This window comes from Heptranchias perlo, chromosome 2, assembly GCF_035084215.1.
Source record: "Heptranchias perlo isolate sHepPer1 chromosome 2, sHepPer1.hap1, whole genome shotgun sequence".
In the NCBI taxonomy this organism is placed as follows: Eukaryota; Metazoa; Chordata; class Chondrichthyes; order Hexanchiformes; family Hexanchidae; genus Heptranchias; species Heptranchias perlo.
Window position 1 is genome coordinate 23,275,764 of NC_090326.1, and position 121,896 is coordinate 23,397,659.

Sequence of the window (121,896 nt, forward strand, 5' to 3'; positions counted from 1 at the left end):
GTTACAGATTGCCATTTTGAAAATGACCCTTTCATCCTGACTCTTTGTTTTCTGTTAGTTAGCCAATCCTCTATCCATGCCAGTATATTACCCCCAACACCATGAGCTCTTACCTTGTGCCGTAACCTTTTATGTGGCACCTTATCGAATGCCTTTTGGAAATCCAAATATACTGCATCCATCGGTTCCCCTTTATCCACCCTGCCCGTTACTTCCTCAAAGAACTCTAATAAATTTTTCAGACATGATTTCTCCTTCATAAAACCATGTTGACTCTCCTTGATTGTATTATGAGTCTCCAAATGTTCTGCTACTACTTCCTTAATAATAGATTCTAGCATTTTCCCAATGACAGATGTTAGGCTAATTGGTGTAGTACCCGCTTTCTGTCTCACTCCCTTCTTGAATAGGGGTGTTACCTTTCCAGAATCTAGTGAATTCTGAAAGATTAATATTAGGTGAAGGATGACATGAAGCTGAGGATCAGGACAGCTGTGATATAGTTTGATTCATTGCTGCTGAAGAGAGAGATTGCGAGCATGAACGCAGCAGCGTATGGTAGCGAGGGTGGATTGCATCAAATGCAGTAGTCAGAGGAGAATTCAGTATCACAAATATATCGGGGATGATGGATAGACCTGAAATAGGAAGGGTGAAGCTTGAACGAGAATTCATGTGGAATGAGTCGGAGTTGGAGCCAGGTGGGCAGAAAGTAAAAGGGGATCTCAGAAAATACCCAGTCACAATATAGACTCCTGTCATGCTCCCAGCACACGATTCACTGGTAGCACATTAAGCTAATGGAGGTGAGGTATGGGCACCAATGGAATGTAAACATCTTCTAGAGTCTGAACAGGATCTGCTGGGAGTAGGGAAGGATCACAGGCCAGGGTAGTATCAGCCTTTCGATGCTCACAGAGTCGGTAGGCTGGGTGGTTCGAGTAAAGGTCAGGGCCACTCAGGGAAAACAAACGATTCCGATGGGCCTCCCCTTCAGGGCCTGTTGTTAATATTTTACATGACTGACAGAAAAATATTTCTCACCTTAATGGAGGCCTCACAGATATAATATTTGCAATACTACTTACCTAACACTTTTTCAATGGTTTTGTTTGCCTCCCCAAAACCGTTTCTTCTCAGCTATTTAAGGATACTACCATGTGCCATGCACATTGAAGTGGGAGTTATCTCCCTTTAGCTTGAGACTTGGCTGCTGGTTTTTAACAGTGTTACCTGTATTAGGCCTTGGGGAAGTTTCTGTTTCACTTCCCCTGGTCCCTGACTGGGATAGAACTGGAAAGTCGGGGTTGCAAGGTGATGCAGCCGACGACCTTTATGGCGCAATGACCATGTGGAACAGAAACTTGACCTCCCAACGCTACTGAGTTCCCAATCTCAGTGCTGTAGGAGAATGTAGAGAAGAGCAAAATACCTCCCCACAGAAGGGACAGAGAGTTTAACAATAATAGTGCATCAACAAATAAGGTTCAATTCAGGGAAAAATGGTAAAAAGTTCATAGAATCATAGAATCATAGAAGTTACAACATGGAAACAGGCCCTTCGGCCCAACATGTCCATGTCGCCCAGTTTATACCACTAAGCTAGTCCCAATTGCCTGCACTTGGCCCATATCCCTCGATACCCATCTTCCCCATGTAACTGTCCAAATGCTTTTTAATAGGCGCTTTATCTGAATGCACGAAGCATTCGTAACAAGATAGACGAATTAATGGCACAAATAGAGATAAATGGGTTTGATCTAACAGCCATCAGAGAGATGTGATTGCAAGGTGACCAAGATTGGGAACTAAATAGTCCAGGGTACTTGACGTTTCAAAAAGACAGGCAGAATGGAAAAGGAGGGGGTGTAGCTCTAATAATAAAGGATGACGTAAGGACAGTGGTGAGAAAGGATCTTGGCTCGGAAGATCAGGAAGTAGAATCAGTATGGGTGGAAATAAGAAATAACAAGGGGCAGAAAACACCGGTGGGAGTAGTTTATAGGCCCCCTAATAGTAGCTATACCGTTGGACAGAGTATTAATTAAGAAATAACTGGACCTTATAACAAAGGTAATGCAATAATCATGGGGGACTTTAATCTTCATATAGACTGGACAAATCAAATTGGCAAAGGTAGTTTGGAGGATGAGTTCATGGACTGCATTCAAGACGGTTTCCTAGAACAATATGTCGTAGAACCAACCAGAGAACAGGCTATTTTAGATCTTGTCTTCTGTAATGAGACAGGGTTAATTAGTAATCTCACAGTAAGGGATCGTCTGGGGAAGAGTGATCATAATATGATAGAATTTCACATTGAGTTTGAGAGTGACATACTTAAGTCAGAAACTAGAGTCTTAAACTTAAATAAAGCTAATTACATAGGTATGAGGGGCGAGTTGGCTAAGGTAGATTGGGAAATTAGATTAAAAGGTATGACAGTAGATAAGCAATGGCAAACATTTAAAGAAATATTTCATAATTCTCAACGAACATACATTCCACTGAGAAATAAAAACTCCACAGGAAAAGTGATGACATCAGTGGTTAACTAAAGAAGTTAAGGATAGTATTAGATTTAAAGAGGTTTATAATGTTGTATAAACCTCTTTAAAAAGAGTAGTAAGCCTGAGGACTGGGAGAGTTTTACAAACAGCAAAGGATGACCAAAAAATTGATAAAGAGGGAGATAATAGAATATGAGAGCAAACTAGCGAGAAATATAAAAACAGATTGTAAGAACTTCTACAAGTATGTAAAAATGAAGAGAGTAGCGAAATTAAACATGGATCCCTTAGAGGCTGAGCCGGAGAAATTATAACGGGGAATACGGAAACGGCAGAGATTTTATATCTGCCTTCACAATAGAAGACATCAAAAGTATACCAGACATGGTGGGGAACCAAGGGCCTAATGAGAGTGAGGAACTTAAAGTAATTAATATTAGTAAAGAATAAGTACTGGAGAAATTAATGGGACTAAAAGCCAACAAATCCCCTAGACCTGATGGCCTACATCCTAGGGTTCTAAAAGAGGTGGCTGCAGAGATAGTGGGTCCATTGGTTGTGATCTTCCAAAATTCCCCAGATTCTAGAACGATCCCAGTGGATTGGAAGTTAGCAAATGTAACCCCGCTATTCAAGAAAGGAGGGAGAGAAAACAGGGAACTACAGGCCAGTTAGCCTGACATCAGTCGTTGGGAAAATGCTGGAATCCATTATTAAGGACGTGGTAACAGGGCACTTAGAAAATCATAACATGATTAGGTAGAGTCAACATTGTTTTATGAAAGGCAAATCATGTTTGACAAATTTATTAGAATTTTTGAGGCTGTAACTAGCTGGGGAACCAATGTAGTATATTTGGATTTCCAAAAGGCATTCGATAAGGTGCCACACAAAAGGTTGTTACGTAAGAGAAGAGCTCATGGGGTTGGGGGTAAAATATTAGCATGGATTGAGGATTGTTTAACAGACAGAAAACAGAGAGTAGGGATAAATGGGTCATTCTCAGGTTGGCAGGCTGCAACTAGTGGGGTGCCACAAGGATCAGTGCTTGGGCCTCAGTTATTTACAATCTATATTAACGACTTAGATGAAGGGACCGAGTGTAATGTATCCATGTTTGCTGATGATACAAAGCTAGGTGGGAAAGTAAGCTGTGAGGAAGACACAAAGGGCTCGATTTTACCAGGCCTGCGGGTTTCCGGCGGGTTGGGTTTCGGGAGCATGGTCAACACGCTCGGTGAAATTAGTGGGTTGCCCGCGCGATCGTAGCAGGCAACACACTAATAGGAATCAATTACCTGCTCCTCCGGGGTCCACGCTGCTGGTCTGCGCGTCGGGCGGGCTGCGCATGCGCAGTACGATCTGTCAGCTGGAGGCTCTCTAGTTAAAGGGGCAGTCCTCCACTGACAGATGCTGCAACCAATGGAACAAATTACAGCATGGAGCAGCCCAGGGAGAAGGCTGCTCCCAGTTTAATGATGCCTCACCCCAGGTATCATCAGATGGGGTGAGGAGGAGGGGGAGGACACAGATCTTCCCCCCGGCGGGCGGGAGGAAGCGGCCTGCCTCTGCCACCAAGAAGGCCTGGCTCGAGGTGGCAGAGGGGGTCACCTGCGCAACCAACATATCGCCCACCTGCATACAGTGCAGGAGGCGCTGCAATGACCTCAGTAGGTCAGCCACAGTGAGAACACGAAGTCTTTCCCCTACACTCCGTCTGCCACAACACTGCCCCCACCCCAAATCTCCTTCGGCACCGCCAACACTACTCTGTCACATCACCCCTCATACCCACTCAAACCCCATCCTCATCTTACCTCCACCTACTCACCTCGCCAGTACTCATCCTGCCACTAACACGCGACCCAATCCTCATACAATCTCATGGCTCTATCCCATACTCACCCTCTCGTGCATCTCCCTCACGGCCAGCCTCACTCAACCTGCCACCACCTGTGCTGCAGCCACAGGGCATGCATCACATATGTGCAGTAGGCAGCGTAAGGCAAATGTTTCGTGAGCATGAAGGGGGTGCACAAGGGTGTCGGAGGGTTTGCCATGGGTGGTACCTATATTGAATTTCAGAGCAACAAACAGCACACATTATATTGGCACCACCACTGCCATGTCTCCGCGAATACTGTCTGTTGTGTCCAATAATGCCTGCTCCTGGGTATCACTATGAGGACCCACCACTGATGCCACCCATCGTGTTACTGCAGAGTAGGTGCAGGTGTATTTGCAGGGCTCTTCCGCGCAGACCACTGAGAGACATCGGCGGTGTAGCCGGCTGCACCCTGGAAGGATGCGGAGGAGAAGTTGTGGAGGGCAGTGGTGACTTTGGCAGCGACAGGTAAGCACTTGTTGCTGGGGCCAGGCAGGAGCAGCTCGGCATGAAAGAGCCTGCAGATCTCCACGACTACATGTCGAGCGAATCTGCGCCTCCGTGTGCACTGCTGCTCGGAGAGGTCCGGGGAGCTTCGCCTCGGTCTGTGGACCATGTGGCGAGGGTAGTGCCCTCTGCGATGCGTCTCTCTCTGCGGTAGCCCTCCCTCCTGCTGTGCAGGTGGGCGTGCAACAACCCCGTGTTGGGGGGCTCCACGTCTCTGCGGCGGACGGCGTGGACTGCGAGGCTGCTGGGGCTGGTCATGCTCTTCGTCCTCCGAGGGTGTCCACGCACCACCCATCTGGCCGTTGTTGGTCTGAGGGGTTGTGCAGGGTAGGTGGGTGGTTCCTCGGACTGGGGCTGCAGTTTCGTGTCGGTCTGTCCTCTGGCTTGGCGGGGGGTGGTGGGGGGCAAGGGTTGCCCTATGTGACGCGGTGGCCTCCTGCGTGGGTGAGGGCTCTCCCCCGTGGGGTGCACCTTGGCACCTGTCACAGGCTGCTGGCTGCAACACGCCTGGTTGGAGAGAGACTGTTTCCCCCAGTGTGGGAAACACGCTGCGATGCAGGTGAAATCCCACACTTCCTCTTTTGACAGCTGATTCAGCTCATTAACTGACCTCAACAAGCAAGGTAAGTACTCTCAAGTGGAACCCCGCTGGCTTTAATTGCCTGCGGGATTCCCACCAGCGGGGGCCACGCACGCAGCCCCGCACGTCATCGGGGAACCCGGAAGTGGTCGGGATCGCGGTGCGATCCGGTCACGTGACTTCATATCGGGATTTTCGGGGCCCCCCCGCTGGAAACCCGCAGGAAACCCGACGCTAAAATCGAGCCCAAAGAGTCTGCAAAGGGACATCGACAGGTTAAGTGAGCGGGAAAGAAGGTGACAGATGGAGTATAATGTGGGGAAATGTGAGGTTATTCAATTTGGTAGGAAGAATGGAAAAACAGAATATTTTTTAAATGGTGTGAAATTATTAAATGTTGATGTTCAGAGGGATTTGGGTGTCCTTGTACATGAAACATAGAAAGTTAACATACAGGTACAGTAAGTAATTAGGAAGGCAAATGGTATGTTAGCCTTTATTGCAAGGGGGTTGGAGTACAAAAGTAAGGAAGTCTTGCTACAATTGTACAGGGCTTTGGTGAGACCTCACTTGGAGTACTGAGTACAGTTTTCGTCTTCTTAACTAAGGAAGGATATGCTTGCCTTAGAGGGGGTGTAACGAAGGTTCACCAGATTAATTCCTGGGATCAGAGGGTTGTCCTTTGAGGAGAGATTGAGAAGAATGGGCCTATATTCTCTGGAGTTTAGAAGAATGAGAGGTGATCTCATTGAAACATATAAACTTCTTACAGGGCTTGACAGGGTTGATGCAGAGAGGCTGTTTCCCCTGGCTGGAGAGTCTAGAACTAGGGGGCATTGTGTCAGGATAAGGGGTGGGCGATTTAGGACTGAAATGAGGAGGGATTTCTTCACTCAGAAGGTTGTGAATCTTTGGAATTCTCTACCCCAGAGGGCTGTGGATGCTGAGTCGTTGAGTATATTCAAGACTGAGATCGATAGATTTTTGGACTCTAAGGGAATCAAGGGATATGGGGATCGGGCGGGAAAGTGGAGTTTAGGTCGAAGATCAGCCATGATCTGATTGAATGGCGGAGCAGGCTCGAGGGGCTACTCCTGCTCCTATTTCTTGTGATTTTGTGTTCTTGTGACCTGCTGTTGTGTGTTACTGAACTGCCATTGTATGTTACTGAGCTCCCATTGTATATCACCGACCTGTTCTTGTATGTCACCGACCTGCTGTTGTATGTCACTGACCTGTCATTGTACGTCACCGACCTGCTGTTGTATGTCACTGACCTGTCATTGTATGTCACCGACCTGTCGTTGTGTATCACTGGGTGGCCATTTTATGTCACTGACCTGTCATTGTATGTCACTGAGCTGCCATTTTATGTCACTAACCTGTCATTTTATGTCACTGACCTGTCATTGTATGTCACTGAGCAGCCATTTTATGTCACTGACCCGCTGTTGTATGTCACTGAGCTGCCATTTTATGTCACCGACTTGCTGTTGTATGTCACTGAGCTGCCATTCTATGTCACTGACATGTCATTGTATGTCACTGGGCTGCCATTGTACATTACTGAGCTGCTATCATATGCCTGCTAACAGCAGGGATGGGCAATAAATGCTGGCCTTGCCAGCGACGCCCACATCCTGTGAACGAATAAAAAAAAAGCAGCAGTGTCTGGAGAAGACAGTTTTGGTCAAGATCTGTGTAATTGGGGAACACCAGAGTCTGTGAAGAGAAAAACAACAGGCTGTACAGAATGCCGAAGATTTGCTGAGGATTTTTCATTTTTTAAGGTCTTTCCTCGTACTGCTGTTCAAAGTATTTGTATGATAAATGTGGGTTATTAATACCCAGTTATCATCCAAGCATGAAGGCACAATATACTGCATTTTTTGCATGCTGATTTGCTGCTGTTGGTAAATTCATCAATCCAGTGGAATGTTAAACTATAATCACACAAATTAATCAGCTCAGCAACAACTGGCAAAAAGCCTGACTTTGTTTCCATTAGTTTTAGCAGGATCAAACGAACCTGGATTTCTACAGAGCCTTTCATGTCCTCAGGACATCCTAAAGTGCTTCACAACCAATAAAGTACTTTCGAAGTATAGTCACTATTGTAATGTAGGAAACCCGGCAGCCAATTTGCGCATCTGATAATGACCAGCTCATGTTTTTAGTGATGTGGGGTGAGGGATAAATATTGGCCAGGACTCCGGAGAGAACTCCCCTGCTTATCTTCGACATAGTGCCATGGGATCTTTTACTCGATGAGAGGGCAGACAGGGCCTCGGTTTAACGTATCATCTGAAAGACGGCACCTCCAATAGTGCAGCACTCCCTCAGTACTGCACTGGGAGTGTCAGGCTGGATTTTGTGCTCAAGTCTCTGGAGTGCAAAAAAGGGGCAGTGTACTGATCGAAATGTTAGCCGTGCAGATGCAAACTCTGGGTAGTATCAGTATTGAGTACTGCTCTAATCTGAAGGGGACCCTGCACCTGTTCTAGGCCGGCTCTGGAAGTTTCTTCCCCGAGATGCCGTCACTGCCCTGTAGAGCAGCCCGGTGCAGAGGACCATGGGCCGGGGAAGGGGGAGGGGCTGTGTCCAAAGTCTTCAACTGACGTCTGGTCATTTACAATAAGTAAAGTTAGACACATACACAGAAGCATATGATGGCAAAGAGCGTCTGAATACTGCTTGGAGGAAAGAAAACTTAAAGCATGTTGATAAATACAGACTCAACTCAAACCTGGAAACCAAACCTTCTCTCAGGAAACATATTGGACAATTTTCTTTTATTGTTGTTTTGAAGGGGGAGGATTGATTCTAACCGTGAGATGATGGCACAAATCCAACTGAAGCTTGCCTGCATTATTATTATTATTATTTTCACTAAAGTGACAACTTCTAGATCTTCCCCCTGAAATGAAAAAAAAAGCTTGCCAAACGTCTTTGTGGATAGTGGCTTGTATTAAAATGGGCTAGAATGTCATTGAAATGAGAAGGTAAATTTGGGGGCTGCAGTGTGTCCTATCTACAGGATGCACTGCAGGAACTCGTCAAGGCTTCTTCAACAGCACCTCCCAAACCTAAGACCTCCACCACCTAGAAGGACAAGGGCAGCAGGTGGATGGGAACACTATCACCTCCAAGTCACACACTATCCTGACTTGGAAATATATCGCCGTTCTTTCATCATCGCTGGGTCAAAATCCTGGAACTCCCTACCTAACAGCACTGTGGGAGAACCTTCACCACACGGACTGCAGCGGTTCAAGAAGGCGGCTCACCACCACCTTCTCAAGGGCAATTAGGGATGGGCAATAAATGCCGGCCTCGCCAGCGATGAACACATCCCGAGAATGAATTTTAAAAAAGATAGGTCAAAACACAATGAATAGATTGGCAGATAGACATAGAATGATAAATAGACAGATTAATGTAGGTAGATTGTAAAGAGATTGTTTACAAATAGGCTATAGACTAAATATATGTAGATGGTGCATCAATACATCTGTAGATAAATCTGTGGATAGATTCATTAATTAGATGTAGAGAAGGACAATTGTGACATGGTCCAATGCAGAATTTAATATAAATAAAACATGCTCCTGTCCCTGTGTAAAACTGTTTGCAGTGGAGCAGGCTTTCTCCGTGGACTGGTAATTGGAATGTAATAAGGCCGAATTTAATCTGGGCAATTTAAAATGTGGTTTGCTTTCCTTTAGGGGACATACATCATCCACTGTTTAAAATCTGCTCGACTGCCCACATTTTATGGTTTTGAATTTTGCATATTTCCAGATGACAACCCGAATAGCTTAAGCTGTCAGATTTTAAGTGAGGTCCCCCAGCATTCCTTCTCGTCAACTCCTAAGGGACTGTAGTATTAGCAAATGACACACCCCCCCCACCTTTCACTTTACTGGTGCTCCATTTATTTCGTTGTCCTGTGGAGATTAACATTGAGAAGACAACTTCCATTAACAAAATACTGTGCGCTGCAATTTGAATGCATTTTAATGATTAATAAACTAAACAATGCAAATGGATTTCTTTTCAATGGCAGTATTCCTTTAAGAAGAATTTTTTCTTAACTGATGCTTGTGTACAATCTTTGTTTTCTGAAAATTCTGCAACGTAAACCGGAATTAAAAACACAATGAGGATATCTGAATAAAGAGCCATCCTTACAGTTTCTGGACTGAAGGGAGGGAATCATCCAATACTCCCTCTTTCAGAGTTGGACAGCCTTTTCTGATGGGTGTTAAAGGCAGCTGGCCAAACAATTGGCCTTCCATTCCGTCCTTCCGTTCCCATTCCTGACATTTATAACTCCTTGCTGGAGAGCTGCTGCAGCTCAGCCAAGTACCTGTTGTTCGTGTGTAAGCCTTGATAGTAAGTGTCGGCGGGTTATTTGATTTAAGAGGGGGGGCATCGCAGGCACACTTGACCCTGTCCTCATCCAACATCTACACCCTTGTATTTCTGGATAACGAGCAGGAATTGGAACCCTGGGGAATTTCTCCCCTCACAGCCCAGTTAGAAGGGGGGCTGTAGCTCTCCCCCCACCACTCCTGCTAATTCAGCAAAGACCCCAAGGGCCAATTTTAACCCTGCCCATCCAGTGGAAACGGTGCGGGCGGGTGGTTAAAATGGCGGCCGGGTGCTTCCTGATGCGTTCACGCCCATCGCCGGGTTTTTGGCAGTCAGGGCTGCCCCACGCAGACAGGGACCACAAATTCCATTTTAGCCTTTTGATACTTTTAAAGAAAGGCTTGCATTTATAGAGCGCCTTTCACAACTTCAGGACATCCCAAATCGCTTTCAGCCAATGAAGTACTTTTGAAGTGTAGCCACTAATATAATGTAGGAAACACGGAAGCCAACACGGCAAGGTCCCACAAACAGCAATGTGATAATGACCAGATAGTCTTTTTTTTAATGATGTTGGTTGAGGGATAAATATTGGCCAGGACACCAGGGAGAGCTCCCTTGCCCTTCTTCGAAATAGTGCCATGGGATCTTTTACGTCCATTTGAGAGAGCAGACGGGGCCTTGGTTTCAGAGAATCATAGAAAGGTTACAGCATGGAAGGAGGCCATTCGGCCCATCGAGACCGTGCCAGCTCTATGCAAGTGCGATCCAGCTAGTCCCACTCCCCCGCCCTATCCCCGTAGCCCTGCAAATTTTTTCCTTTCAAGTACTTATCTAGTTCCCTTCTGAAAGCAGTGTTTGAATCTGCCTGCACCACCCCCTCGGGCAGTGCATTCCAGATCCTAACCACTCGCTGCGTAAAAAAGTTTCTCCTCATGTCACCTTTGGTTCTTTTGCCAATCACCTTAAACCTATATCCTCTGATTCTTGTCACTTCCACCAATGGGAACAGTTTTTCTCTATCTACACCCTTCATGATTTTAAATACCTCGATCAAATCTCCTTGCATCCGGCTCTGTTCCAAGGAGAACAACCCCAGCTTCTCCACATAACTAAAGTCCCTCATCCCTGGAACCATTCTAGTAAATCTTTTTTGCACCATCACTGAGGCCTTCACATCTTTCCTAAAGTGTGGTGCCCAGAACTGGACACAATACTCCAATTGTGGTCAAACCAAGGTTTAACCTCACATCCGAAAGACGATGTAGTACTCCCTCAGTATTGCACTGAAGTGTCAGCCTAGATTATGTCCTGAAGTGGGACTTGAACCCACAAACTTCTGACTCAGAGGTAAGAGGGCTACACACTGAGCCACAGGCTGACATGTAGACAAAGGCAGCAGGCACATGGGAACAACACCACCTGCACGTTCCCCTCCAAGTCACACACCATCCCGACTTGGAAATATATCGCCGTTCCTTCATTGTCGTCGGGTCAAAATCCTGGAACTCCCTTCCTAACAGCACTGTGGGAGAACCTTCACCACACGGACTGCAGCGGTTCAAGAAGGCGGCTCACCACCATCTTCTCAAGGGCAATTAGGGATGGGCAATAAATGCCGGCCTCGCCAGTGATGCCCACATCCCCTGAACGAATAAAAAAAACATGCCCTCAATAGTGACAATCTGTGCGTCTAGAATGTAGGCGATCCGAACAAAGATATTAGGCCCGAAGATCCACAGCTGTTCCGGCTTTGTGACAAAGAATGTGAACAACCTTGTAGGGTCAGAGCCTCAAATCCCAACCAAGGCCAATGTTGTAAGAGGGGTGGACTGGGGGGGGAAGGGAGGGATTCCTTATGTCGGGTGTGCTTGTGCCCTAGGGCCTCAAAGGTATGGCCGTATGGCCAGTGGAGGTAGCCTAGTCAGTGCAAGTGTTCATTCCCAACAGAGGTGGAAATATGGATCACCAATATTGGAGGAGAGACATTTTATTTTAAATAAATTTATCAAAGGAGGGCCGCTGGGAGCAGCATCACCTTGTTTCTGGGAGGGTCCCGCTACCACCGCCTCTCCCCCTCCACCGGACTTTCTGGGCTTGTGCCAATGGCAGACTCTTCAAAAGCACTCCCTAGTAGCGGGGGAACCCTGCGTTCAGCATGACAATTAAGGGACCTCCCCCCCGACCCCGCGAACTTTGGTGAGTTTAGGGGCAAGAAGTCTCAGGCGGACACATCCTGTCACATCCTGTCACTTACTCTAAAGTGTGCCTCACCCCCGCAGATATACAAACATATGAAAATGACAGGCAGGAAAAAATAGTAGGTCCATCAACGTGATGGCCGAAGCATCATGACTGAACACTCCCCCCACCCCCCCCACCCCCCCCACCCCGCCCCCGCCAGCCATGTAATCTCCTGGGGAGAGGCAAAAGATCAGAGAAAAAATACTAGGGCCAATAAGGGAAAAAACATTTGGAAAATTCCACTCCAACCCCCTCAGGCGATCGTAACCAGTCCAGGAGAGCACATTGACCATGCTTACATTAACTGTTAATCCACTTACCTTTATATGATGCGATCTCTGCCCCATAGATTGCATCATATAAATAGAATTGAGATTGAGCTTTGTATTATACAAAGATTATCGATTACTAATTATAGGTATAAGGTGCAGAAAACAGTACAGACATAGACTATATAATATACAGATTTTGGAACTGGATAGATGTATAGATATGGACAAGCAGCACAATAAATTCAGCAACAGAGATAAAGGTTTGTACACAGACATAATTGCCATTCCCTAAAATTGGCTGAAACTAGAGAATGGACTAAATATACAATAAGGATGGGTATTGAATGTCTAGTAGCAGCCTAGTAAAGTGTGGGGAGGAGTAATTTTGCTGGTCAGGGATAATATAATAGTCAATCATTAGTGGATAAAATGGCAGAATCAATTTGTGTCAAATTCAGAGCTGGCAAGGGAGGCAAATTAGTAACAGCTAACTGTTATAAACTACTCTGTAGGCAGGTCGGCAATGGGAATGTTTAAGCAGATAAAGGAAATAGAGAAGCAGGAATATCATCATGTGTAATTTATCGAGTAATTAAATGCACCAAACAAGACCTTCCTCAAAGGAGGGAAGAAAATGGGAAAAAATTATTTGGAGATAACTAGAAACTCTTTTATAAAATCTAAATCAGGGGCCTGGAGGTGAAGCCTAATTAGACTGAGCCCTATATTTTCCCCATGATGTTAACAGTAATATAAATTGGTGAGGAAGGGTTGATATTTGTAAACTGTGTTCTTAGAAATATTTACATTTATATGGCTTGTCTCAAAGTGTTCAGAAGCAAAACAGTAAGCATTCTGCATTGTAACATCCCGTGCACAGGGGTCATGGAATGCAGATGCAGACCTCATCTTGTGTAATCTCGATGTTGGTTGTATGTGTTGGCTCATTTAACCTTTAATAAACCTTCAAGCGTTTGACTGTGTGTTGAATTCATCCTTGGCTTATCATAGAATCATCGAATAATACAACACAGAAGGAGACAAATGACCGGTTAACCTGTTTCTGGTGACACTGGTTGAGGGAAGAATATTAGCGAGGAGACAGAGGGAGCTCCCTGATCTTCTTCAAATAATGCCAAGGGATCTTTAATATCCGCCTGAACAAATTTAATGTATCATCAAAGGACAGCACTCCATCAGTACCAACATATCATCTTAGATAATACGTGCTTAAATCGTAGTGTGGGACCTGAACTCATAATCTGCTCACTCAAGCAGCAAGAGTGCTACCAACTGAGCCATGCTGACTGCCATTAACAGAAGCTGATTTTCTCCCATTTCTAAATTGCTAATAATAGTCAGGGCTACTCAAATGATGGACTGCAGTCAACATCCAGACCAGGAGCCCTCAAGTCCAGATCACTGCAAATTGTTCCCAGCCAGCTGTTCACTGTAGTCATTACCACTGAACTTCTCTCATGACATTACTCTCTTCAGGTTTACAATTTCCATTCAGTGTATGCCTGTTATAGATTAAGATTGAGAAATAGTAAGGAAATCCATTTATATTCTTATATTCCATTTTAGGTTATTTCTGTAGTTAAAAAACCTAAAATTGAAAGATTGTAAAAAGACTGAGAATGTGTCTTTACAGAGGTTATGTATAGCCTGCTACTGGGCCAGGTCACACACTGTTTACATTTAGACTCATTTTATCACCCCAATTGGAGACTCAGTTCTCTTTTTACACGTTAAAACCCAAACATCGATGTTTTATGCACAACTTCAGAATCATAACATTTAGTGGCCTGGGGATATTTTGATAGGGATAGGGAGTTACCGAGATGGGATAAAGGGTTATGGAATGCAGATGCCTATGGATTAGTGCAGCTAGAAACAGTATAAATAGGGTAAAATCATAGGTTGGGAGATGAAGATGGGAGGTATCTGGAAGTTTGAGCTCATCTGGCTGTAATGTGTGTATCGCCCATGACTGCACCTTATGTAATCTCAATATTGGTTGTGAGTATATGTTGGTTCATTTAACCTTTAATAAATCTTCAAGTGTTTGACTGCATGTTGAATTCATCCTTGGCATTTCATAGAATCATAGAATAATACAACACAGAAAGAGGCCATTCGGCCCACCATGCCCGTGCCGGCTCACTGTAAGTGCAACCAATTAGTCCCACTCCCCCCTGCTCTTTCCCCATTGCCCTGCAAATTTTTCCTTTTTAAGAATATATCCAGTTCCCTTTTGAAAGTTACTATTGAATCTTTTTCCACCATCCTTTCAGGCAGTGCATTCCAGATCATAACAACTCGCTGCGTAAAAAAGCATTTCTCCTCACCGCCCTCCTGGCTTTTTTGTCAATTATCTTAAATCTGTGTATTCCTTCCAGTGGAAACTATTTCTCCCTATCTGCTCTATCAGAACCTTTCATAATTTTGAACACCTCTATTAAATCTCCCCTTATAAGATTCTCAAAATTCACAGATCCCCCAAAACTCGGAAAAAAACCCTTTTCCCTGAGTATGGAAAACTTTGGCCATTGACTAAAATCCTAAGGTGGAAGGATAGGTGAGAGGTCACCAGTCGAATCAACAACACACACAGTGGAATGTGGGAGAATTACTGCTTCAGACATGTCTCTGTTTTAATGCAAAACCTACAGCAGGTGGTCAACACTCAGCACTAATTCGAACGGCAGTAGGCCATTGAAAGAGGCAACTGCTCCAGACATGGTGGGGCCATGTCTTTGTTTTAAAGCAAAACCGATCAACACCTAGGACGTTGGATACTAAAGGAAGCCTTGTGTGACAAGCTCTACAAATCGGAATTAACAATATAAAATCGAGAAAAACAATTGCAACATGATGAGAAACCATCAAAAACCATCAAAGATTCTGAAGGACTTTGTAAGAACTGTTCAAACAGACATGAAGTGCCTTTTTATTAAGTGACGAAGACCATTGTAAGAGAGGGATATAGAAGTGGAAACTCAAAACCTCTCTCTCTTTCTCTCTGGCTTGCTGGCTCTTGTGTTCTGCTTCTCTTGTTCTGCCTGTCTCTGGAAGGAGAGCAGCTTCCAGTGAAACCAACGAACCCTACGGGAGAGAACCGGTCAGCCAGACCTGCAAGTGCAAAGGATTGTTCAGTTCAGCCAGGAGGTCGACAGCTCGGGAGACGACAGTTCAACAAGGCGAGGGGGCAACAGAGAGAAGGTCAGCAGCTCTAGAAGCAGGCCGACACACAAGAAGAAACCAGAGCATCAGCCCCAGTGACCATCAGACACCTCGCGGCAACAAGGGCCTTACGAAACAACCAACCGAATATTACCACCAACCAACCGGGTAATATTGGGCCACCGCGACCAAAGAAAACCAATTCGGGAGAAAACCGAAGATCCGCAAAGTTTCCACTCTACAACCTATTCCTGACTTACCTCTGGGTGAGTTACTGTCAAGGATTGGTTTGGTGAGCATTATCTCTGGTCCTTTAGAGTCCAACTTAGCAATATAGTGGGATTGGGAGGTATCTTTCTACTGTAATTTCCCTCGTGTGTAGCGAAGTATTCCCCATTTTATTAGAGTGTTAAGATTGTTGTGTTGTATTTCCTCTCTTGAATAAAGATCGAAGTTTCTTGCACCAAAACCAGTTGTCTGCTGCACTTTGTCACAACCCCCAAATAAGTCCAAGGTCTAGAACCCAGGGAGTGGGAGCGATTTGAACCGCTCAGAAGTCAGAGGTGAAGCTGACACACACCACCACCCCCTACAGAATGGCGACCACGAAGGGACCTTGGCAAAAGGGGTGTGATACAGCGGACACTGATTTGGAAGAGAGAACTGTAATGGAAGAGAGGATTTCAGATTATGTGTTCAGTAAGGTGAATATGGAAAAAAAATGGGTCACTAATCTGTTAAAGGCTGGGCGCCCAGTAGATGCTGCAGCTAAATGGACAGAAGGGAAGGATCATAAAAAATCCATAGAAAAGGCAGTCTGGCTGATGTGCTTCAAGAAACAGATCCAGATTTTGGACAGGCTCGTTGAAGCACAGGCAGCTGCGATTCGGAGTCAGCCCTGGAAGTCCAAACAAAGGCCCTAGCAGGGGAGAAGTTACTGTTAGCATTGCAGACTCTGAACCAGGAAAGGGTGCAGTTAGTGGGGGAGCATAAGACCCAGCAGGAATATTTACAGTGTCAGGTCACCGAGGCCAAGAACAATGAGCTGAGGTTGCGGGAAAAGAATGCACTCCTAGCAAGACAAGTAAGAGAGTAGGAGGAGAAAGTAAAAGGCTTACAGGCAGCCTATAAGATAGTGAGCGCACAGGGGTTTGAGGATGCAGACCATGGCCCCTGCCAGAAGCAGATAGAGAGTCTGAACCTTGCTCTAAGGACGGCAAAAGGCATAGTGTGCCTCATAAGCCCGAGGGCAGCCCAGGTCGACTTCACAGGGAACCTGGGGAGAAAGGTTCAGACACCACAGGTAGTGCCAAGGGACGACCCGGTTGGGGAGCAAGAGAGCCCCCGACCACCACCCGTAGCGCCAAGCTTTGGGGAAATCTGGTGGGGGGGGTGGAATTAGGGGCAGAAGCTGAGGAGGAAAACCCCCAGCAAGAGAGGCTGGGTCCGGGGCCGATGTGCCCGGCCCGGCAGCAAAGGTTCGGCCCGACCGCTGATAACGGGGATGAGGGACCCGTCCAAAACCAGTTCGTAGTTCCCCATGGCACCCAACAGCTTAGGGCCATGGTAAGCCATTTAACTAAACTGGCAGCAAATGGGGACCCCTCGGTCCACTTCAGGGAAGTGGAACAAGCAGCAAGCATCAACGAGTGCAATGATGCTGAACAGGCCAAAATGCTGCTATTCTCCCTGGAGAGTAAGCTCTTCCAGTCCCCCTCTGACCAATGTAAGATGGGACAGTGTGATTTTGGGGAGCTCAAGGAGGAAGTTCTTGAGGCCATGGGAATGAATGAGGGAAGTCCTTTCTCCCGGGTGGAAAAAACAGTACAGCTCGTAGGAGAACCCCCGCAGGCTTTTGCAGACAGGTTATGGCCGGTGTATAGGAGCGCATGCAGTGGGACGCCTAATCGGGCTAATCTGGACCAGGATCAGCGGGCCCACTGGCTCCGTTGCCTGATGGCAAACAGCTTGCCACAGGTCAGGGCCGCGGCAGGAATGTGGTTTGACCCAAAGAATCCCCTGACTACTGAACTCACAGTGATCAGACAATTGACCATAGCTTATCATAATGGTAAAGGAACCGATGCACACCCACCGAAAGGGAAAGTGCATGAAATGAAACCCAGCCAGGGTAGGAAGGAGTGGCATCAGGAAGGGAATAATCCTTCCAGCACAAAGCTCAACTGTTATGGGTGTGGGAAGGATGGACACTGGAGGAAGGAGTGTAAGAATCCTTGGAAAGATAACAAGGGAAAGAATTCCTCAACCCCAGCCCAAAAGGCAGAGACAGGAATCCCTCCCGCCATGGTCGAGTCATTTTTGGACGCCATGAGAGCCCTATTGACTGGCCCAGGGAAGGTAGCAGCTACCACCGGCGCTCTGACCCCATCAGCCTCATCTAATCCACAACCCTGACTAGAGCCAGCGCAGCCTGTTTACCTGTGTTCCCTTACCTACGACTTATGGAAGAAACCCCTTGTTGAGATGGAGGTAGAAGAGGTAAAGGGGACCTATCTGTTGGACACGGGAGCATCATGTACCGTGATCCATTCAGCTAACCCCACCACCTCACCTCTATCTAATGTGGTCTCATACAGTCTGTCGGGATTCACAGGTAAAGAACAGGCTGGCTCATTTTCCATCCCGCTGACCATTCGTTTAGGAACACTCCGCTCTAACTGGACTTGTATCCTAATGAAGTGGGAAGTAGAGGGTGGAAAAGGGATCCTGGGAGCCGACTTTATTGTAAGCCACGGGATCCTAGTGGATTTGAGGAATCACTGCCTGTGGGGGGCAAATACAGGAAAGGAAGACGGAGTAATAGTCATCCCAGGGAAACAGGGGAAGGGGACCCTGTGTACCATGAAGCCTAAAGAGGGTTATAACCTCGAACTCATGGTCAGTAATACCCCAAGGGAGTTCCAGGCATTTGTGCGAGCCCACCTAGCCACATTTGCCACACACAAACACGACTGTGGGAGGGTCAACGTGTTCGAGGTCAGTGTAGATGGGGACCCTCTGGCCTGACCACAAAAGCAATATAACTTCCCCAGGGAAGCGAAGCCAGACATGGAAGCAGCCATGTCCTCCTTAGTGCAACAGGGGGTCCTGAGACCGATAGCCACCCACGTGAACTCTCCACTGTGGCCGGTTAGAAAACCGGACAACTCCTGGAGGGCCTCAGTGGACTATCGGGTGCTCAACAGTAACATCCCAGCCTGTGCACCCACGGTGGCAGCGGTTGCCGACCTGATAGGAAGTATCCCAGCATCCGTGACCACTTTCACGGTGCTGGATATCTCCAACGGGTTTTGGTCCATCCCTTTAAGGAGAGAGGATCAGTACAAGTTTGCCTTTACCTTTAAAGGGCAACAGTATACCTGGAACTGTCTGCCTCAGGGCTTCCACAATAGCCCCAGCATTTTCCACCAATGCATGGCAAACAGTTTAAAGGGCTTCAGCCAGCCCAGGCAGCTGGTACAATATGTGGATGACCTGTTCCTATTCACCGATTCGAGAGAGGGGCATGGCCCACTTCTGGCCAAACTGCTGGAACTGCTCGGGCAGGAAGGTTTTAAAGTGAACCCAAAGAAAGCACAGATCGGCCAGCAGGAGGTGAAATTCCTGGGCCTGACAATATGTGCTGGAGAAAGGGCCATAGATAAAGCTAGAAGGGAAGCAGTACAGGAGTTACCAGTCCCCAACACAGTCACGGGAGTGAGATCATTTCTAGGGCTAACCGGGTACTGCAGAGACTTCATTGAGGACTATGCGGCCACAGCAGCCCCTCTGCTCCGACTCCTGCACAAGGGAGTGGAGTGGGTTTGGGATGAGGGGTGCCAGGCAGCATTTGTCAGGCTCAAGAAAGATCTGCAGACCGCACCAGCTCTGGGGGCCACAGATGGAGGGGAAGAGTTCTTCCTGGAGGTAGCAGCCAGTGGGGACAGCCTGAGTGCTGTGCTGCTCCAAGAGCGGCATGGCAAGCTGAGACCGGTGGTCTACTCCTCCAGGATACTCACAGATGTGGAGAAGAGCTACTCCAATTGTGAAAGGCACCTCTTGGCCACACATTGGGCTGTGAAAAGATCGCTGATCTTCACAGGCCCTCTCCCATCACCCTCCTCACCCATCACACGCCCACCCAGATGCTCCTGGGTGGGAAAATCAAGGATGGGACAGTGAGCAGTGCCCGCATTGCTCGCTGGACCCTGCTTCCCTCACAGATGGACCTGAAAGTAAAAGGGCTCTGCGAGCCAAAGCTCGCAGCTAACCTGGTATATCCTGGAACAGCCCAACGGTGTTCCATAGAAGGGGTTTGGGAAGTAGACATAGGTTTACGGGCCGGGATACACCCCACGGGCCATGAAATCTATGTGGATGGCTCCAGCACAGTATCTGCTGGTGAGCGACTCACGGGTGTGGAGTTTATGACCCAGCGGCAAACCTTGCCCTGGCAATTAAGCTCCCCAGCACCATGAGCGCCCAGCAGGCTGAACTGTCCGCGGTAGTGTACGTGGTTACACACCCCGAGATCTTCCCCACCCCATACACGATTTGCTCGGACAGCATGTTCACATGCAATTCGTGTACGGAGTACCTGGCCATCTGGTCCTGCCACGGATACACCTCCGCTGACGGGAGACCCCTCACAGTGAAACCCTTGCTGGAGAAAATCTTAGCAGCAGTGGGGGAGGAAGGGGATGTTTTCATCCATAAGGTGAAAGCCCATTCCTCCGCAGAACCCTGGAGTGAGGGCAACTGGCAGGCCGACGTGCTAGCTAAGGAGGGTGCCCGCACAGGCACTTTCTGGGGCCCATATGGGTCCCGTCCTATAGCAGCAGTCACGGGTAGGAATGGGACACAGGGGAGTGCAGGGGCAGCTTTAACCCCGGACCTTAAGACGGTCCAAACCCAAGACCCTGTCCTCAAGGCAGTCCTCAGTGCAGTGGCAGAAGGGAAAAGGGCAGAGGGCCCTTACAGCACAGCAACCCTCTCTGTAAAGGAAGGCATGCTGTTTAAGGGAGAGCAATGGGTAGTACCGCAGCAGCACAGGAGGGAATTCCTTCAACTGGCCCATGAGGGTCCAGGAGCGGGGCATCCCGGGCCTGAGACCACCTGGCAGCGGGTGGAACAGGCAGGATGGTGGCCAGGACTCAGGGAAGATGTCCGCGAGTTCTGTGCCAGCTGTCTGGTGTGTGCTGCTAACAACCCTGACCCCCACAAAAGGAAGGTACCTATGGGACACATCAGGAGGGTAGAGAGACCATGGCAGTCGATCCAGGCCGACTACATCGGGCCCCTACCCACCGCCCAGGGAGGCTATAAGTACTGCCTAGTCCTGGTGGATGTATTCACAAAGTGGGTAGAAGCCTTCCCCTGTCGAACAGCCACGGCTATGAGTACAGCCAGGATCCTGGTCAGGGAGGCGTTCTCACGATGGGGGCTACCACAGTACGTGGAGTCCGACCAAGGGAGCCACTTTACCGGGCAGGTCATGCAGAATACCCTTATGATACTCGGCATAGAGGGGAAATGGCACGTTGCACACAACCCACAGTCCTCAGGGATTGTAGAGAGGATGAACAGAACCTTGAAAGAAAGGCTGAGGAAAGAGATGGTAGACTCACCTAGAAAGTGGGCAGAGTCTTACCTTTGGTCCTAAAGGGGATCCGAGCCAGCCAGTCAAAAAGCACGGGGTATTCCCCACATGAGCTCATGACTGGTAGGGTTATGCGGACTCCCACCCATATACTAGCCCCGGTGCTCACAGAGGGTCAGCTCAGGGAGGTTAACTGGGAGAGTTTCGCCAGTAACCTCCTCGAGCACCTCAAACAGGTCCACGGGCAAGCGGCTGGGAACATGGGAAGGCAACATCAGAGCAACCGATTGCTGTTAGAACCCTGTAATCACCACGAGTGGGAGATAGGGGATCAGGTTATGGTTAGGAATTTTGCTCGGGTAGGCAGTCTAGAGCCATTATACATGGGGCCCTACAGCATTGTAGATAAGGCAAGCCCCATGGTATACGTCATAAAGCTGCCTCAGCGCACCAAATGGTTCCACATTAAACAATACAAGTTGTTTAAATCCGAGAGAAGGGAACAGCCAGTTGGGGCAAGGTCTGAGGATAAAAATCCTCAGCCTGCAGCAGGAGCAAACTCACAGACTGCACAAGCAGGTGCAGTGGCTTGTTTTAAGGGAAGGGCCATCCCACCCACCGTTTGGGACACTCCCCCGCTCATCTGGGACTCAGACGAGGTGGGACCTGAGGGCAGAAAGTTACCTGCCCCTGACACAAGTTTAGAAGAGTTTCAGACTGAGGATAGAAATCCCCAGCCAGCGGCAGTGGAAACTCCACAGACCGCACAAGAGGGGACAGTGGCTCGGGTTGAAGACCCACCAGCCAGAAAACCGCCACCAGCCAGAGTCCCTAGAAGGTCCCCACGAACGCCACGGTCAAAGAAACCGTGGTCACCGGCTCCCCAGTTTAAAAGGGCAGCCCCTCAAGTTAGGGATCGATCTGAGGACAGGGGTCCCCAGCCAGCAGCCGCAGGCTGCGATGGACCAAAGGTACAGGACAGGGCGGCCACACCGAAGGGAGTAGTGTGCTGTAGCCCGAACAGGGATTAGCCTGGCCGTCCGGGGACGGGCGGCGGATGTACATAGCTTCTGTTATTTAATTTTGAGATTGTTAAGTTTGGGTGTTTTAGTTAAATTTTATATAAGGTGGTTGGTAGTTTAAGTATTATTGTTTACCGTGTGTTATTTTTCTATGTATGTACCGTATTTTCCAAGTGGTGCAGGGGTGTTGGACCCCCCCCTCCGTGCTTGGATATGAATGTAACTGAATTCTTACCTGTGTCTGCATCTGAACACTAGAGGGGAATGTATGTTTTGGGTCTTAGATAGGTAAACTACAGGGGAAGGTTGGCACTCGAGGATCGAGAATTTTGCTCACCCAGCATGATACTCTAGCAAGTAAAGTATCACAGGGGGGAATATAAGATTCTCAAAATTCACAGATTTTCCCAAAGCTCGGAGAAAAACCCGAAAGAAATTCACCTTTTCCCTGAGTATGGAAAACTTTGGCCATTGACTAAAATCCTAAGATGGAAGGATAGATGAGAGGTCACCAGACGAATCAACAACACACACAATGGAATGTGGGAGAATTACTGCTTCAGACATGTCTCTGTTTTAATGCAAAACCTATAGCAGGTGGTCAACACTCAGCACTAATTCGAACAGCAGTAGGCCATTGAAAGAGGCAACTGCTCCAGACATGGTGGGGCCATGTCTTTGTTTTAAAGCAAAACCGATCAACACCTAGGACGTTGGATACAAAAGAAAGCCTTGAGTGGCAAGCTCTACAAATCGGAATTAACAATGTCAAATCGAGAAAAACAATTGCAACATGATGAGAAACCATCAAAAACCATCAAAGATTCTGAAGGACTTTGTAAGAACTGTTCAAACAGACATGAAGTGCTCTTTTTTTAAGTCTCGAAGACCATTGTAAGAGAGGGATATAGAAGTGGAAACTCAAAACCTCTCTCTCTTTCTCTCCGGCTTGCTGGCTCTTGTGTTCTGCTTCTCTTGTTCTGCCTGTCTCTGGAAGGAGAGCAGCTTCCAGCGAGACCAACGAACCCTACGGGAGAGAATCGGTCAGCCAGACCTGCAAGTGCAAAGGATTGTTCAGTTCAGCCAGGAGGTCGACAGCTCGGGAGACGACAGTTCAACAAGGCGAGGGGGCAACAGAGAGAAGGTCAGCAGCTCTAGAAGCAGGCCGACACACAAGAAGAAACCAGAGCAACAGTCCCAGTGACCATCAGACACCTCGCGGCAACAAGGGCCTTACGAAACAACCAACCGAATATTACCACCAACCAACCGGGTAATATTGGGCCACCGCGACCAAAGAAAACCAACTCGGGAGAAAACCAAAGATCCGCAAAGTTTCCACTCTACAACCTATTCCTAACTTACCTCTGGGTGAGGTACTGTCAAGGATTCGTTTGGTGAGTATTATCTCTGGTCCTTTAGAGTCCAACTTAGCAATATAGTGGGATTGGGAGGGGTGAGGTATCTTTCTACTGTAATTTCCCTCGTGTGTACCAAAGTATTCTCCATTTTATTAGAGTGTTAAGATTGTTGTGTTGTAATTCCTCTCTTGAATAAATATCGAAGTTTCTTGCACCAAAACCAGTTGTCTGCTGCACTTTGTCACAACCCCCAAATAAGTCCAAGGTCTAGAACCCAGGGAGTGGGAGCGATTCGAACCGCTCAGAAGTCAGAGGTGAAGCTGACACACACCACCACCCCCTACAGCCTTAACCTTCTCTGCTCTAAGGAGAACAATCCCGGCTTCTCCGATCTCTCCACATAACTGAGAGACAGGCAGCACTGCAACCTTTGTCAATTTTATTACTAAATTTGCATTCCTAACACACCCATGGCACTGACTCAACTTCTGTACACAACCCAAAACAGTTCAATTATTAACCTTGTTGCCATGCATTTGATTTGTAATAGATGTTTTTCTTAAAAGATAAATGAAGAAACCTGCAATAAATTGAAAGTAAAGGGAAAACCTTTACCTAAACAAAGAAGAAATAGCTGACAGCGTGGGATAGTGCTGGTTCTGACGCTCCGAAGGGAAGGGTTTGTGTCGGCAAATTGTCTCTCACAACGAGGGAAACAGTGAGATCAAGGAACCAAAGAGGATGTTGAACCTATCCTTAAAATGACAGCACCCTTATGACCAACCTCCCTTGCATACGATGGAGATCAGAGTGTAGTTTGTGTTCATTGCGATGGCTACTTCCTTTCGTAAATAGACCAGCCTAGAATCAAACTGACTGCCTTTGAGATCCTACAGAGCGACTGAGGTCAGTTCTGTGAATGGGTGTGTTTGTTGGTTAGCAATGGGTTTTATTTTGTGAAGATGATTATTATCGTTGTGAAAATGCCGTACAACACTGGTCCCTTTAGTATCTGACCCGCTACAATCAGCACGGATTTTGCAGTTGAGGTTAAATACTTAGGGTCACAATTCCTGGGGTGGGGAGGATGCAACTTGGGTGGGTCGCACACTGGGGGCAAGAAGTTTTGGTGAAGAATGGATCCATCGGGTTTGCCTCCTGTCCCAAATTGCGATGCAGGGGGCAGCAGGTCAGGCAGCATCTGTGCAGAGAACAGACAGGACATTTTTTGGGTATGGGCTCTTCCTCAGAACTGAAGGAATGGTCCACACTTGAATCTTCTGTTTTTTTTCTCTCTACAGATGCTGCCTGACCTGCTGGGCGTTCCCAGCATTAATCTTATGTTCTTTCAGATTTCCAGTATCTGCGGTGTTTTACTTTTTATTTACCGCAGAAATAATTGCACAATGCCTTCGGAGACAGGTGCCAGCCATGGCTCAGTGGTAGCACTCTTACCTCTGAGTCAGAAGGTTGTGCGTTCCCACTGAAGCTCCACACCACAGAGCTGAGCATAAAAATCCAAGCTGACACTTCAGTGCAGTACTGAGGGAATGCTGCACCGTCAGAGGTGCTGGCTTTCGGATGAAACGTTAAACCGAGGCCCCGTCTGCCCTCTCAGATGGACGTAAAAGATCCCATGGCACTATTCGAAGGAGAGCCAGGGAGTTCTCCCCAGTGTCCTGGCTGACAGTCATCCCTCAACCAACATCACTAAAACAGATTATCTGGTTGTTTACCTCATTGTGTTTGTGGGACCTTGCTGTTCACAAATTGGCAGCAGCGTTTCCCACATTATAACAGTGACTTCACTTCAAAAATACTTTGTTGGCTGTAAAGCGCCTTGGGACGTCCTGAGGTTGTGAAACGCTCTATATAAACAAGACTTACTTTTTTTTTTGAACTCGGCTAAAGAACTTTACTACCTTGTGAGCCATTATTATATTTTATCCCCCATTTGTACCATTCTCCATCAAGAGGATGGCAGATCAGCTGATAGCTCAGAATTCTGTCAATGGCATGTGGTAAGCAGTTGCTGAAAGGCGGAGGATATTGCTTGAGGCTGATTGGTGTATATTTAAGCCGTGTTAAATATTGTTTATACATTCAAACATTGGTGGCTCCTTTCCCTGCTGCACGTGCCGGGCCAATCAACAACTCTCACCCAAAGGGAAAGGAGAAGAGACAGAGAGAAGCAGAAAAGAGAAAGCAAAGCAAAAAGAAATTTAAAGGAGAGAGAAGGAGAGTGAAAGAGTGACAGAATCATAATAGGAGATGCGGAAAGAGAAAAACAGCAACAAGAAGACAGCATAAAGAGGTAAGAGCACTGTGTTTAGTGACGAGACTCCCTCGCACTGTGTTCAGTGACGAGACTCATAGGGACATAGGAAGGAGGAGGCCATTCAGCCCCTCTAGTCTGTTACATCATTCTCGTAGATCATGGCTGATTTGTACCTCATCTCCATTTTCTTGCCTTTGATTCGTACAGTTTACAGGGCATGGAGGATCGGAGGCTTCATGGAGAGGTAAAAACGTTACCAGTGGGCTTATCGAAGTCACACCTGTAACGACAGTAGGAGTGGGAGGGCAGAGGAGTGGCGAATGGCTAGGGTCGTGGTTGAAGGGCCAAAGTGAAAGGTGGTGTGTCTGTGACAGGAAATGGAAGTGACAGAAGAGAAGGTCTCAAGAGGGGTCAATAGAAAAAAAAGGGAGATAGAAGTACTGGACAATGACTCTGCTGCTGGATGAACTATGATGTGAAGTATCTAGAATAGTTAGGTGCTCTATTATTGGTAAAATGGTACTGATGTGTGACTTACAGCAGAGTTGTCAGAACGTTTGATCAGGTGCTGATGGATACAATTGAGGCTCTGTCTCCATTCTCTTTAATGTTGTTCACAGTGAATTGCAGTTTCACCTCCTTTATGATATGAAACTGACAGTCCTTTAATTGTGTGAATGGGAGTAGCAGGTCACAGTTACCCTTTATGCTAAGGTACTTTGCACCAGGCAGCTCACTGTCCAGGCTCTCTGGGGTCGCAAGTCAAATTTATTCACAAGAATTAGGATTAGGGCTGTGGTTACACAAAAAAAAAAAAAAAAATGAATTCAAGATCCTGACACTACAAATACTTATAAAACAAAAATCGAATCAGTCCATCAGAGTTCAAGAATATGTTCTACAGGGTATAGCTCTTACACAGTGCGATACACTGCAAGACTTCCTGGCATGAGGTTTATACTTGAACAATGGTTTTATCCTCCACACTGAGCCCAGATATTGGGGTAGATCTTGACTCTGTGCGATAGTGTAAAACAGGCGATAGCGAGCCGGCAGCCTGTTTTACATCTCTTCCCATTTTAACTTCAATGGAAATGAAATCCAGGAGAGATGTAAAATGGGTGCCAACACATTATCACCCATTTTACACTATTGCACAAAGTTGATCTACCCCACTGTGCTTAGACATTACTTAAACAGTACCTCACAGCACCCAGTATAATTCATTCCACCTGTTGCAAGCACTAGTACAGGTACATCAACCCCCCAGGGATTTGGATAGTCAGTTTGAGGAGGGAACAGCAGGTGAAGCACTGAGCACGAATGAACAAGAGCAGGTATGATGGCAGTGGAGGAGTAGGAACTTGTTAGCCAGAGGGCCAGCTCATGGCTTGCCTTGGTTGCAGAGCCCTGGGATTCAGACTTCATGAAGCCTGCATATAAAAGAATGAGCACAGGCATTATCTACAGTCCTTTGAGTGTGTATGAAGCACCCTATAAGATCCAGTAGAGAAGCTCCTTACCCACAGCACCTTATTGAAAGTGCAGTCTGCTGTGATGTACTTGGCAACTCCAGGAACTCCTGCAGCAGAGCTCCATGATGAATGCTCATGAATCATCACATTGCTGATAGGAACATAGAAACAGGAGAGGGCCATTCAGCCCCTCAAGCCTGTTCCATCATTCAATTAGACCATGGCTGATCTGTATCTTAACTCCATTTACCCGCTTTGGTTCCATAACCCTTGCCCAACAACCCTTAATACCCTTACCCAACAAAAATCTATCGATCTCAGTTCTAAAATTTTCAATTGAGCCCCAGCCTCAACAGCTTTTTTGGGGGAGAGAGTTCCAGATTTCCACTGCCCTTTGTGTGAAGAAGTGCTTCCTGACATCACCCCTGAACGGCCTGGCTCTAATTTTAAGGTTATGCCCCCTTGTTCTGGACTCCCCCACCAGAGGAAATAGTTTCTCTCTATCTACCCTGTCAACTCCATTAATTATCTTAAACACTTCAATTAGATCACCCCTTAATCTTCTATACTCAAGGGAATACAAGCCTAGTCAATGCAACCTGTCCTCATAATTTAACCCTTTTAGCCCTGGTATCATTCTGGTGAATCTGTGCTGCACCCTCTCCAAGGCCAATATATCCTTCCTGAGGTGTGCTTCCCAGAACTGAATGCGGTACTCCAGATGGAGTCTACAGAGCTCTGTACAGCTGTAACATAACTTCCACCTTTTGTATTCCAGCCCTCTTGAGATAAAGGCCAACATTCCATTAGCCTTTTTAATTATTTTTTGTATTTGTCCAGTAGCTTTTACAGATTTCTGTACTTGGACTTCTAAATCTATCTGCTCACCCAGCGTTCCTAGCTTCTCACCATTTAAAAAATACTCTGATCTATCTTTCTTAGGTCCAAAGTGGAAGACCTCACATTTTCCCACATTGAACTCCATCTGCCACAGTTTTGCTGTTTGGTACAGAGGCACCTAGGCTCAATCGTAGATAAGGCTCTCTTGTCCAGCTTCACCGTGCCGGGAGATAAATAGGCAGAACCATTACGCAGGGCTTCGCAAGCCGCAAATGCTGCCCGTAGGTCTGCTACTACACAGATCAGTGTACACGGTGAGGGAGTGCCCAGCAGAAGGACCATAGCTGGAGCAGGCAAGGATGAGATTGCTGTCTGTCTGGGCAACACCACATCCAGTCCGCCTAGCCTGCCCACTCAAATGACAGAAGGTGGACCAGAAAGTGGACAAGACCAATCACGTATCACAGCATCAGACAGGGCAGCACCAGTTTCAGGGCTATCTCATGATCCAGTCCAAGGGGGTGCAGAGCAACTTCAAACCTAAGAGGCTCCCACTGACACCCAGCAGCCAACTAACTCCCTTATTAGTTAGAAGGAGCAGTAGGTTGGGTTCAAGAAGACAGACATAATACACTGTCACCAAGGAGAAGCACAGGGGTAAAAACCCATTCGGCAGATATACTCATCATTTTTAGGGTATTAAATTCGGCTGACTTTATCCACAAATATTTCTTCTGATGGGGCAGAATAAGTTAGCAGCAGATCAAAGGATGGGCATCCATGGTAATTGAGGACAATGTTGGTGAAGGTGTATTGGGCGACTGCATAATGCACACGTAGACAGGACTATTAGTGCACCAGGTGTCTCAGGCACTTTAGGTGAACGCCTCGTCTAAGAGAGCTTGGTATGTGACTCTTGGTTCCTGCAAATAGATATTACTGGGCCAGGAGAGGTACGGGGTCTGCTGTACCAACAATAAATCTCGCTTGCTGGCATGTAAATTGGAGTTTGGGGCAGTCAGAAAATCATGGGCTGTGCACGCCCAAATTTCCACTGCTGGCTGGCAGCTCTCTGCAGCTCTTGAAGAGAAAAATCTTTCCAGATTTTCGGTACAATCAAAGAACATTACATCTCTTATTGATTCATTCATTGCATAACTTCTATATCAAATATCAAAGATTGTTAACTGAAAAAGCATTACTGAACACTTTAAAATATTAACATTTGAAATGACACGGCTAATTAAGTCTCCATAGGTGATTGTTCAAAGGATGGATTTCAGTATCAAACTGACGAATTCTTGGTAAACCGAAATACAATAGGGTTTGCCTGCCTACTTGCTGCACAAATAAGCAGGCTGGCAGGCTGAAGATTTATCAGTGTTTAGACTGGTAAGAGGGAACATTACAATATGTTGCTCAAAGGCTTCCCTTTGTATCCTGTGTGCGCCATAATGTACAACATTGCTACATACTACAGGGATTAAGGTTGACTTGTCTGAAGAAAAGTAAGTCATGTTTATGTGGCAAAGCACTAAAGGTAGATTTACAGGCGGCTTCAGGTCAAACCTCTGAAAGAACTGAGGCTGAAAGGGGCTGAGCTAATTGAGCAGCACTTATCCTAAATGTAGCATGACCATTACTAATGTTGCCTAATTATAGTGCTTAGTTTATTACAAAATAAATACTTTTATGTCATTCAGCCTGAACAAAATCTTATAATGTTAAATTAACTCTAATTATAGTGTCCTTACAAAGATTAGTTGATTACACGGTGTCTGTTCATTTGAATTCGACAACATTAAGGGTCATATTTTCCTATGGATGTTAAGTTTAGCAGAAATAGAGTAAACAGGGAGAACAGCACAGGTGGAAATCCAGCAGTTTTCATTATCATATTTTCTGCTGATTTGTGGGCAGGCACTGGAAAGAAACGATCTTGGAAGCTGCTGGATTGTTGTAAAAACCCAACTGGTTTACTAATGTCCTTCAGGGAAGGACAGATTATACACGCAGGTTCTGGAGTGGGGCTTGAACCCACAATCCTCTGACTCAGTGGAGAAGTACTAACACTGAGTCAATGTAGGGTGTAAATGTTTTCAATTCGTACTCGAGATGTGCAGCTTCATCCACTGGGAGCACAAATTGGGAATTCGGATTCAAAGGTCAGTGAGCACTGCGGGATTTTCCATCCATTCAGAAATCCAAAGAATCCTAGTCGGCTCTTTTTAAAGCGGATACGGAACAAAGGCGGGTAAATGGAGTTGAGGTACAGATCAGCTATGATCTAACTGAATGGCGGAACAGGCCCACTCCTGCTCCTACGCACTGTGTTCATGAAGAAAAAATGTTTGGCAAACCTTTTTATTGTTTGCTTACAGACACTGCAACAAATATTTAGCTGTGGCTCAGTGGGTAACGCTCTCTCCTCTGAGTCTGAAGGTCATGGGTTCAAGTCCCACTCCAGAGACTTGAGCACAAAATCTAGGCTGACACTCCAGTGCAGTACTGAGGGAGTGCTGCACTGTCGGAGGTGCTGTCTTTCAAATGAGATGTTAAACTGAGGCTCCGTCTGCCCTCTCAGGCGGATGTAAAAGATCCCATGGCACTATTTCGAAGAAGAGCGGGAGAGTTCTCAGCAGTGTCCTGGCCAATATTTATTCCTCAACCAACACCTAAAAACAGATCATCTGGTCATTTATCAGGCTCCAACTTGTTTCCTTTCCCCATTTCGGTCATTGTAAGCAACACCACGAGAGATCAGCTGGTATCTATCGAAAAAAAAACTGAAATAGGAAATAAAACTGCAAATGTTGAAAAGGTGAAATAAAAACAGAAAATTCTGGAATTAGAAAAGATGGGTTTGAGTTTCGGATGGAGACCTTTTGTGAGAGTTTGTGATTCGCGCCGGAAATGTTAACCCACCTTTATTCAGACGCTGATGGCTGTGCTTCCACCTATCGGGGCCACCTTTGGTTATGGCCCACATATTTTTCCTGCGTTGTTCGCCACCACGGGACAGAATTTTTTGCATGCAACAGAAAAATTAGTTAGCTATTTAAAGAATGATTCACACAACACCCAGCCTTTTCTGCTTAAAAATATTTGAACCAATATCTGTGGTTTAATTCACTGTTGGAACCATCACAGATGATTATTAGGGATATCATTCTCCAAGTCCATTCTCATCATCCACTAATTGGATGGCTTTTCAAAGAGCCGGCCCAGGCACGATGGGCTGAATGGCCTCCTTCTGCGCTATATGATTCCATGAAGTTTTATTGGCTTTGACATTCTAAAACATTTGGTGGGATACAGTGTTGCCCCGATAATTCTCCAGGTTTTGGTCCTGATGGAGCCAGACATGAAGGAGGGAGAACGTGGAGAAAAAAGGCCGACACCATTTTAGCTGGTTTATGTAAAGGTAAGCGCGTAAACATTCCTGTGGAAAATTGGGAAAGCAGAGTTGTGTTACTTTGGACAGGAGAAATATACCTGCAGCCCTCAGGATTAAAGTGGTAATTAATCTTCTCCTCATGTACTCTTGCTCGCTTTCTGGTATTGGGTTTCAATGTTAAGTAAATGGCTTTAAATTAGACTTTACAATTTTAAAAACAAAATCTACTAATTCTTGGCAGCAGTCCTGTTTGGACCCTCGATATCTTCAAGTCTTTTTATTTTGCATAACTAAATGAATATTTTTGCCTAAATCGACCGGGAATGTTTGGTCCTACCAGCTTCCACTGTCAATCAAGGTGTGATGCAAGGTTGGCAGCGACCCTATCGCACCTGGAGCAAGGTGGTAGGTGGATAGTATTGCCTCGGCTACCTGCGTTTGGGCTGAATTCTAAGGTACAGAACCTGGGATTGAGATAGGGAATTGGCTGAATTCCAAGATACAGAATCTGGGACTGAGATAGGTGTTAATTGTATCCATATGATTTATATCAATTAGTGTTAATTGTATTCAGGTGGTGTGTATCAATTGGGGCTTTCTTATATCCATATATAAGAGAGCTAACCTTGGGTGTGAAATGGGTAATATTGATCTCTGTGAATAAAGGCTTAGAAGCAACTGAAGACCAGGCTCTAGTTTTCTATCCTTCACTACCTGGCTATCCAATTTATTACAATAGGGAATTAACTAAATTTCAAGATACAGAAGTTGGGACTGAGATAGGGAATTGGGAAAATTCCAAGATACAAAAGCTGGGATCGAGATAGGGAATTGGCAGATGAGCTGAGAGCACAGATAGAAATGTGGAAGTATGATATCATAGCTATTACCGAAACATGGCTTAAGGAGAGGCAGGAATGGCAGCTCAACATTCTTGGTTACATGGTTTTCAGACGAGATAGAGAGGGGGATTTAAAAAAGGAGGGGGTGGCAATATTGGTTAAAGAAACAATTACAGCCGTGAGGAGGGATGATATGTTAGAAGGATCATCAAATGAGGCCATACGGTTGAACTGAAGAACAAAAAAGGAGCAATCACAATGCTAGGAGTGTACAATAGACATCCGTTCAGTCAGAGGGAGATAGAAGAGCAAATTTGTAGGCAAATTTCTGAGAAGTGCAAAAACAATAGGGCAGTAATAGTAGGGGATTTCAACTACCCTAATATTAACTAGGATAGAATTAGTGTAAAAGGTATACAGGGCAGAGAATTCTTAAAATGCATTCAGGAGAACTTTTTTAGCCAGTACGTAGCAAGCCCAATAAGAGAGGAGGCAGTTCTGGACTTAGTTTTAGGGAATGAAGCTGGACAGGTGGAAGGAGTATCAGTGGGAGAGCATTTTGGTGGTAGTGATCATAATTCAGTTAGATTTAGTGTAGTTATGGAAAAGATCAAAGGTAGAACAGAATTAAAAGTTCTCAATTAGGGCAAGGCCATTTTTACTAAGCTGAGATGTGATTTAGCAAAAGTGGACTGGAAACAGCTACTTGAAGGTAAATCAGTGTCAGAACAGTGGGAGGCATTCAAGGAGAAGATAGTGAGGGTTCAGAGTAAATATGTTCCCACAAAGAAAAAGGGTGGGACTGCCAAATCTAGAGCCCCCTGGATGTCAAGGAGCATACAGGGTAGGATAAGGCAAAAAAGGGAAGCTTATGTGAGATATCACCACTGCAGAAAGCCTAGAGGAGTATAGAAAGTGCAGGGGTGAAATTAAAAAGGAAATTGGGAAAGCAAAGAGAGGGCATGAAAAAATACTGGCAAGTAAAATCAAGCAAAACCCAAAGATGTTTTATAAATACATAAAGAGCAAGAGGATAACTAAGGAAAGAGTAGAGCCTATTAGAGACCAAAAAAGTATCCTGTGTGCGGAGGCAGAAGATGTGGGTATGGTTCTTAATGAATATTTTGCCACGTGCTAGTGAGTATAGGAACAGGAGAATAGACAGGATGAATGCGTGGCTGCAGGGATGGTGTAGGAGGGAGGGATTTAGATTCCTGGGACATTGGGACCGGTTCTGGGGAAGGTGGGACCTGTACAAGCGAGACGGGTTACATCCGAGCAGGACCGGGACCAATGTCCTCCCGGGGGTGTTTGCTAGTGCTGTTGGGTAAGGTTTAAACTAGAGTGGCAGGGGGATGGGAACCTCTAATTTATATTGCCTCTCCTCATTCTTCCTACCGAAATATATCACCTCGCATTTTTTTGCATTAAATTTCATCTGCCACGTGGTCCGCCCATGCCACCAGCTTGTTTATATCCTCTTGAAGTCTATCACTATCCTCCTCACTGTTCACTACACTTCCAAGTTTTGTCTCATCTGCAAATTTTGAAATTGTGCCCTGTACACCCAAGTCCAAGTCATTAATATATATCAAGAAAAGCAGTGGTCCTAGTACTGACCCCTGGGGAGCACCACTGTACACCTCCTTCCAGTCTGAAAAACAACTGTTCACCACTACTCTCTGCTTCCTGTTACTTAGCCAATTTCGTATTCTTGCTGCTATTGCCCCATTTATTCCATGGGCTACAATCTTGATGACAAGCCTATTATGCGGCACTTTATCAAATGCCTTTTGAAAGTCCTTATACACCACATCAACTGCATTGCCCTCATCTACTCTCTCTATTACCTCATCAAAAAACTCTATCAAGTTAGTTAAACATGATTTGCCTTTAACGAATCTGTGCTGGCTTCCTTAATCAATCCACACTTGTCCAAGTGACTGCTAATTCTGTTCCGGATTGTCGTTTCTAAAAGTTTCTCCACCACCGAGGTTAAACTGACTGGTCAGTAGTTGCTGGGTTTATCCTTACACCCTTTTTTGAACAAGGGTGTAACATTGGCAATTCTCCAGTCCTCTGGCACCACCCCCATATCTAAGGATGTTTGGAAGATTATGGCCAGTACCTCTGCAATTTCCACCCTTACTTCCCTCAGCAACCTAGGATGCATCCCATCCGGACCTGGTGACTTATCTACTTTAAGTACAGCTAGCCTTTCTAGTACCTCCTTTTTATCAATTTTTAGCCCATCTAATAGCTCAACTACATCTTCCTTTACTGAGACTTTGGCAGCATCTTCTTCCTTCGTAAAGATAGATGTAAAGTTCATTTAGTACCTCGGTCACGCCCTCTGCCTCCAAGGGTAGATCTCCTTTTTGGTCCCTAATCGGTCCCACTCCTCCTCTTAAAACCCGTTTACTGTTTACATGCCTATCGAAGACTTTCTAGAGAAAAAAGTCCCAGCCTGTTCAGCCTTTCCTGATATGAATATCCTCTCAGTTCTGGTATCATCATTGTGAATCTTTTTTGCACCTTCTCCAGTGCCTCTATATCCTTTCCATAATATGGAGACCAGAACTGTGCACAATATTCCAAGTGTGGTCTAACCAAGGTTCTATACAAGTTTAACATAACTTATTTGCTTTTCAATTCTATCCCTTTAGAAATGCACCCCAGTGCCTTGCCTTTTTTATGGCCTTATTAACCTGCGTCACTTGTTTTAGTGATTTGTGTATCTGTACCCCTGGATCCCTTTGCTTTTCCATCCTGTTTAGACTCTTATTATCCAAGAGTATGTGGTCTCCTTATTTTTCCTACAAAAATGCATCACCTCATACTCATCTATATTGAAATTCATTTTCCAATTACACGTCCATTCTGCAAGTTTATTAATGTCCTCTTGCATTTTGACTCATTCTTCCTTTGTATTAACTACACCCCCCAATTTGGTGTCATCTGCAAATTTTGAAATTGTACTTCCGATTCCTGAATCCAAATTGTTAATGTAAATTCTGAACAACAGTGGTCCCAGCACTGATCCCTGTGGAACATCACTTCCCACCTTTTGTCAGTCTGAGTAGCTATTCTTAACCCCTACTCTCTGTTTTCTGTTTTGTAGCCAGCATGATATCCATTCTGCTACCTGTTCCCTGACTCCACATGCTCTGACCTTAGCCACGAGTCTACAATGCGGTATCTTAATGAAGGTCTTTTGAAAATCCAAATATATTATATCTACTTCATTACCCTTGTCCACTCTTTCTGTTACTTCTTCAAAGAATTCAATAAGGTTGGTCAAACATGACCTTCCCTTCTGAAATCCGTGCTGACTATTCTTTATTATATTTTCGTTCTCTAGATATCTTTCTATTACATCATTGAGTAAAGATTCCATTATATGTCCTACCACCAACGTTAAGCTAACTGGTTAGATGAAGAGGTGTGGGAGGAGGCTCTTGTGCAGCATAAACGTCAGCTTGGGCCAGTTGGGCCAAATGGCCTGTTTCTGTGCTGTACATTCTATCTAATCTCATTGTAGTTTGTGGGACCTTGCAGTGCGCAATTGGCTGCCGTACTTCCTACATTACAACAGTGACTACACTTCAAAAGTATTTCATTCGCTGTAAAGCGCTTTGGGACTTCCCGAGGTCATGAAAGGCACTACATAAATGGAAGTCTTTCTTTTTAGAAATTCATACATCATCATGTCATTTGCGACTGACTTCAGTGTAATGAAAATCACCTGCAGCTCTCCGCCACCCACTCCCGAACAAAAAGTTCACCAAAAATATTTTCCTTAAGTCAGTGCTCTTTAAAATACAGTCCCCACTGCTTATAGCGGGCACGCTGGTGCTAATGGGATTAGCCCATTATAAGCATTGGATGATGCATCGTCTTTTAGACAATTTAGAGAGAGAACAGAAACGGGAAATGTCTGTGGCCACATTTAAGCTGCGCCCGCAGTTCCCTAAAAGGGAGAGCATGTTTCACAAGTTTGTTTCACCACAGGAGGTGCTTTCCTTTGCAGGAAGTGAGATTATCTCCATAGTGAGTGCGCACTGCCTTGTGTTTTACTACAGCCCGCCGGAACTGTTCATCCCCAATATTGGGGGAAACACCCCTCCTACAACATAGAATCATAGATTCTTACAGCACAGAAGGAGGTCATTCGGCCCATCGTCTCTATGCCTGTTCTTTGAAAGAGCTATCCAATTAGTCCCACTCCCCCTGCTCTTTCCCCATAGCTCTGTAAATTTTTCCTTTACATTTACCAGCTGATGAGTGAACTCTACAACCCTGACAACCACCAAATCTAACTGAATAGCACCAGCTGAGACCCAGTCTAGGCAATAATGAGATGGAAAAAGCTTATTTAATTGCCTGAAATAACCGGACGCTTAATGTGTAGTAAGTGGCGCCTTTGTAATTGACTTCAGTGGAAGTGGCAAATGGTTAGTGCCACTTGCCCGATATAGGTGGCTGCCCACCTAAGCGTGAACGATGTAAGTGGTTTGAGAATGCTATTCATGGCTTTCCCAACCTGAGATAATAACTCACAAATCCGTGTTCATTTGAGTGAATAAATGTCTACTGTACAGTGAAAGTACACTTTTCGCTGAATAAAAATGTTATAATTAATTTCCTGAAGTCGATACCTCCCCTATGAACCAGATCACAACCATCGTACCCAACATCATGGGCTCGATTTTCGCACCCCCGGGCGGGTGCGTTCGTGGCGGGGGGGCTGCGAAATCGGGGATTCCTGGGGCGGGTCTGCAACCCGGCTCCAACCCTCCGACTTCCGGGTTCCCCAGTGACGCGCTGACATGCGCGCGCAGCCCCCGCATGTGGGACTCCCGCCAGCAATTAAAGCAGGCGGGGTGCCACTTAAAGTACTTAAACAGGTACTTCAGGTCGTTTACAGACCTGATTGACCTGATATTTTAGGAGGGGTGGGATTTTGAAATGAACTGAGGCTGTTTCCTGTACTGGGGGAAACACTCCCAGTTCAAATGTGTTGCAGCCATCAGCCTGTGGCAGCTGCAAAGGTCCATTTGACAGGTGTGGGGGGGGAGACCCTCACTCATTGCAGGAGGCCACTCTGTCACTTTGGACAAAGTTTGGCCTCCACCACCCTCCTCCTAACAATAAAATTCACAAACTTGCTCACTTACCCCAGTGTCCAGACACATGTACCTACCTTGCGGACCCCCTCAAATGTACATCTTTCGGATGAGGGCCGTCGTAGCTGCAGTCATGACCTCCTTGGAGGACGAACAGCATCACCAGCCTCGCCGGCCACGCCGTCCACCTCTGACATGTGGAGCTCCACAACACAGTGCTGTGACACATCCACCTGCACAGCAGGAGGGAGCGCAACAGCAGAGAGAGATGCGTCGCAGAGGGCACTACCCTCGCCACAGGGTTCACAGACCGAGGCTCAGCTTCCTGGACCTCTCTGAGTAGCAGTGCACATGGAGGCTCAGAGTCACTCGACATGTAGTCGTGGACATCTGCAGCCTCCCTCATGCCGAGCTGCTCCTGGTTGGCCCGAGCACCATCTTCTTACCTGTCGCTGTCAAAGTCACCACTGCCCTCAGTAACTTCTCCTCTGCATCCTTCCAGTGTGCCACCGGGAACATCGCCGACATCGCTCAGTCGTCTGCACAAAAGAGCCCTGCAAATACACCTACACCCACTCTGCAGTGACACAATGGGTGGCATCAAGTATAAGTGTTCATGGTGAACCCCATGAAAGGGACCTATTCCACAAGCCAGTCAAGAATGGGCAAGACGTGGCAGTAGTGGTGATAATAATAGGATTTATTGTGCATGTGGCAGAAAACAAATATAAATAAAAAACATGACAAATCGTCAAACACCCTTGTGCATTCCCCTTGTGCTCACAAAACCTTCGCCTTGCGTTTACAGGAACCCCGACGTTGTGCTACCCCTGTGGCTTCAGCAGAGGTAGTGGCAGGTTGCTCTTGTCCATGCCCTGACCGATTAGATGCTTTGGGCCGACGCCCTCTGGGTTTCGGTGCCCATGAGGGCCCCTCCAAAGACTGCTCCACCTGCATCTGTGCAGGGGCAGACTCGGCCACCTGGAGAGGGGGCAGCATTGTGGGTACTGGTTGAGAGGGGGGCAACGGGTGAGACGTGGGCACGCTTTGAGTGGCGTCCCCACTTCCATGTCCCCTTTCACCATCATCCCTCTCCTGGCCCAGGCCCACATCACTCCTTCCACCCTGCTGGACGACAGTTTGGAGGGCTTGTGTGAGGCTTTGGAAGGCCACTTGTAAAGTATCTGTCAGCCTGTTTAAGGTGGCAGAATGTTGCTCACCCTGAATCGGAACGGCCGTTGTCAGGGCCTGAATGGACTCATTGTTGAGCCGTGCTTGACGCTCGATGGAGGCTAGCCTTTCCTCCATCGCAGACATTCCCGCACCTACATGCGACACTATCTCAGAATGCCTTCACGTCCCTGCGACACTATCTCAGACATACTCTCCTGGACCTGTGCCACCATTCCCCTCATGCAGGAGTTGGACTCCTCCATCCTCTGCGCGATTGTGGAGAGTGTGCGTGGCACCTGATCCAGCACCTCGGCAATGTGCTGCTGGCCCTCAATGACTCTCCTTTTCATGGCTGGCCCCCAGGGTTCAGCATCTGGGTCCAGCTGAGCAGAGCCTGGAGAAGAGTGCTCCCACCGACGCAGACTCTCCATGGCTGCCCCTGTCACCGAGGTCTGCCCGTGCTCACATGTGCGTGGTGACTCACCATGTGCAAGCCCAACTAAGTGAGGACGGGGATCCACCAAGGTGTGTGTATCTGTGCTGGTGGATGCATGGCTCAGATGTGATGATGGACCCTCAGAGGCCAGCAGGTCCTCTGAGGAATCACCCTCCACAGTCACGGTGCTCGCAGATGGCCCTGCAAGAGAACAGAGAGCAATATTAGGCATGTGGACAGATGTTGAGGTGCTGCAGATACCAAGTGATGCTAAGATCATTCGCTATCATGAGTGCTGAGTGTTAGCTTTCTGTCACCAGCCACTTGTGCAATCCCAGCCTCGGCATCCGCCACGGACAGGCACTCCAGCGTGCGGCTGATCTCCATTGCCTGCTGCTCTGCGTCTGTTAGTGCCACCTGGTGTGGCGGGCCCCGTCCAGTCCTTGCCCTCTCCCGTGCGTTCTGGCATCTCTTCTCCTATCAAGGCAAAACACAGAGGCGTGATTGAGTGATGGTTGCATGGTGACCCGCTGCATGCATTGGTGTGGGTGGGGTTGAACGTGAGGGAGATGCATGGAAGGGTGCGTGTGCAACATAGCCATGATATTGTATGAGGATTGGGTTGCGTGGTAGTGTTCGAATGGGGACAGGGGTGGTGAGTACGTGCAGACAAGGTGAGGATGATAGTTGAGTAGATGTGAGGAGTGATGCGAGAGCGTTGTGGTGGCAGTGCAGAAGGAGTTGTGTGGTGGTGGAGGTGATGTGGAAGATGGAGTGTGGGAGAATGCGTAAGTATACTCACTTTGGCTGACCTAGTTAGGTCATTAAATCTCTTCTTGCACTGGACCCAGGTTCGTGGCACATTGCCGCTGCTGGTGACCGCCTCGGCCACCTCCAGCCAGGCCTTCTTCGTGGTGGAGGGAGTGCACTTCCTCCCATCAGACGGGAAAAGGATTTCCCTCCTCCCCATCCAGCAGCACCTGGAGTGAGGAGTCCGAAAATCCTGCGGCAGCCTTTCCTCTGGCCTGCTCCATGGTTCAGAATTGGTTGTTTGCTGCAGGACAAGCATTGGTGGACTGCCCCATTAAATAGGGCTCCTCCAGCTGACAGACTTTGCTGCGCATGCGCAGTCCGCCCACTGCGCAGCTTTCCAGTGCGAAACCCGGAAGCAAAGGTAAGTGGCTTCAATCAGCCAGCGATTCCGTGCGGTGCACACTGATTTCCCCGGGCGCGTTACCCACGCGCCCAGTCGACCCCCCGTTGAGAACCCGCCGCCCTCCTAATATCGGGCCCCATGTCTCCAATATGATGGACACACTCATGGAGGCAGCATTTCCGATGATGTTACTCACAGATGGTGACTGTCTGCTTTCAATGAACCGAGGGGTTTGAAGTGAAAAGCTGGAGTGTTCCTTCACAAGCAGCTTGGCCTTAAATCTAGTGAGGATCCACAGGGCTGTTACAACGATGGCGGGGCAGAGCTTCTGCCCACTGGGCAGGTGCGCCACTGACCCTGTCAGAATTCACGGGGTCAACTTATTAGTGCAGTGAGAAGGCTGGGAGTGCAACTCCCACTTTACATGGGTAAGTTACACAGGCGGGAGGGGGGGAGGGGGGGGAAACTTGTTGCTGGTATAGGGGTTTAAAAAAGCTCTCATTTTCAAATCCTCATTTTTGATTATCTTTGACTGAATCACTTTTTATTACAGGATAAAGTTCCAACTGAGACGCACAACCTTCTTGGCACACTGTACAAGTACTGAACACTCACTGGTCAGGTTATAATTTCCCATCTATGGCACAGGAGCAGGAATAGGTGCTAAAAGAATCCCAAAAAAAAATGGCTCAGATTCACACAGTCGAATCTGTGCCACTTCCTCTCCGTGCAGGCCTATTAGTCAAGCCTAGCACAATCTCACTGAAAAGGAGCCAAAGCTTCACTTAAATACTATACGGCATTTAAATAAAGCCAAGTGCAATTCTCTGTCTGCTTCGGAGCAGATTGCGCTGCGAGCTCCCTTCGCCCCTCAAATGAGCCTATGGGAAGCTCCATGAGTGATTGAGCTTTTAAAGGATCAGAGGGACTTTAGCCTTTTTCCTATTTGTTTGCTAGTTTTACAGAGCGCTTTTAGTATTAGCTGGCTTTTCTCCCAGACACCACTCATAAACCAAGCAACATGAAGCATGTTTGTTGTGTTTAATACAATAAACCCAATGATAATTTGGGTTGAAGAGTTGCTCTGCTCATATCCCAAAGTCTTATCCCCAAGTTTGACCACAAATTATTGGTGAGGGAAAACATACGAAAATGACAGAGAGGAAAAGACTAACCAGTTCCCATTATAGATTTTTAGGTCCACATTTATAATAGAAACTTGTTACACTGTAATTAAACCATCCTGCCCGCACTGCCCCTCCCCCCATCATGTGTCCCCTTGGGCCCTTTTGCAAGGGGGCCAAAACGTGCCTGAAGTTCTTCTTTATTCCAGGGTCCCCAGCACAATCCAGGCCAGGATCCCCAGGTGGGCACCAATTCCAGCAGGCAATATGGCTGCTTCCACTTGGCCTACCGCCCCCCTGATGCTAGGCCACGCCAGTGAGAGCCCCTGCCCCTGGCCACGCCCACTGGCCTTGTCTGGGGCAGGCGGAGGCTCCCCTCCTTGCAAGGCTCCATGGAAACTGCTGGAGAAGCTTAATTTGGGGCTCTCTGCCAGACTCCCGCCAAAGATGACTGGTATTCCTGGCGTGGCCAAGCACCAGTGGGCCGGTATGGCAAGTGGAAGCAACCGTATTGGCCTGACGTGGAGCCCACCTGGGGATCCTATGGAAAGAAGAAATTCAGACACAATTTCGGCCCCTTTGTAGATTTTTAGTCTCAGTGGGTCTACCTGTCCCAAAAAGATCACATTTAATATCACATAATAGCTTATAATGCAGCAACGAGCATGGCAGTAGTGTAAAATACTATGCTGAGGGTTCTTCAAATGGTAATAAACCCTAGATGGTAATTGGCCAGATAGTGCACAGAAATCAATGGTCTCAAAACTCAGAAAATAGCACACTTGCTAATGTTAAGTGACCTAAATGGCCTTATTAGGTTAGAAGTAGTAACCTATTACTCACTGTCAATTCCTCACTGCAAATTGCCTGCTGACTGTTGGTGCCAGCCAGTGTGCCCAAGCCTGCTCAGCACAGGGTAGTCAATAAGATTAACACATAGGAACAGGAGGAGGCCATTCAGCCCCTCAAGCCTGTTCCGCCATTCTATTAGATCATAGCTGATCTGTACCTCAACTCCATTTTGCTCCAAATCCCTTGACACCTTACTTAACAAAAATCTATCGATATCAGTCTTGAAAATTTCAATTGATCCAACATCCACAGCCTTTTGGGGGAGTGAGTTCCAGATTTCCACTACCCTTAATGTGAAAAAGCACCTCGATTAGATCACCCCATAACCTTCTAAACTCAAGGGAATACAAACCAAGTTTATGCAATCTTCCTCATAATTTAACCTTTTAAGCTCTGACCAAGGCTCTGAAAAATAACTTCCTCACTTTTGTATTTCAACCCCCTTGAGATAAAGGCCAACATTCCATCAGCACACCAATCAGAAAATTTCATTCATAATCTTTGAAAGTAAAAATTGATTGACCATAATTTCTCTATGTAATGAATATATTGTTTTATACAGTTAAAGTCATCACACACAGGGAAGTATTTTAAATCTCTTTATTCTTCAACATTTAACCATTTCCGGTTTCTGCACAGAGCAAATATAACTAATTAACTTACCAAATATCACTGGAGATAGCATTACACTCTCTACCACTGAACTTCCTTTATGGCTTTCAAAACAGAGATAATGTGCAAACATAAGGAAGTTCACTTATCAAATGTTAAAATTAATACAGGTTCCAAAAAGTTGAAAAAATTTAAATAACCAGTACTTTTCAATGCGATGAATAGACAAACTTGCCTACTTGTTGCAGAATCTTTTCTTTATGAAATGACCAACTAACTTCTGTGGTCTCTGCTGATATTCTCCAAGCACTTCATGGGAGCTGCTGATTTGGTCACCTTGCAGTCGGTCCAGCAGGGTCACACACACAACTGCACCTGCAGAGAGAGAAAGTAGAGTTAGATGGCTAGTAAACGGATCTTTCATTGACACTGGTGGTACACTGAGCTCCTCGTAGCATAAATCCCATTGTTAAATGGCTGATGCACAGCACTATATTTCAGTGTGGGTAGTCTGAGACAAAGCCCCAGATCCACAGTCTGCACTATCTGTTCATTGCTTTTAAGCTACAGGAACGGCTTATGGTAGTTGCTGCAACGCACCTCAAAAAACATCAAATGGATCAGGGAGTAAATGCATAGCAGTGTTGTACTCTACTATATGAACAGAACCAGTGGGGAATTAGCAGAGCAACAGAGATAGCAGTTCAATTTAGTGAGGTGAAAATATGTTAACTTTGGCCACAAGAAATTGGAATCAGGTGTTTCAAAAGACCTAAGGTAAGCAGCAGGGATTTGAAAATGAAATTTCGGAAAATTGGAAGGGGGAGGAGTCAGAAAGAGAAGAAACTTGGGTTTCAATGATGAATGAAAGAGGGCAGATGACTGGGGAGACAAATGAACAGAATCAAGATTCAAGGAGTTGCCATGAATATTACAGTTTAAGGCAAGAAGACGAAGCAGAGGGTAGTGCAGGTCCAGTTTTAGGTGTGTTGGAGTCTTTACAAGGTTGTGAATACTCAGGTTGCACTTGCGTATTATTGTACGGTAGCATAATGGTTATGTTACTGCACTAGTAATCCAGAGGCCTGGATTAATAATCCGGAGTTATGAGTTCAAATCCTGCCACAGCAGCTGGGGAATTAAATTCAACTCATTAAATTCAATTAATTAAATAAAATCTGGAATTAAAATACTAGTACCAGTAATGGTGGCCATGAAACTACCGGATTGTTGTAAAAACAACAATCTGGTTCACAAATGCCCTTTAGGGAAGGAAACCTGCCGTCCTTACCCGGTCTGGCCTATATGTGACTCCAGATCCACAGCAATGTGGTTGATTCTTAATTGCCCTCTGAAATGGCCTAGCAAGCCGCTCAATTGTAAAATCTCGCTACAGAATGTCATAATAAGAATAAAACCGGACAGACCACTAGGCACCGGACACGACAAAGGCAAACCAAGCCCAGTCGACCCTGCAAAGTCCTCCACACGAACATCTGGGGATTTGTGCCAAAATTGGGAGAGCTGTCCCACAGACCAGTCAAGCAACAGCCTGACATAGCCATACTCACAGAATCATACCTGTCAGCCAACGTCCCAGACTCTTCCATCACCATCCCTGGGTATGTCCTGTCCCACCGGCACGACAGACCAACCAGAGGTGGTGGTACAGTGATATACAGTCAGGAGGGAGTGGCCCTAGGAGTCCTCAACATTGACTCCGGACCACATGAAATCTCATGGCATCAGGTCAAACATGGGCAAGGAAACCTCCTGCTGATTACCAACTACCACCCTCCCTCAGCTGATGAATCAGTCCTCCTCCATGTTGAACACCACTTGGAGGAAGCACTGAGGGTAGCAAGGGCACAGAATGTACTCTGAGTGGGGGTCTTCAATGTCTATCACCAAGAGTGGCTCGGTAGCACCACAACTAACCGAGCTGGCCGAGTCCTAATGGACATAGCTGCTAGACTGGGCCTGCGGCAGGTGGTGAGCGAACCAACACGAGGGAAAAACTTACTTGACCTTGTCCTCACCAATCTACCTGTCACAAATGCATCTGTCCATGACAGTATTGGTAGGAGTGACCACCACACAGTCCTCGTGGAGACGAAGTCCCGTCCTCGCACTGAGGACACCATCCAACGTGTTGTGTGGCACTACCACCGTGCTAACTGGGATAGATTCAGAACAGATCTAGCAGCTCAAAACTGGGCATCCATGAGGCGCTGTGGGCCATCAGCAGCAGCAGAATTGTATTCCAGCACAATCTGTAACCTCATGGCCCGGCATATTCCTCACTCTACCATTACCAACAAGCCAGTGGACCAACCCTGGTTCAATGAGGAGTGTGGAAGAGCATGCCAGGAGCAGCACCAGGCGTACCTAAAAATGAGGTGCCAGTCTGGTGAAGCTACAACACAGGACTACATGCATGCTAAACAGCGGAAGCAACATGCTATAGACAAAGCCAAGCGATTCCACAACCAACAGATCAGATCAAAGCTCTGCAGTCCTGCCACATCCAGTTGTGAATGGTGGTGGACAATTAAATAACTAACGGGAGGAGGAGGCTCTGTAAGCATCCCCATCCTCAATGATGGCGGAGTCCAGCACGTGAGTGCAAAGGACAAGGCTGAAGCATTTGCAGCCAGAAGTGCTGACTGGATGATCCATCTCGGCCTCCTCCCTATATCCCCACCATCACAGAAGCCAGTCTTCAGCCAATTCGATTCACTCCACGTGATATCAAGAAATGGCTGAGTGCACTGGATACAGCAAAGGCTATGGGCCCCGACAACATCCCGGCTGTAGTGCTGAAGACTTGTGCTCCAGAACTAGCTGCGCCTCTAGCCAAGCTGTTCCAGTACAGCTACAACGCTGGCATCTACCCAACAATGTAGAAAATTGCTCAGGTATGTCCTGTCCACAAAAAGCAGGACAAATCCAATCCAGCCAATTACCGCCCCATCAGACTACTCTCAATCATCAGCAAAGTGATGGAAGGTGTCGTCGACAGTGCTATCAAGCGGCACTTACTCACCAATAACCTGCTCACTGATGCTCAGTTTGGATTCCACCAGGACCACTCGGCTCCAGACCTCATTACAGCCTTGGTCCAAACATGGACAAAAGGGCTGAACTCCAGAGGTGAGGTGAGAGTGACTGCCCTGGACGTCAAGGCAGCATTTGACCGAGTGTGGCACCAAGGAACCCTAGTAAAATTGAAGTCAATGGGAATCAGGGAGAAAACTCTCCAGTGGCTGGAGTCATACCTAGCACAAAGGAAGATGGTAGTGGTTGTTGAAGGCCAATCATCTCAGCCCCAGGACATTGCTGCAGGAGTTCCTCAGGGCAGTGTCCTAGGCCCAACCATCTTCAGCTGCTTCATCAATGACCTTCCCTCTATCATAAGGTCAGAAATGGGGATGTTCACTGATGATTGCACAGTGTTCAGTTCCATTTGCAACCCCTCAGATAATGAAGCACTCCGTGCCTGCATGCAGCAAGACCTGGACAACATCCAGGCTTGGGCTCATAAGTGGCAAGTAACATTCGCGCCAGACATGTGCCAGGCAATGACCATCTCCAACAAGAGAGAGTCTAACCACCTCCCCTTGACATTCAAAGGCATTACCATTGCCGAATCCCCCAACATCAACATCCTGGGGGTCACCATTGACCAGAAACTTAACTGGACCAGCCATATAAATACTGTGGCTACAAGAACAGGTCAGGTATTCTGCAGTGAGTGACTCACCTCCTGACTCCCCAAAGCCTTTCCACCATCTACAAGGCACAAGTCAGGAGTGTGATGGAATACTCTCCACTTGCCTGGATGAGTGCAGCTCCAACAACACTCAAGAAACTCGACACCATCCAGGACAAAGCAGCCCGCTTGATTGGCACCCCATCCACCACCCTAAACATTCACTCCCTTCACCACCGGCGCAGTATGGCCGCAGTATGTATCATCCACAGGATGCACTGCAATAACTCGCCAAGGCTTCTTCGACAGCACCTCCCAAACCCACGACCTCTACCACCTGGAAGGACAAGAGCAGCAGGCACATGGGAACAACACCACCTGAACGTTCCCATCCAAGTCACACACCGACTTGGAAATATATTGCCGTTCCTTCATCGTTGCTGGGTCAAAATCCTGGAACTCCCTTCCTAACAGCACAGTGGGAGAACTTTCACCACACGGACTGCAGCGGTTCAAGAAGGCGGCTCACCACCACCTTCTCAAGGGCAATTAGGGATGGGCGATAAATGCTGGCCTCTCCAGCGACGCCCATATCCCATGAACAAATTAAAAAAAGATTATTCATCATATCAGAGGAGAGAAGAAAAAGAAGAAGGGACTATTGCTGCTGGAACTTGAGGTTCCACACCATGTCCTTGTGGCCTATCGGTGGTCTCAGAGAAGTCCTCCAGACATAGCTAAACAGTAAAGACACTGTTCCAGTTAGAAACTGGCAGTACAGCTATGATGGGATTTTTCAGCCACTATTGGGGCAGTTTTCCAAAGTCCGGCCAATGGGTTCAGGCCCCTAACAATCAGGTGGGTGCACTGTGGAGGCATGTTTGACCATGGTAAACTACAATAGCAGCAGCTCTGCTAAAACCCTGAGCAGGGTGGAGCAGAGTAGCAATGACTCAGTACCATTACATGGTGTATTTATCCTCTGAGCTATTAGAAGAGTCCTAGGGGCTGAATTTTATTCTGTCTGGACTCTTCAGGGAACAAAGTGCTATTTTTATAGTTGACAATATTGATCTGAATGGCATTCTATGGTTTGTGACCACCAGCCAAACACAACACACTGGGTGGCAGACAGTGACTGAGATTTTGATGGATTGCTAGGGGTAGTCGGTTGCGATCAGTTAGGGGATTAAAAACAGCAGTCAGCCAGATTGCCAGACGGAAAGTGCAAGGAATCCGCATAGCTCTAGCAGAAAGAAAGTGTTGGTATAAACTCAGTGGCTAGTTTATCGTTAAAGGAACAAAATATATACAGAACAGCATGTGAAATTATAAATCTTAGAGTATCTATGACAGAATGGATATAGGCAAAAGCACATTTATGGTAAGCTTTGTATTCTGTCGCAATTACTAACTGATTTAGTTAACGGAGGAGTGATTTGCTTCTGCAGTTTTAGTACTCTAAGCGTCTTACAAATTTACAGTGTGAAGGGAAGTGTCCATGGGATGGAAAGGCTGTTGCCATTTCAGAAATGTTATTTGTTAGAATCATCAAAAATTGTCAGATTATTTGTGACTATTACTCTGGTATTCAGAATACACAAGTTACTTGACCCGTGTCCAAGGATTAATTGGCTTGAAACATCAATAGTAGAGTTATGGCCCAAAAGCACAATAGTGTTTACTTTGAATTACAATTTTGTCTTCAGTTATATGCCTACTGAGCCACCTAACCAACACAGCTTTGGTATACCTGCCTGTGGGTCTGTTTATTAACTCTTCATTATATGGTGATTCCTCCTGATGTGACTGATTTGTCAGTGTTCATCTGAATAAATAATTTGTTTACGTTTTAAGTGAAGTGTCTATCATGTTATTCCATCAGTAGTGTGAAGCTATCCTTTGGGACTCTCAATCTAAATATGACACTGTAACTTAATTATTCAAAGATAGGGGTATAGTTTAATCCTGTTAAGGCCTAGTCATTGGGTATCCCTATCCCTTTATAATATTATTGATTTTTCACAGCCTACTACTGTGTTCACAGTCACAGCATAACATTTTTAAGGCTCTGATAATAAATATCATCAATATCTTTAAATTTATCATAACTGGATCATGAACTTTGAAAATTAGATTCTATCCTTACATATTCAACTCTATTTCTGAGATTTTACGATCCTTTAGCTGTCATCATGTCAGGCTGTGCAAGAACATGTCATGTTGTGCAGGGACATGTCAGGATGTGCAGGGACATGTCATGTTGTGCAAGGACATGTCAGGATGTGCAGAGACATGTCATGTTGTGCAGGGACATGTCATGTTGTGCAGGGACATGTCAGGCTGTGCAAGGACATGTCATGTTGCGCAGGGACATGTCATGTTGTGCAGGGACATGTCAGGATGTGCAAGGACATGTCATGTTGTGCAGGGACGTCATGTTGTGCAAGGACATGTCATGTTGTGCAGGGACATGTCAAGATGTGCAGGGACATGTCATGTTGTGCAAGGACATGTCAGGATGTGCAGGGACATGTCATGTTGTGCAAGGACATGTCATGTTGTACAGGGACATGTCAGGCAGTGCAGGCACATGTCATGTTGTGCAGGGACATGTCATGTTGTGCAAGGACATGTCAGGTTGTGCAAGACATGTCAGGTTGTGCAGGGACATGTCATTAGTGTTTTCTGCCTGCTGCAGCTCAGCTAACCTTAAAAAGATCACTATTACGTTTTAAAGAAATTATGATGACTTTCATCAGTATAAAAACACTAAGGTTAGAATCCAGAATATACAACTGGATCTTTTCTTAAAACCTTGAGTTCTCACTTTCTCCTTGTTTGCATTCTTCTTGTTCACAAAAATAATAAAACTTGCTTTATTTGTGAGCAAAAATTTCTGTGGAAAGACTACAATGCATTACCTTAACTGGGTGATGTCATCCTACCCACAATGCATTAACGGTATACACATAAATAGAGCACAGAGCCAATAGCTTGCCCCCCCACCCATAAAACCAACATTGATATTAGGTTGAGCAGACATTTGGGAATCTTGACACCATCTTAATATCTTCAGATATTTTGACAAGATTAATGTGTTAATTTACCTATACAATGTATCAAGAGATAAAGCATATTCATTTGTGATTTTCTAATAGCATGTGTCTCAGACATAGATCTGACTATGATTGTATCTTTCCCTGCAGTTTTTTAATATTAAAAAAGTAGCGATAAACTGATTACCAAAGTGCTTCTCTAGCACTATTTTTATACTTATTTTTCAATGGGGTGCATTACGACCTTGTGGCCCCAATGAAGAATTTGCTTATTAGCGATCATGGACATAAAGCTTTAATCCTATTAGCCTAGACTGGACAAATTATTCCCTCAAAACCACCAAACAAAAGTGTTGATCAATTCCTTTCTATAGGACAAAGGTTTTTGGTTAAGAGCACAACTAAAGGCTATAAATAGGGATACTGCCTTATGATGATTAATTTAAGTTAAATTCTGCTTTTATTGCGGGATTCAACGATTTTTATGGGTGTGTCGGGATGAAAACCAAAAGCCAGTGGTTTTGGTTATAAGGATGAGTGGAGACAAAGATGATGAAATATTCTACAGGAAACAATGGGGTCAGTATTAACCACCCTGCGACGGGCGGGAGAGGGTCGGGGGGGGGGTTGTCAACAATAAAAAAAATCGCTAAACACGACTCTAACCTGTCGCGAATGCGCCCGTTGCCTTATTTACGGCGGGGGGTTGCATGGAGTGTGCAGTTGGGAGCCTGTTTTAAATTTAACAATGGCTGGCTGGCTTTCCCCATGGGGACCAGCCAGATCAAGCAGGTAAGTGCTTTTTATAGCACTCCTTGTGAGCCAGGAGGAGCAGGAATGCTCCCCCCGCCCCCTCGAGCAAACCTTCTGCCGATCACGGCCTCTCCTCGCTGCTGTGATCGGCTAACCTGCTCCCCTACAACCCCGTGCTCTGCCGCCCACCCCCCACCTTCAATCTGCGATCTGCCAACCCCCCTCCCCTCCAATCCCCGATCTTTGCCTCCCTCCCTCCCAATTGCTGTGTTCTGACCCCCTACCAACACCCTCTAGGCGAATCAAGGAATATGAGGGTCGGGCGGGAAAGTAGAGTTGAGGCCAAAGATCAGCCATGTTCGTATTGAACAGCGGAGCAGGCATGAGGGGCATTATGGCCTACTCCTGCTCCTATTTCTAAACCCCCGATCTTTGTCGATTATTGGGGACCGTCATCTACCGTTGGCTTTCCCGCCTGGCAGCCTGCCAGTCTCTCAATCTGGCTGGCTGCCGGCTGGGAAATTAAATTATATAATGACGTCTGTGTTCCCGGTATTTCCTTGTTTCCACCCCCCATCCCCCATCACCCCATGCACTCTCTCTCCCTGCCTTCCCATAATATAGGGGCCAATGGTCTTGCTAAGACCATGGAAACGCCATCTGTGAATTCTAACTGGACACGATTGAATATTGTAGATTTTACTGGGTTGACAAACTAGAGTTTTTGTTTGATCATCTTTAGGGGTCATAGAGAAATTCCACAAAGCTTAATCTTCTTGGAAGTTTTACTCGTTTTCCAGCCCACTCAAGAGTTTGAATAAATTGGGCAGAGTCTGCAATACTGCATACTCTACATGGTCTGTTGACAACAGCAGGATTAAAGGGCAGAATGGCCTTTTCTCATTCCATTCTTGATAAATGTGAGGCAAGAGATAATATCAATTTTAGACTTTACTAGTTAATATTAATCCAGACTAATGCATTGTGCTGTGCCATGGTGTGGTAGGACATGGTTTCAGATCAAGGGAAGGTGAGTGGTCATGTACCCCTGTGTCCTGATGCCTTGAAAGGTTGGTGAACTCTCTGATTCAAATCCCTGTATGCCACTGACCTGCTGAACTCATTAGGACATGTGTTAAACACCTGGATTATTGTGTGCAGTTTTGGTCTCCTTACCTAAGAAATGATATACTTGCCATAAAGGGAGTGCAGCGAAGGTTCACCAGACTGATTCTGGGATGGCAGGACTGTCATATGAGGAGAGATTGGGTCGACTCGGCCTGTATTCACTCGAGTTTAGAAGAATGAGAGGGGATCTCATTGAAACATATAAAATTCTGACAGGGCTAGACAGACTGGATGCAGGGAAGATGTTTCCCCTGGCTGGGGGGTCCAGAATGAGGGGTCACAGTCTCAGGATATGGGGTAGGACATTTTGGACTGAGATGAGGGGAAATTTCTTCACTCAGAGGGTGGTGAACCTGTGGAATTCTCTACCACAGAAGGCTGTGGAGGCCAAGTCACTGAATATATTTAAGAAGGAGCTAGATAGATTTCTGGACACAAAAGGCATCAAGGGGTATGGGGAGAAAGCGGGAATATGGTATTGAGATAGAGGATCAGCCATGATCATATTGAATGGCGGAGCAGGCTCGAAGGGCCGAATGGCCTACTCCTGCTCCTATTTTTCTGTTATCAGTGTTGCCCAATACATTAGCCACTAGACAAATGTGGCTAATTAGGAATCCAAATGTGGCTAAATACATTTCTGACTAGTAAATAAAAACCTGAGTAATAGACACCATTGTTGAGCACGTGATCTCAATACTCATATTCACATGGTGTATGCATGTATACTTTAGCCTTCTTGTGCGTTTGTTGGTAAAATAGTACGGCTAAACGCAGAGTGTGTGAGTGTTTTTTGATTGTTGTGAGTACATTAATTCCTTAGTTAATAAAAGGTAGTAGATGTTTGGTGAGTATATACTTGAAGTACATTTACCTGTATTGTAAGTGCATAGCTAAAACTGCCTCGTCATAGCCACATCTGTGGCTAATCAGCAATTTCTGTTGGACAACATTGAACTGTACTATACTGGATCTAGGAGTGCTAGATGCTGACACTGTGCTCTTAAAATAGGAAGTGCTCCAGCACAAATATCCCTCACTTTAATGAGCACAAAAGAATTCAATTTCTATTAGTTTGAATTATAGGTAATGCATTTGCCGTAACAAGAAAGATAATTATGTGTTAATCAATTAGAGATGCTATAGGCAAGTAGCAGATATTAATAACAGGGCACATTGTTTTGAAACATAAAAACAGCAACATACCTGTTGCATAAACTGCATGCTTTCTGTTTATAATGCTATCCCAAATCTAATGGGGGTGGTAAAAACCAACTCAATTTGCAAGGAAAATTCAATACTCCTGTGAGGAGTCTTGCACATTCATACGGTTACCTGCTAGACCACTTCGGTGGCACATGGCTGCAAATACAGTGGACTCCATCTCAATGTTTCGAATCCCTGCCTCATAGGCACAATGCAAGTAATTCATCTTATCCTCGGCAGTATAGTTGCAGAAAGCACCATCCAAACGGGCCTGGCCTGCAGAAAGTAAATACATTTCTTAGCATGGACATCCTCCTCAGCACAGAAGCAGTTATGGAAGAGGGGATTTATGGGAAATGTGGTAACGGAGAGGTTCAGACTATTTAAATGGAAGTAGAACTGGATTGTAATAGTTTGTGAAACAATCATGAGTATATAATGAAATAATTAGTTCTATGCATAATACCCATATTTTTTCCCTAGACAAAATATCAGCTGTGAACAGGAGTTTAATTTTAAAACGCATATTCACACACATTTAAGTGATAGTTTTTGTGTTTCTAAGATGTACAGGGTAATACTATCAGCTCAGACAAATTCCAAATGTTGTGGCTCAGAGTGCTCAATGTGCAGGTGGTTTGTTACTGAGGAATTGGGTAAATTCTTATTGGAAACCATTAGAAACGTATTGTGAAGAATTGGCTTTTGACACGTTGAATTATCTCCCCTCTTATGAAATGTGTGAATGAACATAATCAAACATCTTCAATGAGATTAATTTCTCTTGATTGACAGGTTGCTGATAAGACTTCATCCAGAAAAAAAGCTGGGGACAAAAGCACCACAGGTGCAGGTGACGGAGTGGCTGAGCAGATCGACAGCTACAGAAATATTGTGGTAAATGGAGGGCCAAAGGGAAGGCAGTTGGGAGTTTGTAAGTTGTAAATGACTTGAAGGAGAATTTTTTCCAGGGATGGATGCAGAAAGAAATGTGGTTGGGGATCAGGTGAGGAATACAAGAAAGTGGTCGGAGATGGCCTTCTCAGGAATCAAAAGGGAGAGGTTTGAGGAAGAGGGGAGGGCAGTAAATTCAGAGGAAAAGAGGCAGAGGGAGCTGAGATGCAGATTGAAATCACCGAAGAGAAGTCACAGTGCAGGAGCTGAAGGAGGGAGGATCTCTCAGGGAGAAACTTGGGGAATGATAGACAACAAGGATTTTAAAGGAAAGGTGAGAGTGCTGGAACAAGGTGAGATGCTCGAAGTAATAGAAGGTACCAAAGGAGCAGGGAGAGACAAAAGTGTAATTTAGTGATAAGGGCCACACCACCATTGCTAAGGTTTGGCCAAGGCAGATGATGGAAAGTATAGCTAGGTGGAGAGGCTATTAGGGTATTGGCTTATAAGATTATCTGGAGCCGAGTGGCAAGAATCCTAGTTCCCACTGACAAGTTCATCCTTCCAGGATTCATTAATAAATCAGGCTGGGTGGACAATTATCAAAAGTTTCCTAGAAAACTGCCTAGCTCAAGTGTCAGATCAACAAGTCTGCCACATAGGTTGACCCAGTTCTGGTCATTCATGTCAGATGTGTTATCCTGGAACCATGTCAGCCCCAAAGAAATATTGCCTACCTCTGTTCCCCTCTCAGAATAGTCCTTAGATAACTGATTATAATAGATTTCCATGCTCATTAGTTGGGAAGCAGGTACTAAGAGCTTGTCACTAGTGGCATGTTGAATAGCACAAGTGTAATCAGTGTAAAATGCATGGATACATTGCCACCATCCTTCTGATCATAGTATGGACACACACCATACCACATCAAATGGTGGGTCCAGCAGTTGAAGGTGCAGCTTCAGCAGCATCTGCTCATCTCACTGCAACCCAATCATGGTAGGCACCAAACCCTGGCTATATGAAGTTGTTTTTTCATAACCAATATCCAGGTAGTACTTTCCAGTAGCTGCCATCCAAATTATGATGGCTTCCTCATCAACTATGTGAAAGACAACTGTCTTCAGCATTGCAAAAAGATCTCTGCAGGGCACCTTGTGATGTGCCAACCACCTTGATGTTCCAGATGTCCAAGTCCAAAGCATGGTATTAGAGTCATTTGCTGCCAACTGTTTAATCAAGCTCATCATGTGACAGACTTTGACAAAGACATGTTCCTACCATGTGGCTGATTCCTGCCTGGGGTAGATAGTGACACCTTGTTGTAGAGGGGAGCCTTACCTGCCTGCAACTGTTTCTCCCTTTTGTCACAAATCCGCTTCAATGTTTGTTTCTAGATCTCACACCCTGCCATAGCATGCCTGGGAGTTCTGAACCATGAAGGAGAACTGTTTGCACATATATCCTACATACCAGAAGCCTAGCCTGGGTCTTTGCTCTCATTAGAAAGGAATAGAAAGACCTTTACCCATTAGGATCTCCAGGTGCTAATATGAATCAACAATTGGACCAGGTGTCTGTACCCTTAAATGAATACATACGAGATCCCTTCTTAAGCCATACAAAGCCATAATACTGCAACTGGGGATACCCACTCCATATTTCAGTGGTTAACCCATTGTTCAAGATGGTGAGAAAAGCATGTCAGTGCCACTCACCCACAACATACTATTGTCTATCAAATGGTGCACCACAACTCTTTCCAACCTCCCAGAGCAGGTAGTCTGAGGCTATCCCTTACAATACAATTTAATACATTGTTGATGAAGACGTTCAGTAGACTGGGCTGGCATTTCAGCAGACATAGGAAATGCAAGACTCGTAGTAGATAATAACCCAGGCAGTGGGTCTACCTCAAAGAGTCAGCTTCCTGCCCATGATGGAGCAGCAGTGCATGAGAAAATTCAGGATCAACAGGGCAGTAACTGGAGTGTCCACATGAACAGTCAGCCATCTGCAGTTGCAGTGAAGGTCACTTTATTCATCTTTACAGCCACAGGGCTCTTCAGACATCCAGAAGGGACCTCACAGCAGTCATCCATCTTTTTTTTCATTTTTTGGACAACTGATGCTTTCTTTTCTGCCTAATAACGGTGGCACAGACTGTACCTTGTAAAATGAATTAATTTTGTTCAGTTAGAAATAACTTGGACTTATATCACACCTTATCAAGTCTCTAGGAATCGCCCAAAATGCTTCACATTCATAAGTTACTTTCTGAATTGCAGCCACTGTTGTTTTGTGGGTAGACACAGCGGGCAAACACCAAATAAGATCACTGATCAAATAAGATCTGTATTTGATGGTGTGTAGTTAGCGAGTGAGCACCAGAAAATCTGACCTAATATTTACAGAAACAAGACCATTTCTTATAGCTTGCATACAAACACTTCAGAATATGAGATATTGCACAGCAACAGATCCTTTTCATTCTGGCTCTACCATTTTAAGAAGATCTTCCATGCTTTATTGTTGGATGGGAATGGTTTCCTTACAACAGTAGGAGATTTACTTCTTCCTACATGCAATAATTTATTCTCAGTGTCTTCCCTCATCTGCAATGCCATCAGTTTCAGAAGGTCCCAACCACAATTAGGTCAACTCTCTGGGGTATGCATAAACCATATTAACATCTCCATTAGATTTTTTTAAAAAAAGGTTTTTAGCTTTGGATTCATCTCTTATGAGCACATGAATCCAAATTACCTGAAATCATTTTATGTACTTATCCACTTCCCTTTTGAAGGCCATGATTGAATCTGAGTTGGATTCAAACCCTAGGTCTCAAAGAGGAAAATACTGTCTTTTAATCCAATGTCATAGTTATCCACAAAAGTGCAGATTTTTCTGCATGTGACTCACTGTGAACTCAAGAAACATGCAGCACTGGACTTTGTGGCAACAGAGACATCTCACAAACATCTTATGCCTGGATACGGAATAATAGAAAGGTTACAGCACGGAAGGAGGCCCTTCGGCCCAACGAGTCCATGCTGGTTCTATGCAAGAGCATTCCAGCGAGTCCCACTCCCCTGCGCTATCCCCATAGCACTACAATTTTTTTCCTTTCAAGTACTTATCCAGTTCCCTTTTGAAGGCCATGACTGAATCTGCCTCCACCACCCCCTCTGGCAGTGCATTCCAGATCCTAATCACTCGCTGTGTAAAAAAGTTTTTCCTCATGTCACCTTTGGTTCTTTTGCCAATCACCTTAAATCTACGCCCTTTGGCTCTCGACCCTTCCGCCAATGCGAACAGTTTCTCTCTATCTATTCTGTCTAGACCTTTCATGATTTTGAATACCTCTATCAAATCTCCTCTCAACCTTCTCTGTTCCAATGAGAACAACCCCAGTTTGTCCAGTCTATCCACATAACTAAAGTCCCTCATTCCTGCAATCATTCTAGTAAATTTCTTCTGCACCCTCTCTAAGGCCTTCACATCTTTCCTAAAGTGCAGTGCCCAGAACTGGTCACAAAACTCCAGTGGTGGCCGAACCAGTGTTTTATAAAGGTTCATCATGCCTCTATTTATAAAGCCCAGGATCCAGTCTGCTTTTTTAACTGCTTTCTCAAGCTGCCTTACCACCTTCAACAACTTGTGTACATAAACCCCCAGATCTCTCTGATCCTTTACCCCTTTTAGAATTGTGCCCTTTAGTTTATATTGCCTCTCCTCATTTTTCCTACCGAAATGCATCACCTCGCATTTTTCTGGGTTAAATTTTATCTGCCACGTGTCCACCCATGCCACCAGCCTGCCTATATCCTCTTGAGTCTATCACTATCCTCCTCACTGTTCACTACACTTCCAAGTTTTGTCTCATCCGCAAATTTGGAAATTGTGCCCTGTAAACTCAAGTCCAAGTCATTAATATATATCAAGAAAAGCAGTAGTCCCAGCACCGACCCCTGGGGAACACCACTGTACACCTCCCTCCACTCCGAAAAACCGTTCTCCACTACTCTGTTTCCTGTCACTTAGCCATTCTGGATCTATGTTGCTACTGCCCCCTTTATTTCATGGGTCGCAATCAATGACAAACCTACCATGCGGCACGTAATCAGACGCCTTTTGAAAGTCCAAATACACATCAACTGCATTGCCCTCATCTACCCTCTCTGTTGCCTCATCAAAAAACTCTATCAGGTTAGTTAAACATGATCTGCCTTTAACAAATCCGTGCTGGCTTTCCCTAATCAATCCACACTTGTCCAAGTGACTATTAATTCTGTCCCAGATTATCGTTTCACCACCAAGGTTAAACTGACTGGCCTATGGATAGTGGGTTTATCGTTACACCCTTTTTTGAACAAGGGTGCAACATTTGCAATTCTGGCACCACCCCCGTATCTAAGGGTGTTTGGAAGATTATGGCCAGTACCTCCGCAATTTCCACCCTTACTTCCCTTAGGAACCCAGGATGCATCCTATCCAGACCTGGTGACTTATCTACTTGAAGTACAGCCAGCCTTTCTAGTGCCTGTTTATCAATTTTTAGCCCATCCAGTATCTCAACTACATCTTTTACTGAGACTCTGGCAGCATCTTCTTCAATTGTAAAGACAAATGCAAAGTACTCAGTATTTAGTATCTCGGCCATGCCCTCTGCCTCCATGAGTAGATCTTCTTTATGGTCCCTAATCAGCCCCACCCCTCCTCTTACCACCCGTTTACTGTTTACATGCCCGTAGAAGACTTTTAGATTCCCTTTTATGTTGGTTGCCAGTCTATTCTCATACTCTCTCTTTGCCCCCTCATTTCCTTTTTCACTTCCCCCCTGAGCTTTCTATATTCTGCCTGGTTATCACTTGTGTTATCAACCTGACATCTGTCATACACCTCTTTTTTCTGCTTCATCTTACTCTCTATCTCTTTTGTCATCCAGGGAGCTCTGGCTTCAGTTGCCCTACCTTTCTCCCTCATGGGAATGTACCTAGACAGTACCAGAACCATCTCCTCCTTAAAGGCTGCCCACTAATCTTTGATTCCAATTTACCCAGGCCAGATCTGTTCTCATTCCACTGAAATTGGCTCTCCTCCAATTGAGTATTTTTACTTTAGAGTGGTCCATGTCCTTTTCCATAACTATTCTAAATCTTATGATACTATGATCGCTGTTCCCTAAATGCTCCCCCAGTGACACTTGTTCCACTTAGCCTGCCTCATTCCCCAGAACCAAGTCCTTCCTCATTGGGCTGGAAACGTACTGGTCAAGAAAGTTCTCCTGAACACATTTCAAAAATTCCTCCCCCTCTTTGCCCCTTATATTATTACTATCCCAGTCTATATCACTACTCTATGGCTTTTGCACCTCCCTGTAATTTCCCTGCAAATTTGCTCCATTATATCCTTCCCACCAGTTGGTGGCTTCTTTATACTCCCAGTAGTGTGATGGCACCTCTATTGTTTCTTAACATCTCTTGATTATTACTGAAGTCTCTTTTCTTGAATACATTTAGTGAGTTCCAATAGATTCATTACTGCTCTAAATTTCTATCTGGGGATCAGTAAATACTGAGTAGAACGTGTAAAGAGGGCTCTGGTGTTACAGTTTTGAGGTTTAGCAATTTTAGATTTCCTACAAGAAAGTCTCTCTCTGTATCAAGTTTCTAGATGTATGAGTAAACGTTGCTCCTAAACTCAGTAGATCCATCTGAATTGCTATTTTAGTTCCTGTGATCCAATAGTCCCTTATGTATATGATATGTATATGATTCATCTCCTTATGAAACTTGAACTTGAACTGGCCACTTGTGTAAACAATCTGATATATTCCACCAGGTATGGGTCTGGAACTCTTCAGAACAACTGCCTATAGGCAGATATGGCAGTGGAGTTTTGAGATCATGTTCTGGATTTGTTCAGGAACTTGCAAAGCATCTGCTGCTCGGTGTAGGAAGACCATAAAGATCTATTCTGAGTTACATCCAAAGAAACTCTGGGGTAATTTTAACTCCCAAGAACTGGTGGGTTGGGGGCAGGTGGTAGGTTGAAGTGGCAGCTTTTTGGCCCGGGACTGCATCCTGGCTCCAACGTGCCCACTTCCGGGTTTAACCCAGGCACGTTAGGACTTGTGTGCATAACAGAAACCCGGAAGTCCCGTCCCCATTTAAAGCCGGTGGGCCGATATTTAAAGGGCCAATTCAGGTAGTTAAAACACTAAGTACTTAACTTTTTGCGGATTCTGCATCAGAAACGGATTTAACTACCCCTGAATGTGACTCCCGTGGCTTCTGAAACATGCCATTGAAATAGAGGCGAGTTGCAGCCAAAGCTCATTTGGCCCTTTAAACCAGTGATTGACACATCTCAATAAAAGGTGAGGTATTGCAGCTGGGCACTCAGTTCTCTCAGGCAAACGTTTGGCTGGGAGTTTTTTGTGTTCAGACTGAGATTTCTTTGTCAAGTCTGAGAATTCTTGTGTTCAGACAAATTTACCTCCATTTTGGAGCACCTCAAACTGACAAGATCAGGAGGTGGGGGGGCACAATGAATCTATTCCACAGTACATCAGAAGAGGAGGAAAATGAAGATGGGGAACCCATCGCCAAAGCAGCCATGCACATTGCTACCCGTGATGCACTCATCTCTACCAGGTTCTCATAATGAGATGTGCAAATTGAAGATTTTGAAACACTCAGGCCGCCTGGAACAACCACCACCACCAACCACCCCTCCCCTTTGCACAAAACAGTCCTTCAACCATGCATACACCCATTGCACACACGCTCAATGGGTGACACCATGTCTTGGCATTCATGATGAAGCACATGAAAGGCGAAGTCACAAAAGGGACTCAATAATAGCCAAGACGTGGCAGTGGTGTGATAATGATTAAATTTAATAACAAAGAAAAATATAAATTAACATGACAGCTCACCAAACACCCTTGTGCATATCCTTAGTTAATTACAATTGCTTAGCCTTTCTCTTGCTACCGCTTCTACATGGTGCATCTCTTGTGACTTCAACAGAGGTAGTGGAGGGTTCCTCAGATCCCTGACCAGACGGCTGAGATGCTGAGATGCTTTTAGCCTACGACCTCTGGGTTTCGGAGCCCGTGAGGGTCCCGCCAAAGACTGCTCCACCTGCACCTGCGCAGGGGCAGACTTGGCCATCGAGAGAGGAGGCAGCATTGCAGGTACTGGTTCGGGGTTGGGGTGGGGGGGGGGGGTGAGATGTGGGAGCACTTTGTGTGGAGTTCTCACTTCCATGTCCCCTTTTGCCATCATCCCTCTCCCGGACCAGTGCAACATCACTCCCACCACTCTGCTGGACAGCAGGTTGGTGAGCAGATGTGCCGCATTGTAAGGCCACGACTAAAGTATCTGCCTGCCTGTTTAAGGTGGTAGACATGTTAGTGTCCAGAGTCCGTACGGCCGTTGTCATGGCCTGCATGGACTCATATTTGAGAGCGGTGCTTGAAGCTCAATGGCGATTATGATTCTCTCCATCAGACATTCTCGCTCCTACCCACACCACCAATCCACTAGCGATGGAGTTGGACTCCTCCATCTGCACCGTTATTGTGGAGAGTGTGTGAGGCACCTTTTCCATTACCTTGCAAAGTTGCTGCTGCACCGCTATCGTTCTCACTCTCAACTATGGCTCCCAGGGTTCAGCATCTGTGTCCAGCTAAGCAGAGCTTGGAGAGGAGTGCGCCCCCCACTATCCTGACTTTCCACATCTTCCCCTGCCACTTGTGTCTGCTTGTGCTCACTCTGAGAGTGGTGAATCACCAGGTGACAATCCAGTTAACTGTCTAACATGACCCACTGAAGTGCGAGTATCAGCGGTGGTGCTTGGCTGTATGTTCTGTGACGGTGCACCCACAGAAGGAATGGGCCGTGATGTGAAACACGGAATGCAGGAGAATCAGTAAGTGTACTCACTTTTGCTGATCTAGGCAGATCATTGAAATGCTTCCTGCACTGGACCCAGGTGCGGGAGATGTTGCTGGTGCTGGTGACCTCCTCTGCCACCTTGAGCCAGGCCTTCTTTTTTTTTTTTATTCGTTCACGGGATGTGGGCGTCGCTGGCAAGGCCGGCATTTATTGCCCATCCCTAATTGCCCTTGAGAAGGTGGTGGTGAGCCGCCTTCTTGAACCGCTGCAGTCCGTGTGGTGACGGTTCTCCCACAGTGCTGTTAGGAAGGGAGTTCCAGGATTTTGACCCAGCGACAATGAAGGAACGGCGATATATTTCCAAGTCGGGATGGTGTGTGACTTGGAGGGGAACGTGCAGGTGGTGTTGTTCCCATGCGCCTGCTGCCCTTGTCCTTCTAGGTGGTAGAGGTCGCGGGTTTGGGAGGTGCTGTCGAAGAAGCCTTGGCGAGTTGCTGCAGTGCATCCTGTGGATGGTGCACACTGCAGCCACAGTGCGCCGGTGGTGAAGGGAGTGAATGTTTAGGGTGGTGGATGGGGTGCCAATCAAGCGGGCTGCTTTATCTTGGATGGTGTCGAGCTTCTTGAGTGTTGTTGGAGCTGCACTCATCCAGGCAAGTGGAGAGTATTCCATCACACTCCTGACTTGTGCCTTGTAGATGGTGGAAAGGCTTTGGGGAGTCAGGAGGTGAGTCAGGTGCCCTGTCTTGGTGGCAGAGACAGGGCAGTTCCTCCTGTCGGCCGGGTAAAAAATTTCCCTCCTCCTCTTCACACCGGCCAGTAGCACCTGGAGTGAGGCATCATTAAATCATGGAGCAGCCTTGCACCTGTGCTGCTCCATATTGTGTGTTCTTGGTCTTTGCTCCAGCAAAATCCATTGGAGCAATGGCCCTTTAAATCCAGACGCTCCAGCTGACAGCCTGTCAGGCGGGTGCGCAGTCCGTCTACTGCGCAGTTTTCAGACGGCAAACCCGGAAGCCACGTTAAGGGCCACCAATTAACTCGCGATCGCATGGGGAACGGTAAGTTTTTATTATTCGGGTTTGCCGTGCGCCCATTGACCCCCCTCCCCCACCCCGTTGCCATCCTGCCACCCTTTGAAAAGTGAGCCCCATACATCAAATTATGTTTGAAATGCCGAGATCCTGCTCCCCTGGTGGCTCAGCAGGGTTAGCCAGTAAGTAGTGAGTCAAAGAAACCAGGAAGGTCTGAGGATCAATCCCTAGTTTTCAGTGAGTCAGTGGATTGCAACCAGGGCAGCAGTGGGGACATTACAAATCACATCAGCCCCCTCTAGTTTAGGGAAGGATTCCCATTCCTGATCATTGTCCGGTAATCCAGTAATCCTTGCCGGAAGTGGACATATACACATTGGGTGAGAATTGCATTGAATAGCCTGCTGCCATTTGCTATTAAAGGCCACACATCAGGCCAGGTAATGGAGGGTGACCAGTGGCTATGGAACCATATCCAGCAAGGAGCCAATACCTTCAGGAGGGGTGGGGAGAAAATTGATGAGAAAAAGTGTTCAAGTACAAAAAAAACTAGCTGGTTCTACCATTCAAAATGTGATGCCACAAAGTGCCTTGTATTTGTTTCTCATACTGTATGGAATTGTAGTTCCTGGAGAACTTCGTTCTGCAATGATATTTCCCTGCAACTATGTGAACTACAATTTGTGATGGAGAACCTACTGCAAAAATACATGGATCTGTAGCATAATGGCAGTCAGTCTGACAGCAAAACTACAATGCTATCATTTTCTGATGTGTAATTTGTCAGCAAGGTTAAGAAATGGAATGAGTGGGTGCCAATATTTTCCGTTTCAGGAAAACATTCTAAATGAACAAGTTGTTAACACTACTAACAATAGCAAAAATCAATTTGCTTGACATCCTCATACTGAGAGGTGAACCCACAATCAGTGAGTGAGAGCCATTAAATATGCGATTACCACCAGTACTTTGCCCTTTATCCTGCTTATCTGTTACTTTTTCCAAGCATTTCCTGAAATTTTGTCCATTCAATTATTTTAGCTTTAGGAGCTCATTGGCACTTTGAGGCTTTTATGGAGATTTAGTTTCAATGATGGCCTCGCTAGTTTTCCAGTTCCAGGCTGTCTTTCATTTATGGCAGGCCTCCCAGTGGAGCGAGAAGCCTAGTTTGCCTTCTCCTACCATATGTGCTCTGCAAATTTTGCACTTTTCCATTTATTCAATCTTCAGGTCTTCTTATGTGATGGAACAATATTGATACTAATTCTGCTTCACTGAAGTGGCAGAAAACATGCATTATGCTGTCCATGTCTCAGTTTTTAAGACTTCATTCTGAGTGTAAGGAATTATATAAGCATTATGGAAAGTGGAATTATATATGGGGAAACAGTGAGTTCGTGCCATTTTAAAAAATCAGAGCACTGAACTCCAATGCAAGAAAGGGACTAGGTAGCTCTGGAGGTTAACTAACTATTCTTTCCCCTCTGTAATCAGGGTTTAAATCCAACTTTGGATAAAAGTCTCTCTGCCGACTGCATACATCTTATGTGAAATGAGTTAGTCAGTCTAGTGTCTAGTGGGTGTGGGTCCACAGAACTTGCTGATGCAAGCCACAATTTTGCAAACTTGCTTGGAGAATAACTTGTGTGGAAAATGAAAAACTTCACATTGGCAGGAGTGGAATTTCATGAACTTTTTGGACAGGTTTATGGGCTGAGCAAAAAATGAGGAAAGGTTTGTTGACGGTGCTATAATTGCTAGAAAAGATCACCTGTCGGCCAGTGTTGTGATCTAGTCATTTAGATCGGTAGAGTTACATGTATAAATCAACACAACCAAATTAGAAGTGCTTCCTCTCAAATACAGAGTTAAATTATTTTCCTATAAACTTTCACTGGCCATTGTATAAAACCAGATTAATGAACCACAAGGGATGGAGTAGTTTTACTACCTGAATAGATCTTGTATAAGTAGGATATTGGTTAGACAGAAAGAAACAATTTGCATTTTTATAGCATCTTATCACATCTTCATGACATTAGGACATGCTTTACATCCAATAAATAATTTTCAAAATGTAGGAACTGATTATGTAGACAACTGAAATCACATCATAAACTGCTACACAAAATAAGATACTCTTGCATATACATCAACTTAGCCTCAAGTCAGATTCTTTGCAACAGTATTTGTTTCTCTGTTCCTACTTTAAATGTCTTGAAGTAGAGATTGCCGTTTGTGTCATGTTTGATATAACAGGGCGAATTTTACAAATTCTTGCTTCCAGTACGGAGCTTTGATCGCTGGCAGCATATAGTGAGAATTATAGTCGTGCAGAAGTCAGCAAGCCCCAAGGATAATGTTCACTTATGGACAGAAAATCCAGTGAAGCACACTGGCCTCCGTGCCAAAATTCCTGATATGCTCTGCTGACAGGCTAAGCTGGAAGGACATATTTGTAAGATGTGCCCTAATCTATTATGTCAAGTTATTGACTGTGTTTAAAATTTAAAGAACAAGAAAAATACAAAAAACAAAATTTTAAAACTTGATTACTTGTCACTGTTTACATTTGGTTTGTTTTTTTGCTTGCACTGGTGTCATGGATGGATAATTCCCAGGATGGAGTCACATCATTTAACAAAAAACAGTATTGTGCCATGTATATCACTTAAAGATTGTGACAATAAAGAGTATCTTGGCCTTTTGTTTTATCTATACATTTAAAAGTAATAGCAACTCTTTTTCAAAATGGCAGTTATGCCTTCTCAGAGCTTCAAGAGGGCTGATGGTGTCATCGTAGCTACAGGAACAGGCTGCTTGTTTCTTGATCAGAAAATCAATTAAAGTTAAACTGCTGCCAACCAGGTCCAAATTGAATATCTTTAACAGCTAGTGCGGGTTGAATTTCCCAAATCCAGATGTATCTTCATGACTTTGTATTGTGAACATAATGTGGAGATGCCGGTGATGGACTGGGATGGACAAATGTAAGGAATCTTACAACATCAGGTTATAGTCCAACAATTTTATTTTAAAATCACAAGCTTTCGGAGATTATCCCCTTCGTCAGGTGAAGGGGATAATCTCCGAAAGCTTGTGATTTTAAAATAAAATTGTTGGACTATAACCTGGTGTTGTAAGATTCCTTACATTTGTATTGTGAAAGCACAGTTTGGTATTATTCAGCTGATCATCTCTGTTTAACACTCCAAATTTCAAAGCTGGTACCTTTTCTTCAAAGCAATTATAATATATAGAAAGCCAGGACATTTTGTGTATTAAGCAGTTCAGACATCTGCTATGGATTCTGTAAGCTGGTGTTCATGTTCTGCTTTTGCTGCGGAACAAGACATTCTTACTGCTAAGAAACAGTTTTTCTCAAAGTTAGTCAACAGCATCACAAAAGGGACTGGTTTGATTGATTAACATGTAAACAGTCTTCTGACCCATTATATTGTACTGTGCTGTTTTATGTCATGTTTATTTCTATAAATAACTATTTTGTAAATAAATCTGATTTTTAAATTAGCCTTCTATGTAGGGTGTCTTGCATAGCTGATATTTTCCATCCACTGTAGTGATGAGAAACACTGAAATTCTACGTAAAAACTTACCTAAACATCAGGGCCAGTGAAAATAGTCTTGAGGCCACAAAGTGCTGAGAACTCATTCATCAGAACAATCCAAATTTAAAGCTGAAGTCTCTACGGTATGGGTAAAAAGGCCTCAAGATATAACAGTGGTGGAGAACTCATACAGACCATGAACAAAATTTAAAAGAAGCAAAGCAACAGATTGCAGTATGAAAATTGATGCACAAAAGATCTCAGCAAGTGATGGACAAAAAGTTAGAGTTAGCTCTTACAACTGAGTAGCTGAAAATTGAAGCAATGAAGGAACAAGGCAAAGCAGAGGAAGAGAAATAAAAAGAACACAAATGAGGCCAACACAAAGGAGAGGGAGGCTGATGAGGACAGACAAGCTGGCGATGAGAAATGGCACCATTGTGCTGTTGAACTGACAGAGAAACACAGACAGCAAGTCCAGTAGTTGAGGGTACAGATCATTTAAGCCATAATTCTGCTGGGAATCATTTCAATAAATCTAATAAAAATTTTGAAGGGGATGATATTGATAGAGATTTTATTAGAGATTTTGAATTATTAGCAAATCACCAAAGGTACGACAATTAAATTTGGCTGAATATCTGATACCGTCACTTGGCAGTGAAGCGCTTGTGGCTTTTTCTCATGTTAATCTAATGGACATCACAAACTATGAAGTGTTATTCTAAATGCCTATTACTAATTGCCTGAAGCATACAGGCAAATGTACGAGAAACAGAGGAAAACTCCAAATATATACAAAGAATGTCAGAGTTTGAAGGCATTTAGAAATTATGGCTAGAAAGTGAAAATGCCAAAGATCTTTGTCATCTAAAGTTGAAGGATTGATTTCTGGAACCGGGTCAAATGATCTAAATGTATGGGTCTAGAAAGTCGATGGCGCCATGCCCGTTTTTCATCCGCTAAATGGGCGCCTAAGCCTCCAATATGGCGGACAGGAAGCATGTGCACATTAGGAGCCGGAAGTGCATCTCCTGCCATATTGGTATAGGCAAAAAAAAGGCATCCAAGGCCTGCTTCTGAAACAGCTGTTAGGCCCCTTATTTGAATATGCAAAAGGTCCTAACAGCAGTTTGAGGCCTCCTTTGCAAAATTGGTTTGTTCTGTACCCAGCTGGTGCCAGGCCGACTGTGTTCAGGAAAACCTACATGCGGCCTAACCAGCGGTCCTCAAAGGGTAAGTTTTTTTTTTAAATACTTACTGAACGTGGAACCAGGAGGAGCAGGAGTGCTCCTCCCGGTTCCACATTAAAACAGCGACAAACTAACAACTCAACGGCAGCACTCAAATTTTCTGCACAATGAGAACTTTTTGTTTTAAACACAGCGAATGGTCATGATCTGGAATGCACTGCCCGAGGAGGTGGTGGAGGCAGATTCAATCATGGCCTTCAAAAGGGAACTGGATAAGCACTTGAAAAGGAAAACATTTGCAGGGCTACGGGGATAGGGCGGTGGGGTGGGACTAGCTGGTATGCTCTTGCATAGAGCCAGCGCGGACTCGGTGGGCCGAATGGCCTCCTTCTGCGCTGTAATCTTTCTATGATTCTATATCGTTTCTGATTTTCGATTCATAGTTCTCCAGTAAAATGTACATGACACTCACCATAATCTCTTTCACCACCTCTCCATTACAAAACTTGCTTTTTTCATGCCAGAATACAAGCAATTTTGGAAATGGCCAAAGCTTTAACTTCCAAAGATGAGAAATTCTTTCAGAACCGTTGATTGAGAGTTGATTTTGGTTAAGAAATTTCACACACTCTTTCACAAACCAATTGGAAGTTTTCTGTCAAATTCCAAATGTTTCTTCAAATTATCCACCTTATTCTCAGCAAATGATTGCATTTTGTGCACAAAGTGGCTTTTCATCACTTTTTGCAATGGCAAACTGAATCTCCCATTCATCGTGAAATTTTTGTTCAATTTTCGCTCAATCACGACACTAATCTTGATAGATTGAGTGGGCAAAACAGTCAAGCGGAGTTCAATGTGGGAAAGTATGAGGTCATGCACTTTGGGTCCAAGAAAGACAAAATCGGAGTATTTTCTAAGTGGTGAGAAACTAAGAACTGTCAAGGAGCAAAGAGATTAGGGTGCCTATTTACTCAAAATCACTAAAAGCTAGGGAAAAGATACAAAAAACAATCACGAAGGCTACTAGAAAGTTGGCCTTTATCTCAAGGGGGTTGGAAAAGAAAGGGGAGGAAATTATACTTCAGGTGTATAGAGCCTTGATCAGTCAACAAAAATTTCACGATGAATGGGAGATTCAGTTTGCCATTGCGAAAAGTGATGAAAAGCCACTTTGCATTTTGTGCACAATCATCTGCTGAGAAAAAGGTGGATAATTTGAAGGCGGCTCACCACCACCTTCTCAAGGGCAATTAGGGATGGGCAATAAATGCTGGCCTTGCCAGCGACGCCTACATCCCATGAACGAATAAAAAAAAAGTCCCCCCCATCTGGAGTACTGCACTCAGTTCTGAGTACGGCACCTCAGGAAAGCCTTGGAGGGGGTAAAGCACAGATTCACTAGAATGATACTGGGGGTTCAAGGGCTAAATTATGAGGACAGGTTGCATACTTGTATTCCCTTGAGTGTAGAATATTGAGGGATGATCTAATCGAGGTGTTTAAAAATGATTAAGGGATGCAATAGAGTAGATCTAGAGAAACTATTTCCTCTTATGGGGGAAATCCAGAACAAGGGGGCATAATCTTAAAATTAGAGCTAGGCCATTCAGAAGTGAAATCAGGAATCACGTCTTCACATAAAGGGTAGTAGAAAGCTGGAACTCTCTTTCCCCACCCCAAAAAGCTGTGGATGCTAGGTCAATTGAACCTTTCAAGACTGAGTCGATAGATTTTCGTTAGGAAAGGGTTTCAAGGGATATGGATCGAAGGCGGGTAAATGGGGTTGGGGTACAGATCAGCCATGATCTAACTGAATGGCGGAACAGGCTCGAGAGGCTATGTTCCTATTTGACTGGAGGCTCCACTGTACATCAGTCAGCTCTCCAAATGAACAATTTGCAGAAATTGTCACTGTTTATGATTTTCTTGTGACAAATCTTTCCATTTGCAAGCTTTTCAATCCTTTATTTAAATTTCTTTCCCATGACATGTCAGAGCTGCTGCTGCTCTCTATCCAGAAAGCAGTTGGATACTGTTTGCCCTTTGCAATGTCCTACCCTATTGGAGTTCTTTGTTATTGGCTGGACTTTGCTTTCTTCTGATGCCCTGGAGCGGTTATTGCGATTGGTTGTGCTGACCTCGGTGACAGCTCCCCTCTCCATGCAATGTTGTTGATGTTTCCATAATGCTGAAGTCTGGTGTTTTCACCATATGTTACACCATTTCAGCAGATAACCAATAAGCAGTAATAAAAGGAAGTAAAGCACACACAACGATCAAAAAATACTCACACACTCTGCTTTTTAATCTTACCATTTTACCAACACATAAGAAGTTTAAAGTATACATACATACACTGTGCGAATGAGTATTGCGATCACATACACAACAATGTCTACTCATTTTTTATTTACGAATCAGAAATGCAATTCGCCACGTGGCTAGCGGTTAACGCTGATCTGGTAGCTAAAGAAATTTACAGACACATTTTCTGTTTATTGTCTTGGATATGTTACCAAAACCTATGTAGATATTGGAGCCAGGAGGTCACCAGGAGCTAAGAACTCACCTGTGACAGTAATCTAAATACAGAAGCCAAAGTGTCTAGAATAAGAGGGATGGAAAAGACACAAAAACATAAAACTATCGAATAGCAAGTTTACAGTAGAAGGTTTGATTGTCTGCCAGTGGATTGTTGTATCCTGCACAATGTTGTGAAAAATTAAGTTTCAGTGCTCAGAAAATATAGGTTTGCCTATGGGAGCTACCTGTTGCAGTGATCACGAGTAATGTGAACCAACAAAAATACTAAGATTGTATTAACTGAACATTAGAAGAGGAAAACACAGCTTGTATATATTACACATGACATTAAATAGTGGCTTAGGTGAACTGCACACAGCAAAGGGTATGGGCTCAGACAACAGCCCAGCAGTAGTGCAAATGACCTGTGTACCATAGGTAGCTGCTTCCCTGGCCAAGCTGTTCTATTACAGCAGTACCTACCCCATAATTTGGAAGATTAGAAGAAAGATAAATCTGACCTGGCTAATTACTGCCCAATCAGCAAAATGATGGAAGGAGTCATCAATTGTGCCATCAAGTGACACTCACCAATAACCTGATCGACATTCAATTTGGGTTCCAAACACTCAGCTCCAAGCCTCATCACCGCTTTGATCCAGACAGTGACAATAGGAGGCAAGGGAGTACCTGCCTGCGCCATCAGGGCAGCATTTGACTGAATATTGTTCCGAGGAGCCCTAGCCAAACTGAGGTCAACGGAGGTCAAAGGGAAAATCTTCTAGTGGCTGGAGTTATACCTGACAAAGGAAAATGGTTGAGGTTGTCGGAGGCCAGTCATTGTAGCCCCTGGACATCGCTGGTATGCGTCCTTGGTCCAACCAACTTTAGCTACATCATCAATGTCCTTCCCTTCTTCATAAGGTCAGGAGTGGGCTGTTCACTAACAATTCCACGCTGTGCTCCATTCACAACTCTTCCGATCATGAAGCTGCCCATGCCAACCTACAGCAGGACCTGGACAAATCCATGCTTGGGCTGACAAGTGGCAGATAACATTCGTGCCAGCTAATGACCATCTCAAACAAGAGAAAGCCCAGCCATTTCCCACTGACCTTTATCAGCAGCGCTACTGCCAAATCTCCCCCTGCCCCATTAACATCAGGTCACCACTGACTGGACCAGCCACGTCAACACTGTGGTTACAAGAGCAGGGGCAGAAGGTCGGCACACTGCGACGAGTAGCTAATTTCTTGCTCCCTCAAAGCCATCTACAAGACTCAAGACAGGAGTGTTTTCTAATACTCACCTAGACTGATGCAGCAGCAACACTCAGGAAGCCCGATACCATCTAAGACAGAGCAGTTTGCTTGACTAGCACCCCTACTACTGGACTCATTGTCCTTCCCTCCATCATCAGCGCACTATAGGTGCAGCATCTACAGGATGCCCTGCAGCAGCTCACCAAGGTCATGTCGACAGCACCACGCTCCCCACTACGACTTCTACCATCAAGAAGGTCAAAGGCAGAAGTGTCCTACAAACACCAGTACTTCCTAGTCACACACCATCCTGACTGGGACATATACTGACGTTCCTTCATCTTCATTAGGCCAACATCCTGAAATTCCTTGCCTAACAGCATTGTGGGAGCACCATCACCACAAGGACTACAATGGTTCAAGAAGGAGCCTCACTACCATCTTCTCTGGGCAACTAGGATTGGGCAATAAATGTAGCCTTGTCAACATCATCCACATCCCAAGAACAAATTTTGAAAAAAACATACACCATAGAATCGTTACAGCACAGGAGGCCATTCGGCCCATCGAGCCTGTACCGGTTCTTTGTAAGAGCAATCCAGTCAGTTGGGTTAGGGTAACCCTAGTACCACTGAAAAGACTCTCAATCAAAAAAGATGGCAACTATGGTAAATGATTTTTACACCACTTATGAATCTGAACAACACAAGCAACTCGACACCTTTGTTGGTTATGTGACCTAATTGTGGTATAAAATTTATACACTACAACTTGTATCCATGTTTACTCTACATACAATGGGGCTTTGTCATTGATTTTTTTTAATAAAAGGATCAGCTCAGATGAGTCAATAGTAAAATCAAGGATGCTTTATTGAACATTTGTCCTACCTTCATAGAAATCAGAGGTGCATAGGGTGTTAGCGATGACGGTGTCGAATGCATTGACTTCCTTGCTGCATTTCAGCAGTTCCTGAGCCAGACATTCGTGTAGTACTGTGGGGTGAGCCACAATCATCCCCATTACATTCTGCTCAAAACGTGGGTTGAAACAAGCATCGACTGCGGCTTTGGTGACCACAACTGTACCTGGCTGCAGGCCTGAGAAATGGAAAAGAGAACTCAAAACCAAAGCACAATATAGCAAACGCTGCTTATATATGATACGATGCCTTTATACCCAAGTCCACGTTATTAATATATATCAAAAAGAGCAGTGGTCTCAACACTGACCCCTGGGGGACACCACTGTACACTTCCCTCCAGTCTGAAAAACAACCTTTCATCACTACTCTCTGCTTTGTCTCTTAGCCAATTTCGTATCCACGCTGCCAGTGCCCCTTTAATCCCATGGACTTCCATCTTGCAAACAAGTCTATTGTCTGCCACTTTATCATCTGCCTTTTGAAAGTCCATATACACACTATCAATCGCACTACCCTCATCAACGCTTTCAGTTACTTCAAAGAACTCAATCAAGTTTGTCAGACACGATTTGCCTTTTCCCTATCCATGCTGGCTGTCATTTATTAACCCATGTTTTTCCAAGTGACAATTAATTTTGTTTCTGATTAGTGTCTAAGAGTTTCCCACCACTGACATTAGTTACCGGATTTATCCCTCTCCCCTTTTTCAAAAAGAAGTGTATCATTTGCAACCCTCCAGTCATCTGGCACCACTCCCACATCCAAGGAGGATTGGAAGACTGTGGCTAGAGCCACCACTATTTCCACCCTTATTTCCCTCAGCAACCTAGGATGCATCCCATCTGGACCAGGTGACTTTTCTACTTTTAGTGCTGCCAACCTTTTAAGTACCTCCTCTTTATCCTATCCAATTTCTCTACCCACCCTTTGCTGTGACATTGGCAGCATCCTCTTCTTTTGTGAAGACAGATGCAAATTACTCATTTAGTACCTCTGCCTCCAAAGATTTCCTTTTCGGTCCCTAATCGGCCCCATTCTTTCTTTTATAAACATATAAAGGGTAAAATGATAGTTAAAGACTTGAGTTCCCCATGAATCTTTACTCATACACTCTTTGCCCCTCTGGTTTCCTTTTTCAGTTCTCCACTGTTTATACATATTTATTGTCAAAATTGCCTTACTATTACATGTAGATGATTATCCCCTTGTTTTACAGACTCATGTCACCTGTACATAGTGTTGCACATTAGTGTAGTGAATATAAGACTGTTGATAGGTGATTCATGCTCAGGAATGGAGTGATCTGAATAGCTGATTATTCCAAGCTGACATGTAATTTATAATTTATCACAGCACTATGCTACAGGGACATTACTGCATCACAAAACCAGACAGATTTGATCAGTGCAGACAGCAAGAGACATGATTTGAAATCCATTTCTTATCAAAAATGTGATGCTGGCACTTTAGATGTTACAAGAGTGTCAAGAAACAAAAAAAAGTCTGTAAAATTCAACCCATTGGGAGATTTACATGACAATGCCAGACTTTAATGTATGTGCTATGTTTATATACAGAATCATAGGCTCCCATATTTACGAGGGAGCAGGGGAGTTGGGGAGTGGGGGGGGGGGGGGGGGGAAACTGGAAATCCCAGGAAGGCGTAGGTCCTGCCAAATTTAACAGCAGGACCTTTATCATTTTTTAAATTCCATTTTCTGCCCGGCAGCCGGACAAATCGACAGGCTGGCCAAGCGGGAAAGCTATGTTGGGGAAGGTCCCCAACAAATGGGAAAGATCGTGGGTTGAAGAGGAGGAGGTTCAGCAAAGGTCACGGGGCATAAAGTGGGCGGGGGGTGTCAGGCTGGCAATCGGGGGGGGGGGGGCAGAAGGCTTTGAATTACGGGTTTGGAGGGGAGGCCAATCGCTACAGAAGGTTTGCTGGAGGGGTCGGGGGGAGCACTCCTGCTCCTCCTGGCTCACAATGAGTGCTATAAAAGCATTTGCCTGCTTGATCCGGCAGCTCCCATCTCCATTTAGCCAGCAGGTTACATGAGCCTTGGAAAGCCCGTCCAGCCAGCATTAAATTTAAGTTAGGCTCCCCAACTACACCGCGGAAGCCGGATTTAAAAATAATAATGAGGTGTCCCACCTCTCGAGAGCAGAATACAGACACGGCTCGCAACCTGATGTAAAAATGGCGGCGGGCATGTTGGGGTCATGTGATGGATTTAAAATTTTTAACCATCCGCCCCCCTCCCACCCATCGTGGGGTGGTTCGAATTCCCCCCATATAGAGTGTTACAGCCTAGAAATAGGCTATTCAATCCATCAAGTTTATTTCCATTTCTCTTGCCCATTCGTCATGCCTTTTCATATTCCTCTTTTTCAAACCATTATTTAACTCTTTTAGAAGTCCTTAAGGACTCTTCTTCAACAGTGGTTGTGGCAGAGAACTGCACATTTTAACCAGTGTGTAAAGATTTTTTTCTCTCACCTCCCCATTAATTTCTTTTGTTATTTTCTTAATTTGTGCCCTTTCACCAACTATTGGAAACAATCTATCACTATTTACCCTAATGTAACTCTTCCTAATTTTGAAGATCTCTATAAGGTTACCCTTCAACGTTCTATATATTAAGGTATCATTGACTTTTCCTGATTTGACACCATGGTGCCAGAATATGCCTTTAGCACTGAGACTATGGTCAATGTTCATAGTGAGAACAACATTCTGCCTCCTTTTCTTATTGTAATTGTAGGAAATTCAAAATACAAATGTGAAATGCAGTAGCTAGATATTGATGAAAACACTACCTGAGAAACAAGTAGATAATCCTGATATGCCATGTATTCAAATGCACTGGCATTTACTTTAAAACCCAGTCATGTTTTGTGAACCGCCTGTGCATCAGAAGTTTGTGGGTTCAAGTCCCACTCCAGACAGACGATCAAGCACAAAAGTCTAGGCTGACACTCTAATGCTGCATTGTCAGAGGTGCCGCCTTTTGGATGAGACGTTAAACAGGTTTAACTTTCCTGTCTGCCCTCTCAGGTGGGCATAAAAAAAAATTCCATGGCATTATTTCAAAGAACAGGGGAGTTCTCCCCGGTGTCCCGGCCAATATTTATCCCTCAACCAACATCACTTTAAGAAAAGATTATCTGGTCATTACCTCACTGCTGTTTGTGGGACCTTGCTGTGTGCAAATTGGCTGGCACGTTTCCTATGTTACAACAGTGACTACACTTCAAAAATTACTGCTGTAAAGTGCTTTGGAATGTCCTGAGGTCATGAAAGGCACTGTATAAATGAAAGCCTTTTTTTTTGCTGGGACTGACACTGCTGGTTGGCACTGTAAACAATATGCACAAATATGATTCTACTATACCAGTATGTTGAGAGCAGACTTTATGAGCAGTAAACCCAAGAGACCAGTAGAAAATCCTAGGTTTTCAGACTGCGCATGTAACCCAATACTTTAGGGTTTTTTTGGCAGCTGTTTAGATATCAGTCTGTTTTGGCCTCTTTCACTTTCCTGCTTGAGCCTGCAATAACGTATTTGCTTAGACATCTAACTTGTCTGATTCTACAACCTTTTACTTTGCTCAGCATACTGTACCGATTCCACCTGAGGTGCCAATGCGAATGACAATGACATCAGTGCACTTGGCATGACAGAGCAACTTGATGAGCTCATGTAACATGATTGAGATTGAGGGAATCCCAATGCCATGCTGAAACAAAACAGAAATTCAAAGTTATGTATTTTTTCTTCATGAAATTTCCTCTAAATATAGCCCCTAATCCAATAGCAGACCGGTCAGAAATTTATGCGGCTTACAAGAATCTGCATTTATATATTGCCTTTAAAGTAAACAAAATGGGCACCAAGCAGCAGTAGAAATAGTAGGGGAAGTGACCGAAGGCATGTTTGAAGAGGTAGTTTTTTTTTTGATCAGTTGGGTGTTTGACATACAGCGAAATCCATCAACAAATGTCAACAACCAAGTTACTGTGAAATCCACATAGATATAGTTTCTGTTGGCAAACTCTCTCCCTGCAGGGACAAATGACACTTACCCATGCCCCGAGAGCTTAGGCACAGGTTGGCAACAGCCAAGGTTTAGGGACTCTAAAGGGTTACTGCTTGGGTGTAACCAGGTAAAACAATGCAATTTATCTGCACAGCACACTGGGAAGTTTTCCACTGCTTGTCTATCTAGGATCACCCTGCAAACTATCCAAAGTGGAGTAGCAACAATTCCAATCCCGAGTGATAGGTCTGCCCTCCCAGGTCCCATTAATGAGCTGGGCCAGTTAGGCATTCATTGACAGTGTTCTGGAATACTGCAAATGTGCCAGACTTGGGTATCTGGAAAATCTAGTCTGCCATGGAGGGTCAATTATATTCCAATCTTCCATCATCAGTCACCTCATCTTAGAGCCATTTTGATCTCAAAGAGACCATGTTTACCTCCACCCAAGCAGGATTGTCATTAATTGGTCATTAACCTCAAATGCACAATTGTCAAACAGCAGGTAACAGGAGCTACTCAAAAGTGGCATGGGAGCAGCAAAACTCACCATAAAATGTAGGAGTGCATTGCCACCGACTTCCTGACAACAGCATGGACCTGCCATACCCCAAACAACATTGGGTCCACAAGTTGGAGGTGCAGAGCTTCAGCAGTAGCTGAATGCTACTTGCCTCTGCCACACACATGGTAGGCATTGAAACCTGGATATATAAACTGTTACCCAGTCTCCAACAGCTGTTGTCCAAAGACTTTGGGGTTGATATTAACACCCCCCACCCCAGGAGGGAGAAGGTGGGGGGGGTTAAAAATTTTAAATCGCCAAATGCGACCCCAACCTGCCACGTACATGCCTACCACCATTTTTACAGCAGCAGGTTGCAAGACGTGCCTGTGTCCCGTCTAAGCAAATCTGGACACTTCTTTATAATATTTTAATCAGACTCCCACAGTGCAGTTTCTCTTTAAATTTGGCTCATTTCCTTCCTTTTAATTTCTAACACCATTAGAAGAAATTATTCATGGCTCAGTGGGTGAATACATTGTATAGTACAGCACTAACTTGTACTGATTAGAAAGATCTCAATTTAATCCTTAGTTTGTGCTACATTTGCCAATCTCCAGCCAAGGCAGTAGTAGAAATGGTACAACCAGCCTTGGCACCCCAGGTGAGGGGCAAGTTTCCTATTCATAAGCAATACCCATTAACCCCTTCCCCAAGTGCATGTGTGCACATTTTCAGTAAGGAAAAGATGGGCTTGGCTGTAATTTTCTCATGGTTGAATAGTTCTTGTCCAGTCTTGTCCAGTCTCACATATGAAGAGCACTGCCTTGGGTGAGGTAGCAGAGGGCAGCTTTCTTCTGTGGAACTATACCCCAGTATGAATTACTGTCTTCAGAAGACGTGGGGTAGCAGAGAAAAAGACCGCCAGAGCAATTTAAGCTAATAACTCAATTTCAATGTCTAATCAAACCATTCAGGCTTTGCTCTTGTAAGCCAAGTAATTGATTTTGGTATGTTATTCACGGGCAAGCTACAGCTTATTCTAAGTTTCTGGGAGAACTTAGTCTTCATATTTTACCCAAAGTATTTGGACAAAACTGTAGAAACTCTCTCCCACAGTGGGCCGGCCAATAGGAAGGGAGCAACACAAGATCCTCTAAACCAGATGTTATGAAAGAGTATTAACCAGTGCTGAAAAGGGCCATCTTGATCATCCAGCAGCACCCTTGTATTCTATCTTTCTCTTTAAATAAGGGAGGCTCAGATGATGGGGCTAGTTAAGCATCTGAAATACACAGAGAAGGCAAAGCCAGCCACATGCAAGCTATCTGTAATGTTGATTAGATCTATTAGCTGAGTCCCAGAAGACTTGCATCGAGTCTACAGCATAGAAACAGGCCATTCGGCTCAACTGGTCTATGCCATCGTTCATGCTCCACATAAGCCTCCTCCCTCCTTCATCTAACCCTATCAGTATTCCCTTCTATTCCTTTCTCCCTCATGTGCTTAACTAGCTTCCCCTTAAATGCATCTATGCTATTTGCCTCAACTATTCCTTGTGGTAGCACGTTCTACATTCTTACCACTTTTTGGGTAACGACATTTCTCCTGAATTCCCTATTGGATTTATTAATCTTATCTTTATGACCTCTAGTTAAAAGGAATATGTATAGTCAAAATACCTCATCAGTTTGTAGTTTCAGCAAATTAAACATTAACATTAACAACTTGCACTTATATAGCATCTTTAATGTAGTAAAACGTCCCAAGATGCTCCACAGGAGCATTATCAAACAAAATTTGACACCGAGCCACATAAGGGTATATCAGGACAGCATGGTCAAAGAGATAGGTTTTAAGGAGCATCTTAAAAAGGAGGCGAGAGAGAGGTAGAGAGGCAGAGGGGTATAGAGAGGGAATTCCAGAGCTTAGAGCCGAGGCTGCCAATGGTGGTGCAATTAAAATCGGAGATGCGCAAGAGGCCAGAATTGGAGGGTTGTAGGGCTGGAGGAGGTTACAGAGATGGGGAGAGATGAGGCCATGGAGGGATTTGAAAACAAGGATGAGAATTTTAAAAATCGAGGCGTGGCAGGACCAGGAGCTAATGCAGGTCAGAGATCACTGTGGTGATGGGTGAATGGGACCTCTGAATATCATAAAGCCACACATGTCTTTGGAAATAAATAAAAAGGTACGTGAGAAAGAAGAAAAATCCCTCACTGATTTCAAATCAGATAAGTGAATGACAACAGGTTTCAAATCACACAAAGACTACATACATCTTTTTAATCACCCCAAACAATCTGTTGTTCTGTAAACAGTTACAATTAGGCAATATATAACCATCAGCAGTTAGTTACTTACACTGACTGAAAGGACAGGCCCCACTTTGTACATACTGTATCGGTCAGTGTGTGCACAGATATTGGGAATGTCAGCCGTGGCACAACCCAGTCCCAACAGCTCATTCATGTACTGACCGAAGGCTTTCATTCGCCATGCGCTCCCTCCTACACACACAAACTGGCACAAAAAAGACAATAAGAAATTGTGGTATCGTTTTTTGTTCATCATTCTGCAAAAATCAAGTGTCAGAATGCTGACATAATCAATTTGATAGCTTACTTTGACATCTCCAAACATAGCACCGAGGTCATGAGTTTTGGTCCCAAGGTCAAAGTGATATAAAATATCTTCTTTCATTGTTGCAAGATAAGGATTTGATACATAAATACATTTCTCTCTGCAATTAAAAGATGAGTGACTTCAGTAAGTTTTCAAAACTGTAAACTTTGTCATTGCTTCAATTATTTTATGGGTGCAATAATTCAACAGTCAGAAAAGTGCTTGTCATTTTATTTGCAATGTGTTGTAACCACATATAATTATTACTTAAAGATCCCAAATGCATTTAAAAGTGAAACCAATCAGCATCACAACACAGGCTGTCAGCTATTGGAGCTTTAACAAAATCGAAATCCAACTCCCCCTCCCCCTGCCTTTTCCCCTAGGTGTAAAGTTGAAAAAAACATTGGGCCCGATTTTAGCACCCGGTCCCGGGTGCGTTCTCGGCGGGGGGGCCTCTAAAATCCCAGTTTCGAGGAGCGGGACCGGATCGCGCCTCGATCCCGCCCACTTCCGGGTTGCGCGCTGACGTGCGGGGGTGCGTGCGTTGGCCCCGCTGGTGGGAATCCCGCAGGCAATTAAAGCCAGCGGGGTTCCACTTGAGTGTATTTATCTAGGTATTTCAGGTTATTAAATGACCTGATTGAGCTGTTTATTTAACAGGTGTGGGATTTTACAGTGAAATGAGACTGTTTCCCATACTGGGGGAAACACTCACACTCTCAACGGACGTGTTGCAGCCAGCAGCCTGTGGCAGCTGCCAAGGTGCATTCCACGGGGGGGTGGGGGGGGGGGGGGGGGGGGGGGAGAGCCTTCACCAACGCAGGAGGACACTCCGTAACATTGGGCAACGCCTGCCCTCCACCACCCTCCTCCAAGCAAGAAAATTCACCGGCGTGGAAGTCCAACCCCTGTGCGAGGACACACTTTTCTAGCATGCACAACCCCGCAAACCTAAACCTGCCAGATGGGTGCTGCGTTGACATCCTCGGAGGACGAACAGCATGACCAGCCTCAGCAGCCTCGCAGTCCACGCCGTCCGCCTCAGAGACGTGCATCCCCACAACACGGTGCTGCGGCACATCCACCTGCACAGCAGGATGGAGGGCATCCGCAGAGAGAGATGCGTCGCAGGAGGCACTACCCTCCGCACAGGGTCTACAGACCGAGGCTCAGCTTCATGGACCTCTCTGAGCAGCAGTACATACGGAGGCTCAGAGTCACTCGCCAGGTAGTCGCCGACATCTGCAGCCTCCTCAATGACGAGCTGCTCCCGGATGGACTAAGCAGCATCTTCTTACCCGTCGCCGTCAAAGTCACCACTGCCCTCAACTTCTTCGCCTCCGGATCCTTCCAGGGTGCCACGGGGGACATCACCGGGATCTATCAGTCGTCTGCACACAAGTGCATAAGGCAGGTCACCGATGGGTTGTTCCGCAGGGCCTCGACCTACATCAACTTCGCCATGGTTGAGCGCAGCCAGACGGAGAGGGCGGTTGGATTCCATGCTGTGGCTGGCTTCCCACGGGTGCAGGGTGTAATCGATTGCACCCACATAGCAATACGGGCACCTCCACATGAGCCAGGGCTGTTTATCAACAGGAAAGGGTATCACTCCATGAACGCCCAGCTCATTTGTGACCACCGCCAGAGATTCCTACACGTGTGCGCCAGATACCCTGGCAGCTGCCACGATGCCTTCGTCCTCAGGGAGTCCACCGTCCCGCCCCTCTTCCACGCACCCAACGCCGGCAACGGCTGGCTCCTCGGCGACAAGGGATATCCCCTGCACACGTGGCTTATGACACCTCTGAGGAACCCCATTACCGAGCCACAGCGTCGGTATAATGACAGCCACATTGCTACCAGGTCTACAATTGAGCAGGCTATAGGGCTGCTCAAGATGCGCTTCAGGTGCCTTGATCGTTCCGGGGGAGCACTCCAATACACGCCATTCAGAGTGGGACGAATTATAGTTGTCTGCTGTGCCCTGCATAACATGGCACTACAGAGAGGGGTGCCGCTGGAGGAGGCCCCATGCACACCCGCCACCCACATTGAGGACGACAATGAGGAGGAGGTGGAGGAGGAAGAGGAGGAGGAGGAGGAAGAGGGAGAGGAGGAGGAACGACCCATGCGCCGAACACCGGCTCACCTGCGTGCTCGTCAGGCCAGGGAGGCACTCATATGCCAACGGTTCTCCTAACATCACACTGTGTGAGGCGTTCACATGTCATAACGTGCACAGACGAGGGTCCATACAGGCTCCCTCCACAGAAGAGTGGTGCCTGTACACCTGCACCCACTGGATTATGCCCAATGGGTGGGACGGGGTGGTCGTCGTCATGATGAGGCGCACGGAAGGGACATATTGCACAAGCCGCAGAATTATGGACAAGAGGTGGCAGCATTGGTGAGAAAAAGTGAGTTTATTTTGTGGTGACATTCAAAGAGTGGAAAATTAAAAAAAAAAAATAGACAAACACCCTGGTGCAATCCCTGTGTGCTCACGGAACTTTAGGCGTTCGTTTTCGGGACCCCCTACATGGTGCTACCCCTGTGGCTCCAGCAGAGGTGGTGGCAGGTTGCTCCTGTTCGTGCCCTGACCGGGTAGATGCTTTGGGCCGACGCCCCCTGGGTTTCGGTGCCCGTGAGGGCACCTCCACAGACTGCTCCTCCTGCACCTGTGCAGGGGCAGACTCGGCCACCTGGAGAGGATGGACTATTGCGGGCACTGGTTGAGAGGGGGGCAACGGGTGAGACTTGGGGGCGCCTTGAGTAGCGTCCACACTTCCATTTCCCCGTTCACCATCTTCCCTCTCATGGCCAAGGCCCACATCACCCCTTCCACCCTGCTGGACGGCAGTTTGGATGACGTGGGTGAGACCTTGCAAGGCCACCTCCAATGTATCTGTCAACCTGTTGATGGCGGCAGAATGTTGTTCACCCTGAATCCGAACAGCCGTTGTGAGGGCCTGGATGGACTCATTGGTGAGCTGTGCGTGACGCTCGAGGGAGGCTAGCCTGTCCTCCACCGCAGACGTTCCCACACCTACCCGCGACACTATCTCAGAGATGCCTTCACGTCCCTGCGACACTAACTCGGCGATACCCTCCTGCACCTGTGCCACCATTCCCCTCATGCAGGAGTTGGACTCCTCCATCCTCCGTGCGATTGTGGAGAGTGCGCGTGGCACCTCTCCCAGTACCTCAGCAATGTTCTGGTGCCCCTCGACGACTCTCCTTTTGACAGGTGGCCCCCTGGGTTCAGCATCTGGGTCCGGCTGAGCAAAGCCTGGAGAAGAATGCTCCCACCGACGCGGACCCTCCGCGGCTGACCCTGCCACCAGGGTCTGCTCATGCTCACGTGTGCGCGGTGACTCACCATGTGCAATCCCAACTAGCTGAGGGGGGGGACCCACCGAGGTGTGTGTATCTGCGCTGGTGGATGCAAGGCTCATGTGTGATGATGCACCCTCAGACGGGCATGTCCTCTGAGGAATCGCCCTCAACCGAGACGTCGATCACAGACGGTCCTGCAAGAGAACAGAGGGAAATATCAGGCATGTGACCAAATGTGGCGGTGCGGCATATGCCATGTGATGCTAAGATCATTCACGATCATGAGTGATGAGTGCCAGCTTTCCCTTACCGGCCGTTTCGCCAGAACCAGACTCGCCATCCGCCATCGACAGGCAATACAGCGTGCGGCTGATCTCCAGTGCCTCGACCTCGGCGTCTGTCAGGGCCACCTCGTGTGGCGGGCCCCCTCCGGTGCATGCCCTATCGCGTGCGTTCCTGGCCCTCTTCTCCTGTGAGGGCAAAACACAAAAACGTTATTGAGTGATGATTACAATGTGAAACGCTTCAAGCATTGGTGTGATTGGGTTGAGCGTGTGCCAGATGGATGGGAGGATGCGTGTGCCACATGGCCATCCCATTGTATGGGCATTGGGGTGTGTGGTAGTGGTCGAGTGGGGACAGGGACGGTGGGTACGTGCAGGCACTGTGAGGCTGATAGTTGGGTGGCTGTGAGGATTGGTGCGGGAGCGCAGTGCTGTCAGTGGAGATGGGGTTGTGAGGTGTTTGAGGTGATGTGGAAGACGGAGTGACGCAGAGTGCGTTAGTGTACTCACTTTTCCGGACCTGGTGAGGTCATTGAATCTCTTGCGGCACTGAATCCAAGTGCGGGTGGTGTTTCCCCTGCTTGTGACCTCCGCGGCCACCTCCTCCCATGCCCTCTTGGTGGCGCTGGCAGGGCACCTCCTTCCATCCGTGGGGAACAGCGTCTCCCTCCTCATGCGGACCCCGTCCAGCAGCACCTGGAGGGCGTGGTCCGTGAAACGGGGAGCAGCCTTACCCCTGTGCTCCTCCATCCTTGATGGAGTGTAGTTTGTGGCTGGAGGGGCTTTGGTGGACTGCCCCTTTAAATAGAGCGCAACCATCGCTCAGACGTCAATGCGCATGCGCAGGCCGCCGGCACGCAGCTGAGAAGCGCGGAACCCGTAACTGCCGGCTAATTACATCAATCATCCCGCGATCGCGTGCGCAACGCACTCAATTTGGCCGGCGCGTTTTCCTCGAGCCCGCCTGACCACCCGCTGCCAACCCGCACCCCTGGTAAAATCGGGCCCATTCAGTATGATTGAAGTGCTGAGAAATTCCATTCTTGATCACAAACCACAAATCTATGTGTTGCATTGTTTTTCAGTACAGAATTGAAGGACTGAAATGTAAATAAAGAAAAAAAACTTGCTAATGGTTTAGAAAGACTTTGTTAAAGGCAAAGATCAAGAAACAAAAATTGATTAATTCCATGGGGTGTGATACAAAAGAACTTTTCATTCTAAACATATATCAAGACCTAACGTTCATTTTCAGAAAGAAAGGAAAAATGTAGAAATGGAAGCAGAAGACAATGAAAATGGGTACTTATATCAGAGTTCTGAGACAAATAGCAAAGGAGCTGGTCTAGGCCATAGAGTATCAAATTCTGCAGCAGGATATGGAGGAGAGGACACTGAAACCACACCACTGTCATAACTAACCTCCCAATGGTGAGGAATTACTATCCAACTCGGTTGGTTTTAGGATCATTGCTTTTCTTGTTATATATAAATGACCTGGGCTTGGGGTTAGGGAGTACAATGTCGAAGTTTGCAGATGATACAAACTTGGCAACATAATAGTGAGCAGGATAGTAGCAGACTTCAGGAGGATATAGGCAGACTGGTGAAATGGGCAGACAGATGGCAGATGCAATTTAATGCAGATATGTGTGAAGTAATGGACTTTGGGAGGAAAACATGGAGGTGCAGTATGATCTAAATGGTACTATGTGGAGGCGGGGGTGCAAGAGCAGAGGGACCTGGGGGAGCATAGTTAAATCTTTGAAGGGGGCAGGGCAAGTTTACAAGGTGATTAAGAAACCATATGAGATACTTGGCTTTGTAAATAGTAGCACTGAATACAAAAACAAGGAAGTCATACTAAACCTTTATAAATTACTGTTTAGGCCTCAGCTGGAGTACTGTGTACAATTCTGAGCACCATACTTTAGGAAGGATGTCAAGGCCTTGGAGAGGGTACAGAGTAGGTTTACTAGGATGATACCAGGGATGAGGGACTTCAGTTATGTGGAGAGACTGGAGAAGCTGGGATTGTTCTCCTTAGAGCAGAGAAGGTTAAGAGGAGATTTAATAGTAGAGGAATTCAAAATTATGAGGAGGTTTTGATAGAGCAAGTAGGGAGAAACTGTTTCCTCTGGCAAGTGAGTCAGTAACCAGAGGTCATAGATTTAAAATAATTTGCAAATGAACTAGACGGGAAAGGAGGAGAAATTTTTTCACAGAGGGTTGTTAAGATCTGGAACACACTACCTGAAAAGGTAGTGAAATAAGATTCCATAGGAACTTTCAAAAGGCAATTGAACATGTACTTGAAGAGGACTAATTTGCAGGGTTATGGTACTAAATTGGTCAGCTCTTTCAAGGAGGCACAACGGACCAAATGGCCTTCTTCTGTGCTGTAAGATTCTAACTCACGGCTACTGGACCTCAGAGGAGCAGTACCTCATGAGGCTCAGGTTGAGCAACGTTACAATGCAGAACTTCAAACATGGTTGAACATCAACACGATCCCTTCAGCTGAAGAGAAGATTACAAATTCCTAAGTTTTTAAACACAACTGGTTCCTTCCAGGTACCCACGGGAACATCTCAGGAGTCGGGCATTATCAACTGTTGCATTATGGCTGTTGTTTTTTTAAATTCGTTCATGGGATGTGGGCGTCGCTGGCGAGGCCAGCATTTATTGCCCATCCCTACTTGATCATGATCAAGTAGGGCTTCAGACACATTGGGGGCAAATTTCCCTGGGCATTCTCCTGATCGTCCACCATAACTTCAACCGAAGAGCCACAGAAACCCCATAAAAACTGTTACCGCTGTTTTACTGGGGATTCCATGGTTCTTCTGCTGAAGTTACATTAAAATGAGCTGGAGAACCCTCACAGAAATTCAACCCCATTACATTCAGTTGCAACCACTAGTAGCACTACCAGAGATAGGTGAACTTTTATTACATTGACAACTTCAAGGTACAGAGAATCATTTGTACTTCAAACAACAACCCAGGTATTCTGGTCAATCATTTACTGTGCAAATGATCTGTGATGCTTGCCTGAAAATAATGCATGTGAATGCATGGCACCCACGCAGTACAAAGGTTTCTTTCAGACAATCCAACACGACAGATACGTTTAAGGTGAAAGGAGGATGGAAAGCTGGCTCCTAAGATATGAAATGCAACCATGACTTAGGATACTACAGCTCAAGCCCCATACATAACCACAGCAAAATTATACTGATACATATGCTTGAATGAGGGCCCTTATTGAAGAACCATTTGGGATGCTAAAGCATTAGTTTAGATGAGTAGGAGGAGGCCCCCTAACATACCCAGCAGTGAAAATGGACAAAACTGTTAGTGTGCTACAAATTACACTATTCTTTTATATGATGAGGGACAGATTCAGCAGGAATCTCTGGTAATGAAGATCTGCAGGGACAACACACACATTGTACGCCAGGACAGCACCAATATGAGCAGAATTACTATTTGCAGTGTGTCTAATTGGCTTCAGTGTTTGGTGAGGTACTTGACCCTGTGAAGTTTAGCACCTGTGGGCTGACGGTTGGTTAATCAGATATTGTAATATTTATTAAAACATTAAAAGGTACTGCGGGCAACAATTTTTCCACATCTACATGCTGCCCCTTGGCATCAGCCACAGACATGGGTTCAGCTTCCACATGTACATTAACGACACCCAGCTTTACCTCACCACCACCTCTTTATTATCATATTGCTTGCCCGAATGAACCTCAATTTCCACCAGTTAAACAGAGAAAAAACTGAAGCCATCGCCGTCTGCTTCCCCCACAAACTCTATCCTTGCCACTGATTCCATCCCCCTCCCCGACCACGGACTCAGGCTGAACAAGCCTTCACAATCTCAGCGCCCAATTTGACCCCAAACTGAGTTGCAAACCCCATATCCTCTCCATCACCAAGATCACCTACTTACCTCCGTAACATCGCCCACTTTTGCCCCAGCCCATCTGCTGCTGAAATCCTCACTCATGCCTTTATCACCTCCGGACTCGACTATTCCAATGCTCTCCTGGTCAGTCTCCCATCTTCCACTTTTAGTAAAGTTCCGCTCATCAAAACTCTGCTGCCTGTATCCTATCCCACTGACCTATATTGGCTCCCAGTCCCATAGCGCCTCAGATTTTAAAAGTCTCATCACGTGTTTAAAATCGCTTCAAGGCCTCGCCCTCTCCTTATTTCTATAGCCTCCTCCAGCCCTACGATCCACCAAAAGTTTGGTTCCTCTGTCTTTGGCCTCTTGTGCATTCCCCCCTCCTTTTGCGCCTCCGTTGCTAGCTGTGCCTTCAGCTACCTAGGGCCTATGGTCTGGAATTCCCTCACTAAAGCTCTCATCGTCCCTCTCCTCTTTTAAGATCCTTCTTAAAACTCATCTCTTTGTTCTAGCTTTTGATTCTCCTAAGATCAGCTTCGTTGGCTCAGCATCCTTTATTTTTGATCACGCCTCTGAAGCACCTCGGGATGATTTTCTATATAAAAGCAAGTTGTTGTTGGTTCAGTTAGTGTTAATGCCAGGGGTAATGTTTACCACATAAGTTCTTAACTATCATTAAAACCAATAATTAAAGGCTAGGATGCCTTGAGTTATTTTCCATCGCAATTCAATTTTCCCTACTGGAGGCACTAAGATTTAATATTGCAGCATCATTAGAAATGTGCTCTCAAACAAATATTTCACGCAGTAGTTACAAATAGCTAAGCTGAATTGCTGCAGGGTCCTAGAAAATAACTTAATCTAAATGACAGATAATGCCTATAAGTATTAAGCATATCTACACAACCCAAGATTTAAATAAATTCACTACAGTGGAAGTGTTTACTTAAACTTGTAAGATTTTTCAGAGTATAAAGACGGCAGAAACACTGCAATGCAGGCATTACATCTGTCCAGAATCTTGCAGGGTCAGCCTCATGATGCTTTCACAGCAAGCTATCGGCATGTAATCTGCCAGTGATTTGGAGCTTGCTGTTTTATGGGGTGGGTTATCCAGCAACCAAAGAAGTCTTTTTGGTACCAAAATGTTTTGCAGCAGTTGCGGTAAAGTTAAAACTATAAGATTGATACACGCGACGACAATTAACACCGGTGAACACCGTGATTAAATGCTATTATATTTCAGACCTGAACCCATGTAATCATACCATACATGGGCCACTTTACCATTTTGGACTCCCAGAGCAGAACTTTGCCCACTTTGACCTTATATTGAAAATTCAGGGCATGGATGTCATGGGATTTTCTGCTGGGAACATAATTTTGTAAAATCTACCTTTATATCTATTATTTATGATTAGAGTTCTGAAAAATAAACTTAAAAGCCAATTTAAATATCAACCTACAAATCGTGATTCAATCAACTAGGTCATCCTCACTAGCAAGGTTGTTACCTGGCAGGTCAGGTGGCAGCTTGAGCCACAAGACGTCACAATGGAATTTGCTACTGCAAGAATCAGGCCTTGAAATTACAGTTAAATAGAGACTGCTATTGCTTTTTCTCTTTAAAAAAAAAACCCACTACTACATTTGGTGGAATAATAAACAATTATTGGTTTGCAAGGAAACAAAGGATTTGGAGTAATTGTATGCATTGTAATAAAATACTGAATTGAGGAGCTGGGACACAATGGATACCTGGCTGTGAATTACAGTGAAAAGGCAATTAACAAAATGGGAAGTTTATTAGGTCTGATAATAGGCGTGTCTTTTGATGACAGCAAACGTGTTACTCTGAGCCTCTGCAAGAACTGGGATGCTCTGATCTAGAAATGGTACTCATGTTCTGTCACAGAGATCTTGTCAAACACAAGTTGCCATGATACAATGCTCTGCTTTATTAAACTATAGGATATTGATAGTTAAGGATAACATTAACCACTTAGGTTAACAAGTAAAAGAAATCATGTTAACCAGATCAAAAGGGTGTAACTGCTGAGCATCAGGAAACGGCAAGTAAAGAAAGAACATTCATTTATATAGCACTTTTTCCCGATCCCAGGACATCCCAAAGCACTTTAAAGCCAATTAATTACTTTTGAAGTACTAAGGAAACATGGCAGCCAATTTGCACACAGCAAGTTCCTACAAAAAGCAATGAGATAAATGAGTAGATAATCTGTTTCAGTGATATTGGTTCAGGGATAAAAATTGGCCAGGATACTAGGAGAATTCCCCTCCTCTTCTTTGAACAGTGCAATGCAATCTTTTAAGTCCACTTGAGAGGACAGGCAGGATGGGGGCCTCAGTTTAAAGCTTAATCCAAAAGACGGCAACTCCCACAGTGCAGCACTCCCTCAGTATTACACTGAAGTGTTTACCGAGATTTGAGCACATAATCTACGTTCTGGGGCTCAAACCCACAACCTTCTGACTCAGGCGAAAGTGCCACCACTGAGCCAAGGCTGACACCAAATCTCCTGTTTCATCTGGGTCATTGATTTACAAAAGGAAGTTTTTGAGGAGATGCTATCAATGTTCCAACCAGGGATATAACCATATTTCTACATGGCGCTGACAAACTTGTGTCCACTACACGTGGATTAGATGGTACCTTTGTTGAAGTCTGTCTTAAATAATACACATTCTATGCTTCCTGTGACAGCACGAGAAAATGAAGTGGGTATTCGGTTTTGAATTTCGTCTTTTCAGTGAAAGCATTCTTGCTTACCTATCAGATATAGAGGAAACCCCAGACCCTACAGTGAAGAAGAATTGATTCTTCCATTTTTCTACTGCTTATCATATATTTTTCAATTTGTGGCTGCCATGAAAGAATCCAAAGTGAAGACAGTAGTAATAGAAACAGTAGGCTGGATAACCCACTCAACCCTATGACAAACAAGTGAATGAGCTACCTGGGTTAATTCCAACAATTTTATCCGTGCACGAAAAATAGTTCAGTGATTTTCACATCATTCAAACTCTGCAATACACTGCCATGGTGAGGAACAGTGAAGTGCTCATGATACAACTGGAGAGTGCTTATCAATTTACATAAATCAGATTTGTACTGTAAAGGGCCAACCCACCAACCTGTTGTCTGAGAAGTAGTGAAAAAAAATTCTTTGCTGCTTCAACATTCTAACTTCAGCCTTTACAAAGCAGATAATAAATACCTTCTGCTGCTGCTGACAACCAACAATGCCCAAATTCGACTGGGAACACTGAAGCATCTTATCAATACTGTTCTTTGTACATAGAAAGTGAGAAGTATCAGATTCTGAATTGCATGAAATTTCCTGTTTTAGTAAAAGGCAATATATACAATGGTCACTCAGTTACCTAGAGCTAGAAGGAGGAATAGAAATGGTGGGATTTATCATCCAACAGTGTGCTCTGCTCACTGAGGAGAACGAGGAAATCACAGAAGCTCTGCAATTGCAGATATGATTACAGACAGAAATTTGAGACTACTTGAGAAATGATTAAAAAAACCTACTTTAAATGATTGACAATGTTCTTAATTATGAGGTGCATTCAAATCCTTCTAAGCTTCACACACTATAGACATGGCTACTGACTGTCTTCTACTCTTATATCAGGAAAAAGGCAGAGGTAGTCCTGCTTTGATGTTACTGCAAGTGGTAGGTATTAACATCAACCCAGCAACAGTGAAAGTATGGGAAAATAAATTACCAATTTTAGTTGATTATCTGTGAGAATTCAAAGAAATCTATGCTTAACCAGTGGGAAAAGAAACTATTATGGGATTTGTCCCAAACTCTGGAGGCAATAGCAAGTGAGGAATGGATTGTCCCACTTAGTGAAGTAATGACTAACCATATTCAGAATTATCATTATCCACAAGAGAAGTTTCTGTATAATGTGAATTCAGTGATACAGCTGACCCAGAGTAATAAAGTGGTAAAGAAAAATCTTCACAAGATGCTACAGACTATTCAGCACAATTGAGCCATTTGATTACCATCCTGACTAAACTGAAGGAGTTTGCAAAGTTAAATATTTTGAAGAACACCGCAAGTTTGTTTCACATTATTAAGGACCAGGCCGACATTAAAGTAATAAAACTTAAAAGTACATACGTGTAATGCTATGGATATCTAATGTCACATTTTCCTCAGGACCAGACTCTGCTTAGAACAGAGGTTAACTTTCTTCAGAAAGTACGGAGTCATTTCAATATATCATTTTTCTGAATGAAGGTTGAGGTTAAAGACTTGATAACGAAGTTACACTTGATAAAGACTGTAACCCTATTAGCCAGAGCTGTCCAACCCAATGAATAACATCTCATCTACGATTTCACCAGAGGCTGAATTGCTGACCTATATGTAGGCATTTATCAAGGCTGAACCAACAGAAACAACAAAATCTGTTCAAAAGTCTGCCATGGATGCCTGTGCATCCCTCAAAGCTGGAACCTCTATAAATGATCAGAGTGAATTAATTAAAATATGCATGAATAGTGCTTTCAGCACGCCATACTTGGAGGCCTGAGGAGCCAATGAAAGCATGAAATGTGAACATGGCAGACAGACAGATGCTTTGCAATGAGACAACAGCCTTGCTGCAGGAGCTTCCTCACTTTTGGAATTGTCATCTGATGGGCTTCACTCTATACTTAAGAACATGGGGATTTGAACACAATCCACAAAGAACTAATAACAAGAACAGGAGTGGAGACTACTTTACAGCTGTTGTCATTTTACCTGGGAAAAGTGGACATTAACAACAAAGTTCCATCCCATAATTTGGTGGCTGTTAATGGATGTGTGGTGTTTCAATGCACAGATCAATCACCCTTTATAAATGGTGACAGCCATCAGAAGCTTGTACATACTAATTTATATCCAGTTATGCTTTGAAGGGTTTCTTGTGGATCATGGAGATTGAACATTTGAAAACCAAAGCTGGCTTAAATTACCTCATGTCAAGCCATCTTTCAAATGTGCACCAATATTACTAAAGTTGTCTTAAAATTCATGGTTCATGACCAATTGAACACTCTACTCATGATCTTGAAAGGACTTACTGACAAGCAATGCAGCAATCCTGCACAAGCGTCTATTGTCACTAATGTCAGTGAGTCAATTTAACCTCGGTGGTGGGGAAACTTTTAGAAACCATCATCTGGGACAGAATTAGCAGTCACTTGGACAAGTGTGGATTGATTAACAAATCCATGCTGACTTTCCCTAAAGGCAAATCGTGTTTAACTAACTTGATAGAGTTTTTAAATGAGGTAACAGAGAGGGTAGATGAGGGCAATGCTGTTGATGTGGTCTATATGGACTTTCAAAAGGTGTTTGATAAAGTGCCATATAATAGGCTTGTCATCAAGATTGAAACCCATGGAATAAAAGGGACAGTAGCAGCATGGATACAAAATTGGCTAAGTAACAGGAAACAGAGAGTAGTGGTGAACAGTTGTTTCTCAGACTGGAGGGAGGTGTACAGTGGTGTTCCCCAGGGGTCAGTACTAGGACCACTGCTTTTCTTGATATATATTAATGACTTGGACTTGGGTGCACAGGGCACAATTTCCAAATTTGCAGATGAGACAAAGCTTGGAAGTGTGGTGAACAGTGAGGAGGATAATGATAGACTTCAAGAGGATATAGACAGGCTGGTGGAATGGGCGGACACGTGGCAGATGAAAGTTAACGCAGTAAAATGCGAGGTGATACATTTCCGTAGAAAGAACAAGGAGAGGCAATATAAAGTAAAGGCCACAATTCTAAAAGGGGTACAGGAACAGAGAGATGTGGGGGTATATATATACACACACAAATCTTTGAAGGTGGCAGGGTAGGTTGAGAAAGCGATTAAAAAAGCATATGGGATCCTGGGCTTTATAAATAGGGGCATAGAGTACAAAAGCAAGGACGTCACGAACCTTTATAAAACACTGATTCGGCCACAACTGGAGTACGGTGTCCAGTTCTGGGCATCGCACTTTAGGAAAACGTGAAGGCCTTAGAGAGGATGCAAAAGAGATTTACTAGAATGACTCCAAGGATAAAGGACTTTAGATATGTGGACAGACTGGAGAAGCTAGGAGAACCTTGGAACAGAGAAGGTTGAGAGGAGATTTGATAGAGATATTCAAAATCATGACAGAGTGGATAGAGAGAAACTGTTCCCATTGACGGAAGGGTCAAGAATCAGAGGTCATAGATTTAAGGTGATTGGCAAAAGAACCAAAGGTGATATGAGGAAAAACTATTTTTTTTAAAAACACAGCGAGTGGTCAGGATCTGGAATGCACTGCCAGAGTAGGTGGTGGAGGCAGATTCAATCATGGCCTTCAAAAGGGAACTGGATAAGTACTTGAAAGGAAAAGATGTGCAGGGCTAGGGGATAGGGCAGGGGAGTGGGACTGGCTGGATTGCTCTTGCATAGAGCCAGCATGGACTCAATGGGCCGAATGGCCTCCATACGTGCTGTAACCTATGATTCTATGTCCACATTAGAAAATTGGAAGCTAGCCTTGCAGATGTCCCTGGAATAATCAAAGCATGTACAGTGGCACACTTAAGCTCCATACTGGCTTTACAGAATGTACCAATTTTGTCAAACAGAATAGGGTGTGTAAGGAGGCAGGGTTTTGCACTCTCTCACATATCTTATTTCGTTTAACAAATATATTGGTGATATATGGAAATCACTATTGAGAGGTAATATATTATCTACAGCCTCAATAGGGTATGGTAGTATACTGGTATTCTTACTGGACTAATAATCCAGAGAATGTAAGTTTAAATCCTACCATAGCAGTTTGAGAATTTGAATTCAGTTTGAAAAAAAATGTGGGGGAAAAAAAGCTGGTATCAGTAAGTGACCGTGAAGCTGTAGGATTATCGTAAAAACATAACTGGTTCATTTTTTAAAAATTTGTTTTTGGGATGTGGGCATCGCTGGCAAGCCCAGCATTTATTGCCCATCCCTAATAATGGTCTTTCACTAATGCTTTTTAGGGAAAGAAACCTGCTATCCTTACCCAGTCTGGCCTATATGTGACTCCAGTCCCACACCAACATGGTTGACTCATAACTGCCCTCTGAACTGGCCTAGCAAGAAGACATTCAGTTGTATCAAACTGCCCTATCACCATCTTCTCAGGGCAACTAGGGGTGGGGAATAAATGCCAGCCTCGTCAGCCACACCCGCATCCAGAGAATGAATTTTTAAAAATTAAATACTTACTAGATAACTTAGTTACCGAATGATGACCCTGGTCAAGAATGTGACGAGTTCAACAATTCAGCAGCCTTCAGCTGTTATCTGTGCGCTTCATGAAATGCATGCAAACCTGACTCAGAAACAGTGCTAAACATTCTGGGGTAGAAATTGGTATGCGTTGTGTCCATTTGTCTGGTGTAAAACAGATGTACAGCATGTCAATTTAGCAGTGGGAGAGCCTGAGTGCAATTTGCAGAGGCATTGGTCCACTGCCAAATTTGTAGGGCCCATTTTTACGGCGTGATGTCTAAAACAGGAGCGAGACCCCTTGTATATGCAAATTAGGAACATAGCGCCTGTAAAAGAACCCCATCAGAAATTGGTCACCTCATGAGTATGGCAGGTGTCAGGCCTGCCCTGCTCAGGATTCTTCAGCGGTCCCTGCGGCAACCAACCAAAAAGGGAAGTTTTTGAAAATTTGTTTTTTTGAAAATACCTTCCTGTGAAACCAGAAGGAGCAGGTGTGCTCCTACTGCACAGGGGAGTCACAATCGCCCACCCAACCTCACCATTTAGTCGGCTCCAAACCCCTCCCGGAACTTAGCTGAGGGCCGCTGCCTGCAAAGCAGGCGGCCTGAAATTGTTTCTTCCCTGTGAAGGCTCGACTAGCACCGCCAGCTTGCCCCGACTGTGCAGATGAGGCCCAGGGAACAATTTCTATCAATCCTTCGGCCTCTTGGAGCGTGAAAACGGGCTGAGACTAATTTCTACTCCTCTGCATCCTCAGTTATTCAGCACCATTCTGATTCATCTGAGCTATGGGTCCAGTTTCCTAGGGATTTTCTTAGAATTCCAAAAGGATAAGAAAACCAGCCTCAAAAACTTAATACATTCATGCTTACAATTACTGTGCTGAAAAACTTCAAGCTGTACTGAGACAGGGTAATGGTAGTGATACGAACACAAAGCGTCGACAGCGGCGGAGGAGGAGCCTTTCTTTCTCTCTCCCACAGAGCGGTCGGCAGCGGGGAAGGAGGAGCGGACCTGGTTGGGAGCGGCGGCGAGTCGATAAAAGGAGCAGCGGAGGCCTGAGGTGAGTAATTAAACTCACCTACGTGAGTCTTTTTCCCCAGCGGGGAAAGAGCTTCGCGGGCTTTTTCAAAGGCAGGGGGCGGGGCCAATTCATTGGTACCCGTATTTAGGTGGAGCGGTTGCTAAACCCGAGACACTACACCAGTAGTGACTCCCACCCTCCCACCTCCTCTAACCTTTTGGGGGGGTAGAGGGAATTTAAAGGGTAGGTTCGATTTTATATTTTGTTTTCAGGGACTTAACTCCTGGACCTAAGATAAATAAGAAGCAAAAAGTAATCCAAGTGGGACGTCACCAAGGAAGAGGTAAGTGATTGGCTGGTGAGTATTTTCCTGCTGAATTTGTCTAAGGTTAGAGTTTGTGGATTCTCGGGTCTCTGTTGTGTAGTGGGGGAATGCTGTTCAGCAAGGGCCCTTGAGTATACCTTTTAATTGAAGTGAAATTGGTGGGATTCATTTAATTTGAATTAATTAGTTAAAGGGTAAGTCATGTCAGGACAGCCCAGCCCCGCGTTATGCTCTTCCTGCTCTATGTGGGAAATCAGGGACCCTTCCGGTGTCCCTGACGACCATGTGTGCGGGAAATGTATCCAGCTGCAGCTACTGACAAACCGCATTGCAGCACTGGAGCTGCGGATGGATTCATTATGGAGCATTTGCGATGCTGAGAACGTCGTGGATAGCACGTTTAGTGAGATGGTCACACCGCAGGTAAAGGTTGTACAGGCAGGAAGTAATTGGGTGACCACCAGGCAGAGTAAGAGGAGCAGGCAGGCAGTGCAGGGGTCCCCTGTGGCCGTCCCCCTCTCAAACAAATATACCGCTTTGGATATTGTTGAGGGGGATGACTTATCAGGGGAAGGCAGCAGCAACCAACTTCCTGGCACCAGGGGTAGCTCTGCTGCACAGGCTGGGAGGAAAAAGAGTGGAAGAGCTATAGTGGTAGGGGATTCTATCGTAAGGGGAACAGACAGGCGTTTCTGTGGCCGTAAACGTGACTCCAGGATAGTTTGTTGCCTCCCTGGTGCCAGGGTCATGGATGTCACTGAGCGGCTACAGGGCATTCTCAAGGGGGAGGGTGAGCAGGCAGAGGTCGTGGTCCACATTGGGACCAACGACATAGGTAGGAAGGGAGATGAGGTCCTGCATCAAGAATTTAGGGAGCTCGGTAGCAGATTAAAGAGCAGGACCTCAAAGGTTGTAATCTCTGGATTACTCCCAGTGCCACGGGCTAGTGAGTATAGAAATAGGAGGATAGAACAGATGAATGCGTGGCTAAAGAGTTGGTGCAGGAGGGAGGGTTTCAGTTTCCTGGATCACTGGGCCTGCTTCTGGGGAAGGTGGGACTTGTACAAGTCGGACGGGTTGCACCTGAACCAGAGCGGGACAAATATCCTTGCGGGGAGGTTTGCTAGCACTGTTGGGGGGGTTTAAACTAAATTGGCAGGGGGATGGGATACAGAGTGGAGCTACAATAGGGGGTGATGTGCAGCCAAATATAGAGAAAAAAACAAGTCAGCTTGGAAGACAGGGCAAATATGTAAGGGCAAGGCTGGATGGTATCTATTTTAATGCAAGGAGTCTTGCGAATAAGGTGGATGAACTGAAGGTGTTGATAAACACATGGGAGTATGATATTGTTGCTGTCACAGAGACATGGTTGAGGGAGGGGCAAGACTGGCAGCTCAATATTCCGGGGTACAGAATCTTCAGGCGAGACAGAGGGGGAGGTATAAGAGGAGGGGGGGTCGCAATATTAATTAAAGAATCAATTACTGCCATAAGGAGGGATGATATATTAGCAAGTTCCTCTAATGAGGCCATATGGGTGGAGCTTAAAAACAAAAAGGGGGCAAGCACTTTGATGGGAGTGTACTATAGGCCCCCAAACAGTCAGGGGGAGATAGAGGAACAGATATGTAGGCAAATCTCAGAAAATTGTGCAAATAATAGGGTAATAATAGTGGGGGATTTCAACTTCCCCAATATTAACTGGGATACTCAGAGTGTAAAAGGCTTAGAGGGTACAAAATTCTTAACGTGCATCCAGGAGAGCTTTTTGAGCCAGCATGTAGAAAGTCCTACAAGAGAGGGGGCGGTACTGGACCTAATTCTAGGGAATGTGGCCGGCCAAGTGGAAGAAGTGCTAGTAGGTGAGCACTTTGGTGACAGTGACCATAATTCGGTGAGATTTAAGATGGTCATGGAAAAGGACAGGGAGGGGCCGGAAATAAAGGTTCTAAATTGGGGGAAGGCCGATTTTAATAGGATAAGGCAGGATCTGGCCAAAATGGACTGGGATCAGCTGCTTGTAGGAAAATCCGCATCGGAGCAATGGGAGTCTTTCAGAAGGGAGATTGAGACCATACAATGGCAACATGTTCCCGTAAAGGTCAAGGGTGGTTCCAAGAACTCCAGGGAACCTTGGATGTCAGGGGATATACGAGAATGGATTAGGAAAAAAAGGAGGGCTTTTGGCAGATACAAAAGGCTAAAGACGGAGGAAGCCCGAGAGGAGTACAAAAAGTGCAGGGGGGATACTTAAGAAAGAAATTAGGAGATCAAGGAGGGGCCATGAAATAACACTGGCGAGCAAAATAAAGGAAAATCCCAAGATGTTTTATAAGTATATTAAGGGTAAGAGGATAACTAGGGAAAAAATAGGGCCCATTAGGGACAAAAATGGCAATGTGTGTGTGGAGCCGGCAGATGTAGGAGGGGTTCTAAATGAATTTTTTGCATCTGTTTTCACCATGGAGAAGGACGATGTAGACATAGAAATATGGCAGGGGGACTGTGATATGCTCGAACATATTAACATCGAGCGGGAGGAGGTATTGGCGGTTTTAGCAGGCCTAAAAATGGATAAATCCCCAGGCCCGGACGAAATGTATCCCAGGCTACTGTGTGAGGCAAAGGAGGAGATTGCGGGGGCTCTGACACATATGTTCAGAACCTCTCTGGCCACAGGGGATGTGGCAGAGGACTGGAGAACCGCTAATGTAGTACCATTATTCAAGAAGGGGAGTAGGGAAAAACCGGGGAACTACAGGCCAGTGAGCCTAACATCAGTGGTAGGAAAATTATTGGAAAAAATTCTGAAGGACAAAATTAGTCTCCACTTGGAGAAGCAAGGATTAATCAGGGATAGTCAACATGGCTTTGTCAAGGGAAGATCATGTCTGACTAATTTGATTGAATTTTTTGAGGGGGTGACTAGGCGTGTGGATGAGGGTAACGCAGTGGATGTGGTATACATGGATTTCAGTAAGGCCTTCGATAAAGTCCCGCACAGGAGACTGGTCAAGAAGGTACGAGCCCATGGAATCCAGGGTGCCTTGGCACTTTGGATACAAAACTGGCTTAGTGGCAGAAGGCAGAGGGTGATGGTTGAAGGTTGTTTTTGTGACTGGAAGCCAGTGGCCAGTGGGGTACCACAGGGATCGGTGCTGGGTCCCTTGCTGTTTGTGGTCTACATTAACGACTTGGATATGAATGTAAAAGGTATGATCAGTAAGTTCGCTGATGATACAAAAATTGGTAGGGTGGTAAATAGCGAGGAGGATAGCCTCAGTCTGCAGGACGATATAGATGGGTTGGTCAGATGGGCGGAACAGTGGCAAATGGAATTTAACCCGGAAAAGTGCGAGGTGATGCACTTTGGAAGGACTAACAAGGCAAGGGAATACACAATGAATGGGAGGACCCTAGGCAAGACAGAGGGTCAGAGGGATCTTGGTGTGCAAGTTCACAGATCCCTGAAGGCGGCGGAACAGGTAGATAAGGTGGTAAAGAAGGCATATGGGATACTTGCCTTTATTAGCCGAGGCATAGAATATAAGAGCAAGGAGGTTATGATGGAGCTGTATAAAACACTGGTTAGGCCACAGCTGGAGTACTGTGTGCAGTTCTGGTCGCCACACTACAGGAAGGATGTGATCGCTTTGGAGAGGGTGCAGAGGAGATTCACCAGGATGTTACCAGGGCTGGAGCGTTTCAGCTATGAAGAGAGACTGGGAAGATTGGGTTTGTTTTCCTTGGAGCAGAGGAGGCTGAGGGGGGACATGATTGAGGTGTACAAAATTATGAGGGGCACAGATAGGATGGATACTAAGGAGCTTTTTCCCTTCGTTGAGGGTTCTATAACAAGGGGACATAGATTCAAGGTAAAAGGCGGGAGGTTTAGAGGGGATTTGAGAAAGAACTTTTTCACCCAGAGGGTGGTTGGAGTCTGGAACTCACTGCCTGAAAGGGTTGTGGAGGCAGGAACCCTCACAACATTCAAGAAGCATTTGGATGAGCACTTGAAATGCCATAGCATACAAGGCTACGGACCAAATGCTGGAATATGGGATTAGATTAGACAGGGCTTGATGGCCGGCGCGGACACGATGGGCCGAAGGGCCTCTATCCGTGCTGTATAACTATGACTCTAAAAGGAAGGTTAGGATTTGATCAAAAGTCCAGGAAAGCACCATGAGGGGATTATGCTGCTGGTAAGCACAATAACCATGTGTGCTGTTCCTTGCTGATCGCCACTGCTAAACGACTCACTTCTGTCCTTGTTTAAAATACACAAAAGCCAACAGAATCACTGCCTTCTTTGGTGAACTTTTTAAATCACTCAGTGGTGTCTGAATTGTAACTTTTGTGGGAAGTTTGTTTCACCTCTCTGGCCACAGGGGATGTGGCAGAGGACTGGAGAACCGCTAATGTAGTACCATTATTCAAGAAGGGGAGTAGGGAAAAACCGGGGAACTACAGGCCAGTGAGCCTAACATCAGTGGTAGGAAAATTATTGGAAAAAATTCTGAAGGACAAAATTAGTCTCCACTTGGAGAAGCAAGGATTAATCAGGGATAGTCAACATGGCTTTGTCAAGGGAAGATCATGTCTGACTAATTTGATTGAATTTTTTGAGGGGGTGACTAGGCGTGTGGATGAGGGTAACGCAGTGGATGTGGTATACATGGATTTCAGTAAGGCCTTCGATAAAGTCCCGCACAGGAGACTGGTCAAGAAGGTACGAGCCCATGGAATCCAGGGTGCCTTGGCACTTTGGATACAAAACTGGCTTAGTGGCAGAAGGCAGAGGGTCTCTACAAAACGCCTGGGGAATGCTACAATTGGAGCTCCTCAAAAGTTAGAAAAGTACTCAGTCAAGTTGTTGGCTGCAATGATGTCTGTGATGGAGCAGGTCTAAACTCAATAATCTCACAGCATTTGAGGAAATGTCAAGCATATCCAAGATCAGCTGCAAGAGAATTATGCAAATACTATCCTTATTGATGTGGCACTTCTGATTTAGCCCTTCAAAATGAACATGACAAGTGAGAGCTGCAGCATTTCTACACACTAGGGAAGATGATCAGATTTGGAACAATGCAACTCAACCCTGTACTTATGGAACATATCTATTCTACCTTGATCAACTTGCTGCTGCATCTCAACGACAAGCAATGAGATAATAAAGGTTTGCATAATAAAGATAATAAAAGCAGTGAGATAATAAAAGGTCCAATAATGGAGTCAGAGGCATATGCAACATGTTTTCAAGGGCTTTCAGTGGAAAGACTTGCCCAACAGGATCATCATCTACAAAAACTACATTACCTTCTTTCGCAATGTACAACCTAAAACAAGAGTTTTCTCATTTACAAACCACCACCAGATTATTCAAAATCAGTCTCTACATATCAGAAGAAATTATTGCTTTGCAGTTAGATCACTTGCAGTGTCCAAATGAAAGCAACCATGGCAATATGGCACCTCTACATGTATAAAGGGTCTTCAGAACAAAACTACTGTAAGGTGGGATTGCATGCATTGTGTTTTGATAGATCTGAAGAATATGGATATTGAAAAATGACCACGAGGGAAAACATCATTATTGAAACAGCCTGGGTTAGGGTTGGGCTGTTCTAGAGACAACATGAATGCCTCAAATGGGAAGCTGCATGCTTTTTAAACTCTTGTATACTACTTTTCTATAAATGCTAGTTCAAGAATTATCTGGGGTAACCAACCAGGCAAGCTAGTCACCAAATGCTGACCAAAATTCACTGATTGGCACAGTTATGCTCTCCATGACTATAGTCAGCAGTGGCTTCCATATTGTAAACAAGTGTTCTAATTCAGCACTATATTAAGTGAGGAGTTATATTTCATTACTACTCTAATCCTGGTAAAATCACAACATATTTTGTATTTTTCTTCATACTATGTCAGGTTTTTACAACAATTTCATTTCATTATTTTTTTTTAAAAGAAAGCTGAATTCACATTCTCAAACTGCTATGGCGAAATTTGAACTCACGTTCTCTGAATTACAATCCAGTAACATAACCACTACACTACTGTACACAGTAACCCTTGTTTTTGTACTGTGATTGGCTTACAACTACTTCCTGCATCTAGTCACATACAACTGGTATGTGTTGTACTCAGCAATATAATTTTTTTTAGATTTGCATTGTCTGTATTTCAGATTGACATAGCTTTGTTCTATACAAAACAAGATTAGGAAACCTAGCCAGTTTGCAATAAAGCTATCCAAAAATGTCTAACTTTGCTGCTTTAAACTAGCCAAATGATCCCCAAACTCCGACTTCAATGAATTAATCATTCTGGCTTGTACTCCTAGCTGACAGAAGGCTGGCAGGCTGTAAAGATTAAAATGCACCATCTCAATGAGATATCTATTAGTAGCTACGGGTGGGGGGGGGAAAGAGATAAATCTGCTGACACTGAATGTGGTATTGCACTGGCAAGAATAATACGAGTCAAGCAGCAGAAATCATCTGTGTGGCCTATTAGTGGTGTGATACAACAGCGCTGTGCTCAACTAGCAGTCTGCAGCAGGGTGTGAGATTAATTTCTCTGTCACTTCTCCAAACAAGTCATAGCCTGGTTATGATTCATGGTTAGATCCACACTGAAGAACGACAATTGGCTCCATCATTTTAACATGCTGCTAGAAGCAGCAAAATGACAGTATGCCTATATCAGTTATTTTTAAAAAGTGCAATACTTTTAAAGGGCATCTGAAAATATGATAGTTAATTATCATATATATTAGATTTGAATGCTAATTTAACCAGACCCTCTCTCATCACAAGTGCTACCATTCTGAAATCCTAACTACAGCTATAAAGTTCCTCTTTTAGCAGGAACATGAAGAAAAATTAGAACGAACAATTTGACAAGACATCACTGCATGTCCACCAGCTTTACAGCACTTCAAGTAATGGGAAGCAGATTCCACCACCATTGGAAACTGCTTAGGTTGCTCCAAGAATGAAATAAGGAACATTTTCCACCCCCAACTGGTCAACAAGAAATGTGAAAATTGGACCTGGATAAATAATGCAGAGTTCACAGTGCCCGCTATTATTAGTGCGTAAAAAAAACCAGCAATTTGTGGCGAGGAAGAGATATGCCGTGAGTTGCAAATCACCACAAATTGCTGGACGGTTTACGCCGTTCGCCTTGCAAAAAACGAGAGCTCGCAGTCAACCTACCAGTGAGTTTCAAGAAATTGCTGGATTTGCACCGTAAATACGAATGAATCTTGCCGCAGCCATTTACAGCTGGTATTTCATGTCATAAGCACTCTGTTAATGTCGTAATTTACAATCCTGACGTACCATTCAACCTTGAAGGCCCAGAAAGGGAACAATTGAAACTGTGGAGTCTCACTCCGGAAGAAAGTAAATTGTTCCTCGAGGTTTTTTAAATTTAAGTTTTAAAGTTTCTTACTTTTCCTTTCCATCTTTTTTTTCTCCTCTCTCTTACTCCACTCTTTCTTTCCCTGTATCGAATTTGACTCTAATTCACCCTATTTCCTTCTCCGTTGTTCATGTTTCTTTCTCTACTTTTAAATTTCATTGGTTAAGGAGATAGACCATTGGACCCGATGTTCACAAGATTCCAGATGTCCCGCTGGCCATTATCAATTCACACTTCCAGCAGTTTGCTGCGCAAAAATAATACGATCTGAAGGGTGAGGTAAAAAAAAAATCCAATTCACAGCGCTCGCCGAGAGATGCGCCGCTCCAGCAATTTCTGGGCCATATGTGTACACAAAAGAGCATCACCAGGAACCTACTGCCAGCTTAAGAAAAATATCACAAGTAACAAGATAAATAGATGTTGCATTTCTTACGGGCAAGTCGTCTCTTGCTTGCATGGATCCTTATTGCTACATGCCATTGTGTGATCTGAATCCTTTGAAAAGAAAGAAGTCAATCTTGTGCAATGCATAAATGTAAATATATAACACACATTGATTAGCTGACTGTTTATACTACATGCTCACAGAATCGCAGAAGTTTCCAGCATAGATGGAAGCTATTTGTCCCATTGTCTGTGCTGGCTCTTTGCTAAAGCTATCCAAAACTAATCCCGCTACCTCACTCTTTCCCCACACCCCTTCTTCACATATATATCCAATTGTTCTTTAAAAAAGGTGCAATGGGGTCTGCCTCAACCACTCTCTGTGGCAAAGAATTCCATATTCAGATAACCATCTGTGGAAATAAATATATTCTCCCTCCCTGCTCTCAGCGACAATTTTAAATTGATGATAACCTCATGACTGACACCCTAACCAGAGGAAAAAGTCTTTTCCTATTCCTTCTATCAAAATCCTTCATAATTTTAAAAAGCCTCTATTTAATCTCTTAGCTTTCTCTGCACCAGTGAAAATAGTCTCAATATCTCAAGTCTGTCCCCATAACTATAGTTTCCCATCCCTGGCATCATCCTGGTGACTTTACACTTTGTGCTCTCTATAACTTTAAATGTACTTTCTATAATGGGATGCCCAAAACTGCACACAATATTCTATGGCCCAACCAATATTTTATACAAATCTATTATTTCTTTACTTTGTATTCTATGCCCTCATTTATAAAACCCAAAATACATTTGGCCTTTTTTAATAGCTTTATCAACCTGCAATCCCACTTTCAAGGAATTATATTTGAAGCCCTAGTATCTTTCCATTGAATGTATATTTTTATTTTCCTCCCAATATGTATTACCTCATACTTATCCACATTAAAACAAATCTGTCACCTGTCCACCCATTCTATTAACTTGTCTGTCTTCCTGAAGTCTTTTGCAGTCCTCTTTGCTGCTTACCAAACCTCCTATTTTCAAGTTGTCACCAAATTTCAAGATTGTGCTCCATATGCCAAAGTCTAAATCATCATATACCTAGAACAAAACTAGACCCAGCACTGACTACTGGCTACAGAATTTCCAACCCTTCAATCTGAAAAACACCCATTTACCCAACTTTCTATCTATGCTACTATATTGCCTCTTACACATGAATGTTACTAACAAGACTCTTGTAAGACACCTTATCAAACATCCATATACACTACATACTACATTCCTTTTATCTAGCCACAAAGTCAAATTTGTCAAACGGTACTTATCTTTAATAAATCTATGCTGGCTGTCCTCAATTAACCCAATGATTTCTAAATACATACTAAATTTCTCAAACTATGCATTGTTACACAGTCCTACTGTCTCAGAGCCTCCTTTTTCTTATAAACAGTAGTCCTTGAACAATCCATATTTCAAACACTTTTTATAATTCACACAATACAATACAATTGATTTAATACCTCAAACACTCTCCAACTCCCAGCCTCTTTCAGTTTCTAGTTTCTCAATTGTCTTGAACATCACCTGACTGAGGAAGCTCTCCACCCTCTTCAGTTGCAATTACCTTTTAAAGGTGAGGTTTTTTAAAGGGCCATACCCATTCTCAGGGATCAGGGCTCTCGTCAGCCTATGGCTGACATACCGGCCATCAATCACCCTGTTACACATCCCCTCCAGCCCCCAGTATAGAGCCATTGGCTCTATCGGCATGTGCAGGGAGGCATTACGCACAGGAGAGGGCTTCAGCGTTCCCATGAGCCACACCTGCCCGGTATTCCACCTCAAAACAATAGGGCTGGAATGACAAAAACCACTGGGTAACAAGGGCATTTTTCCCTTTGTTAGACTGCATCCATTTGAGGGGCATGTGATCGGTTACAAGGAGAAACTGGCACCTTTAGTACTTTAAGGTTACAACCGCCCATTTAATTGATAGGCACTCCTTCTCTACTGTGGCGTACCGTTGCTCCCTAGGCAACAGTTTTCTGCTCAGGTAGAGCACAGGATGTTCCTCTCCCTCAATTATTTGAGTACAGCTCCCAAACCCACCTCTGAGGCATCGGTTTGCAAAACAAATTTCTGGCTAAAGTCTGGGACTATGAGCACAGGATCATTACAAAGCGCTTGGCTGAGGTCCCTGAAAGCAACCTCTGCCTCAGGGTTCCACTGTACCAGGTTTGGTGCCTTTGCTTTAGTCAGGTCAGTAAAGGGGGGGCGGGGGAGGAGCGGGTAGCAAAGTCTAGAATAAATCGTCAGTAGTAACTTGGCGATACCCAAGAAGACCCTGACTTGCTTCTTACTCCCCAGTCGAGGCCAGGCTTTTATAGCTTCCACTTTGTTTCCCTGAGGCTTCACCATCCCGCTCCCCACTTCAACGTGCCATAGGTGTTTGGTTTATGACAATCCAACGTGGCACTTCTCTGGGTTTGCCGTGAGACAAAATATCCTTGGGCTGTCTAATGCAGACTCTACTTCACGTAACTGTGAACTTCAGTCTCTGCTATAGACAATTATGATGTGGAGATGCCGGTGATGGACTGGGGTTGACAATTGTAAACAATTTTACAACACCAAGTTATAGTCCAACAATTTTATTTTAAAATTCACAAGCTTTCGGAGGCTTCCTCCTTCCTCAGGTGAATGTCAAGAAATCCTCGAACCTCTCGCATTTATAAATCACAGAACAATACCTGGTGATTACAGACAGTCTTTTCAACTGCCCGTTGCCAAGGCAACCAAAGTGTTCAGACAGATAGGTGTTACCTACAGGGCCACCGAATATACAAACGGCCAGAACAAAAAAAAACAGAGAGAGAGAGGCAGAAACATAGAAACATCTGGAAGGAAAAGACAGCAATTGACCCGTTATATTAAAAACAGATAACTTTTGTTCGCTGGTGGGGTTACGTGTAGCGTGACATGAACCCAAGATCCCGGTTGAGGCCGTCCTCATGGGTGCGGAACTTGGCTATCAATTTCTGCTCGACGATTTTGCGTTGTCGTGTGTCTCGAAGGCCGCCTTGGAGTACGCTTACCCGAAGGTCGGTGGCTGAATGTCCTTGCCTGCTGAAGTGTTACCCGACTGGGAGGGAACCCTCCTGTCTGGCGATTGTTGCGTGGTGTCCGTTCATCCGTTGTCGCAGCGTCTGCATGGTCTCGCCAATGTACCATGCTTTGGGGCATCCTTTCCTGCAACGTATGAGGTAGACAACGTTGGCCGAGTCACAGGAGTATGAACCATGCACCTGGTGGGTGGTGTCCTCTCGTGTGATGGTGGTATCTGTGTCGATGATCTGGCATGTCTTGCAGAGGTTACTGTGGCAGGGTTGTGTGGTGTCGTGGACGCTGTTCTCCTGAAAGCTGGGTAATTTGCTGCGAACGATGGCCTGTTTGAGGTTGGGTGGCTGTTTAAAGGCGAGTAGTGGAGGTGTGGGGATGGCCATAGCGAGGTGTTCGTCATCATTGATGACATGTTGAAGGCTGCGGAGAACATGGCGTAGTTTCTCCGCTCCAGGGAAGTACTGGACGACGAAGGGTACTCTGTTGGTTGCGTCCCGTGTTAGTCTTCTGAGGAGGTCTATGCGATTTTTCGCTGTGGCCCGTCGGAACTGTCGATAGATGAGTCGAGCGTCATATCCCGTTCTTACTAGGGCGTCTTTCAGCGTCTGTAGGTGTCCATCGCGTTCCTCCTCATCTGAGCAGACCCTGTGTATTCGCAGGGCCTGTCCATAGGGGATGGCCTCTTTGACGTGGTTAGGGTGGAAGCTGGAAAAGTGGAGCATCGTGAGGTTGTCCGTGGGCTTGTGGTAGAGTGAGGTGAGAGAAAATGCACAGGACCTCCAACCAACGCTATACACCAGATACAGCAACGACATTTTCTTTCTATGGACCCACGGCGAGGAATCACGAAAGAAACTACATGATAACATTAACAAGTTCCATCCCACCATCAAGTTCACCATGGACTACTCCTCAGAATCAGTTTCTTTCTTGGACACACGAATCTCCATCAAAGACGGGCACCTCAGCACCTCACTCTACTGCAAGCCCACAGACAACCTCACGATGCTCCACTTTTCCAGCTTCCACCCTAACCACGTCAAAGAGGCCATCCCCTATGGACAGGCCCTGCGAATATACAGGGTCTGCTCAGACGAGGAGGAACGCGATGGATACCTACAGACGCTGAAAGACGCCCTAGTAAGAACGGGATATGACGCTCAACTCATCGATCGAAAGTTCCGACGGGCCACAGTGAAAAATCGCATAGACCTCCTCAGAAGACTAACACGGGACGCAACCAACAGAGTACCCTTCGTCGTCCAGTACTTCCCCGGAGCGGAGAAACTACGCCATGTTCTCCGCAGCCTTCAACATGTCATCAATGACGACGAACACCTCGCTATGGCCATCCCCACACCTCCACTACTCGCCTTTAAACAGCCACCCAACCTCAAACAGGCCATCGTTCGCAGCAAATTACCCAGCTTTCAGGAGAACAGCGTCCACGACACCACACAACCCTGCCACAGTAACCTCTGCAAGACATGCCAGATCATCGACACAGATACCACCATCACACGAGAGGACACCACCCACCAGGTGCATGGTTCATACTCCTGTGACTCGGCCAACGTTGTCTACCTCATACGTTGCAGGAAAGGATGCCCCAAAGCATGGTACATTGGCGAGACCATGCAGACGCTGCGACAACGGATGAATGGACACCGCGCAACAATCGCCAGACAGGAGGGTTCCCTCCCAGTCGAGGAACACTTCAGCAGGCAAGGACATTCAGCCACCGACCTTCGGGTAAGCGTACTCCAAGGTGGCCTTCGAGACACACGACAACGCAAAATCGTCGAGCAGAAATTGATAGTCAAGTTCCGCACCCATGAGGGCGGCCTCAACCGGGATCTTGGGTTCATGTCACGCTACACGTAACCCCACCAGCGAACAAAAGTTATCTGTTTTTAATATAACGGGTCAATTGCTGTCTTTTCCTTCCAGATGTTTCTATGTTTCTGCCTCTCTCTCTCTGTTTTTTTTTGTTCTGGCCGTTTGTATATTCGGTGGCCCTGTAGGTAACACCTATCTGTCTGAACACTTTGGTTGCCTTGGCAACGGGCAGTTGAAAAGACTATCTGTAATCACCAGGTATTGTTCTGTGATTTATAAATGCGAGAGGTTCGAGGATTTCTTGACATTCACCTGAGGAAGGAGGAAGCCTCCGAAAGCTTGTGAATTTTAAAATAAAATTGTTGGACTATAACTTGGTGTTGTAAAATTGTTTACAATAGACAATTACGTCATCGAAGTATGCGCCTGCATACCGGGTATGAGGCCTCAACACTTGGTCCATGTGTCTTTGGAAGGTGGCTGCAGCCCCATACAATCCAAATGACATGAGGTGTATTGGTAGAGCTGCTCAGAAGCCGCGAAAGCCGTTTTCTCTTTCGCGGACTCTGTTAAAGGGATCTGCCAGTACCCTTTGGTCAGATCTAAGGTGGTGAGATCATTGGCTTTCCCCAATCTCTCAATCAACTCCTCCACCTGGGGCATCGGGTAAGCATCAAATTTAGATACCTCATTCAGTTTCCGAAAGTCATTACAGAAACGTCAGCTGCCGTCGGGTTTCGGAACCAAACCAATGGGGCTACTCCATTCACTATGTGATTCTTCAATCGCACTTAGTTTCAACATCCTCTTAATCTCCTGGATAACCTCCCTCTGTTTGGCTTCAGGGACTCTGTACGGTCTTACCTTTATAGTCACCCAGGATGGCGTCACCAGGTCACGGCAGATCACCCTCGTCCACCCGGGTCGAGATGTGAACACACTGTGGTTCTGACCTACCATATATTGAACCTGCCTATATTGATCCTCGGCCAGTTCACTAGAGATGAACCGTTCTTTGTACCTTGACGTCAGGGCCCCCTAGCGGTTCCTCCATCACTGCGAAGGCCTCTCTCTCCCTCTTTCCATGGCTTCAGGAGGGTCATGTGATATATCTGTTCAGACTGCCTTCTCTGAGGTTGCCTGATCTTATAGTTCACTGGGCCAACAGCCTCTATAACCTCACATGGTCCCTGACACCGTGCAAAGAGCTTGCTTTCAGGTGTGGAGACAAGGACCATAACTCATTCGCCTGGTCGGAACTTCCTAACCGCAGCCTCTTTATTGTACTGGGCTCTCTGGTTTTCCTGCTTCTTCTCTAAATGAGTCCTCACCATGAGCATAACCACCCCAATTCACTCCCTCGCCTTCACTATGAGTTCAATAATATTATTGGAGGAACTGTTTTGTTCCACCCATTCCTCTTTAGTGATGTTCAGGATTACGCGAGGCTGTCGTCCAGGCAGCAGCTCAAACGTGGACAATCCTGTAGAGGACTGTGGCACCTCCCTAACTGCAAGCATGGGATAGGGCAGTAGGGTATCCCAGTTTTTCCCATCCTTATCCACAACCTTTTGTTAGCAGACTCTTGAGGAACCTCTCCACAAGGCCACTGGTTTGAGGATGGTACATAGAGGTCCTTAGACTCGTAATGTGGAGCAGGGTACAAAGATCTTTCATCAGTTTGGGTACAGGTAAAGCCAAAGTACTACTCCTCTGTACCCAACTCTGGAGCCGGACTGGCGGTTATGGAACCTACCCTGGTAGCAAGTATATGTTAAAGTTGTATGACGGAGAAGCTCCTTTGCCTGGAACGCCCTGCCTGAAAGGGTGGTGGAAGCAGATCAATAGTAACTTTCAAGAGTAAGAAATCTTACAACACCAGGTTATAGTCCAACAGTTTTATTTGAAAATCACAAGATTCCGGAGACTTTCTCCTTCGTCAGGTGAAGTGTGAAAGGGTGAAATCCCACACTTCACCTGATGAAGGAGAAAGCCTCCGAAAGCTTGTGATTTTCAAATAAAACTGTTGGACTATAACCTGGTGTTGTAAGATTCCTTACATTTGTCAACCCCAGTCCATCACCGGCATCTCCACATCACAACTTTCAAGAGGGAATTGGATAAATACTTGAAAAGGAAAAAAAAAAATCAGGACTCAGGGCAATGGGACTAATTGGAGAGCACTTTCAAAGAGCCTGCACAGGCGCGATGGGCCGAATGGCCTCCTCCTGTGCCGGTTATCATTGTCCAAGCCAGAGTGCCAGCTGCAGCCTCCCAGAAGCAGGCGGATGATGTATGGGAGGGGGGAGGTGGGGGGGGGTGTGAGGGTATCCGAGGGATGGGGGCCGCCGTCCGTCTCCGCCTCAACTTGTGTTGTTAGGCGCTGCCCTGGGGAACCGCTGGTGGCTGAGCCGAGCAACCCGCCCCGGCAACAGCCCAAGTTCCTCCCCCTCTCTCTTCTCTCTCTCTCTGAAGGAGCTGCGATTCTCCCCTGGAAGCGGTTACGGGAACCTGTCACGGCAGGCAAGGGTTAAAGAGGAGCAGCGCTTACCCTCCGACATCCGCCGCTCTCTGCCTGAAGCCGCCGCCGCTCGCTGCGCAGTCTCCATGGTGACGGCGGATGCCCCGTCTCACCGCGTGCACATGCGCGTGCTTGGGCAAGCGGGCGGGGCAAGCGGGCGGGCGAGAAAGTGCGGGGCGGGGCGGGGCGGGGAACCCGCCTGGCGAGGTGTGCGAAATGCTGGTTTGGAATTTTTCTCCACCCTGCCCCAAGGGTACTAAAGATCAACCTCTCCTCCAATCTTGGCCAAACAGACCGTTGGAAATCTATCTCTTGGAATGTTAAATGTTACTAGTTGTTTTCTTGTGTTCTGTTTGCGTACATTTTACAAGGGGAAGTAATGCAGAAATCTGAGGTAAATTGGCTCATATTTTCATGCTTTTAGGGAATAAATCCATTAATGTAAGAATCTAATCAAGATTCCTTTAATCCTTTAACTTCTAATGTCCAACTAATTTTAATTATTAGGCTGAGCTAAACCAACCTTCCTCATCACTAAAATAAGTAAAAATAACCAAATATAGAGATCCAGTGCTAATTTGTTTTATCCTGGGTGTTAGTGTAAATTGCATTGTGTGTCATATTTTAGTACTCAGTGTGAGATACACTATTCTTATCGTCTCCACATAAAATCTTATAGATTCATAGTATAGCATCATAGTATGGTAAGCACAGAGGCCATTCAACCCATTGTGCCTGGGCCAACTCTTTGAAAGAGATATCCAATTAGTCCCATTCCCCTGCCCTTTCCCCATTGCCCTGTAAATTTTTCCCTTTCAAGTATTTATCCAATTTCCTTTTGAAAGTTACTATTGAATCTATTTCCTCCACCCTTTCAGTCATTGCATTCAGATCATAAAAAGATGTTTCTTCGTGACCTCTCTGGTCCTTTTGCCAATCATCTTAAATCTGTGTCCTTTGGTTACCGACCCTTCTGACTCTGGAAACGGTTTTTACTTATTTACTCTATCAAAACCGTTCATGATTTTGAACACCTTTATCAAATCTCTTAACCTTCTCTGCTCTAAGGAGAACAACCCCAGCTTCTCCAGTCTCTGAAGCCCCTGATCCCTGGTACCAATCTAGTAAATCTCTTCTGCACCCTCTTCAAGGCCTTGACATCCTATTATTCCTATACTTACTAGCAAGTGGCACTGGTAATAATCCAGAGATTACTACCTTTGAGGTTCTGCTTTTTATTTTCCTAGCTCCTGAAACTCTGACTGCAGGACTCCAACCCTTTTCCTACCTATGTCATTGGTTCCCACATGGACCACAAGTTCTGGCTGTTCCCCTTCCCCTCTCAAAATGGCCTTTACCCTGGCACCAGCGAGGCAACACACCATTCGGGACTCACATCTGCGGTTGCAGAAACGCCCATCTATCCCCCCCGACTATCAAATCCGCTTTAGCAACTCCGCTTCTGCACTTTCGGGTACTCCCCTATGCAGCCGAGTCCCCTACAGTGGAGTGGATTTGCTTCTGTCTGCATTCCCGGAGGTGTCATCATCCTCACTGGTATTCAGCACTGAATACTGGTTTGTGAGTACCACACTCCCAGGGGATTCTTGTACTGCCTGCCTGTTCCTCCTAGTCTGTCTGGTGGTCACCCACTCCCTCTCCTCCTGAACTCTCTATAGTTGTGGGGTCACCACCTCCTGAAACGTGCTATCCAAAAAACTCTCAACTTCCCGTATGCACTGTAGTGACACCAGCCACCCCTCAAGCTCAGAAACTCTGAGCTTGAGCTCGAGCAGTTGGCAGCACTTCCGGCACATGTGGTTTTCCAGGACACATGAAGAGTTCTGGAGTTCCCACACAGCACAGCATGAGCAGGCGACGGGACCCAGCTGTCCTGCCATGTTAGCTACAGTTATTTATAAAGGTTTTTTTTAGCATTAAGGCAATTTAACTGTTTAGCTGACAAGAAAAACATTAAAATTCGAAACACTAAAAAGACGAACCACGAAAAAAAAACCACAACACGAAACACTAACCAACAAGCTAAATACTTATCTGGAGCTGATCCCCACCACTCAGGCTTGTGTCGTCATGTCACTTTTCTATTTTTCCGGTCCCACTCTCCCCGCTTTATTCTCTCAGATCAGGTCTCCCCACTTCATACTCTCAGATCCACTCTCCCCACTTTATACTCTCAGATCAGGTCTCCCCACTTTATACTCTCAGATCCACTCTCCCCACTTTATTCTCTCAGATCAGGTCTCCCTACTTTATACTCTCAGATCCACTCTCCCCACTTTATTCTCTCAGATCAGGTCTCCCTACTTTATACTCTCAGATCCACTCTCCCCACTTTATACTCTCAGATCAGGTCTCCCCACTTTATACTCTCAGATCCACTCTCCCCACTTTATTCTCTCAGATCAGGTCTCCCTACTTTATACTCTCAGATCCACTCTCCCCACTTTATACACTCAGATCAGGTCTCCCCACTTTATATTCTCAGATCCACTCTCCCCACTTGATACTCTCAGATCCACTCTCCCCACTTTATACTCTCTGATCAGGTCTCCCCACTTTATATTCTCAGATCCACTCTCCCCACTTGATACTCTCAGATCCACTCTCCCCACTTTATACTCTCTGATCAGGTCTCCCCACTTTATACTCTCAGATCCACTCTCCCCACTTGATACTCTCAGATCCACTCTCCCCACTTTATAATCTCAGATCAGGTCTCCCCACTTTATACTCTCAGATCCACTCTCCCCACTTTATACTCTCTGATCAGGTCTCCCCACTTTATATTCTCAGATCCACTCTCCCCACTTGATACTCTCAGATCCACTCTCCCCACTTTATACTCTCTGATCAGGTCTCCCCACTTTATACTCTCAGATCCACTCTCCCCACTTGATACTCTCAGATCCACTCTCCCCACTTTATAATCTCAGATCAGGTCTCCCCACTTTATACTCTCTGATCCACTCTCCCCACTTTATACTCTCTGATCCACTCTCCCCACTTTATAATGTCAGATCCACTCTCCCCACTTTATAATCTCAGATCCACTCTCCCCACTTTATAATCTCTGATCCACTCTCCCCACTATATAATCTCAGATCCACTCTCCCCACTTTATACTCTCAGATCCACTCTCCCCACTTTATACTCTCAGATCCACTCTCCCCACTTTATACTCTCAGACCCACTCTCCCCCACTTTATACTCTCAGACCCACTCTCCCCCACTTTATATTCTCAGATCCACTCTCCCCACTTTATACTCAGATCCACTCTCCCCACTTTATACACTCAGATCCACTCTCCCCACTTTATACTCTCAGATCCACTCTCCCCACTTTATAATCTCAGATCCACTCTCCCCACTTTATACTCTCAGATCCACTCTCCCCACTTTATACTCTCAGATCCACTCTCCCCACTTTATACTCTCTGATCAGGTCTCCCCACTTTATATTCTCAGATCCACTCTCCCCACTTGATACTCTCAGATCCACTCTCCCCACTTTATAATCTCAGATCAGGTCTCCCCACTTTATAATCTCAGATCCACTCTCCCCACTTTATACTCTCAGATCCACTCTCCCCACTTTATAATCTCAGATCCACTCTCCCCACTTTATACTCTCTGATCCACTCTCCCCACTTTATATTCTCAGATCCACTCTCCCCACTTTATACTCAGATCCACTCTCCCCACTTTATACTCTCAGATCCACTCTCCCCACTTTATAATCTCAGATCAGGTCTCCCCACTTCATAATCTCAGATCCACTCTCCCCACTTTATACTCTCAGATCCACTCTCCCCACTTTATACTCTCAGATCCACTCTCCCCACTTTATACTCTCAGATCCACTCTCCCCACTTTATACTCTCAGATCCACTCTCCCCACTTTATACACTCTGATCCACTCTCCCCACTTTATAATCTCAGATCCACTCTCCCCACTTTATACTCTCAGATCCACTCTCCCCACTTTATAATCTCTGATCCACTCTCCCGACTTTATACTCTCAGATCCACTCTCCCCACTTTATACTCTCAGATCCACTCTCCCGACTTTATACTCTCAGATCCACTCTCCCCACTTTATACTCTCTGATCCACTCTCCCGACTTTATACTCTCAGATCCACTCTCCCCACTTTATACTCTCAGATCCACTCTCCCCACTATATACTCTCAGATCCACTCTCCCCACTTTATACTCTCAGATCCACTCTCTCCACTTTATACTCTCAGATCCACTCTCCCCACTTTATACTCTCTGATCCACTCTCCCCACTTTATAATCTCAGATCCACTCTCCCCACTTTATACTCTCAGACCCACTCTCCCCACTTTATACTCTCTGATCCACTATCCCCACTTTATACTCTCTGATCCACTCTCCCCACTTTATACTCTCAGACCCACTCTCCCCACTTTATACTCTCTGATCCACTATCCCCACTTTATACTCTCTGATCCACTATCCCCACTTTATACTCTCTGATCCACTCTCTCCACTTTATACTCTCTGATACACTCTCCCCACTTTATACTCTCTGATCCACTCTCCCCACTTTATAATCTCAGATCCACTCTCCCCACTTTATACTCTCAGATCCACTCTCCCCACTTTATACTCTCAGATCCACTCTCCCCACTTTATACTCTCAGGTCCACTCTCCCCACTTTATTCTCTCTGATCCACTCTCCCCACTTTATACTCTCAGATCCACTCTCCCCACTTTATACTCTCAGGTCCACTCTCCCCACTTTATTCTCTGTGATCCACTCTCCCCACTTTATTCTCTCTGATCCACTCTCCCCACTTTATACTCTCTGATCCACTCTCCCCACTTTATACTCTCTGAGCCACTCTCTCCACTTTATACTCTCTGATCCACTCTCCCCACTTTACACTCTCTGATCAACTCTCCCCACTTTATACTCTCAGATCCACTCTCTCCACTTTATACTCTCAGATCCACTCTCCCCACTTTATACTCTCTGATCCACTCTCCCCACTTTATAATCTCAGATCCACTCTCCCCACTTTATACTCTCAGACCCACTCTCCCCACTTTATACTCTCTGATCCACTCTCCCCACTTTATACTCTCAGGTCCACTCTCCCCACTTTATACTCTCAGGTCCACTCTCCCCACTTTATACTCTCTGATCCACTCTCCCCACTTTATAATCTCAGATCCACTCTCCCCACTTTATACTCTCAGACCCACTCTCCCCACTTTATAATCTCAGATCTACTCTCCCCACTTGATACTCTCAGATCCACTCTCCCCACTTTATAATCTCAGATCCACTCTCCCCACTTGATACTCTCAGATCCACTCTCCCCACTTGATACTCTCAGATCCACTCTCCCCACTTTATACTCTCAGATCCACTCTCCCCACTTTATACTCTCTGATCCACTCTCCCCACTTTATACTCTCTGATCCACTCTCCCCACTTTATTCTCTCAGATCCACTCTCCCCACTTTATACTCTCAGATCCACTCTCCCCACTTTATACTCTCAGATCCACTCTCCCCACTTTATACTCTCTGATCCACTCTCCCCACTTTATACTCTCTGATCCACTCTCCCCACTTTATACTCTCAGGTCCACTCTCCCCACTTTATTCTCTCTGATGCACTCTCCCCACTTTATACACTCAGATCCACTCTCCCCACTTTATACTCTCTGATCCACTCTCCCCACTTTATACTCTCTGATCCACTCTCCCCACTTTATAATCTCAGATCCACTCTCCCCACTTTATACTCTCAGACCCACTCTCCCCACTTTATACTCTCTGATCCACTCTCCCCACTTTATACTCTCAGGTCCACTCTCCCCACTTTATACTCTCAGACCCACTCTCCCCACTTTATACTCTCTGATCCACTCTCCCCACTTTATACTCTCAGGTCCACTCTCCCCACTTTATACTCTCAGGTCCACTCTCCCCACTTTATACTCTCTGATCCACTCTCCCCACTTTATACTCTCAGATCCACTCTCCCCACTTCATACTCTCAGATCCACTCTCCCCACTTTATAATCTCAGATCCACTCTCCCCACTTTATAATCTCAGATCCACTCTCCCCACTTTATAATCTCAGATCCACTCTCCCCACTTTATAATCTCAGATCCACTCTCCCCACTTTATACTCTCTGATCCACTCTCCCCACTTTATACTCTCAGGTCCACTCTCCCCACTTTATACTCTCTGATCCACTCTCCCCACTTTATACTCTCTGATCCACTCTCCCCACTTTATTCTCTCAGATCCACTCTCCCCACTTTATACTCTCAGATCCACTCTCCCCACTTTATACTCTCAGATCCACTCTCCCCACTTTATACTCTCTGATCCACTCTCCCCACTTTATACTCTCAGATCCACTCTCCCCACTTCATACTCTCAGATCCACTCTCCCCACTTTATAATCTCAGATCCACTCTCCCCACTTTATAATCTCAGATCCACCCTCCCCACTTTATACTCTCAGATCCACTCTCCCCACTTTATAATCTCAGATCCACTCTCCCCACTTTATACTCTCAGATCCACTCTCCCCACTTTATAATCTCAGATCCACTCTCTCCACTTTATACTCTCAGATCCACTCTCCCCACTTTATAATCTCAGATCCACTCTCTCCACTTTATACTCTCAGATCCACTCTCCCCACTTTATAATCTCAGATCCACTCTCTCCACTTTATAATCTCAGATCCACTCTCCCCACTTTATACTCTCAGATCCACTCTCCCCACTTTATAATCTCAGATCCACTCTCTCCACTTTATACTCTCAGATCCACTCTCCCCACTTTATAATCTCAGATCCACTCTCTCCACTTTATACTCTCTGATCCACTCTCCCCACTTTATACTCTCAGAACCACTCTCCCCACTTTATACTCTCAGAACCACTCTCCCCACTTTATATTCTCAGATCCACTCTCCCCACTTTATAATCTCAGATCCACTCTCCCCACTTTATACTCTGAGATCCACTCTCCCCACTTTATAATCTCAGATCCACTCTCCCCACTTTATACTCTCAGAACCACTCTCCCCACTTGATACTCTCAGAACCACTCTCCCCACTTTATATTCTCAGATCCACTCTCCCCACTTTATAATCTCAGATCCACTCTCCCCACTTTATACTCTGAGATCCACTCTCCCCACTTTATAATCTCAGATCCACTCTCCCCACTTTATAATCTCAGATCCACTCTCCCCACTTTACACTCTCTGATCCATTCTCCCCACTTTATTCTCTCAGATCCACTCTCCCCACTTTATACTCTCAGATCCACTCTCTCCACTTTATACTCTCTGATCCACTCTCCCCAATTTACACTCTCTGATCCACTCTCCCCACTTTATACTCTCAGATCCACTCTCTCCACTTGATACTCTCTGATCCACTCTCCCCACTTTACACTCTCTGATCCACTCTCCCCACTTTGTACTCTCAGATCCACTCTCCCCACTTTATTCTCTCAGATCCACTCTCCCCACTTTATACTCTCAGATCCACTCTCTCCACTTTATTCTCTCAGATCCACTCTCCCCACTTTACACTCTCTGATCCACTCTCCCCACTTTGCACTCTCTGATCCACTCTCCCCACTTTATACTCTCAGATCCACTCTCCCCACTTTATTCTCTCAGATCCATTCTCCCCACTTTATACTCTCAGATCCACTCTCCCCACTTTATTCTCTCAGATCCATTCTCCCCACTTTATAATCTCAGATCCACTCTCCCCACTTTATAATCTCAGATCCACTCTCCCCACTTTATACTCTCAGATCCACTCTCCCCACTTTATACACTCAGATCCACTCTCCCCACTTTATACTCTCAGATCCATTCTCCCCACTTTATAATCTCAGATCCACTCTCCCCACTTTATAATCTCAGATCCACTCTCCCCACTTTATAATCTCAGATCCATTCTCCCCACTTTATAATCTCAGATCCACTCTCCCCACTTTATTCTCTCAGATCCACTCTCCCCACTTTATACACTCAGATCCACTCTCCCCACTTTATAATCTCAGATCTACTCTCCCCACTTTATACTCTCAGATCCACTCTCCCCACTTTATACTCTCAGATCCACTCTCCCCACTTTATACTCTCAGATCCACTCTCCCCACTTTATAATCTCAGATCCACTCTCCCCACTTGATACTCTCAGATCCACTCTCCCCACTTTATACTCTCAGATCCATTCTCCCCACTTTATACTCTCAGATCCACTCTCCCCACTTTATAATCTCAGATCCACTCTCCCCACTTTACACTCTCTGATCCATTCTCCCCACTTTATTCTCTCAGATCCACTCTCCCCACTTTATACTCTCAGATCCACTCTCTCCACTTTATACTCTCTGATCCACTCTCCCCAATTTACACTCTCTGATCCACTCTCCCCACTTTATAATCTCAGATCCACTCTCCCCACTTTATTCTCTCAGATCCACTCTCCCCACTTTATACTCTCAGATCCACTCTCTCCACTTTATTCTCTCAGATCCACTCTCCCCACTTTACACTCTCTGATCCACTCTCCCCACTTTGCACTCTCTGATCCACTCTCCCCACTTTATACTCTCAGATCCACTCTCCCCACTTTATTCTCTCAGATCCATTCTCCCCACTTTATACTCTCAGATCCACTCTCTCCACTTTATTCTCTCAGATCCATTCTCCCCACTTTATACTCTCTGATCCACTCTCCCCACTTTATACTCTCAGATCCACTCTCCCCACTTTATTCTCTCAGATCCATTCTCCCCACTTTATACTCTCAGATCCACTCTCCCCACTTTATTCTCTCAGATCCATTCTCCCCACTTTATAATCTCAGATCCACTCTCCCCACTTTATAATCTCAGATCCACTCTCCCCACTTTATACTCTCAGATCCACTCTCCCCACTTTATACACTCAGATCCACTCTCCCCACTTTATACTCTCAGATCCATTCTCCCCACTTTATAATCTCAGATCCACTCTCCCCACTTTATACACTCAGATCCACTCTCCCCACTTTATACACTCAGATCCACTCTCCCCACTTTATAATCTCAGATCTACTCTCCCCACTTTATACTCTCAGATCCACTCTCCCCACTTTATACTCTCAGATCCACTCTCCCCACTTTATACTCTCAGATCCACTCTCCCCACTTTATAATCTCAGATCCACTCTCCCCACTTGATACTCTCAGATCCACTCTCCCCACTTTATACTCTCAGATCCATTCTCCCCACTTTATACTCTCAGATCCACTCTCCCCACTTGATACTCTCAGATCCACTCTCTCCACTTCATACACTCTGATCCACTCTCCCCACTTTATACTCTCTGATCCACTCTCCCCACTTTATACTCTCAGATCCACTCTCCCCACTTTATACTCTCAGGCCCACTCTCCCCACTTTATACTCTCAGATCCATTCTCCCCACTTTATACTCTCAGATCCACTCTCCCCACTTTATACTCTCAGATCCACTCTCCCCACTTTATACTCTCAGGCCCACTCTCCCCACTTTATACTCTCAGATCCATTCTCCCCACTTTATACTCTCAGATCCACTCTCCCCACTATATACTCTCAGATCCACTCTCCCCACTTTATACTCAGATCCACTCTCCCCACTTTATACTCAGATCCACTCTCCCCACTTTATACTCTCAGATCCATTCTCCCCACTTTATACTCTCAGATCCACTCTCCCCACTTTATAATCTCAGAACCACTCTCCCCACTTTATACACTCAGGCCCACTCTCCCCACTTTATACTCTCAGATCCATTCTCCCCACTTTATAATCTCAGATCCACTCTCCCCACTTTATACACTCAGGCCCACTCTCCCCACTTTATACACTCAGATCCATTCTCCCCACTTTATACACTCAGATCCACTCTCCCCACTTTATACTCTCAGGCCCACTCTCCCCACTTTATACACTCAGGCCCACTCTCCCCACTTTATACCCCACTTTATACTCTCAGATCCACTCTCCCCACTTTACACTCTCAGATCCACTGTCCCCACTTTATACTCTCAGATCCACTCTCCCCACTTTATACTCTCAGATCCACTCTCCCCACTTTATACTCTCAGATTCACTCTCCCCACTTTATACTCTCAGATCCACTCTCCCCACTTTATACTCTCAGATCCACTCTCCCCACTTTATACTCTCAGATCCACTCTCCCCACTTTATACTCTCAGATCCACTCTCCCCACTTTATACTCTCAGGCCCACTCTCCCCACTTTATACACTCAGGCCTGCTCTCATCGCTGTCAGAAATCGGTTGGAAGTAGCCTTGTAGTATTCTGTCCTATGTAGGCATGCCTTCCTCTTTCAGATTTCCATTTTACCTCACAGTGCAGCTGGGACTGCTCTTATTCAAACACATCACATCAACACCCGTCGATACCTGGCTTCTAATCACCACAGGATGCGCCTGTTGCCACCCAGGCTTCATTCCTTTTATAAACAGGGTACATGAATATTCCACAAGTTCCTTCTGTATCTTTCCTTTCATAACTCCGACAGATTGGACTGCATACACGGGTAGTGGGACTTGTTCCCATTGAAGCTCCTATTCCTCGCCATTTCCACCACATCCCTTTTCCACGATTATCACTTACCTGTGTAGATGTTCTTTGGTTGCCATTCCCAGAATTCCTTTCTAAAACCTGTTTATTAATTACCGGGAGCATTTGTTGGTAAAAACGCTCAGAAGTCTTGTCACACAGACCGTTGGGTAATGTATCCTTGAAAAATCAAGAATTACAGGAAACAATTCATATCTTACATCATTATACAACCATTCGCAAGTTTCAAAAGTCACCAGACTTGTTCCTGGGTTTAGGGTTGGGCAGGCTGGCTTCCTAGCCTTGGTGCCAATTTCATTCTTTACTTAAAGGAATCCAACCCTGAATTTGTTAAATATTTGTGTCCCTCTTTACTTTAATTTCAATCCCTCTGATAGTTACCCGTGTGTTTGACTCTATCCTGATTGTTTCATTAATTAGTCGGTTTCTCTATGGAGCATGTGTCAGTGCCTTGGTTAAAAGGTTTTCTCACTCTCCTGAGCCACATTAACCACTTAATCTCCCACTGCATGGTCCCAA

General features: G+C 45.4%; 1 protein-coding gene across 6 annotated transcripts; it reads right to left on the reverse strand.

Moving 5' to 3' along the window:
- Positions 1-42,825: 42,825 nt before the first annotated feature.
- On the reverse strand, positions 42,826-121,511 carry LOC137333083 (uridine phosphorylase 1-like). 6 transcript variants are annotated; one of them, XM_067997205.1, is made up of 8 exons: positions 121,411-121,511; positions 103,254-103,315; positions 79,188-79,305; positions 78,927-79,085; positions 75,643-75,757; positions 71,985-72,194; positions 52,839-52,985; positions 42,826-43,226 (listed from the first exon to the last, which is right to left on the reverse strand). In XM_067997205.1, exons 1-8 carry the CDS (start codon positions 121,480-121,482, stop codon positions 43,087-43,089), a joined length of 1,023 nt encoding a protein of 340 aa, XP_067853306.1. In that variant the 5' UTR covers positions 121,483-121,511; the 3' UTR covers positions 42,826-43,086. The 6 variants fall into 6 exon arrangements, with proteins under 6 accessions (XP_067853306.1, XP_067853323.1, XP_067853315.1 ...); XM_067997222.1 differs by lacking the exon at positions 121,411-121,511 and adding an exon at positions 110,721-110,773; XM_067997214.1 differs by lacking the exon at positions 121,411-121,511 and adding an exon at positions 104,731-104,789.
- Positions 121,512-121,896: the final 385 nt, after the last annotated feature.

Coding starts and splice junctions, on each gene's coding strand:
- LOC137333083 (XM_067997205.1), bottom strand. CDS start 121,482: ATGCTCCCGGTAATTAATAAACAGGTTTTAGAAAGGAATTCTGGGAAT. Junction 79,306..103,253: donor AAGCAAGAGACGACTTGCCC/GTAAGAAATGCA, acceptor TTTTAATTGCAG/AGAGAAATGTATTTATGTAT. Junction 52,986..71,984: donor CACCTCTGATTTCTATGAAG/GTAGGACAAATG, acceptor TACTTTCTGCAG/GCCAGGCCCGTTTGGATGGT.